The sequence below is a fragment of the Narcine bancroftii genome, chromosome 4 (assembly GCF_036971445.1).
Source record: "Narcine bancroftii isolate sNarBan1 chromosome 4, sNarBan1.hap1, whole genome shotgun sequence".
Lineage (NCBI taxonomy): Eukaryota > Metazoa > Chordata > Chondrichthyes > Torpediniformes > Narcinidae > Narcine > Narcine bancroftii.
In genome coordinates, this window is record NC_091472.1 from 171,250,708 (window position 1) to 171,353,713 (window position 103,006).

The window sequence follows — 103,006 nt, forward strand, 5'->3', positions numbered from 1 at the left end:
TTCACTCGCAAGCATCAACTGATTTCGCAGTGACCATAACTCTTCCCCACCCAGCCCCCCCAGAAAAGATTTTAATTTTCATACACAACAAAGGTCACTCTCTTAATTCCCCCCATACTTCCTTTCTTCCCCTTCTTAGTTCTTACCTATATTCTATTTTTTTTATATATACATACATATAGTTCGTGGTCATTTTTGTTCTCGTTACATATCTTCCTCTCTCTGTCTGTTTTGTAGTTGTTCTGCAAATTTTCTTGCTTCCTCCGGATCCAAGAATAGTCTGTTTTGCTGCCCTGGAATAACTATTTTAAGTACCGCTGGATACTTTAGCATAAATTTATATCCTTTTTTCCATAAGATCATTTTTGCTGCATTAAACTCCTTCCTCTTCTTCAGGAGTTCAAAACTTATATCTGGATAGAAAAAAATTTTTTGACCTTTGTATTCCAGTGGTTTTTTGTCTTCTCTTATTTTCCTCATTGCTTTCTCCAATATATTTTCTCTTGTTGCATATCTTAAGAATTATACTAGAATGGATCTTGGTTTTTGTTGTGGTTGTGGTTTAGGGGCTAATGTTCTATGTGCCCTTGCTATTTCCATTTCTTCTTGTAATTCTGGTCTTCCTAGGACCCTGGGGATCCATTCTTTTATAAATTCTCTCATATTCTTGCCTTCTTCATCTTCCTTAAGGCCAACTATCTTTATATTGTTTCTTCTATTATAATTTTCCATTATATCTATCTTCTGATCTAACAGCTCTTGTGTCTCTTTAACTTTTTTATCAGATTCTTCTGATTTATTTTTTTAAGTCATCTACTTCCATTTCTACGGCTGTTTCTCGTTCTTCCACCTTGTCCACTCTTTTTCCTATATCTGACATGATCATCTCTAATCTATTCATTTTTTCTTCTGTACTTTTTACTCTTCTTTTTATTTCACTGAATTCTTGTGATTGCCATTCTTTTACTGATTCCATATATTCTTTAAAAAATATATATATCCATGTACTTGCCCTTCCCTTCATCTTCCATTTCTCTGTGTTCTTCCTCTTCTTCTGAGTCCACTCCAGGATCTGTGTCCTTTACCTCTGTCTCTTCTGGTTTTCTTGTTGGTTTGTTTGTTTTATTTTGTTGGGTATTTTTGGTCTTCTTATTTTTACCTGAAGTGTCTTGCTGCTGGTCTTCTTCTTCTGGGTTGGTCATCTGTTGTTTCTTTGATTTCTTTTTACTCTCTTCTTTCTTGCTCTTGTTATTTTCTGTGTTTTCCTCTTGCTGCTTTGTTGTGGTTGTCAATTTCAGCTGTGGAGATCGACTCCTCAGCTGGTTCCCCCACCCCACCCCCGTCAGTGTTATTTTTGTCTTGTGCATGCGCGGTTGCGCACTTTTGTTTGGCTCCGTGAGCCATTTTTGTAGTCCCAAGTTCGGGTCTTCAACTGACCTTAGGGAGCGGGCTTCTCTCTCCGCGACGGGCCTCCTCGGACAGGTAAGGCCTTCAGCTTCTTCTTCTGACGTCCTTTCTACTTCTCTTCTTCCCATTGCTTTTGGCTTTTCTTTTTTCGCTGCCATTTTCTCCACACCTTTACTTTCACTTTATTTTGGTTTTTGTGTTTGTGCCTTTGTTTTTTCACTGTCTTTTTTTTTACTTTTCTGGAGAGGGCTGGAGTTCCCCGACCGGCCACTACTCCATCACGTGACTCCTCCCATTAGAGGCTGTTGAGAGGCAATTTCATACCATGAAACTGAAAGACAACTCAAGCCTGCCCAGTAAAGACAAAGTTGGTCAACAAGTAAATAGGCTCTCGCATAGCCATAGCCAGCCAAGAAATATGCCGACACATGACTTGGAGTGTTACAGATGTGGAAACAGTAGTCATTTTGGAAAAGACCCATGCTGCCCAGCGAAAGGCAAAGTTTGTAGAAAGTGTGGAGGTAAGGACCACTGCAAAGAAGTGCAAAAGCAAGTCAAATGCAAACCAGAATGGGAAGAGTACAGCTTCTAAGGGCAAAGCTTGGGGGAAAGGAACGTATCCTGGAAAGAAAGGCACTATTCGCCATATAGAAGGTGACCCAGAAAGTGACGATGATGATGACAACCAGGATGGGCAGAAATACTATCAGTTTACATTGAATGATGTACATCATGAGAAGGTCCCAGTGATAATTGGTGGTGTGACAGTTCCGGTCATTGTAGACTCAGGCAGTGACAGTAATGTAATTGACTGACACTTATGGGAGAAATTGAAAAGAAAAAAGATCATTTGTACATCAAAGAAGTGTTCAAAGAAACTGTATCCATACACAGCAACCAAGCCATTGCAGACCAATGGATGTTTCACTGCGACTGTTGAAGCTGGTGACAAGTACACCGAAGCAGAGTTTGTTGTCATAGACGAGAGGGGAGAACCAGTGCAAGACCTGGCAATACTTCATATTGGAGCTCGTGTCAATTCAGTTCAGTCATATGAGGATATGAAGCAAGAATTCCCTGCAGTTTTCCAGGGAGTAGGAAAGCTGAAAGGTCGACAACTAAAGCTATCAGTGGACAAAACGGTCAAACCCAAGGCACAACCAGTGCGCAGAACTCCATTTGGACTTCGTGGGAAAGTCGAGGCCAAAATCAAAGAGTTGATCGAGCAAGACATCATTGAACCTGTAAAACATTCAACACAATGGGTCAGCCCAGTAGTGATCGTGCCCAAACCAAATGGTGACATAAGACTGTGTGTTGATATGAGGATGGCCAATGAAGCTATAATTCAAGAACAACACCTCATACCGACAGTGGAAAAAGTACTTCAGGAGTTAACAACCAGTCAGGTGTTCTCAAACATTGATTTAAAATGGGGCTATCATCAATTAGAGCTGGACCCAGAATCCAGGGACATGACAACATTTATAACTCACTGTGGATTGTACCGGTACAAGAGACTATCGTTCGGCATCAATGCAGCTCCTGAGATCTACCAGTACGAAATCCATCGAGTGATTCAAGGCATTCCTGGAGTTGCCAACATTTCTGATGACATCATAGTCCATGCGGCTACAAAGGAAGAGCATGAAAGACGGTTGAGGCGTGTGCTATCCAAACTACAGGGGGCAGGCCTTACCATGAATAGAGACAAGTGCCAATTTGGTGTCTCAGAGATGGACTTCATGGGACACAGGCTTACTCGGGAAGGACTGAACCCAGCTGATGCCAAGGTGAAAGCTGTTGCAGATGCACGTGAACCCCAGAATGCAACGGAGATGAGGAGCTTCTTGGGATTGGTTAATTATTGCGCAAAGTTCATCCCTAACTTTGCTACACTGGCAGAACCATTGAGGAAACTAACCAGGAAAGGTATACCATTCCATTTTGGCTCTGAGCAGAAGGAAGCATTCGCAGCTCTGAAACAAAGTCTTGGGTATTATGATCCGGTTGCACCAACCAAAGTCATAGCGGATGTTAGTCCTGTTGGTTTAGGAGCCATGTTGGTCCAGATGCGTGATGTGGGACCAAGAATCATTGCCTATGCCAGCAGATCTTTGACAGATGTGGAAAGGAGATATTCTCAGATAGAGAAAGAAGCACTCGAACTTGTATGGGCCTGCGAGAGATTCCATGCATATTTGTATGGCATTGAATTTGAACTCATCACGGACCATAAACCATTGGAGGTGATCTATGCCGCCAGGTCCAAACCGTGTGCCAGGATAGAACGATGGGTGCTCAGACTCCAACCATACAAGTACAGAGTAGTTCACATTGCCGGGAAAGCAAACATTGCTGATCCGCTGTCCAGATTGTTGAAAGATGGATGCCCACAATCCAAGTCAGAATTGGGGACAGAAGCAGAGAGCTTTGTACGCTTCATAGCTATTCAGTCGACACCGGAAGCTGTGACAACGAGGGAAGTTGAGAGAGAGTCCGAACATGACCCAGAACTCATGGAAGTTAGAGAATGTATCGAAAGTGGACAATGGGACAAGTGCATTCACAAGGCATATATTCCCATTAGAGACGAACTTTGTTGCATCAGGCAGTGTGTATTGAGGGGGTGTAGATTGGTGATACCACAGAGGTTGAGACTGAAGATCGTATCATTAGCTCATGAAGGACACCTAGGTATTGTTGGTACCAAGCAAAACCTCAGGAGTAAAGTATGGTGGCCAGGTTGTGATAAAGACGCAGAGAAATTCGTCAAAACCTGCCATGGGTGTCAACTCACAAGTAGGAGTAATTCTCCAGAGCCGATCCGGAGTACGCAACTCCCGACAGGACCGTGGATCGATGTAGCTGTTTATTTTCTCGGACCTTTACCAACTGGTGAGTCAATCATGGTAGTGGTAGATTACTACAGCAGATACTATGAGTACTGTGATGAGGTCAACGACCACTGAAAAAACAATACAAGCATTGGCAGAGATCTTCGCGAGATATGGATTGCCTGTTACGCTATACTCTGACAATGGTCCACAGTTCATTTCAGAGACATTTGCTGAATACATGAGGACCACAGGTATCCACCATCATAAAGTAACTCCTAAATGGCCGCAAGCCAATGGGGAAGTAGAGAGACAAAATCAGTCCATCGAAAAACGATTACAGATTGCTCATGCAGAAGGACAGAACTGGAGAGAAGCATTGCTATCCTATGTAGCTGTCTATCGGGCAACACCTCATGCAACCACAGGAAAAAGTCCACAAGAAGTACTTTTTGGGAGGAAAATCTGCACAAAAATGCTCAAAATAAAGGAAATCAGGGACGACCAGGAGATGAGGGACCACGATGCTGAAAAGAAGGGAGCAGCAAAGCTCTATGCAGACTCGAGGCGTGGGGCCAGGTACTCAGACATCATGCCTGGAGATAATGTTCTTGTGAGGCAATAGAGTGGTGGTAAGCTAGAGACACCTTATTACCATCAACCCTACACTGTTGTATCCAGAAGCAGCAGTATGGTGACAGTCAAGTCTCCAGCTGGAGTCCTGTACAAAAGAAATGTGTCTGGTGTCAAAAAGTACCAATCCAGAGCGACATCAAGTGAAGTGGTTGGAAGTCCAATACGAGATGCTCAACCTGAGATGATGTTCCAGAGGTAGTTACCAGCATTCCCGATGAAGTGGCCAGAGTACCAGAAACACCAGAGGCTGCAGCGAGCAGTGTTTCCGGTGCTGAGGGTGAACAACCAAGTTGCGACAGTAGCATTGCAGGAAGGCCGAGACGGGACCGGAAACCACCTAAGCGATATGAAGATTTTGTGCCATATTTCTAATCGTGCCCGCATTATCACAAAAGTGAAAGTTTGAGATAGATGGAATGGGTTTCAATGAAGCACAGTAATGTTACACACCAAGGAAGAGAAATGATAATGGGAACATTTGGACAGTGATTTGATCAATACATCATAAAGTACATGTATGAGTGCTGTATGAATTGCATTTTTGTTTAGTCGACTATTTGGTATTAAATGAAAAAAAAAACAAAATTTAAACATGGGAGGTGTATAAATTTAAATGTTTACATTTTTCATATGAGGTGAGCATTGTATTAGTATAATTACAGAAGAACAGTTGAGCTATTATATTACATTGGGTTATAACATGTTTATGTTACATTTTGTGAAGAGGGAATTTGAAGTTGTTTTTGTTTTGAATTTGAAGTTGTTTTGTTGGTTCAGAAGGCAGAAAAATGTTATTGATAGTGTTAAAGTGTTTACATTTAAACATAAAGATATAAAGTTTATTTCTGGTGAAAGGAGGATGTCATGATAATGAATATGCATGATATGCATTAACCTGACCGGAAGTCGGAGGAGTCACGTGATGGAGTAGTGGCCGGACGGTGAACTCCAGCCCTCTCCAGAAAAGTCGGGAAAAACAAAGGAAAACACAAAGGCACAGAAATAAAAGTTAAAGAAAAGTGAGTATAAAGGTGGAAAGAAGATGGCGACAAAAAAAGAAAAATCGAAATCAACGGTAAGAAGAGAGGAAGAGAAGACAACGGAAGAAGAAGGAGAAGGCCTTACCTGTTCGAAGAGGCCCGCGGTGGAGAGAGAAACCCGCTCCCTCAGGTCGGTAGAAAGTGGACTACAAAAATGGCTCGCTGAGCCGAGTAAAAGTGCGCAACCGCGCATGAAAAAAAACACACCGACGGGAGGGGGGACCAGCTGGGGAGTCAATCTCCACAGCCGGCAACGACAGCTGCAGAACACCTGCAGCAAGAAGAGAACACAAAAGACAATGGAAACAAGAAAGAAGAGAAGAAAAGGGCAACAAAGAAATAACAGATGGCCAACCTAGAGGAAGAAGAAGAGGAAGAGGAAGAGTACAGTGAAATAGAAGAAGAAGGGAAAGGCAAGATAAAGGTTGTACTTTCTCTTATTAAAGGATACATGGAGTCATTTAAAGAATGGCAAACACAGGAATTTAATGATTTAAGAAGAAGAATAAACAACACAGAAGAGAAAATGAATAAAATAGATATGACCTTAACAGAAATGGGAAAGAAAATGGACAAGATGGAAGAGCGGGCAGTAGCAGCAGAAATGGAGGTAGAGGACTTAAAAAAGAAATTAGAGGAATCTAATAAAAAAGCTATAGAGACACAAGAACTGTTAGCTCAAAAAATAGATATAATGGAAAATTATAACAGAAGAAATAACATAAAGATAGTGGGCCTTAAGGAAGATGAAGAAGGCAAGAATATGAGGGAGTTTATAAAAGATTGGATCCCTAGGATCCTAGGATGTCCAGAACTACAGCAAGAAATGGAAATAGAAAGGGCACATAGAGCATTGGCCTTTAAACCACAACCACATCAAAAACCAAGATCAATTTAGTAAAATTCCTAAGATATACTACAAGAGAAAAGGTACTGGAGAAGACAATGGAAAAAGTAAGAGAGGGCAACAAGCCACTGGAGTATAAAGGGCAAAAAATCTTCATTTATCCAGATATAAGTTTTGAACTCCTAAAGAAGAGAAAGGAGTTCAATACAGCAAAGGCGATTTTATGGAAGAAAGGGTATAAATTTATACTAAAGCATCCAGCGGTATTGAAAATATTTATTCCAGGACAACAAAACAGACTATTCTCGGATCCAGAAGAAGCACGAAAATTTGCAGAACAATTACAAAATAGACTAAGGGATGAAGACGGGTAATGAGAGTAAAAATGATCATGATTGATATGTATGTGGGTAAAGAGGTATAAGAGTGTATAGGTATAATGTGCATACGTGAATGTATCTATACTTAGAGGAAAATATAGATAGTATAGACAAGAATTAATAAGGGAAGGTAATGGAATAGAGAGAATAAGGAAGGAGACCTTTGTTACATATGAAAAGTGAAATCTTTTCTGGGGGGGGGCTGGGTGGGGGGGAATAGCGGTCACTGCAAAATCAGTTGACGCTTGCGAGTGAATTCGCAAACCCAAATGGAGAGGGGAGATGTGGTTGTCCGACAAGGGATAAAGGACAACTCAGGAGGGGAAGGGGAGATTGGGGCTAAAGAAGATATAAATAGGAGAATAAGGAAAATGTTTGATGTTGTAGGAATGTTGTCTTATAAAGGGTTTAAAATAAGAAAACAGAAATGGAAAAGGAGGAAAGGTAATGATGGAAAAACGGAAAGAGAAGATAAACAAAGTATAAAATGGCTAAGCTGAACTAAATGACTTTAAATATTAATGGAATACATAACCAAATTAAAAGGAAGAAACTACTAAACTTACTGAAAAAAGAAAAAATTGATATAGCATTTGTCCAAGAAACACACTTAACTGAATTGGAGCACAAGAAATTGAAGAGAGATTGGGTAGGACATATAACAGCAGCATCGTATAATTCAAAAGCAAGAGGAGTGGCTATATTAATTAGTAAAAATGTGCCATTTAAAATAGAAGAGGAAATAATAGATCCAGCAGGGAGATATGTTATGATAAAATGTCAGATATATTCGGAGTTTTAGAATCTACTTAATGTATATTCACCTAACGAAGATCAAAAGTTTATGCAAGATATCTTTTTGAAGGTAGCTAATACGCAAGGGAACATACTAATAGGAGGGGATTTCAACCTGAATTTGGATCCAAATATGGATAAAACGGGGAAAAAAATTAACAGGAAGAACAAAGTAACCAAATTTATAATTAAATCAATGCAAGAAATGAAACTTTTGGATATATGGAGGAAACAAAACCCAAAAGAAAAGGAATATTCATACTACTCGGCTAGACATAAAACATACTCAAGAATAGACCTATTTTTGTTATCAGCTAGTATGCAAGATAGAGTAAGAAAAACAGAATATAAAGCTAGAATACTATCGGACCATTCACCCTTAATATTGACAGTAAAGCTAGAGGACATCCCTCCAAGATTGTATAGATGGAGATTAAACCCCATGCTACTTAAAAGGCAGGATTTTAGAGAATTTATTGAAAAACAATTAAAAATGTATTTTGAAGTAAATACGGAATCAGTGGAAGATTAGTTTATACTATGGGATGCAATGAAAGCATTCATTAGAGGGCAAATAATAAGTTATGTAACCAAGATGAAGAAGGACTATAATCAGGAAACAGAGCAGTTGGAAAGGGAAATAGTAAATATAGAAAAAAAAATTAGCAATGAAGGAAGATACAACTAAAAGAAGAGAATTGGCGGATAAAAAAATAAAATATGAAACATTACAAACATATAAGGTAGAGAAGAATATAATGAAGACAAAACAGAAATATTATGAACTGGGTGAAAAAACGCACAAAATCCTAGCATGGCAGCTTAAGACAGAACAAGCTAAGAAAATGGTATTGGCATCAAGGAAAAAAGACAAACAAATTACATATAATCCAAAAGAAATTAAGGAAAACTTTAGAGAATTCTATGAACAATTATACCGAACTGAAAACGAAGGGAAAGAAGGGAAAATAGATGAATTTTTGACTAAAATTGAACTACCAAAACTACAAATAGAGGAACAAAATAAATTAACAGAGCCATTTGGAATAGTAGAAATACAAGAGATAATAAAAAAATTACCAAATAATAAGACACCAGGAGAGGATGGATTCCCAATAGAATTCTATAAAACATTTAAAGACTTATTAATTCCGCCCCTCCTGGAAGTAATCAACCAGACTGATAAAACACAAAGCTTACCAGATTCATGTAAAACAGCAATAATTACAGTAATACTAAAGCAAGGGAAAGATCCACTCACACCAGCATTATATAGACCAATATCTTTACTTAACACAGATTATAAGATAATAGCTAAACTATTAGCAAACAGATTGGCAGAGTATGTACCGAAAATGGTAAATCTAGACCAAACTGGATTTATCAAAAAAAGACGCACAACAGACAATATTTGTAAATTTATTAACTTAATTCATGCAGTAGAAGGGAATAAAGCACCAACAGTAGCAGTTGCTTTAGACGCAGAGAAGGCCTTTGACAGAGTAGAATGGAATTATTCGTTCAGAGTATTGCAAAAATTCAGTTTACCGGAGAAGTATATTAATTGGATTAAAGCATTATATAAGGGACCATTAGCGAAAGTGACAGTAAATGGACATGTATCAAAGCAATTTAACTTAAGCAGGTCAACGCGGCAGGGATGCCCACTATCACCTTTATTGTTTGCGTTAGCTATAGAACCACTAGCAGAATTGATAAGAATAGATAATAATATAAAAGGAATAAAAATAAAAGACAAGGAATATAAAATCAGTCTATTTGCGGATGATGTTATAGTGTACTTAACAGAACCAGAACTATCAATAAAAGAATTATATAAGAAATTGAAGGAATATGGAGAAGTGTCGGGTTACAAGATAAACGTAAATAAAAGTGAAGCAATGCTTATGAATAATGCGGATTTCTCAAAATTTAAGAAGGAATCTCCATTTAGATGTCAAATGCAGGCAATAAGATACCTAGGTGTACAAATAAACAAAAATCTAGGCCAATTATATAAACTCAATTATTATCCACTAATGAAAAAATTACAGGACGATTTAGAGCATTGGAAAGATCTACCACTAACACTAATAGGAAGGATAAACTGTATTAAAATGAACATTTTTCCAAGGATATTATACTTATTTCAGGCATTGCCAATACAACTGACAGAAAAATTCTTCAAAGAGTTAAAGAAAATAATAAGGAAATTTTTATGGAGAGGGGGGAAACCGAGGATAGCACTAGATAAATTAACAGAATGGTATAAACAAGGAGGCTTACAATTGCCAAACTTTAAAAATTATTATAGAGCCGCACAATTAAGATACCTATCAGATTTTTATCAAACAAGGGAAAAACCAGACTGGACGAGATTAGAATTAGATAAAATAGGGGAAAAGATACCTGAACACATATTATATAAATGGGATGAAAAATTGGTACAACATAGAACTTCTCCAGTATTACATCATCTCCTCAATATTTAGAAGAAGATTCATGTAGAAAGAAATAAAACAAATTATCAATTACCAAAACTAATATTGACGCAAAATAAGTTACTCCCTTTTACAATAGATAACCTTTCCTTTAGAGAATGGGAAAAAAAAGGGATTAAAAGAATAGAAAATTGTTTATCAGGAAGTAGATTCTTATCCTTTGAACAAATGAGAGATAAGTACAGTATAACTGGAGATACAGCGCTGGCATATTACCAACTGAGATCCTACTTGAAGGATAAATTAGGAAGCAATTTGAGTTTGCCAGAGGGAAGTAACCTTGAATATGTGATTACAGATACAATGTTAATCAAAAGATTTATAACAAATATGTATATTAAACTGCAAGAAAAGGAGAATGAGGAAACAAATGGTAAAACTAAACAAAAATGGGAACAAGATTTAAATATAAAGATAAAAAAGGAAACATGGGAGAAATTATGTTCTGGAACGATGAGAAATACAATAAATACGAGGCTACGTATGATACAATATAATTGGTTACACAGACTATACATTACACCTCAAAAGTTAAATAAATGGGACCCAACAGTATGTTTTCGATGTAAAAAAGAAATGGGAACAACAATTCATGCAATCTGGACATGTGAGAGAGTAGAAACATTTTGGGAAGATCTCAATCAGATATTAAATAAAATAACAGAAAACAATATACCAAAGAATCCAGAGATCTTTCTCCTAAGTAACATAAAAAACAAAGAATTTGGAATTGATTTGGAGGATGCACAAAAAAGATTTGTTAAGATAGCTCTAGCCGTAGCAAAAAAAAATGTATTATGTCAACCTGGAAATTGGAAGATAATTTGAAAATACAACAATGGTATATAGAAATGAATAAATGTATTCCATTAGAAAAAATAACATATAGTTTAAGAAATAATATTGAAATATTCGAACAAATATGGGAGCCTTACATTAAATACAATAGCGAAAACCTACCGGGGACAAACATTACCTAAGTTGATGGAAGGAGAAGGAAAGAAAAGAATGGACTCAGTAGAATTTCTGGTGTATTTCTGTTGAATGACAACATTGTCTGACTGGTTTAATGTAACCTAGATTGTATACCTAAAATGGATGGGAGGGTGGGGGTGGGGGGGTGGCTTGGGAGGAGGGAGGGGGGGGGTGAAAAAGTCACTGTATATGTGTGAAAAAGAAAAAGTGTGTATCATGGCTAATGTGATTTATGGTGTGGAAAAATAAAAAATTAAAAAAAAAACCTGACCGGAAGTCAGAGGGTATGCACTGGAGGTGGAAGGTGCAGGATGATGAAATAAGGGAAGCAGGAAAATAAAGACTCGGAGATGTTCAACTGGTAAAGCATGTGGTGATGGTGTTATTAATTTCACATTTTGGGCCACAAATGTGACAGACGAGAGTGCAGCTTTGGCAATATCAGCTTTAATTCTCTTGAAAGCCTTCAAGCCCATTGGAGAGGAAAAGATATAGCGTCAAACAGAGGGCGTGCCTTTGTGGCGTAGTCCCAAACCCATTTGCAGTAGTAGGAAAAGAATCCCATACACCTTTTAAGGGCTTTTGCTGAGTCTGGGGTGGTAACTTCTTAAGGGGGGCCATTCTTTCTCTGCCTTCTTCCAAAAACATGGCTTTCCCTCCACCATCATCTCAACCCTCACTCGGATATCTTCCATTTCTCACTAATCTCCCCTGGCCCCCTCTGCCTCCAGATTCAATAAACACAGAATCCTCCTTATCCTCACCTACCACTCCATCAGCCTCCACATCCAACACTTTATCCTCCAAAATTTCCAGCACTTACAATAGGATCCCACTGCCAGACACATCTTCCTCTTTCCTTCCCTCTCTGCCTTCTGTAGAGACCTCTCCCTCCATGACTCCCTCATGCATTCAGCCCACCAATCACACCACCCCCTGCTCTCTTTGCTCTGTTCGCACCAGTAACAGAAACCTTCCAGTAGCCAACCATTTCAGTAGTGTGTCACACTCTCATACTCATGTCTATCAATGGCCTTATGTACCACCAAGGCCACCCATAAATTGGAGGAACAGCACCTGATTGTGCATCTGGGCACTCTCCAGCTAGATGATATTAATATCAACTTTTCCGGTTTCTGCTGACCTGCTCTCCTCCCCCCCCCCTCTCTATTCACTAAGCCATCCTTCCTCCCCTTGCACGCTGCTGTCTCCTCCCTCCTTTCTCTACCTATTACCTCCTGCTTTTGTGACCACGTCTCTCCCCACCCCACTTTTTTGTTTGGACATCTACCGACATTTTACCATACCTTGATGAAGGGCTCAAGCCCAAAATGTCAGTTACGTATTGTTACCTTTGCTGTATAGAGGTCACTGTTTGACCTGCTGAGTTTCTCCAGATTTGTGTTTTTATCATTCAGTTCATCATATCCATGCCAGAAAAGAAGGATAATTCCATGCCATTTCTCAGAAGGGTAACAGCAAGTGTTCTTCCAAGTTCTTAAACTGATGAGGGTTTCTGCCTCTATCCCTCTTGAAGGCAGGCAGTCCAGGCCCCCATATTACTTGAGTGTAACAATATTTCCTCAACTCCCCTTTAATTCTTCTACCAATTACTTTAAGACAGCCATTCTCAACGGGGGCCATTCGACCTCTCCCCTCCCACCCCCCCAGTCTCCGGGGGGCACAGCACATTTAAGGGAGGCCACAGGCTAAAATGCTTAATCAGGTGAACCAAAGATGAAGACATAATTTTACCCCACGAGTTCCTCAGCAAAGAAATATCGGAAGTATTCAGTGGAGTACTTATTGCATTGTTTCATTACATTTCCACAAATCCCTTCTATGCCCATGTGTTCAAGCAAACTGAACAACATTTAGAGACTACATAAAGAGAAACCTCTGGATTACTTTAAACCCTTTGTGATAATTTGGAGAGAAGGCCAATGCTCAAATGAATGATTATTGAAACATCACATAAATTAGTAAAGGGACTTCTTGCATCATACAAGATAAGTGAATTGATTACTAAAAATGAAGTGCTCATAACATTTCTGAGTCACTTTTTTTGCCTTCAGTGTCCATAATAATATCTGCATCATGAATTTAAATGCCAAAGAAACTATTTAGATGACTCCTTTGAGTAATTCCACTGTTTCTAGAAGAATTGATGAGATGGTAAGGGACATTTAAAAACAATTAGTCAATTCATTACAATGCAAGAAATTCTTATTACAATGAGACAAATCCACTTTTCAAGAGAATGATACACTTCTCGCGGTCTATGCCAGATTCTGGAATGGAAACAAGCTGATGGAAGAGATGTTTTTTGCCAGAGGATTAAAACAAATAATAAGGTTGGACTATTTTTGAAGAAGTTAAGAATTTAATAAATGAGAACAGTACTCCATTCGAGAACATAGTTGCCTTTGCAACTGCTGGTGCCACTTCAGTGGTTGAATCATATAGAGTTCATCACACGCCTGAAAAAATGTTATGCCATAAAAGATTTGCTGCAACTCAATTTTTAAAAAAATAACAATTTGTCTGTAAAATTTAAAATAAAATATTCAAAGAAAATATTGTAGCGTGCACGCTACGTGGTGTGGAGTAAGAACACACACACACACACACACACACACACACACACACACACACACACACACACACACAGAGTCACGGTCAAAGACTGATTTATTGCTCTGCCAGCTGTTTATATTCACACCCTGCCTCTGATAACAGGAGTGACATCATCGCAGCGCCAGCCTTTGACTGGCCAGCATTCCCACATTGCCTGCTGTTTCCCGCCATGCAGGATTGGTACATCACGCGGGGTGATGACTGTTGGTCCCTGCGGTGGAGCCCTCACAATTGCGGCATTAACCAGCCATTTTGTGAGCCGGTTTGCAGGCAGTTACATGACCCCCCACCATCCCCAGAATCGGTGATCGGAGTGTCTGTTGCCCTTTGGGTAGCCTACCTCTATGTCGTGGGGGCTGAGTCTCGACTGGCTGGCTAATGTCTACATGGGCTAGTTTCAGGGGATCGAGGGTGAAGGTTTCCTCTTGCCAGCAATGTCCAAGATACACAGCAACCCATTATGCCTGACAACTCTGTATAGCCCCTCGTATGGCTGCTGGAGGAGTGCCTGGTGTGCTCCCCTTCGCACAGAAACATATTCGCACATGTGCAAGTCTTTGGGGACAAAAGAGTTGGGCTGGCCGTGCAGCAGGGGCTGTGGAGAGGCTAGGGTACCCAGTCTTTCTGTCAGCTATTTCTGCGCCGAATCCTTTGGGGTGGCCAAGAACTCCCTCAGGATTACTAAGGGTGTGCCACAGACCATTTCTGCTGCAGAGGCACTAAAGTCCTCTTTCAGCTCAGTCTGTATCCCCAGAAGGGCCCAAGGCAGTTCATCCGCCCAGTTGGGCCCCTTGAGCCGGGCCATCAGGGCTGCTTTTAAGTGTCAGTGGAACCACTCCACCATCCCGTTGGCCTGCAGGTGATATGCCGTAGTTTGGTGGAGTTGGGTTCCCAACAGTTTGGCTACCGCCACCCAGAGGCCTGAGGTCTCCTGTTGGAGGTGAGATGTTCCAGGACTTCAAACCTGGACACTCTGGTGTTGATTAGTGCACTGGCCCAGGTCTCTGTGGTCATTACAATATATTTGACATATTCATTCTTGGTCATAGGCATCTCTTGGTCATAGGCATCTCAGTTTACACATCTCAGGGCTTTCTTCAAAGATCCCCACTGTATGAAGAAGCGGAAAAGAAGTGTAAACAAGATACAAGATGGCCATGTTGAACTATATGATTATAAACATTAATGGAATACATAACCAAATTAAAAGGAAGAGGCTATTAAATTTACTGAAAAAAGAAAAAAAAATATCGCATTTGTGCAGGAAACGCATCTAACTGAAGTGGAAAAAAAACAAATTAAGGAGAGACTGGGTAGGCACGTAGCGGCAGCATCATATAATTCAAAAGCTAGAGCTGCAGCCATATTAGTTAACAAAAATGTACCAATCAAAATAGATGAGGAAATAATAGAGATCCAGCAGGGAGGTATGTAATGATAAAGTGTCAGATATACTCAGAATCTTGGAATTTGCTCAATATATAGGCACCAAATGAGGAAGATCAAAAGTTTATACTGAATATTCTTTTTGAAAATTGCAGAAACACAAGGAAATATATTGATAGGAGGGGATTTTAACCTTAATTTTGATCTAATGTTGGACAAAAGACAAACAAAAAGAATGAAGTAGCCAAATTTATGGTTAAATCAATGCAGGAAATGAAACTTATGGATATATGGAGGAGGCAACACCTAAGAGAGAAGGAAAATTCATATTATTCGAGTAGGCATAAAACATACTCAAGGATTGATAAGTTTTTGTTGTCAGCCCATATTCAAGGGAGAGTTAGGAAAACTGAGTATAAAGCTAGACTACTATCTGATCATTCACCCCTGATTATTAGTAATAACACTGGAAGACATCCCACCAAAAACATATAGATGAAGGTTAAACTCCATGCTACTTAAAAGCCAGGAATTTAGAGAGTTTATTGAATGCCAAATTAAAACATATTTTGAAATAAACATGGAATCAGTGAAAGACAAATTTATATTATGGGACGCAATGAAAGCCTTCATTAGAGGGCAGATAATAAATTGTGTAACTAAGATGAAAAAGGACTACAATCGGGAAATAGAGCAGTTGGAAAGGGAGATAGTAAGTACAGAAAAAGATCTAGTAAAAAGAGATGATATAACGAGAAAGAGAGAATTGGCGGACAAAAAAATAAAATACAAAACATTACAAACATACAAGGTGGAGAAGAACATAATGAAAACAAAGCAAAAGTATTACGAACTGGAAGAAAAAAGCACAAAATATTAGCCTGGCCACTTAAAACAGAACAAGCTAAAAGAACTGTATTGGCATCAAGCAAAAAGGTCAAACAAATTACATATAACCCAATAGAGATTAATGAAAACTTTAAGGAATTTTATGAATAATTATACCAAACTGAGAATGAGGGGAAAGATGATAAAATAGAGGAATTTTTAGCTAAAATTGAACTGCCGAAATTGCAAGAAGAGGAACAAAACAAACGGATAAAACTATTTGAAATAGAGGAAGTAAAGGATATATTTAAAAAGCTGCCAAACAATAAAACACCAGGAGAGGATGGATTTCCAATAGAATTCTATAAAACATTTAAAGAGTTATTAATTCCTCCTCTCCTGGAAGTAATGAACCATATAAAAGAAACACAAATCTTGCCAGATTCAAGACACCAATAATTACAGTAATACCAAAGGCGGGGAAGGATCCATTAACACCAGCATCATATAGACCAATATCTCTACTTAACTCAGATTATAAGATAATAGTGAAATTATTAGCAAACAGATTGGCCGATAGTGTACCAAAAATAGTCAAACAAGATCAAACTGGATTTATTAAGAAAAGACAAACAGCGGATAATGTCTGTAAACTTATTGACCTAATTCATGCAGTTCAAGGAAATAAGAAGCCAACAGTGGCTGTTGCTTTAGACGCAGAAAAAGCCTTTGACAGAGTAGAATGGAATTATTTATTTAAAGTATTACGGAAGTTCAATCTACCAGAAAAATATATTAATTGGATTAAAGCACTGTATAATAGACCGTTGACGAAGGTAACAGTAAATGGATATGTATCGACCCAATTTAAATTAAGTAGGTCAACTAGACAGGGATGTCCATTATCCCCCTCATTGTTCGCCTTAGCAATAGAACCATTGGCAGAACTGATAAAAATAAAAGGTATAAAAATAAAGGAGGAGTATAAAATCATCTTATTTGCAGATGACATCATAGTATACCTAACAGATCCAGAAATATCAATAAAAGAATTACATAAGAAATTGAAGGAATATGGAGAAATATCAGGGTTTAAGATCAATGCAAATAAAAGTGAAGTGATGCCAATGAGTAAAACGGTTTATACAGAATTTTCAAAAGAATCACCATTTAAATGGCAAGCACAAGTAATTCGATACCTAGGTATCAGGTTAGATAATAACTTAAGCCACTTGTACAAACTAAATTATCAGCCACTAATAAAGAAATGTGTTCCCAAGGATACAATACAATACTTATTTCAACCGTTACCAATTCCCTTAACAGAGAAATTCTTTAATGAACTAAAGAGAATAATAAGGAAATTCTTGTGGAAAGGGGGTAAACCGAGAGTAGCATTAGATAAATTAACAGAGAGGTATAACCAAGGTGGTTTGGAGTTACCAAACATTAAAAATTATTATAAAGCCACACAATTAAGGTATTTATCAGACTTTTACCAGACAAAGGAAAAACCAGACTGGACTAAGATAGAACTCGATAAAATAGGGGAGAAGGTACCGGAACATATACTTTTTAAGTGGGATGAAAAACTGGTGCAATATAAAAGCTCACCAGTAGTGCATCATTTACTTAATATATGGAAGAAGGTTCACTTAGAAAGGAAAAAAATGAATTACCAAATACCAAAATTCTTATTGACACAAAACCCATTAATCCCTTTTACAATAGATAACCTTTCCTTTAGAGAATGGGAGAGAAAAGGAATCAAAAGAATAGAAAATTGTTTTTTGGGAAATAATTTATTAACATTTGAACAGTTGAAGTACAAATATGGAATAACTCATGGTACAATGTTTGCATATCACCAACTGAAAGCTTATTTAAAGGATAAATTGGGAAACAGACTGAGATTACCAGAAGGAAGCAGCTTTGAATATGTGATTACAGACACAATGATAATTAAAAGATTTATAATGAACATGTACATTAAGCTGCAAGATAAGGAAAATGATGAAATAAGCTATAAACCTAAACAAAAGTGGGAAAAGGATTTAAACATAAAGATAAAAAATGAAGCATGGGAAAAGTTATTTTCTGGATCTATGAGAATACAATAAACACAAGGTTACGCATGATACAGTATAATTGGTTACACAAGGTATATAATCACTCCTCAAAAATTAAAAGAATGGGATCCAACATTATCAGATAGATGTTTTCGCTGTAAGATGGAAATGGGAACAACAATACATGCAATTTGGGCATGTATGAAAGTGAATACATTTTGGGAAGATCTAAATCAGATATTAAATAAAATCACAAAAAATAACATACCAAAAAAATCCAGTGATCTTTCTTTTAAGCAAATTAAGAAGTAATGAATTAGGCCTCAAATTGGATAAAGTGCAAAATGATTAATTATGATAGCCTTCGCGGTAGCAAAAAAGTGTACAATGTTAACTTGGAAAATGGAAGAGAGTCTGAGAATAAAGCAATGGTACATGGAAATGAATAAATGTATTCCATTGGAAAAAATAACATAATTTTTAAAAAGTCACATTATTTGAACAAATTTGGGAACCATACATGGAACACAACAGAGAGAGCTTGCCTCAGACCTCCACCCCCTAAAATGATAAGAAGACAAAACTATTTGATTCTGTGAGTAAAAGCAGAAGATGCATTTTTCTTGTTTATTTTTCATTTTGTGAAAACATTGTTTTATGGTTTTATTGTATTTTATATGTTGAATATTTATTAGTCTTGGAGGGGGGAGGGTAGGGGGAAAAAAGGGAGAAAATCCCACTGTGTATATTTAATGAGAAACTTTGTATATATTTTGGTTGATATGGTTCACAATGTGAAAAATAAAAAAATAATTTTAAAAAAGATCCCCAGTGTACTGCTCCAGCAGTTAAAACCAGACATTTAAATTTAAAATTAGAAATACAGTATGGCAACAGGCCCTTTCGGCCTTCAAGTCCATGCTGCCCAATTATGCGCAATTGACCTTCAGCATCAGTACATTTTAAACAGTGAGAGGAAACCGGAGTACCCAGAGGAAATCCATGCAGATGCAGATAGAACGTACAAACTTCTTACAGACAGCACCGGGTTCAAACCCAGGTCACTGGTACTGTAACAGTGTTTACCACTATGCTAAACGTGCCACCCCCTTTTACATTTCATATCCATTGCACTGCATAGTTTCTTCAAAATCCAACCACAAGAATTACAAATCTGAAATATTTACAAACAAAGTTAGGCTTTCATGGGTTTATTTCATTTTTTATTAAATTGCAGATGATAGAAATCTGAAATAAAAAATACAGAAAATATTAGAAATGCTAATAGCTCAGTTGATGGTGAAGACCGTGAAGTTTATCTTTGGCGACCCCAATTCAAGCATGGCATAGGAGTGTAGGATTGAGCAGGACGTTGTGTAGGGCTGCTTGGTTGAGTCATGGGGCTGCTCTGAGGAGTCGGAGAGGTGCTCTGTTGAATTGTGGGGCTGCTTGGCTGACGGCAGCTCAGTTAAGGCAGAGTTTCATTTCTCAACAGTAGCATGGGCCCATAGAATTTCATCTAGGAACTCATCAGGATCGTGAGCCGTGAGTGTGCCCATAGGATCATCCATGCTCTAAATTGGTCTATATGTAGTTTCCATATTTTAATACCCATCCGTATGGAATAAGAACAAGGACAATTTTTTTAAAGGATAATTCCCCTCACCCATGGCCCCCTATTATCCCAGTAGTCTCACATCAGTACCAGCTCTCCCACTTCTAGAGATCTGGTAGGTTTACTGGGAGACTTAGATTGTTCAATTCAAAGGCCAATGTTGAGGTGTATTGTGGCAAGTTTTGTTCTTAAGTTACATCCAAACATCAATTCAGTTGATGTTCTCTTGGTAGTAGAGTGAGGTGTGTTTCTACAGCCTAACAGGAAGTCTGCAATTTTGAGGCTCCGTGATGCATTTATTTCTTAGTTTTCATTGCCTTTTTGAAGGTTTGTATAAAATGTTCTGCTTCCCCATTTGTTCTTGGGTGGTAGGTGCTGGCAAGATGCTGTTCTGTAGGAATATCTTAAAAGCCTCCAATACAAATTGTGGATCATTATCAGAGACTAGTTCAATCGGTAATCCATACAATGCAAATATACTTCACAATTTTTCAATTTCCTGGTCTGTTGATTTCCTCATGTGTATGACCACTGGCCATTTGGAGTGTGCATTAACCACAGTGAGGATGTTTACCCCCATGAACAGCCCACGAAATCAATGTAAATCCTGTGCCAGGGTTGTGATGGCCATTTCCATGGATTCGCTTCGGCTGAAGGGGCTCTGTGTTGCACATCTTGACAAATGCCACATCTTCTTACGGTTTGTTCAATGTCCAGGCCTATTGAGGGCCACCAGACATGCATACGTGCCAATGCCTTCATTCAAACCATCCCTGGGTAGTTGTGGAGTTCCGATAATAAAGCTGTTTGTCATTTTGTAGGGATGATTGCTCTGGTTCCCCACAATAAACAACCTTCCTCAGTTGATATTTCATGGCATCTTGTATAATAAGGTTTTAGTTCTTCCGATATCATTTCAGCCTTGGGCCACCCATTTGACGTGAGGTAGAGGGCCCTTGATATTGTAAGAGATCAGTAACACTGATCATTGTGAGAGATCAATATCACTGATCTAAAAGAAAAGTGAGGATTGTGAGAGATGAGTAAAACTGATATAAAAATATGAAGATAAGGAAACTAATATAGATATATGGGTAAATGAATAAAGCCAGTATGAACAGGATAAGAAATGGATATTAGAATGTAGGAAGTAGAGTTAGTCTGACTGAATAAGATAAGGGTCTTCTAGCCCCAGATAGAATTAGCAGGTTTGCATATGTAATTAGTAAGCCTTAGACAGTATTAGCCAGTTCTACATATGAAGGGGACACAGCCCTGAGGGTCGGGAAGGTGTAAATTAAAACAAAGACAGGTTTGTGAATAAGGACAATGAGGATAATGACATGATGAGACACCGACAGGATACCCCCTGGTCCTCCAAGTGCACAGAAACAGCACGTAGGCAGGCAGGATTGCCTAATGCCAAACCTCTCCAGGAGGCAGAAGAATGTAAGGAGGGGGGGTATTCCTATACTGAAATGAACTGTATAAAAGTTGGGTGAGCCCCAGTGTATGTGTGTATTCCCAGGGTAAGGGGAAGCACCCAACTTTGCATTGTTGTATAATAAATGTTCTTTGTTCTCAATTTTTGTCTCGAGCAAATTCTGTGAAGGTACTTCTGTTTCTAACAAATGGAGGCTCGTCCGGGATCCCACTCCCTCCACTGACAGAGTGCCCAACGACGGGGGTAGGCGCACCCCAGCTTATTCAGCTGGACTCATGGACGAAGGGTGACTGGTCAGTGGATGAAGCGAATGATATCCGAGAAGAGGCATTGAGAACAAACAACGAGAGGACGTTAAGGAAGCGCGCTAGAACTAGCTACTGGACCTCGGTAAGAGAATTTTTACTTACCTGTTAGTATGAGAGGTGTGAGTAGTAAGGAAGAGAGTCCTAGTGTAGGATGTGAGGATCAGATAACCAAGCAAAGTCCGTTAGGATTAATGTTATCTGATTGGGGTGCGGGGAGAACCCGTGGAAAGGACAAACTGACCATGGTCAGGTATTGTTGTTTGGAATGGGTTAAAAGCCCGATTAAGGGGAACTCTGTATATTAAGGGGAGCTCTGTATATTAAGGGGAGCTCTGTATATTAAGGGGAGCTCTGTATATTAAGGGGAGCTCTGTATATTGGCCAAAGCTCGGATCCGAGGATGACTGGATGTGTCAAGCATTGAACATCTGGCTCTATCAAAACCAAAGAGATAATCTTGAGAGCAGGGAATATGCAGCCTGCTGGCTCAGGGGATCGTTTGATCAACTGGTTTTGAATGAAAAGGAATGCAGGAACAAGAGAGATGAACCTTTTGTCCCTGAACCACAAGGATGGGATGTGTTACACTCCCTTCCTCCACCTTATGTTCCTCCTATGCCGGCTCCTATCTTCCCCCCCCCCCCCTCCTATGCTCTACCCTTCTGCACCTTCTCCTCCTCCCCCACAGCAAAAGAAAGGAGAAGAAAGTAGGGGTGGTATGATGACCCTTCACAAAGTACTCGATTACCACCTCTATTGACAAGAGAGAGAGGCGACTTTAATTCAGAGCAGTGTGAGACTCTCCGGGAAGAAAGGGCAGAACCCTTTGATTCATTTCCCAGAGAGCAGGAACCTAGACATAATAAGCCAGAAACTAACTGGATGAGACCTTTACGGGAAGTTCCCATGGGAGGGGGTCTCGGTTTTGTAAATGTGCCCCTGACTAGTCCGGAGGTGTGTAATTTTAAGAGAGAATGCCCAATGCAAGCCAGGGAGACGCGACCTTACGCACTGATGTGTTGGAATATAGGGGTTAATTAATCATAGAAAATATGTAGAATATATGCTTATGTACTATTCAGTTTGTATACATGAATCCAGTACTATGTGACAATTTAATATTTACCTCATGGTGAAGGGAAAGAGTAATGTAAGTAAGGGGCAGCCACAGTATGTAGCAAAGTTGGCTGATTACAGTAGGTTTAGAATTGCCTGCTCCCAAAATACAAAAGAGAGGATATGTATGAAACAATTTAGTCGGAAGGTTAAGGCAAAAGGAGGTGTTGATTAGCACAAACAAAAAGAATCCTGACAGAGACTGTCAGAAACAAAGAGAATGGAATCAGTAAGAAGCTAAGACAGAAGGAGGTGTTTAGTAGAACAGAAGAATATGGCCAGATGAGAACAAAGAAATAATTAGAAATATCTGGGGTATGAATTGATTTCTGATCAAAACAACAGGATATTCTGACCTTGAGGATTAAAAAAAAAGATGGGAGCTCTACACCCCAGATAACTGCAGAGCAGGAAATTACTTGTGATAAATCTTATGCAAGAAATCTAACAAAGGAAGCCAACTTTTGTTCTGTATAAGGTTGAGCTATATAAACTGTAGAGACTGGACAGTAGAGGTCAGTCTTGGGGAATAGTTCACTGTGCAGGTGACCTATGAACTAATGACTAAACCAGAGCTCTGTTAAGCTTTATTCTTATGCTGTGTAATAAACTGATTCTCCTATCACTTCATTTAATGAACACGCTGGACTCAGACGACACATAGACTAAATTAAGGGTAGGGTAAAGCCAGGGTCCGACAGATGGAAGCAGATTATGAATGGGGGGGGGGGGTCCACGGTTCTCAGTCAATACACACCGTGAGGCTGCAAGGAGAACCATTGGTAAATTTAAGCATAGGACCCCACAGTGACAAGATGACCTTTTTAGTAGATTCTGGGGCAGCCCGGTCTAGTATTTTACAATCACCCGAGGGGGTTAAGATAGAGGGGACCGTGATAGCTTCGGGAGTAGGAGGAAGAGACTTTACAGTCCCTGTATTAAGAGATGTAAGAATTCAAATGGGAGAAAAGGTAATAACAGAGGATATTTTACTAGTTCCCCAAGCTGGAGTTTGTTTGTTAGGATGAGATTTACAGGACCAATTGGCTATCGGCACAAGACCACAGGAATCAGGTATCGGGGTTCAATTGTATGTATTAAGCGAGGAAGATAGAGAACTAATAAATCTGGGAGTATGGGCAAAAAGAGGCAATAGAGGAGTGTTGGATATGCCTCCCCTGCAAGTTACTTTAAAAGATTCTGAACAAGTAATTAGACGAAAACAGTACCCAATTCCTATGGCTGGCCGAAAGGGGCTGCAGCCAGTAATTGACCAGTTAGTGAAAGATGGTATACTCTAATCTTGTATGTCACCTTTTAATACCCCAATTTTACCTGTCCAAAAACCAGACGATACCTATCGATTAGTGCAGGACTTGAGGGAGCTGAACAAAATTATTCTCACCCGTCACCCAGTTGTACCTAATCCCTATACAATAATGGGCAAAATCGATCCCCATAGTAAATGGTTTAGTGTCATTGATCTCAAAGATGCTTTCTGGACATGTCCATTAGCAACAGAGAGCAGAAACATGTTTGCCTTTGAATGGGAAAATCCTTTTTCTGGACGTAAGAATCAATACCGGTGGACTGTCCTTCCCCAGGGCTTTACAGAATCACCAAATTTATTCGGTCAGGTCTTAGAACAAATACTAGACGAGGTCCCTCGGAGAGAGAATTGTCAGTTGATACAATATGTTGATGATATGTTAATTACTGGAAAAAGTATGAATCAGCTAAACAGTATACTGTTGAACTTTTAAATTTTCTGGAGAATAAGGGTCTTAGAGTGAGCGAATCCAAATTACAATTTGTTCAATCAGAAGTTAAATACTTAGGTCATCTGGTAAGTCAGGGAACTAGGAAAATAAGTCCAGAGAGGATACGTGGTATTCTACAGATCCCCCCTCCCAAGAATGCCCAAGAACTTAGGAAATTCCTTGGTTTAGTGGGATACTGTAGAATCTGGATTGAAAATTATTCTAGCCTGGTCAGATTTCTCTATGATAAACTCACGATTCTAGGGGGCGAAGCTGTTGTCTGGACAGAGGAAGAGATTAAAGATTTTAACTTGGTGAAACAGCACCTATTAGTGCCCCAGTGTTGGCTTTACCCAACCTAAATAAGCCATTTGACCTATATACCAATGCGAAAGGAGGTGTAGCCACCGGAGTACTAACACAAGAGAGGGCAGGCTGTGGACAGCCAGTTGCTTTTCTGTCAAAAGTTTTAGATCCCATTTGTCATGGTTGGCCAGAGTGTGTGCAAGCCATCGCAGCCACTGCTATTTTAGTTGAGGAAGGACGAAAGATTATGTTTGATGCCCCGATGATAGTTCACACCCCTCACAGAGTCCGCAATATTCTCTTACAACGTGCTGGAAGGTGACTCACAGACTCTAGAATTTTAAAATATGAAGCGATCCTAATGGATGGGGATGATTTGACCCTGATTACAAATAAAGAACACAATCCAGCAGCTTTCTTGGTTTCTCCGAATTCTGACAATACCATAAATGAGTTAAAGCATGTATGTTTAGAGGTAATAGATTTACAGACCAAAATTAGAGAGGGTTTAAGTGATGAACCTTTACAGGAGGGTGAAAGGTGGTTTATTGATGGATCTTCTCGTTGCATTGATGGCACTCGCTATAGCGGGTATAGTGTAGTGGATGGGAAAGAAGGAGTGGTGATTAAAGCCAGTCACCTTCCCGGTCATTGGTCAGCACAATCTTGTGAATTGTATGCCCACTGTAGAGCTCTCCAGGGTCTAGAGAACAAGGTGGGCACGATCTACACAGACTCAGAGTATGCTTTTGGTGTAGTGCACACCTTTGGGAAGATCTGGAATGAGCGGGGAATGATAACTGGAAAAGGACCAAAGTTGATCCATGAAAACTTAATTGTCCAATCTCTAGATGCTCTTACATTACCTGAGGAAATAGCTGTAGTTCATGTATGGAGCCATCAAAGTGGTGACAGTCCTGAAGCACAGGGGAACAGACAGGCAGATGCAGCTGCCAAACAGGCTGCACTCACGGAGAAAATAGACATGCAGCTGTTACTTCCCACCCCTGGAGTATCCTATTCACTCTATTAAACCTGGTGATTGGGTATATGTAAAAGCATGGCAAGATTACCAACTAAAACCTGTCTGGGATGGCCCCTATTGTGTACTTTTGATTACAGACACTGCCGTGCGAACGAAAGAAAAGGGATGGAGCCACATCCAACAAATTAAACGAGCTGCTGAACCACAGAGTAAAGACATTGATAATCTACCCTCCACCGGGCGTGCTGTCCTTCATCCTTCTGATCTGAAAGTTACACTACGCCGGGAAAAAGTGCTGTAATGTTGTTTTTACCATTTACTGTATTGTTTACTTGTTGGTTCCCTGTTTTTGGGACATCCCTAAATTACTCACGATGTATTAAGTCCTCCTGGAATAGGGGCAGCAGAGGTGACAATTATTTACCTTTAGAATGTAGACAGGGCATAGATATAAAGTATAGTCATAGTGGGGTATGGGTTAATATAGGATCCCAACATGGACCAGGGGAACAGAACGGCTCTAGAGGAGTAGATTTGATTTGTATTTTGGCCTCTACAGGTATTAAAGAGAGGAGTTTTAAAGGGATAGCACAAAGGAGATGGTGGGACAAAGACAGACAGAATGGTAGTCAGGATTGTACATGTGGCAGAGATAGAGTTAATACATATGCTAATGTTCACAGACAGGCTGCAACTCACAGGTTAAGTGACAAGAAACACCCCTCCCCAACTTGGTCTCCTGTAAAGCATCCTTTGGGTCACACAGACATTCGGAATGTTAAAAAAACCACCACTGTAAGGGGAGTTCCAGCTGTAAACGAAGTAAGCTATTCCAGAATACTAAAGCTGCTTGGCATTTAAATCGTTTAATCAGACTCCAGGCAGCCTTGGAGATCATCACTGAACAGATAGCAATGGCCCTGAATTTAGGGGCTGAAGAAAAACGACAGATACGAGCCACAGTTCAACAAAACCGCCTGGCTCTCGATTACTCGTTGGCTGCTGAAGGCAGCGTTTGTGAAAGACTGGTTAAGGACAATGCTCACAACGGTCAGGCGGTTAAAGACACTTCTTCAGGAGTTCGAACACCTTCCCATGTCCAGGTTCAGACTTGGCAACTTTGGTCCGGTGTGGGATGGACTAGACTTTTTACTGGTAACTGGAGTCTGATACCCACAGCCCTTATAGCAGCTGGACTCGGTTTTCTGACCATTAAGGTGCCCCCCTGCCTAAAGACTTGTGTGCAGTATTTAATTCATCGAACCCCTCGTCAGAACACTATAACCCAAGGATGTATGTTTCCCTACTTCTGTCTAATGATACTGAGACTGCAGTTCGTTTACTGACCAGCTGGGAAAAAGACCAAGTTTGCAAGTAATACATTTCAGTTGAGAGATCAGTATCACTGATCTAAAAGAAAAGTGAGGATTGTGAGAGATGAGTAAAACTGATATAAAAATATGAAGATGAGGAAACTAATATAGATAATATGGGTAAATGAATAAAGCCAGTATGAACAGGATAAGAAATGGATATTAGAATGTAGGAAGTGGAGTTAGTCTGAATAAGATAAGGGTCTTCTAGCCCGATAGAATTCTCTTTCTTTGGCTTGGCTTCGCGGACGAAGATTTATGAAGGGGGTAAATGTCCACGATAGAATTAGCATGTTTGCATATGTAAATAGCCAGTTCTACATATGAAGGGGACACAGCCCTGAGGGTCAGGAAGGTGTAAATTAGAACAAAGACAGGTTTGTGAATAAGGACAATGAGGATAATGACATGATGAGACACCGACAGCGACAGGATACCCCCTGGTCCTCCAAGTGCAGAAACTGCACGTAGGCAGGCAGGATTGCCTAATGCCAAACCTCTCCAGGAGGCAGAAGAATGTAAGGGAGGGGGGAGGGTATTCCTATACTGAAATGAACTGTATAAAAGTTGGGTGAGCCCCAGTGTATATGTGTTTCCCAGGGTAAGGGGAAGCACCCAACTTTGCATTGTTGTATAATAAATGTTCTTTGTTCTCAATTTTTGTCTCGAGCAAATTCTGTGAAGGTACTTCTGTTTCTAACAATAGTATAGCTTCTTTACTGATTGTTTTCGCTGTAATAAGCAAACAGTGAAGTTGTTCTTGATTGATAGCTGTAGCCTCTGCCATCCATTTAATTATCTTGTCTTTCTGTTTAGTTTCCAGTAGGGACAGGTGAGATAGCGCATGTTTGTTTAATGTTGCTGGTTTCTGGTTTATGTTTTAAATCGTAGTCATATGTGGCAAGCAACATGGCCCATCTTTGAATTTTTGTTGCATCTTGCACTGATATCCCCTTTTTAGGGCCTAAAATCAAACTTAGTGGTTTGATGTCAATCACCAAGGTAAACTTCCTACCATATAAGTATTGGTAGAAACGTCTGATACAAAACAATATGGCAAGTCCTTCTTTTTCCAGTTGTGCATAATTCCATTCACAAGTTGTCAGAGACCGGGAGTTACTTGTGACAATATAGCTCCTAATCCTACTGGTGACTCATCGCTTCAATGAACGAGAACATTGTTGCTTGATGTTGGCATTTCTTTCAAGCGGTCCAGAACGTTACTAGTGTTGTCATTCCAATACCATTTCTGATCTTTTTTTTTTAAACAGTTGGTTTAGTGTGCTGACAGCGTTGACATATTTAGGACATGCTTCCGATAATGGTTAACCAAACACAGGAAGACTGCTTGGCTTGGTTTGTTGGACCGCTTTAGTGCTAGCAGTGTCCATTCATACTCCTTTGCTGTTAATTGTAAAGTCCAGATATGTGACAGAAGATACCATAAACATACATTTGTCTTGGTGCAGCTGGACATTTGCTTTTTGCAATCTGGTTAACACCTTTTCTAGATTGGATAGGTGTTCAGAGTTGTCTCGGACCGGTAATTATATTGTTATCAAGGTAGCAACCTTCCATGCAATAATTTGTTCATGGCCACTTGAAATATGGCCGGGGCTGCTAATATTCCATATGGCATTCGAGTATAGGTGATTAACCCCAAATGAGTATTGATTGCCACATGTTCTTTGAGTCAGTTCTATTTGTTGGTATGCTTGTGATAAGTCTAACTTAGAGAATTTCTTTTCCCTCATTCAAGGCTTGGAATCATTCTTCTGCTTTGGGCATCTGCAAAGCCTGATTAATTGTGACTTTGTAATCATCAAAAATTTCAATTTCTCCATTGGCTTTTCACACTGGCACAATGGGGGCTGTCCAATTAATGTATTAGATTTTCTCCAGCATTCCCTCATCTTCTAGTCTGTTAAGTTCCGCTTCAATCTTTCCTTTTATTTCAAAAGGTACCATTCTGGGTTTAAAAAATTTAAGCTCAACACCTGGTTTCAAGTGTAATTTCACCTGGACTCTTTGGATATCCCCCAGGCCTTTTTCAAAAACCCCCAGGTACTTCTTGAGAACTTGTTCCACCTTTGACTTGTCTTTATCTTCCAGGCACAAGTTCATTATGGATCCAGTTTCCACCCATCTAGTTGAATGTGTGATAGCCAGTTTCTTCCAAACAACACTCGCCCTTTGGTGTAAACAATGTAAAGGGGTAGTCATTTTGGCATTTGTTCTTTGTATTTCACGTTTATGTTGCATTTTCCAGACCCCTTGACTTTCTTCCCGTGACAGTTTTTAACACCGTGTTGGTCTGTTTAATGGTGAGGTGAGGCACGAGTCGTTGTTTTAGATTTAATGGCATCAGCAAAACTGCTGTTCCTGTGTCCAGCTCCATTTGAAGAGGTTCGTTGTTGACATAGAATTCTGATTTTCTATAATTAAATCCACAAATGTACATGATTTCCCCCGTCTTATCTTCTTCCAAGACATTTGTTTCAATGCTGAATCTTTTGCTCTTCTCTTCCACTATTCTCACTCTGGTGGGGCATTTTTCATATCTCTGTCCCTTCTTTTTAGCCTTTTACCTTTGTTTCTCAGGCACTTGGCTTTGATGTGCCCCTCTTTGTCACATAGATGGCACCTAGACCATCTGAAATAACAGTTATCAGGCATATAGTTGTTTTCTCTGCAGCAAAAGCAGTTTTGGCAGGAAAATTTGCTTGCCACTAGGGGATCACCTTGGCAGATGTCCACATTATTATCAGCTGTCTCGAAACCCAAAGCTGTCTCATATGCAGAATTAAGAGTCATTTCTTGACTTAGTAATTTCTGACTGGCACTGCGGTTGGCTAAGCCCATTATTAATCGGTCTCTTAATGCATAGTTTAATAACTGACCAAATTCACAATGGCGTTAGAGTTTACTTAATTCCGATAAATATTAGCTTAAGGATTTGCCTGTTCTGTTTTTTTGTAATAAAATCTTTGCCTTTTTGATGGTTTGGGACTTAAACTATAGCACACAACCGTACATAAGTTTTAGATCCAGATGTTTCAGGAGCTATGAGATTTTTTAACAATTGAAAAGTTTTACTGCCCATTTGGCTTAAAAACAGTGATTTATTTTGGTTAATAAGTGCAGCATTAGTAATATTATTGGGTAAACAGCAATGATCAAAGCAGTGGTTCTTCTCACTCCATCAACTGACAAAAGTGTGCCTCCACCATTTTGAATCTTCTTTTCTTTGTGTTTGAGCTTGTGGGGTCCACTGTGAGAATGAACTTACCTACAAGGTCTGGAGCATCGAGGGGGTGTATTTCGATCCTTGTCGCCACTGTTATGTATTTGATGTTTCAAGGACAAACATTGCACACTAAGACATGGTGCTTCATTCATTCTTTAATGCAGAGCTAAAATGGTTCCCCATGATACATAGCATATAAGAGTGACAATGTCATACACACATAGGCATAAATACCTAACACTGAGGGAAGGACCAGTCTACAGTCCTCCCATTACCGAGCACTGAGGGGCTGACACTGAGCAGAAGTCCCTCAAACGAGGGTGGGGGGGAGGAAGGCAGAGGGGAAATAAGTGACAAGGTGCCACAGGGGAGTAATGGTGTAATTAGAATCAAATGTAACAATGCACAGTGATGGAAATGTATGGATACAAAATCAAGAGTGGAAATGGACTCTGATTGGTTTTCCTTTTGTAAACAATTTATTGCCAATAAAATCTATTTTTGGTTAAAAAAATTAACTATTTAATTCTCCATGACGATTCACAAACCAGTGTGCCATACCCACAGAGCTTTGAGCTGATCATTTGATTGTATAATAGCTAAGCTCAGGTGACTGCATGTTGCATTTGCAGCCTGCCTACTTGCAATCTTAGGCCTGGAGCACTTGGCATGGTTGGCACTACATGTTGAGTGTGCCTGGTATTGCTTGTCTCAGAACTTGGTCTGGCCTCTAATTTAGTGGTATTAGTAGACTGTGGTATTTCTGCTTGTGCTCGTAGACAGTTCTATTTCTGTTGTTGTTCACAGTGGTCTTAGATGACAAATATGTTCTGAATCTATCTCAATAATATAATTCATCCAGCAAACATTTTTGCAAGAAAAGTTTGGCAGATATTCGTACTTAAAAGAAAACATATTGGCACACTTTTTGATAGAATTACACTGTTACAGTTCAACAGTCTTAGAATAGATTATTCAGCCTTCAATGGATCAGCAACTCACCTGCCGAGAATAGAGAAACCTAAATGTCCTTGAAAATTCTTCTCATTATTACAACCACAAAGTACAAGGAGTAGGTTAACTGGACCTCCAACTCCTCCGCCATTCAATAACATCATGGTTAATCTTTGCTATTTCAAGTACACTGTTTGACCAGCTGAGTTTCTCCAGCATTGTTTTTAACTTCGACCACTGCTGGTTGATCTTTTACCGCTGGGCATATCCCCTGATTACCTAAATATCCCAAATCTTTTGACCTTTCTTTGAACTCTCAGCAACTGGGCTTCTATGGTTCTTTCAGTTTGAAAATCCACCACCCTCTGGGTGAAAAAATAAATTCTCAGCTGACTGATGCCCCAAACTGACTGCCCAGTTTAAATGCCCCAGCCTGACTGCCCAGGTTTAACTGCCCAGTATAAATGCCCTAACCTGACTGCCCAGTTTAAATGCCCCAGCCTGACTGCCCAGTTTAAATGCCCCAGCCTGACTGCCCAGTTTAAATGCCCCAGCCTGACTGCCCAGTTTAAATGCCCCAGCCTGACTGCCCAGTTTAAATGCCCCAGCCTGACTGCCCAGTTTAAATGCCCCAGCCTGACTGCCCAGTTTAAATGCCCCAGCCTGACTGCCCAGTTTAAATGCCCCAGCCTGACTGCCCAGTTTAAATGCCCCAGCCTGACTGCCCAGTTTAAATGCCCCAGCCTGACTGCCCAGTTTAAATGCCCCAGCCTGACTGCCCAGTTTAAATGCCCCAGCCTGACTGCCCAGTTTAAATGCCCCAGCCTGACTGCCCAGTTTAAATGCCCCAGCCTGACTGCCCAGGTTTAATTGCCTAGTATAAATGCCCCAGCCTGACTGCCCAGTTTAAATGCCCCAGCCTGACTGCCCAGGTTTAAATGCCCAGCCTGACTGCCCAGGTTTAAATGCCCAGCCTGACTTCCCAGGTTTAACTGCCTAGTATAAATGCCCCAGCCTGACTTCCCAGGTTTAGTTGCCTAGTATAAATGCCCCAGCCTGACTGCCCAGGTTTAAATGCCCAGCCTGACTGCCCAGGTTTAAATGCCCAGCCTGACTGCCCAGGTTTAACTGTCTAGTATAAATACCCCAGTCTGACAGTCCAGTTTAAATGCCCCAGCCTGACTTCCCAAGTTTAATTGCCTAGTATAATGCCCCAGCCTGACTGCCCAGGTTTAAGTGCCCAGCCTGACTGCCCAGTTTAAATGCCCAGCCTGACTGCCCAGGTTTAACTGTCTAGTATAAATGCCCCAGTCTGACTGTCCAGTTTAAATGCCCCAGTCTGACTGTCCAGTTTAAATGCCCCAGCCTGACTTCCCAAGTTTAATTGCCGAGTATAAATGCCCCAGCCTGACTGCCCAGGTTTAACTGCCCAGTATAAATGCCCCAGCCAGTGGAATCCCCACACTCTTGCCTGCGGCCAGGCTTTGGTCGGAGAGAACAGCTAGCGGCAAGGACAGGTTTCTGTATCTCACTGAACACTTCCAAGGGACCCTTTACAAACAGCTGCTCAACGCGACGACCAAACACTAACATCAACGATAAAACCGCGGCACTCACCGCCCCAGCAACGACAGCAGCTACTTCCGCCATAGCCGGAAACAAGGCCCGCCGGCCCGCCTGGACGTTGCGCCCATTGAGTGAGTCTGCGGTGAGGAGCCGTGGTTCATCAGTGGGGCTGCTGGGCTTGCCTGATCGAGGTGCCATGGTTCGCTTCAAGTCCAGGTAACCGAGCTGCAGCTTTCTGTGCGCGTAAACGTGCAGACAGTCACTTTGTCGCGTTGGAGAGAGTTATATTAATTCGTTCCTCTCTTCCCAATGGCGAGAGCACACGTGGTTCTCCCCCCCCCCCCCCCCCCCCCACCTCAAGCGGTTGGAACTCTCAGCAGCGACCAAGAAGGCAAATGCAATGTTGGCCTTTATTACTAGAGGGATTGAATGTAGGAGTAGGGAGGTTATGTTGCAACTGTACAAGGTACTGGTAGGGTGGCCATTTCCAAAACGGTGGAGGTGCAGCATCAGCATGAGAAAACTCTCTGGGGGGGGTGGGGGGGGGGTAGAGAATTGGAGAGAGAGGGCACTTGCCATGTTAAATGCGGCATCCCGAGGTCAGTAGGCCGTGTGTGGCCATGTTTCTTCTTGCATGCATGCGCTATTCCCAGGCTGGTGCATGTGCAATGGATTAGAGTAGTGGGGCCACCAGTGGCACTTCCCCCTCTCTCCGACGGAAGTGACATTAATGGCCCCAGTACTCCAATCCATTGCACTTGGCCTACGGACCCAGGATGCTGCAGTTGACCTTAGTAACAGACGTCAAACCACTAAGCTTGATTCTAGGCCCTAAAAAAGGGATACCAGTGCTAGGGGTGACAAGAATTCAAAGATGGGCCATATTGCTTGTCGCATATGATTATGATCTGAAACACAAGCCAGCAACACAAAAAAAGCCATGCTGAATCTCTACCCGGAACTGAACAGAAAGACGAGATAATTAAATGGACAGCGGAGGCTACAGCTATTAATCAAGATTGCTTACCAATTACGACAAAAACGATCAGCAAAGAAGTACAGAAAAAAGCTACATTGTCAAGGGTCCTATATTTCACATTAAATCAGTGGCCCAAGGCCGAAGCCATCTCTCTTGAACTGAAACCTTATTATACACAATAAAATATCAATTGAAGAAGGTTGTCTATTGTGGGGGACCAGGACAATCATTCCTATGAAATGACAGACTGCCATGTTATCAGAACTCCACAACAACCACCCAAGTTCAAATGGGGATGTGGAATGTTTTGTATAAACTTTTAAAAAGGTCATGAATTTACAAAATCATGGATTTCCTGTTAGAATATAGATATACACCGCACTCTATGACCAAAATAACACCAGCAAAATTAATATTTGGATGTAACTTAAGAACAAGACTTTCTATACAATGCACCCAGAACAATCCGTGACTCCAAGTAAATCTACCAGATCTCTGGAAATGAACGGATACTGGTATGGGATTACCAAGACAATAAGAACTGTGGGTGATGGGTGTGATTCTTTAAAAAACTAAGTCCCTGTTCTTATTCTATAGTGGTGGGAACTAAAATATGGAAACGGCATGTCGACCATTTGACAGCGGTGGATGAGCTTATGGCTACACCCACTGTTCACAATCCCGATGAAATTCCAGACAAGATTCCATGGGTTCATTCCCCCCTCCCACAGATGTTCCTGAAATATCTTTGGGAAGTGATGTTGACTGCTCAAGCAAGCAGTCCTACAGCTCAGCAGCGCAGTTCCATGCAACATCTGAATGAGGTGCGTCAAAGACAAAATTCAGGAACTCCCTGAAAAGGAAAAGAGTCTGGAGAAATCTCAAAGTATTCGAGCGGATTCTACCTCACTGGGACAATCCAAAGGGAAAAATGTCCTTCAGAATGGCTGAGGGACTATGTACAGTGATTTGGTGGTTTATCATTTCATACTTGCATTACAGAGTAATTCTCACCATTAGACTATTAGGAACCATGCAGTTATTGTAGTTTAGTATATGTTATTTTCATGAAACATTTATTTTGTGGGGAGGGGGAAGAGTATTATGTATATACACCTGCGTGCGTTTGACATCATGTTGACATGATGTCATCACTTATATATATTGTGTGCTGCAAGGAACCATTTTAGATTCATCATAAACCATGAATAAAGCATCGTGAAATCTGTGTGCTAGTGTATGTCTAAGCCTAGAATACAACAGCTACCTCAGCAAATATATTTAAAAAAGGGTTAGTTGGATAGAGTTTTACAAAGTAGGGAAACTAAGGGATTTGGAGAAAAGGCAAGTAGATGGAGATGAGCCTAGCATCAGATCAGCCATGATCTCATTGAATGGTGGAGCAGACTCAATATGGTCTACTCCTGCTATTTCTTATGAACCATCCACAAACTTAAAATGGGTCATAGTTGCTGTGTTGAAGTCTTCATTGTGGAGGGGAAATCCCTCTGTGTATTCGCCAATTCTCTCATTACCTACCTACCATCGTGGCCTTTTTTTTAAAATCAAGTTTATTCTCACTTCTACTGCAAACAGTGTAGGTAGGCATCTCTCATTACATAGTGCACTAATTAAGATAAAGCAGAATTGGAGAAAGGTCAGAGGAAAGGAAAAGTTATTTTTACTATGAAGGGGTTCATTCAGGGGTTTGATAACATCAGGAAAGAAAATGTCTCTGAATCTAGTTGTCTGTGATCTCACACTTTTGAATCTTTCTGATGAGAGAGGATGGGATCAAAAAGAACTATAGAGATTGGAATCTGAAGTATTAACAAATTACTGGCCCTATCTATGGGAGGGAAATCAACTAGCGTCTCCAGTTGAAGACTCTTCATGAGATGACTGGGCCCTTCTTTGATCTGACACATTGGCAATTCATTTTTCTGCAGATCCTGGCAGTCCTGCTGAATGTTTCTAGTCTTTTCTTCTCATTAATGTTACTAATGGCCATCAGTTTCAATTTTCACCCTTTATACCTTTGTCTTCACCTGGATGACATCATCTTGCACTGGTTTCCAACCAGTTCCTCTCCATCTAACTTGCACATGTTCTTGTGAAACAATTTCCCCTTTGACTCCATTCACTTTCTCCAAATAAAGAGTTGCTTTGTGAGATAACATGAAATAGAATCAAGAGTAAACAATCTGGCCTATTGAGTCTGCTCTTCCATTAAATAAGATCATTGATGAGCTCCATGTGGAACATTCCCATTCCTCTTTGGAACTCACCTGCAGCTATTTTATCAGTACATTGAATTGATGCCTTTTCCAGCTCTTAACCTCAATTAGAAAATTTACTGTGATGAAACACTAATGTCTGCAGATTCTGTGATTGTAGTAAAATGTACGCTCAGTCAAGTCCCTCCCCACCTACATCTGCAATACTTCACATGTCCATCATCACTTCAGCACTTTTCAGTTCCCTGAACTTGACTGCCTCGATCTCTGTCTCCAAGTCTGCACAGACATCTTCTACAAACTCACCAACTCCCTGAACTACCTTGATGACATTTTTTCTCATCCATCTCCTGTAAGGGTTCCATTCTTTTCTCTCAATTCCTCTGACTCATTTTCATCTGCTCCTAGGATGAGGTCTTCCATTCCAGATCATCGGAGATGTTCTCCTTCAAAATAATCTGGCTTCCCCTCTACCACAGTCAACATCCCTCAAATGCATAATCTTCCATTATCTGCACATCTTTTCTGCCCCCACACACAGGATCTTTGTCCTCCCCTCCCACCCCACCAGCCTCTGCCATTTCAGTCACCATTTCTTCCTGATTCCACCACCAAACACATCTTCCTCTCTCCTCCCTTCTCTGCCTTCCGCAGAGACCACTCCCTTGTCCATTCCTCCCTTCCCACCAATTGCCACCTTGGCACTTGCCCCTGTGACCATAGGAAAATGTTACACGTGCCCATACCTCCTCCCTCACTACTATGTGGGACTTTGAACAGTCCTTCCAAGCGCAGCAACACTTCACTTTTGAATCTGCAGGGGTCATCTACTGCATCCGGTGATCCTATTGTGGCCTCTCAACATCAAAGAGACTGGATACAGAGTGGGAGATCGTTTTGTTCAGCACCATCTCATCTGCTGCAATAGCAGGAATCTCCCAGTGGTCACCCATTTCATTTCCCTACCCCATTCCCCTGCCGATGTGTCTGTCCATAGTCTGTACTCTGCCTATTTAAGTGCCTGTCTAAACATCTTAAATGTAGTGATCATATTTGCCTCCTTCACTTCCACTGATGGAGTGTTTCAGAAATCAACCACTGTGTCTGAATGTGGGGAAAAAAATCAAAACCCTCATCATTCAGATTTCCTTTAAAATTTCTTCCTCTCACCCCAAACCCTTTTTTTTAAAATGTAAGCATACAGCAGGGTAACAGGCCATTTTGGCCCACAAGACTGTGCTGCTCAATTTACACCCCATTAACCTACAACCCCAGTACGTTTTTGAACAGGGAGGAAATGTGAGCCCCTGGAGAAAACCTGCACAGACGTGGGAAAACATACAAACTCCTTACAAACAGCGTGGGATTCGAACCCAAGTCCGGTCTCAAATCGCCAGCACTGTAAAGGCGTTGCACTAACTGCTACGCCAACCGTGCCACCCATGTAGTCTTGTTTTTGATAACTATATCATGGGAAAAAGAATCTGACTATCTACTCGTCTTTGCCTCTTTATTTAGAATCAGACATACAGCACAGAAATAAGCACTTTCGACCCATGAGTTCATGCTGGCCAAATACACCTAATTGACCTACAACCAGTGGTTCACTTTTGAATGAAGGGAGGAAACTGGACCACCCAGAGGAAGCACATGCAGACACAGGGAGAGCATATAAACTCTTTGCAGACAATGCCGGATTCGAACCCGTGTTGCTGGGGCTGTAGCAGCATTGCGCTAACCATGACACTTTCTGTGCAGCCCCAGTTTAAGAATTGACCTCCCTACTGCATTTTAGATCATAATGCTTTATGCAGGATAGTAGAGAGCTTTGATCAGCCCCTATAATCTATTGCTTGTCCCTGTACTAATGCAAGTGTGGTGTGGTGGCTATGCTATACTGTGGAATGAAGAGCACTTTGATTGTCTTCATTATCTGCCATCAATGGCAGACATGAATCAAAGTATATTTCTTAAAAACTGGAAGTTACAGATTGATTTCTTCCAGATCACTTACAAGGTACAGTGACCTACACTTTTATGATTTGGTGCAGGAGGTTAAATCTACCTCATGGTATCAGGTCTATATGAGCACCTGGGTTCAATGTTCCTTTATTGTCATGTACATAAATAGAAGAAATTTTATTACTTTTGTTTGCCCCTAAAGCAAACACAGGCACAACTAGTTCAGCACCCATACCAAGAAGAAAAAGAGTCCCTTCAGAGATAGTGACTTTGTGAATCCAGCCATCTCCTCTGATGCCACTACCTCCTGTGCTCTCGGGATCTCTGTAGCCACACGACCTTCTGTCTGTTCCAGTAGTGAACTAGAGCTCCAGGCATCTAAGTCACTCTTGGCCCCTGGTTCCAAAACACTCTATTCAGAAGTTGTTAATGCCTGCTTACCATCAGCACTCTCGAAAGTCCTGGTCCTGATACGTAGTTCCCATGATCAGTTAATTGGTGAAACCCTGCTATGTTTTGCTTGTCAGAGGGATCTTCTCACTTAAAGTCATAACAATCTTTAACAACTTGCTGACAATTCAGTGAATAATAATCATGCTTGATTAATAAATTGTACCAGTAATTACATTTGTATGGGTTCAACATTTTCAAGTACTTGGGCAGGCAATGACTACTAGATGACATAGCCTTTCTATTCCTAGTGATGACATGAATTATTTTGGAGGTGCAGATTGAACTAGTTTACTGTATAACCCCAGCATGAAAGTTGTGTCATTGCGGTAGAGAAAATACTAATCAAATCTGTGGTATTTCTCCATGTTCAGATACCTTCTATGCGAGATGGTGTTTGAGAAATCACACTATCGACAGCATATAGATGTCCGAAGCATCATTCGAAATGTCAGACACGCAATCACTCAAACGCATGGTGACTTTGGGATTGGCTGTTGCACTTTACGTCTCGAAGGTTAGTAACAAAAGGTCCATGTTAATTAAATCATAGGCTGAAAGGATTATATACAATCCACTGTACTAATACATGAAAGTAAATTCACTGACAAGCTGTATGTCTACCTGCTCAGATATCATTGACTTAGCCTTTTTTAAGTGCTGTGTTTGGCTGGTGAAACTGGAAGGAATATGGAGTTGTCTTTTCTCATCAGGAACTGCAGAAGTTGTGCTGCAATTTCCCTCTGCCCATAGGCAAAAGAGAAAAACCTCGTCATTTTTCAGCCCTGGGCACTCACTCACTGCCTGTCAGAAACTGTAAGATATGACATGAAGAACAAAAGGGGATGAGACTTCATTATAACAGTTCTCCTCTTGGGAGAGAAAAAAATAAAGGGGAAGAAACTAATTGTTACACGACTAAACTGCCCAAAAATTCAGCAGCTCTGTTGTCACTGGCTCTAATTCAATAAACTGGCTTTAGCAGATGTGTCTTCATCTGCTTTGACTTTATGCTGTTGATATGTTTTGATTCATTTCCAAAATCAGGTTTTACATATTTTGTTTCTTTTTGCTTTCTGGTTTGATCTAAGCTGGGCTTCTGCCCTCCTATAATTCACGGTAGCCCCAACATGTAGTAGAACAACTTTGCATGGGTTTCACACCTAACCGACTTTATTTTTAATGAGCTGCTTTCACAGACTATCCAGCTGCAACTCACAATCAAAACCACTTCCAGTTTCTGTCTGATCACTGGAAATGTAGTTCTTATGTACACATAGTACATAAGAACACATCTTTCCCCTTTTAGAGAAAAAAAACACAGACACAATACTATATCTACATTCCAGTTTCTACTCTCAAATTTTCTCTGTACTTTCACTCCGCTTTGTCCAGAATTAAACTCAAAATCACAGCTTGGAAGGAGAACAGAATGTGATCTGCCAATATGATCAGTCAATACAAAAATTACAATAGGATTTCTGTGAAAAACATTTTGTACGGCTACCAAAACCTGGCAAGTTATAGACTTTCAATAAATAAAATAAAGGAAATTAAGTCAGGTTGATAGAAAGTTTAACTGCAACAGTCTCAGATGGGTGCCTTGTGCTTTTCCTCCTGTTGTGCCTCCAGGTACCTGGGCATCCTAGTACATTCAGTTCCTGGTTGCCCCGGTATTTCCATTGGTACTGGCCTTTGACTTGGACTTGAAGGAGAAACGTTTGATAAGCTTCCGAGAGAAGCTTCCTGATTTCATCTGTGTAATTGAATGGTTGTCACTCATGTTAGATAGGTTATTGTGGGAGTGACTAAAGCCTGGCTCCTTCTGCTTGTGTTTCTAACTAAACAAAAGCTTTGCTTCACCTAAGAGAGAGCCAACTTTGTTATCTATGAAGGTACTCGTTTCAAGTGCTCCCATTGACTCTGTTTCCGATTCAACATCATCTACTGACAGACATTCTGAAGTAACAGGTTCAACAGCCTCATCCAAGTCTGGGGTGATTAGCTTCTGAATCTCTGGCTCCAAATATTTTACAGTAATTTCTTTAATTTTCTTCATTTCCTCATCTTTCTGCAGATATTTTCTCATTAATTCTTTTAACTTTCTGATTTCAGATCATGCTGATCTTGAATCTGCTGGATTTCCTTAGTGTATTTCTGATCCATCTACTTCAGTTTATTCACCTCACATTTTTCTTTTAACTCCATCCTGTCATTTATCAGCTGATCAATGAATGTCAGATGCTGTTGGATGGTTGTTTCGTACTGCTTCTGTAATCGTTGGCTCATTACCTTTCCAGTTTTCTTCCCATGATGCACAGTTAATTCCCTTTGGTGCATCAAAGCTGTCTGTAACATAGCAATGGTATACTTCTCTTCACATTCCAGTTTTAACCTGATCATTGAGCTGGTCACCTCTGTAGCCATGACTGAAGGCTGCTCCAGGAGCACCTGTTCCTCTTCAGGATGTCAGGCGCACTTGCTCAGAGTTCTTCATCTCATCTAAGAAATTCATAATACTTTTCAGCTTTGCTTCAGACACCTGCTGCATTTGCTGTTTGAGTTTATCACTTTGCTAAGTTGTTGCTCTTGGAAGCTCCTGGAGCTCTGTTTATCTCTATTCATTGCATGCACTGTTGTGTCTATCCTGTGCAGCTCCTCAACTGTTGAATCTATCTTGTGCAGCTCCTTAGCTTGTGCTTGTGTGGTCTTTGCTGCCTTACACACATTCACAGCCTTTTTCAGAGGCAAATCTTTTTCATCAACAGTTCTTCTCTACGTCCATTATCTGGGATTCCAAACTATTCTATCTCTAAATAGTGATTTTTTTTTCAATTCTCCAAATTCACAGGACTTGGTCAGTGTGTGAAGCTCAGCTAAGTACCGGTTAAAGCTCGTATCTTGTTTCTGGTCACAGGAAAAAAAAAACTTGAATCTCTCAAATGTGATGTTTTCACTTGGAACAAAATACTCAAATTTTGTCATTCAAGTGTCCAATGTGAAATCTGCTTCAACTGATGAAGATGTCCATCACGTCCAGAAACATGGATTCTTTCTGTTTTCTGGTGGTCTTTCCCATTCCACCAGCTTCTAAATAAATGTTGAATCGTTGTTTAAAGCATTTTCAATTATCAGCTAGATTGCTGGTAAATTACATCAGTGTGGGAAGACTTAACTTATCCATGCTTACAAGCTATTGTCTTTTACTCATCATCCATCTGACACCATGTCATGCTTGTCCTTTCAATTAGAACCACTTGGCTAAGTGTGAAAAACCATGCAAACTTTATTTTTAACAAGCTGCTTTCACAGACTATCTCTAGCTGCAACTCCAGAGCCTGCAGACCAAAACCACTTCAGGTTTTTGCCTGACTGCTCACATTGCATGCTGGGAAATGTAGTTCTTTTACACATAGTTCATAACCACACCGTCTCCTGGTGGGCCTTCAAGAAAACAAAGTTTATCTTAAATTCTCTTGCTTGTACTCACACCATAATTACTTGCACATCAACTCTGCACATTAACCTGCATTAGCCCCTGAACTGCAGATGACATGATTTAAAATTCTTAAAATCTCCCCACATCCCTCTCTGACTTCTTCCAACTCTGCATCCCTCCGATTCTGACCTCTTGCACAGCTACACTCTCTTCATACTTTTCTCTCTAAACTACCATATCACTACCCTCCATTGAAACGTAGCTCTCATACCAAATCTCTGCTCACCTGTTCTAACAACTCCCCCTTTACCAGTGTCATTTATTGTCTGATTTCACTCCTGATAAACAGAATGGAATATTTTCCATGTTAAATATATAAATATATTTGTGTTGTGTAGGCAGTTGTCTGCTTTTGTATCTATATTTAGATTTGTGGCTTACAACATAATTTTCTCGTGTTCCCATATCTGAAACAAGGTGCTGGTGAATTGGTCATTGACCACTTGGACTACGCACATTCTGCTAGTGTTGGAAATATGAAATTAAAATTAGTAGTATTTATAAACATACAAGATGTCGTGCACCAGGAGATAGGTTTGGTTAATAATCCTAGGAAAGATTCTTTCACTGATGACTAACAGGCTGGAGTAAAAAGGAAAGTCAAAATATCGGAAAAGACAACATCCCAAAATCACAGACAAACTGAATGATCTGAAAAATGTTTAATCAAAATGAGGAAATATAGTGAAGTGATGAAGATTAGTGCAGTCAGCTGAGTATGAAAATAGGACTGAAAAATGGATTTTCATCATCTGGAGTTTACCAGGTTTCAAGGAAGTAAATACTAATCTCCTGGAAGAAAAATTGTTGCGACAATTACGTTTTATTCATTGCCAGAAATAAAATGTTGGAGATGGAATAAATGGCTCTGATAGCCAGTGTATCAACATTTGTAGTGAGCCAGGGGATTTAAATTGAAAACCTTTGCCAGATGGAAGAGATTAAAATAATCCAGTCGTGTGAAAAGCAGTTGAACACAGCATCCTGTCTATCCATGTCATATGCTATGAAGCAAGTAATGATTAAACTTTAGAGAATCTTATTGCAGTAATGTCCATTGGCAGAACAAAATCAAAAGTTATCAGATTAATTTACGAGTTTATAGTTGATTTATTTTGTGAATATCACATTGACGAAGAAACAACAAGACATCTGGATATAAATTCTTCAACCAGTGGACGCAGCATGAATTCAGAAAGGAACGATCATGGTCAACTAATCTACTGGAGTTCTTGGAGGATATTACAAGTGCAGTGGATAGGGGGAAACAGATGGATGTGGTACACAATAAAACCCTGGTATCCAGCACCTATGGGGATTGGTAGATGCCGGATAAATTAATTTTCCAGTTGCTTGAGATTGCGTGGATTGGCGAACTAATGGGAAGATATGCCAGTTTTAAATTTCTGAATTTTTTATCTCTTTTTGCTGGTTGCTTGAATTCCAGATAACAGGGGTTTTACTACACCTAGGTTTCCAGGTGATCAAGTAACAACCTGACTGACTCTCTAACGTGGATAAGATAGATAAAGGAGATGATCGTGGAGTTCAGGAGGATCAGGAACCACCACCCTCCTCTACACTTCAACAACTGTAGTAGAGAGTTAAGAGCACCAAATTCCTTAGAGTTCACTTAACTAGTGACCTATCATGGACACTCAATATCTCCTCACTTGTCAAGAAGGTGCAACAGCGACTGCATTTCCTGAGAAGACTCAAGTGGGCAAGGCTACCGGCATCCATTATGTCAACCTTTTGTCAAGAGCGTCCTGGCCAGCTGCGTCACAGTTTAGGGTTTCTGCAGAAAAATGGATCGGAGGTCAATCCACAGGGCCGTAAGAGTGGCAGAAAAGATTACTAGAATCTCCTCCCCAACTCCGACCATTGACGTAAACTACCTGAATCGCTGTCTGAAGAAAGTGCGCAAAATCATTGAGGACCCTTTCTACCCTACACACAGCATCTTTAAGCTGCTCCCGTGAGAGAAGAGATACAGGAGGATCAGAGCCAGCACCACCAGGTTGAGGAACAGCTTTTTCCCACAGGCAGAGAGAAGGCTGAATGACTATCCAAGACTCTTGTAATCATGGAACAATAGCAAGTGATCTATCTATTTATATGGATGAAATACTGGTCCTGCATATGTATTGTTTGTCTGTATGCGTTTTATGTCTAGTATGTCTGCATATTTTGCACTGAGGATTGGAGAATGCTAGCATTACAATCAGATGACCTTAAACTTGATTTGACAAAAGATGCACAGAAGACTTCTGTGATCGATTAGGATGCATGGAGTTGGGGGTAATATATTAGCATGGATTGATTAAATAATGGAGGGAAGAGTTTGGATAAGTGGGCATTTCTCAGTTGGAAATTATTGATGCTGCAGGAATTGAATCTGAGCCTAAGTGTTCACAATATATAAATGATGTGAAGGAGGGAAGCAGGTGCAACACATCTAAATTAGATTGAGTGAAAAAGCAAATTCTGCAAAGAACATGGAGCCTGCAGAGAGGTATAGATAGTGTCTGGCAGATGGAATGCAAGGTTAGTAAATGTATAGTCATTCACTTTGGAAGGAAAAATTGTAAATCAAACCATTTAAATGGTGAAAATTTATAGTCCAATGGTGTGCAGAGAGGATGAATGGGGAGGGGAAGAAGAATCTTGTAGATAAGATTGAAGTCAGGACATTAATTTCACTGGCAGGTGAGATTAGAACTATGGAATATAGCCTGATGAAATAGGAGTAGATTTTAGACATGAGGAGGAGCTGCTTTTCTCAGAGTAGTCAGTTTAGTCAATAAAAATGGAATTTAAGACAATATAAAGTTGAAAATTGAATTTGGAATTCGGGTTGGATCATATCGGCTCTGTTCAGCGCATTTTGAACTCAAGGAGGCACGATCGTCAACAGCATCACCAAGGCCATTGAAGAAGCGGTAAGCCTCACTCAAGGATGCCTTCTATGTGTTTATTGCAAGTTAGAACACAGTTTGGAGAAACTGTTGCTTGTCCTTTGAGGGCTGTTTTAGAGATATTGTTGTGCAAGATTAATGTCTAAGTGCGATGGTCAGCTGAATGGTTAAGGATAATATGGCCAGCTGCTGCAGAAACTGCTGCCCTGAGGAGCTAAGTGTCAAGGAGATGGTCAAGGAACTTAGAGAAGAATTGCAATGGTGGCACTTAGATATAAGTGGAGTCAAAGCTGTTCTCTTTGTGAGACTGAACTTGGCAATAGAAAAGCAGAAGGTTATGGCTGCTGGGAATATAAACCCCACCGAGGTACTGGAAAAAAACATCAATATAAACTAAAATCAGCCACCTGGAAATGGCTGAAGATGTGTCACAAAATGGTGGTGTAATGGATTGGCAATCCAGAGTGGAGAGAGAGTCAGATATTAAGACAACATTTGAAATAGAGAATGATGTATGACCGGATGTTAGTGTGTTAAATACTGGTAGCAGGAGATACAATCTGAGTTCTATAGCAAGCTCCAGTGTTTCAAGTTCTGCATCAACATGTGTTAAAGTTAGGGCAGAAAAGGTTGCTCTTGAAGCAAAACGAGAATGGCTTAGGAATAAATATGCGTAGAAAAACTAAAGGAGGAGCAGCTACAAAGAGAAAGGAGCTGAAACAGGAGCAGCTAAGAAAGAAAGGCGCAGCCAAGGAGGAACTGTAACGGAGAAAAGTAATACCTGTCAATAAGTCCAAGTCAAGGTTACTAGAAGGCTCAGATGTATCTGGTGTTCAAAGTAAATTATTTAAAGCATCTAACATTTTTGAGTCACGTTTTGAAGAAGGACAACAAAAAAAGAAAATATTTCATTCCGAAGAAGAACCAGTGTTAAGATTACAAGATGGGTAAGGACCCGAACAAACCAAGTTAAGGCACGGTGATGCCAAATCTCAAACCCTAATAATGACCCCAGTGGACAGAAATATGAGCCAAATGCCATCTTGCGAAGCAGAATACTTCCTGCTCCCGACAGGAAAAATAAATCTGGGTGAACAAAGTAACTTGTGCCTAGGCATGAGAAGGCAAGATGAAATGGCTGTATTCAGTTACCGTCTCTTTTCTGCCCAAGAGAAAGATTCCAGTTTTTGATGGTGGCCCACTTCATTTCCAAGTGTTTATTTAAAAACTTTGAATGCAGTATTGAAATTAAGAGCTAAAACTCAGAGGATTGTCTATATTATTTGGAACAGTTCAACAATAAAATCACAAGGTTTTAAACTTTTGTGGATAACAGAATCACTGAAATTGATAAAAGTCTCACATTTAATAGAGTGGAGATATGTTAACAAACCTGCCGATCTGGCTTCAGGGTGCAATTTATATCAGATTTATTCTGGGAAAAGCGGGTGAAAGAATATCTTCACTGTTGCAGGAGTGACAGAAATGGTTTAAGATCAGGTGTGGCTGGAGACGTCATGATCATCGTGGACCATTCGATGCCTCGAAATTCCTGGCTGATGGGGAAGATTGTTGATACCATCCAGGACAAAAGAGGACTTGTATGTCAAATTCAGATCAAGACTAAAACTGGCTTTCTGAATGAACCAATGACCAAAATCTACCTTTTTTTATACAAGAGGCAGAAAGCTTTGATAATTGATTTTCACTTTTTAAATTCAACCGATATGTACAATGTTTGGTTTATTTGCTCTTTGTGATTATAATTATTATTTTTAAACAATAATTAGGGGCTGGTATTGTAATGGTTAAAATGTATTTCGTGCTTGCAAGCATACTCTGTGGCTTTTAAGATGTTTACATATTCTTTGAGTGTCTCAGCAACATCTTCAAGCCAAGTTTTTAGGGCTTGTTAGAGAGATTACATATGTTAGCTTTAGTTCCTTTGTTCTATGAAAATACTAAGGGATTACTGTAGAAAGTTCTGACAATTTTTTAACCGTCTAACAAAGTTTTAGCACAGTCTAATATGTTTAATGGCTTGTATCAACGTATAGCAACTGATAAAAACGTTAACAATATTTAATATAGTTTTAAAAAAAAACCTTGGAAAACTCAACTTTAGTATGGATTTGTTTGAACAAGTCATAGACAACATTCTGACATCCTCCAAGTGACTATAAAGGAAAATTGTTGCTACAGGCATTCTGTGGGAATTCTCTGCCCAATGAAGCAGCAGAGGCAATGCTTTTAAAACACAGATAAAGAATAGGGTAATTATGGGGAACAGGCTAAGGAGCTGAGCCCATGGCCTGATGAATGGCAGAGTAGGCCCGACAGGCCAGGTGGCCGACTTCCACTCTTATTTCTCGTGTTCTTGTTTAATCCAATGTGTTGAAACAGAGCTCATTCTCAATCTCTCATTCTTGGATGTTGTCATTAGTTTTATATTATCATTCAGCCATGTTGCCCACCCTTGTATTTTTTCCAAAACTAATTACAGTAAGCCCATTATCTGGAATTCAAGCAACTGGCAAAAATAATCGAGGAAAATTAATTTAATAAAAAAATATATATCAAAATAAATAATTAAATAAGTTTTAAAATTGTAAAAGTAATTATTCTCTGAACTAACACACACCTTTGAAGATGGGAACAAATATTCAGCCAGCAGTGTGCCTTGGTCATATTTTGCTTGTAGCAGTTATTTGAATAAAGTTGTGCCTGTATTCTTTCTTCTTTTCTTTGGCTTGGCTTCGCGGACGAAGATTTATGGAGGGGTAATGTCCACGTCAGCTGCAGGCTCGTTTGTGGCTGACAGGTCCAATGCGGGACAGGCAGACACGGTTGCAAGGGAAAATTGGTTGGTTGGCACACCAAGACACAAGAGCAACTTATCCGTGAACTACTCTTTCCAGACGATGCCGCTTTAGTTGCCCATTCAGAGCCAGCTCTCCAGCGCATGACGTCCTGTTTTGTGGAAACTGCCAAAATGTTTGGCCTGGAAGTCAGCCTGAAGAAAACTAAGGTCCTCCATCAGCCAGCCCCCACATCTCCATCGGGCACACAAAACTCAAAACGGTCAACCAGTTTACCTATCTCGGCTGCACCATTTCATCGGATACAAGGATCGACAACGAGATAGACAGACTCGCCAAGGCAAATAGCACCTTTGGAAGACTAGAGTCTGGAAAAACAACCAACTGAAAAACCGTTGTCATACCCACACTCCTGTTCGGCTCCGAATCATGTGCCTGTATAAAATGGTGTCAACTAGGATAAAGAGCAGGGTTGATGCCACTCACCATTTAAATTGTCTCTATCCCTGCTTAGTAAGAGTTGACCCACTCAGAGGCTTTATCTGTAAGCTTGGGGAAGGAGCGTTAATCATCTATAATTTTATGTTTGTCTTTTGGGTGGCTCCATGGAAGGGGAGGAACCTGTAGATGCAGCAATGGTAAATGTTTTCAAAGGATGTGTCTGAATATAAAATAAAATGCTTTAAAGTTGATATATTCAAGCAAGTGAAATTTCTTCAGTGCAAGTTTGGTATTTTTGTCTTTTAAAAACTATTCTTGATGCAGGTATATTATTAGTTAGGCATTGTAAAAGTAAGTCTTAAGCAACTGGAAAATGCACTTATCTGGCATCTACCAATTCCCAGAAGTGCTGAATACTAGGGGTTTTCTGCATTCTTCTGAAATTGTCCTGTGAATATATAGTATATATTCGTCCAGAATGAGTGGTGATTGTTTTCACAGAGCCAAGACTGAAGTGAAAATTAGCACTTTAAATTTTGAAGGATTAAGATAAAATTAAATAAAAACAAACTGCTTCCACTAGTGAGTGGGATGGTGACAACATTTTTAAGGTGATGATAACATCTTAACACAGCAAATTCTTATCTCGTAAGTGAATTGGATATTTTGAAGAATAAACAATTTGCTGGTTTTAGAGGAAAGAGCAAACATTTGGGACAGAGTGCCATCTGGACAAAATGGCATCCACCCTGATCTTTAATACTATTTAGGTATTTAAATACAAAATTATAGATTGAGTTTCAACCTTTCTTTAAAAAAAAACTGTTGCAGCTAGATTTTCTCATGCAAATTTTACAGGGATTATTTGCTGGCATCTTACCTTGAATCTTGGAAAGAAAGTATCATAGATAAAATCATGTTGATGTACACTGGTTTAATGTTTTTAAATTTTATTCCTACTCCCAGTCACGTACCTAAATGCCTACACAGGAGTCGTCTTAATAAGGTGTCAAAAAGACTTCTGCAGAATGCTTTCAACGGCGCTGCTATTTATTACCTTTCTGGAGAACAAGAACCAAAAGTTCCCTTGTTTTTTTAACACCTTACATGTAGCAGGTAAGAATGGTGTAACCCCTTCTGCAGAATTCATCATTGGAGTCTATGGAAATCACAACAGTTACTAATTTTCAGATTTACTGTCAGAGTACATACAACCCCGAGATTCTTTTTCCTGTGGGCAAGACAGAATTACAACGTATTGGCTGTAAAGAAATGTGAACAAATTGGCTGTGCAATACAGACATGGGGGGAAAACAAAGTGCAAAGTAAGAGTCCTTAAATAAGTCCCTGATTGAGTTTGATGTTGAGTCTGATAATGGAGAAGTAACAGCTGTTCCTGAACTTGGTGGTGCAAGTCTTGTGGCATCGCTACTTCTTTCCTAATGGTAGCAGCGAGAACAGAGCATGTGTTGGGTGGGATGGATCCTCGAGTATTGCTGCTGCTCTACAACGGCAACATTCCTTTTGGATGTTTTCGATAGAAGGAAAAGTTTGCCTGTGATATCCTGGGGAGTGTCCACTACCTTTTTCAAGGCTTTATGCTCAGGCATATTTGTGTCTCCATACCAGACTGTGATGCAATGGTCAGCACTTTTTCTACCACAGATCTGTAGAAATTTGCCAGGACCCTCTGCAAAGTCCTGAGGAAGTAGAGCCGCTGACCCGCTTTCTTCATGAAGCCAATTGTGTGTTGGGTCCTTGAATGATCCACCGAGATAGCGACTCCCAAGAACTTAAATTTGCTCACCCTCACCACCTTGGATTTCCCAAATGATCACTGGATTACACACTTCTGGTTTTTCCTTCCCTTTCCCTCTTTTGTCCATCTTGGAAATTTCCCAATACAGGTATACCCCACTTTACGAAGAAACCTGGGTTCACTATCCAAAATAAATTTGAATGGGGTTGCTTTTATGGAAATAGCCTTCAATAGTACTGAATGGGTCTTGGCTTTATGCCATTTCAGCTTATGAAAGGTTTCATAGGAACGCTCTACTTTCATAAAGTGGGGTATTCCTGTAATAGTGGCAATCTACTTCCATATAGCCTTTACATGATATAGGAGCAGAAATAAGCCCATTGGTCCATCAAGTCTGCTCTGCCATTCTAATTGTTAGCTGATCCATCCTCCCTCTCTCTCTCTGGCTTTCTCCCTGTAATTCTTGATGCCCTGACTGAACAAATAACTTAAAATACACAATGACCTCGCTTCTACAGCTGCCTATAGCAACAAGACCCCCTGACTGAAGAAATTTTTCCAAGTCTTTTTTAAATTGATGTCCCTTTTATCCAGATATTATGCTCTCTTGACCTAGGGAAACATCCTTGCCACATTTACACTCTTTCAGAATTCAAAATGCCTCAGTGAAGTTTCCCGCCCCCCTTTTGTACTCCGATTACAGTCCAAAAGTTGACATTCGTTCCTCGTATGCTAACTCTTTTATTTCTGCTACCATCCCAGTAAACATTCTCTGAACCCTCTCCAATGCCAACACTTTTCTCAAATAAGGCGCCCAAAACTGTACACTGTGAGAAAGCAGTGAGTTCAAGATCTGAATAGGCCCCATTATTCATTAAACTTTAGTTTTATTCTTTGCTGGAGGGGTGGGAGGAAAGAATAATAAAGTTAAAACAAGGCTCTGTGCCTCCCGTCACAACTTCAGAAAAGAATATAAAAGTTCGGTTACCTGGCTTTTGTTTATTCTTTCACTTGTGCCTACAATAGATTGCCTTTTTATTTAATTGCTGTTGGAAGAAGTATGATGGTCTCAGCTTTGAAGCAGTCACTGTTGTAATTGTACATCATTGATTGTAAAATACTTAGTGCATCAATAGGTGCACTGTAACTCTGTTTCTAGCTGTAAAATAAAATTTAGACCATAATTTTCATGCCAACTAGCACATTCATTTGAATGTGACCCTTGAAATTTTAATTGCTTACCTGCAATATTTATAACCCAGTTTGAATCCTTAAGATTGTAACTATTTATAAATTGAATCCAGAGTCAAACATTAATCTTTTAACTAATCAAAGACAAATATACTGAATATACAAATAAGTCTATTCTGTAGTGTTGAGTTCATGCAAAATATTAAGTACTTTTTTTCCCCCCAAGGTACAATTCGAAGCTGCCAGAAGTTCCTGATCCAGTATAACCGCAGGCAAATGCTGCTGCTTTTGAGAGACTGCAAAACCAAAAGTGAGGAAATTGTACTTATCCACAACCTTCTAATTTCAAAATAGGTGGAAAAAATATTCTAGTTTTAACTGCAATTAAATATCTGCGATATTTTTATGGGTTATTTTCCAGGAATATTTGTACCTAACAAAGAAAAACTTAGTCAAATTACCTCCACAACATGAGCATCAGTGCTAAGAAATTTGATGTGGTTCCTTAAATATTGTGTGGGTAAATTAGGCCAATAATGCCACAGACCAAAATCACTATAAACAGATGTTTGTGAAGTATTTCCCAAGGCATGTCAGCAGAAACGCTGTAATTGAGTGCAGCAATACTTTCAGTCAGAGACCAGTCAGGAACACATCATATCTCTTGAATAAATGAGTATGAAAGTAACCTATTGATTTTGAGCCTTTCAGACAAACACTTTAGTTATTTTCATTCTTCATTTCAGAGGAGAGAGAGGCTGTTCAAAGATCTCTTCTGTATTGTTCACTGAAAGTATTGGATGAAGATCAATCATATTATGGATATGAAGACAAGGAAGGAAGAGATGCTGATTAAATGATATTTGAAATTCTCTCATTGAGTTCTAATGAAGATTTGCACTGTGCAAATGATTCCTTGCAGATCTTTTGTCTGATCAAAGTGTTCAGTTTTGTTGCAAACCAAACCCATGAACATTGCACTTATGAGTTCATATGCTGATACTTCGAACTGGTTGAAAAGCAACTTCCTGACTTTTCCAGCGTTTCATGTCCTGAACTACTATCAGGCTAACTGTTTGATATTGTATTGGCAGATGTTAAGAAAGGGAGACTGAAAATTCATTGGTCATTAACCAATGATGTAAAGTGACATTAATAAACAATATTCCCTTTTTATCCTTGCCTTTGGTTGCCATGGCCAATGCAGTCACAACTTTCCCACTACAAACTCATCCTGGAACATGACAAGCTAGCTCTCGTCTACTATTGCTGGTGGGTTGAGCAGAGGAGAAAGCTTCTTGATCTTTTCTGAAATGATAAAGAAAAAATGGAAAGTGACTGTCGTATGTCAGATGCAATACACAAGTGCTGGAGAAACTCAACGAGTCGTACATCAGAGGTTGAGGCTACAGCATTGTGGGATTTTGTGGACTGGAGAGTCATCATTAGTTCATAAAGTTAATATTGTCACTGGAATGTACTTACAGTATACTCTTCATAAACTTGCTAATGAGTTTTAACTACAGTAAAATCCCATTATCCAGCACCTACAGGGATCGTGGATGCTGGAAATGTGAATTTTCCAGTTGAATGAGGACCACGCTTCCAATGCTTAACTATTACACCTGCATCAAGTATAAACATTTTAAAAGACAAATGCAAAAAGTACAGCAATTCAAAGATTGTAGTCTTTAATTACATAAAGTTCCCATTAATCAAGTAATTCCCAGAAATAACAAATTTAAATTAAACTCGGTCGCTGGCATTATAACAGTGTTGCACTAACTGCTACGCTATCTGTGCCACCGTCATAATGAACCCACCACTAAGTTTACAGATCAACCCTTACTAATAAAAATAGATGTACAAGGTGGGGAAAGGGAGACACTTTGGTAGGGTCACCCCAGAGTTGCATTGACTAGCTCTTCGTCCTGGTCAGGCCCTTGGCACAACCCAACTCACCTCCACGCCAGTGTCTTGGTCAGGCCCTCACTGCACCTTCCTCGCGCTGACAACCCAACTCACCTCCATGCAAGTGGCGACAGCAAAAAGAAAGTGTTCACTTTGAGGGACATTGCTAGTTCAGTGGGGCAAACTTGCGCGTGTCCAACAAAATTATTGCTTCCCCACCACCACGGAGTCCATCACCCAGTCTCATTTGTTGGCACTGTTATTTATTTTCCTTTTTTGGCCAGTTTTTTTTGAGTTTCCAGTTGATTAAATTCTGGATAATGGGGATTTTAAACTGTGAAATTAAACAGCCTTGCTGATAAATATGGCTTAATAGAGAGAATTTATACACTTATTTAGTTTACCTCTGGCTTCTCTTTAATGTCCTATACCACACAGGAATTCAGTTCAAACTTTGTAGGTTTATTCCTCTTAACCTTTGTTTCAGACAGCTGCATGTCCTGAAGATGACATTACATGGGGTAAATTTCAATTACAGTAAAAACTATGGTATCCGGAATTCAAGTAACCAGCAAGAAAATGGAGGAAATTAATTTAAAAATAATTAATAGTAGGTAAAACATAGGCAAGTTTCAAATTGTAACAGTAAATGTTCTCTGAAGTAACACAAACATTTGGTGAAGATGGGGGCAAATACTCAGACAGCAGAGAACCTTGGTCATGCTTTGCTCGTAACAGCTGTTTGAATAAAGTTGTGTGAAACAGCAACTTTATTCCCCCAAGATGAAGAGCTGGTTGATGCTGTTCGTCGTTGGGGTGAATTGACTCCTTATTCCTGCTTAGTAAAAATCTCCATGGTCAGAGACTTTTATCTCTAAACTTGGGGGTTAATTATATTATTGTTTGTCTTTCAGGTGGCTCCCTGGAAGAGGTGGGGGGGGGGGGGGTGGAAAGAGAACCTGCATGTAGTGACAGTTAAATGTTTTAAATGTTTTCAAAGAATGACTCAAAATAAGTAAAAAGCTTTGAGGTTTATATATTAATGCAAGTGAAGTTTGTTCAGTTTTTTTGGCTTTTAAACTGTTTATTCTTAAGGCAGGTGTATTAGTTAGGCATCACAAGAGTGAGTCTCAAGCAACCAGAAAGTAGTTATCAGCATCTACTAATCCCCATAGGTCCTGGATACCAGGGGTTTTCTGTTTTCATTTTAAAACTGATGGCAATGTGCTTTAAAAAAAAGTTTTAGTGACAAAATAGTCAAGTATCAAATTCAGTCACTTGGTAAACAACTTACTTTGTCTTTACTGTTTGTTACCTTAAATATTATTTTTCCTTCATTGATACAACGTCCTCTCTTCCACAGAGATTGCCTTTTGACATTTGTCTAGCTTTCCCCTAGCCTCAAAATTTTTTCAACTGCACAATTCAATTCCTCTTCTTTCAAGATTCTGCAGATTGTATTTTACTCAGCTGAAATATCCTATTTAGACAGCACCTGGTAAATTGCATTAGATTTTGGGCCTGGTTTCTTCAAATGTAGAATTCCCTCTCCATGTTAAATCAACTTTATGACAATTCTTGCCCTTGCTTCCTCAAAGAGCAAATACAAATTGCCTCCAACTCTTTTTCCCGAACCCCTCCATTTAATCATCTTTGAAACTTTTTTGGTTATTCCCATCTTTTCCCTCAGTTTAACATCTTTTGTCTTATTTAATAGCTACACTAACCATGCCCCTCCCTCAAGTTTACAGATGAAGCTTGTACTAATAAAGTTATAGACTCTTACTAGGCAGGGATAGGGAGACACTTTGGGAGAGGCCCCAGCTTGTTAGAACGGAAAGGATGAAAAAAGTGGCACCACCAGAGCTGCTGTGACTGCCCTCAGCTCCATAGAGGCTTTGATGTATTTAAAATTCCACAACTGCAGGTTTTGCAACCAAGATGGAGCAACCACAAGGGGTTGCAGATTCCAGGGAGGCAGAGGACTAGCGTAGGGTGCCAGAAAACAGGGAGACCAACCCTTGTCTCAGGAAAAGCAGAGGAGACAACCCATAGTACAGCGACTTCAGCAGTGGCCAGTGAGGGGTTCTGCAGCTAAAGGATCCAGACAGGCAGCAGGCTTTTGCTGACTCAAGGAACCCAGAAAGGCTGTTGGCTGCTGGAGACTGTAGATAAATATTTGGACTAAATTCTGAGAAGAGTTCCAATCTTGTCTTAGCATCTGGGTAATTCAGATACTGTTCTATGAGGCATTTGGCCTCTTATAAAACCCATCAGTTTCATTCATGTCTGGGGTGAGAAAATCTTGCAGTTGTTAGTTGATATGGCTACAGCTTAATAGAATAAATTAATAGTTGAATTAAGCCTCCTAGGACATCACCTGATTAATGACATGACAATAAATTGAATCTTGAATAAAGTGTCATTTTACACAAAATTGCTCATCTGCTGTAAGGCAGATAGATTCACCATCTGAAGTGCCTCTTACATGCAGAAAAAGCAAAAAAAGTTCCTCTCAGTCACTGAGTGTCTGTGGATTTGCTTTCACTCCTGCAGCCTCTGCAGCCACACAGTCCAAACCATTGGCAACCTCTGACATGATTAGGAACCCTTCAACACCAGCCTGCATTTTCTTTCATCTGGTCCTCGGCCAAATACTGGCATCATCCTCCTGCTTATCACCCCAAAAACTCTCCTTCCGTCCCTGAATGGAAGAAGCTTCTGCCTTTGATAGCACCATATTAGGTTTGCCACCCTCTGAAGACCACTTTCCTTTGATTCTTCAGTCAGCCCTAAATCTGACTCTTCCATTCTGCACTTGCTGGTGCTAAACTTACTCCTGTACTTCCCATTCCATTTAGAGTCTATTATTATTTGTCCAAGAGCATCAGAAAAGCCTTTTTTTTTTTTTAAAAAAAAAGTTATCTTGTATGTGGAATTTATTCATTTATAATAATAGTAGTGAAGATTTTCACCTTTCATTGCAATACAGGAGACCATTTTGTCCTGTTGAGTCTGCCACCTTAACATTTCCCATTCATTCCCCACACCTCTGCAAACCTTGCCTCTAACCCCTGCAAATTCTACCACTCAACTAAACATGAGTAACAACTTGGTGTCTAGTCTTGGATGTGGGAAGAAACCAGAGTACAAAGAAACTCAGATGGTCACACAGAGAAAGTGCAAACTCCATACAGGCAAGAGGTCAGGATCATTGGACCAGGCTGTAGTTCTACACAGCTAAATCATTGCGCCATACCAACTAATTTTTAAATCCCTATTTTTTCTATTTGTATTTTATAAACATTGTACATAATTCAACATTTAGAGAGTGGGACTTATCCAATTTCATATTTCTATGCACAGCAGCAAAATATTTTACTGCTCCAAGCAATAAACACCAGTAATCTAACTTTCAGGAAGTGTTAGAATAACAAATTTCCAGCCTGCGTATCACTTCCACTACAACAAACATTTTGCCTTTTTTAAAGCATCTTGCACAATATTCTAAAAATTTTAAATGAAGCAAAATGTCAAACCATTAGGATTTCCAAGAATTGAAAAGCAGGTTATTGAAGTCTCATTGTATTCAAACACTATAAAAATCCAGTTTATGGGGTAGTGTGGCCAACCTATTGTGAGTTGGTAGTTTATGTGCAAAATGATCAACTGTCTGGAAATATGCCTCGCTGTCAAGCAGGTCTAAGATTTACCTGAAATCTTGCATCCAAGGGAAATCCCCACTGTTACAATTTATTGACACAGTGCTGAAGTTTGTTGAAAAGGCTCATTTTCTAAACTGTCAGAAAACTATTAAATTTCCATTACTGAGGAACTGCATTTGGTTTGGAGAAAAGGCAGAAGAAAAAAGCATTTGGCCTTGCATCTTGTTCAAGTTCCATAAGGTACATTAGATTTAAATTACACAATCATATTGGAAGAAAACCTGGTCACTCGTTGTTATACAAGGAAGTCTGCAGATGTTGTGGTTCCTTGTGGATTTGTTTTTGACAATTGTGGTAGTTTTACTTCAGTCTCTTTGTAGGAGCATCAGACTCATCCATTTGACCAAAGCCTTCCTTTGAAATTGGAATACAAATTAACAATATTGTGCACAATCATTATTTTATTGTATCTGTTACATTGCTATTGCATTTCAGTAAAGTGAAGGGTAGAAGTAACAAAGCTGAACACTACACTTCATTGGATGCTTTGCATTCACTCTCTTAACCTTGCACCATTTTCTAATTAACATCTTCATAAAGGAAACTCCTGCCAAACAGGATGAAGAAATGATCACCACCATTTCAATATCCTGAATATTACTGAGGATGTGTGCTTCTCAAAAGACGAAGAAAACTTCACAAAATTACAATGTGGTTGGTCAAAGGGTAGGGGACAGAACACCATTTTGTGATGTGTTAAAAGATCACATGCCAAATAGAACGGCTGTTCTTTGGAAGGTTGATAATGCTACAGAATTGTTTCATTCCCTCCTGACTTCCCCCCTCCCCCCACACCATGGCTGGTTAAGCTTGGTTTTTACTGGAATTTTCTTCATTTAATTAAAAATTCCAGAACAATCTGAGTGCACGAATTAATTAAGGTGTTCAACTCGCAACTGTAACAAATTTGTATACATAAACAGGAGGCAAACTTTAATTTACAAATGCTCTCACTAATGTATTATGGTTTTGAAGTACAACCAAAAACAACCAATAATGGGTATCAGAAACTACAGCAACAAATTAAAAGCAAAACACTCTCACCCAGACAGTAGCTTATGTAAATTTGGGCAGTTACTGTCTGAGGCACTAGGATGGGCAAAATGGGGCAATGGCTGTCTACATTACTTTGTATGAACTACTGATGTACTGAAGAGAAGTTTCTGTTTTTTCTTCTTCTTCTTCCCATTCTTCTCTTCTGGAAAATTAAAGAAAATTAGATGTTTATACATTCATACCAATTATAATTTCAATTCAAGTGCATTAATAGATTTCTTTAGATGAGTGGTATATTAATAGTTTGAAAATGCAATGGAATACTTTTGCAAATGAAATAATCCAAAAATACTCAAAAATCAACATATACAATGAATATTTTAAAAGCAGGAATTCAAAGTTGTTATGCTGCCTCACCAAGTCAGAAAACGTTAATAATATACACAAACGATAGCATCCTGACAATGCAACATCCAATTGTTGGAAAAGCTCTGCAAGTGAAAGGTAAACAATGTTTCAGGCCCAAGCTTTTTAACAGGAATATGAAAAAACAGGTAAATGTCTGAATAAAAAGATGGGGGAGGGTGAGGAGAACAGGTAAGAGGTGGATACAGGTGGGAGATGTAGAAGATGAAGCTGAGAAGTGATAGGGCTAAGAAAGCAAGGGAAGGGGATAGGGAACATGAGGAAAGGAGACAAGATTAACAGAAATTGGAGAAATCAATACTTTTGCCATCTTGTTCGAGACTGCAGAGATGGAATACAAACTGGTGGTCCTCCAATTTTCAGGTGGCCTCAATTTGGCAATACACGACTTCCTTACTCTTACCTCGATAGGCAAAGCATGCAGGATCCTGCATTTTATACAAATCACTTTCTCAACCTGTCCAACTAGTTTCAGACTGTTGAAAAAAAAAAGTACTGGATATAAAAATCCTACAAACCTCTTTCAGAATTGCACTTGTTTTTATTGTCTCTACTTCTCAGCTTTCCTTCAAAAATGCAACATCCGACACCCATCTATCCTTTCCACCAGTTTTCATTACCTCGAAGCCTATCTCTATCCTATTTGTTATTGACTGTCACCTTTAAGTTTGGAAACTGTCTTATACACCCAATTTCAAATTATTAATATACTCCAAGCACTTGTTCCAACATCACCTTTTGGGCAGTTCATTGTACATTTCCTTCCCAGACTAAAAAGCAATCTTTTCACTATTTCACCATTTACATGGTTTTGATAAATCAACATAATTATAATAAATCAATCCATATCCAGAGAATAAAAACTCAAACTTACCCTATTGACAAGACTCCTACATTTTCAAAGCCAGATATTGTCCCTTCAATCAGTATCACAAAATAATTCAGAAAGCAATTCAGTAAATTAAAAAGCCTGCAAAAGTCAACCCAGTGCTTTACTTACACCAACTTCCATTCACTTCTGAAACATTCTATGTTCCATGTGTTCACTTCCTGTAGATCTATACTGATGAGATACTTAGAATCAAGGCACACTGAAAAATCTGAAAAAAATATGCTGTGGATGGGGAGGGGAATGAATCTGGACAGGCAACATCTCGGGACTCTTCACTGGAAACCCTTTTGTTTGCTTAAATGCAACACCAGAGCTGCATTTATCCTTACTGAGGAATTTCTAATTCAAAGAAGTTACCTTCCTCCAAAAAGTTTTCCAAAACTTCTGCTATTCTGCATGCACGTATGTATAATGCAATGCTCACTACAGCTTGGGGTCCACATACAAATATGGAGTTAAATGCACAGCCCAAGATAAAGATTATTCTACAAAAAGCTTTAGCATAGCCTGAACACCACCATGAAACAGCATTACCAAAAAAAAAATCAAATTAGGATCAACATAATTAACAAGAATAGACATTCACTATTTTCCTTTTGAGTGGCTTTGCAATCTACTCCCCTACCTGCACAAAGGTCTGGGACTGGAACTTTATCAAGCTGGAGGAAGGCTGCCTCCATGGCTTGACTGAAGGAATTTTGAAAGCTGGGGACAGGTACACGGTCCGAGAGATCACTTTCTCCATCACTATCTGCTGGGGGCATCAAACTGGTTTCTGCTGTCAAACAAAAAATTGTTGTTAATTGATACATTAATATGAGGATGAACCATGTCATAAAATTATTGCAAAGTGTTGTTAAATGCTAAAAATAAACCTTTTTTTGGAGTTACTTTGGGCCACACTTCTGCTTTTGCCTTTCCATCCTTCAGCATCTGTAGTAAGAAGTAGTAACAACCAATATTTAAAACTTTTATTGTAGAAGTAAAAAAAAATTAAAAATCACAGAAATAGTAAATAGTAGGGACGGCAACCCAAAACAGACATTTAGGTATGGGCAGATGTTGGAAGAGGCCATGGTAGAAGTGGGGCTTTAGAGAAATTCTTGAGGATGAAAATTACAAGAGGCTTCACACAAGTTGAAAGAAATGGTATTTTGGAAAGGGAATGTAGAAATAAATTCCTAAAAGATTGTGAAACCATGAAGGATAGAAAATAAATTTAAATTCAAGGGATTGGGACACTGGAAGCTAAATGCAGTTGGGCTGAAGTTTACATAGTCAGGTAGGAGGTTAGCCAGGCCAGTTAGACAGTAGCAAGCCCTGAATTGATAAAGGTTTGATAAGAATTTGTGCAACAATAAGGTGACCAAAAAATTATAAAGGATTATAAAATTGTGTTAAAGGCAAGAAAGATTAAGCAAAATGGTTGGCAATTTGGAAAAAAAAATCAATTCTCCTCAAAAGAAAACAAATTAGTGTCAAGAATGCAGTCAATTGTCCATAACATGCCATTTTTCCTGAGAATTTTAAAGGTGTTTTAAAATTCCCAGATAGTTAGATGGAACTTTCATGCAGATTATTTCTTGCATATTCAATATTTCTCCCCGAAGCTAACTTTTCATGAATAATACATTAAAGATTGAATTCATTCATGTTACCTTTGCAAATGAAGGAAAGTGTACTTCCTCCTCTATGCTACCAATACACAGAGAGGGACTCCCTGGACTAAATACAAGGGCGGATGGATTCAATGTTGATTCTAAAGGAAGAATTAGAATATTAATGACAACATTAAGCATATTTTAGAAAGCAAACAAGGCATTTCACCTTAATTCCACATCAGACCAAATCTAAAAAGCTCAAACTTTTATCCTACATCGCACTTTCAGAGCTTATATACCCATTTCAAGCATACTGAGTGTTGTTCCCCTCTGCCATTCTTACAGGCTGCAACTACTTTCATTGGCAGGAAAAAAACTTCAGCTCCTTCCACCTATAATTTTAAACCTACATCTCCTACTTTAATGACATCCGATAGGTGAAGTCCTTCCTATCCAGGGCTCAAATTTTCTATAAAAACCCTCACCATGACTTTTCTTCCCCATCAAGATGACACAAGCCAATTTCATTAACATTTTTCAAACCTAGGAGCAATCTCATAAATGTCTCCATTAGCAGTGTTTATATCCTTTTTGTGTGGCAAAAAGGTAAAACAGATCAAGCAGCATGTGGAAGCAAAAAACTAATTCAACATTTCAGTTCGAGACCCTACATCAGGATGGAAATGCTGCTAGTGTGTAGCAGTGTTAAAGGAGGTTGGATGGAGGCTAACAGGTAATAGGTGGAACCAGATGGGGTGGAGTTGCTGAGCAGAAGGAATCAGGTTTAGGAAGGAGATGGGAAGACAAAGGAAGAATACTAGGTAGACTGACAGATATGCTTGGGAGGATAGCATAGGTATATGGGTTAACTGAAATTGGGAAATTCAATATTTGTATTATAAAGCTACCCAAACTGATATGAGAAGTTCTTCCAATTTGCAGTTTGCCTCTACAGCAAAAGAGGTAGTCGAGGACAGACTGGCCAGCATGGAAAATGGAAAGTTAAAATGACACAATCATCAACTTGAAAAGGCTATTGTGGACAGAGAGTAGGTGTTCTGAAAGACAGTTGTTTAGTTTACACTTGGTTTCACTAATGTGGAGGTGACTATATTATGGGCCCTGAATGCAGTAGAGAATGTTAGAAGAGCTGCAGGTGAATCTATGCCTTACCAGGAGGATCTGCTTTGGTCCCTGTTGGTTGTGAGAGTGAAGGGACAGTGTTACATTTAAGTCTCAGGGAGTGGGAAGGGAGCCCAAACAGCAGTCCTTGCAGAAGGGGAGGAAGACATCAGTGCTGGTGGGATAGTGTAGTTCCATCCATCATTCCCTCTAGTCCCACCTATCATCAGTTTCTGCCTCAACTCCTCCACCCACTGAGTCCATCTGCCCATCACCCATTTGGCACCACCTAACATATTAATCTTAGTAATACCCTTCTCCACCTGGTTTCAGCCATCCTTCAATCCTTCCGCATGTGGTTGCACCTACTATCTTCTATCTGAGTACATGTGCACACACACCCACCATATATGCTGCTTGATCCAGAGTTTTTTTTTCCAACATTAGAAGTTGCCTTCTTTCAACCTTTGCAAATTTTGGCATCATGTTCAAATGTTGCGACATTCAAATCCAAATCATTAAGTAAGGGATGCAGCAATGAGCCTCAAGGACCCCCAATATACTGTCTTAGATAACAGAACTTCTGTACATCACCACCCTTCAGTTTTGAAGTCTATCCCAATTTTGTATCTAGTCTGCCAGTTTTCCTTAGACCCTATGGACTTCTGTATCTCAGTAATGTGATTACTCGTAGCACATGTTAAGTAATCAATACACATCATTGGAAGTACTTCCTTTTTGAGAGAGTAATTTCTCTTTCATGCAAGCAACAGGCAATTACTGTATCAAAACATCTTTTACTAAACTCCTGAGCAATGAAGAAAGTGGACTTCTGTCCTATCTGGCTCCAATAGGAGCCTTAAAAGGCTAATTATGGACAATACTCTTAAGTTTTTGCCAATTTAAAGTGTAATACTTTAATTATTGTTGATAAATTTAGAAAGTGCTACTTTAAGTGATACGATATTAATTGTAACCTTTTTTAATCATGGTAAAATACCATTATTTATTTTTTCTTCATCATTGTAACAAAGCGATATTCAAGGACTTACAGTATTATGTATTTTTCTAACATTAAATCTGTTAGATTAATTTTAGTAAGTCAGATAAACCTTGCCAAGAAACTACAACAGTTTTCCTGGTGGAACTGCATCTCTAAACTGGCTTTTAAAAACTGCTGGCATTGAAGTAGTAATTTCAATTAACAAATTAATCACACAAGACAAATTTCTTTATGATTATTACCAGAACATGAAAGATGCCACCAAGCACAGAAATGTGTACGATTCAAAGAATCAAGACTTGGTGTTGGAATCCATAATTTTAGATTTTGAAGTTTAGAAATATTTTTCAAAAGTTTAAACCATGGTCATATGCAGGAGGAGTCGGAGTGATAAAATTACTCATTATTGCTATCAAATTAAACAGAACATTTCGCAAATCATGGCAGGTGCACAGGGAAAACATGATCAATGTTGGCAATCCAACAGGCAGACCAGTAGGGCACTAATGCAACCCTAAATTCACAAGATTTCCAATGGAAGAGGCACATTATACATGCCAAATTATATTAAATACAGATTACAGTGAAAGCTGCAGTAGGTTTTTGGGAGGGGGGGGGGGGGGAGCAGGGGCAGGGACATCAGTAAAGGTATGACCAGCACACCACTTATCAGCTTTCCCATTCTACATTTTTTTTCCCCCAAAATGAAGCTGATGCGACATGATTAACCACGAAGATCAAATAAAATTCTGGCAAAAGCCCCAGCAGATTTAAAACAGTTTAAAGTGGCATTCCACTGCTGCAGCTTGAGAGGGCCAAGCTATTTTACACAAAAATGCTGGAAGATCTCAGCAGGTCATACTACATCTATAGGAAGCAAGACGCAGTCAACATTTTGAACCTGAGCCTTTCATTAGGAAAATCAATTGTACTAAACCATAGCATCTGCAGATTTTGTTTACCCAAGCTATTTTACATATTGCCACTTCTATTTCCTGATTCTTAACCAACTCAATTTAATGCTCATTTTTCTTGCAAAAAAAAAAAAAATGCAAGGTGACACTTTATCAGGCAACACCAATCAGCAAAACATTCACATAATTCAGTGGAAGAAATCCAATAAAATTTGTTTCATAAATTTACGATTTTTTTTTAATTGTTCTGAGACTATATTGGTGGACTTAAGTATAGAATTTCATACCTGGCAGAGAATTTGGACTGCTGCTGAGGGTTGTACTGGCTGAAAGAATGTTTGAAGGCAGAGGGTCACCATCCGGATTGACAAGGGAAGTGATGCATTGTGCACTCTCTGAAGAGCCAAATGCTGGGAATTGCTGGTAGTTTTCTAGTCCAATATGTACTTCTGAATCTAAGCAAGAGTTATTAAATTGCAGAAATCATTCAATATCAATTACATTGGAATTCAAGATAAGAACATGCACTCACATTTGCCTTGCTTTTCATTCTCTTCCATTTCAATCCTACGTTCTCTTCGACGTTCATCCCGGGCTTTCTTCAAACGAAGAGATCTCCTTTTATCCAAATCAACTGTCATTTGAAGAATAAAGTTAGTTACCTAGGTACCAAATGCAAATTACTCAAGTCACCATTTCAAGTTGCAAAAAAAAAAAACCAAAAAAACCAAACAAACCTGAAAAAGCATCCAATGTTTCTTTAGAAATCACGGGTGGTTTCAGTGCCAGCTCACAAATACCAAACTCACAGGTCAGAGGCAGATGACATAAATAACGGTGTCTGCGTCGTACATCCTATAGAAAATAGTCCATATTGATACAGATGTACAATTTACTTAGGGTAGACATTAAATGAGTTTTACTTTAACCAAACAAATGTCCCACAAAAAAGTTAAAACCACAAAAAATATCAAAGGCAAATAAGAAATTGAAAACTAAAAATGATGAGCGATTATTCAATGTTCACCCAGATAGGACATTCAGCAATAGCAACCTATGCTTGACCTTACCGAGTATTGCTAGATGCTAAAACTAAAGATGCTTAGTTTTCCAACTGGTTGGCCACTGGGAGATCCCTGCTATTGCAGTGGACAGAGTGAACATGCTCAACGAAACTATCCCAGTCTCATCCTGTCTTCCCAAGGATGAGGCCCTCTATTCCAGATTATACGAGATGTCCTCCTTAAAAAACATGACATCCCCCCTTCCACCATCTACTCCACCCTTTCCTGCATTTCCGGTGCATCTCCCCCTCCGCTCCTAGATGCAACAAGGGCAAGATTCCCTTTATCCTTGCCCACCTCCCTTTGCATCCACATCATCTTCTGCAATTTCTACCACCTACAGTGACCCCCACCTGCAGACACAACCTACCCTCTCCTTTTTTACCTTCTGTAGGGACTGCTCCCTCTGATTCCCTCATTCTTTTCCACTAATTTCCCCCCTTGGTACCTACCTCTCTGATCATACACTTGCAGCCACACCTCCTCCCTCACCACCATTCAGGGCCCCAAACACTCCTTCCAAGTGAGGCCTTCAGTTGTTAATCTGCATGGATCATCTACTGCATCTCGTGCTCCCATTGTGGCTTTCAGAGAGACTGGACGCAGTCTGTAAGATTGTTTCATTGAGCACCTTTGCTCAGCTGCTGCAATAACAGGATCCTCCCAGTGGCCAACCATTTAAATTCTACTCTGACATGTTTGTCCATGGCGTCATGCACTGCCATACCGAGGCCAACTGCAAATTGAAGGAACAACACCTAATATTCCAACTGGAAAGTCTCCAACTAGATGGCATTAACCGGATGACTTCTCCAGTTTCAGTTAGGACCCCCCCCCCATTTCCCTCTCTTTTCCATCCTGTTGTCTCCTTTCCTCCAACTCTCCATCCCCTTCCCTCTCTATTCAGAGCCTGTCCACCCATATCCACCTATGATCTCTTTACTGTGCTCATCTCTATCATTTAAGTCAGGCATCAGCCTACTTTTCCCCTCATACTTTGACGAAGGGCTCAGGCCCAAAATGTTGGTTATGCATCTTTATCTTTGCTACATCAAGAATGCTGCATGCCTTGCTGAATTTTTCTAGTAATTTTGTGTAAACATCTATCAGAGTCTGGACTAACTTTACCAAAATTATTAAAATTTAAGTTAATCTACCTCTGTCATTGAATGCCCAACAATCTCTACCACTGAAGCAGTGATCTTCTCAGGACAGTTCTCCAGACTTCCATATTCCCTCACCAAACATCGCACATTAACTGGGCTCAGAAACATATACTGACCATCCTCCACTGAAAAGATACACAAGATTTAGTTAGCATTAAAAACCAGAATATATACAATTTAAACAAGAATTTCTATTTTTCATTGGTTTGCACATGACTACAAAGTCTGGGGACAAAAGTTCACCTTTAATGAAAAGATCTTTCTGCAGAACTAATCTAATTTCCTGAAATAATTTTTCAGTAATCTCTGAAGACAATGTGGCCAACATTCTCCAGGTTTAGTATTCATGGACAAATAAATGAATGTACTTCATCCTTCAACCAAGGAATTACAAGTCCTTTTATTGAAGGAAATGGTCATATTTTACATATGCCTATATAATTTATGAGAACAAAAACAACTTTAAAGTTAAAAAATTAAAATTCACTATATCAACCAAAAGGCTCACCCTGGTAGAAATAATAGTAGTAGCTTGTTGATGAACTTTCTTTAACAGCATCGACTAACAGTTCAGATTCAGCCTCAACTTGTCCACATTCAGTCTCACCACAGGCTCCCTCTGGCATTTCACAATCACTGGTTGATTCAGGAAGAGTGACTGACTCATTCAAGATAGTACAGCACGTAGCAATGACCTCTTCTTGAGGTTCATCAATAATTTCATCAAATGCAGATGCATAAGCCAATGCATGCTGTCAAAAAATATTCAGACCAGGACAGATTAGATATTGAAACATGTTCCTTCAACAGTTTCTGTACCATTTAAAAATTACTTAAACAAACTGATTTTATTTGTTACATCTATTATATTGGCTGCTAAGACATACTACCAATTTTGCTGTACAAAGTAAAATAATTTCTAATTTAATTGGAAGCCACCAAACTTGTCGAGTGAGAGTACAAGTGTGTGTCTAAGTTTAATCTGTTCACATTTCAGAAATACAGATACACAGAAGTAAAACATTATTCTGCACACTGGCAATACAGTAAAACCTCGTTAGAACACGGTAGTTGGGGTCCAAGATTTCAAACTGCGTTACAGCCGAGTTGCAGAACAGATGCATAGATGTCAGAGTGCTCACGGATAATCAAACCCAAATATTACCAGTTTTCAAAGGATCCGCTATCTAGAAATAACAATTTCAATGAAAGAAAGCAAGCGCATTCTTTTAATATTGGAATTCTGAATTTTAATCAACTTATTTGCAAAGTTTAAGGTCCACAGACACCCGCGCTATAAGCGATTCCGCGGATTAACGAATCGCATTCTAATGAGGTTTCACTGTATTTAAAAAGCATTGTCACAAAAAAAACTATCTTGAAACCAAGGATATTTGGTAGATTTATCTTTTCATACCCAAACTAGTCAGTAACCTTTATCTTTTCCAATTTCACTTACTTGCCACAGAAAGCAGCAACAAAAATACATGGCAATAGAAATGTCAGTAATGACAAGTAATAGTTGCAAATTGATTCTAAAACTTGCAAAATTAGTTTTATGTAGAGAGAAAAAGAAATGCTAAACAATCAAGAACAACAAGTATATTCCCACAATAAAGGCATTCCTAGAAAACCATCCACAATACAAACCCTTTTTCGCATAAAGTCTGAGACCCACATTACAGTGGAGATGCATTCAGAAGTTTCTCTCATTGTCCCCGAAGGACTACACATTCTATCAGCAAGGGAATTTTTATTTTAATGGTTTTAATTAAGAAATGAATGTTGCATTGTTTGATCAAATGTAATTCAACAAATATCAATAGAAGGTACGCCCTTAGTTTCCAAATCACTTAAGCAGTCTCCTGCTGTGAACCACCAGCCTGTAATAACTCCCTTTAGTAAATTAGATCAGTTCTCTTAAGAGTGGTAGGTCACCACTGAGGAAGAGTTGACCTGATTGAATAGCCTAATAGCTGTCACAGGCAAGCAAGCCAATAATCTCTATGCTTTTATAATTTAAAGCAGAGCAGAATGCCAGCTGCAAATGGAAATAGGAGGTCAAGAAAGAATTTATGATACTAACTGGTTCTTTAAAATAACAAACTTGTTAATGCATGTACTTTGTATAAACTCTAGGAAAATGCCTTAGAAATTTTAAAGGATAGCATTTTCAGGATTGAGAACAATTTCCAGGGAGCAACATAATGGATTAGCGAGTTAGGAGTCACAGCTATAATGAATTAGCATTCTCATCTACAATTAGATATCAGGATACAAGAACCTGAAATCTGGTCATCCAATCACAATCCAACAAACTATATGTAGGGATACTTGGTAATAGCAGAATACAGTTGGATCCAAAAACAATCTGCCAACCTTCACACAAATGCTGAGCAAAATAGCCATGTGCTTGACAACTGAACTTCTTGTATGAAAACAAGAATATCTCTGGGAAAAGTAGGAAGAAACACCTTTCGTGAAAAACATCCTTCAATCCATGCTGTATTGCATTAGAGTTTAATGTTCGGTAAATGAACAGTTTGGAAAAACTCAATTTTAGGTACAATATGATGAAACATCACAAATCATGTAGAATTGGTTCACAAATAGTAAATATTTATCAATTTAAATTCTAATGGGATAATGAAGATGAATAAACTAAAGTTAGTCTGTAACTTTGATACTAACCTTGTTCTTCTTGCCTGTGGATGCATTATTTTCATTCTGTACAATCATGGGTGAATCAATGATCAATTCCTCGAGTTTAAACACGGTGTCACGAACTTCCTTCTCTGGAGGTCCCAGCAACTCCTGCTCACGATTCTACAATGTTAAAAAAAACTACATTGAAAAGATGATTGAACTACTATTCTAAAATTTAGAATGAAATAAATGCACTTTAAATAGACGATGACAGAATTAATATTTTACCAAACATTTAACAAGGTTCCTGCTACTTTACTGCAGTAGTAGGATGAAAGGTTAATGCTAATCTCCATATAGTTTCACAGCAGTATTTCAACTTTTAACTCTATCATTCCAGATCATTTTAATGTAGGTAGAGAGAAAACATTCTTCATCAGGAAGTAACAACAGCCACAAGCATCAGCTACCATTATCCTCTCCACCTGTTTAATTTGACAGGAGAATCAGTAATGCTTTTAAAAGCTGCATGTTTGACCTCTCCAAATCTGTTATGCATTCTTATTAAATCAGTCATGATATTGACAAAAAATATCAAGCAACCAAAACATTTAATTTAATGGACCCAAACAAAAATTAAATGTCTACTGGTTTTAATTTATCAAACTATCTAACTTTACATCCTCAGGACATCAACTACCGAGATCACTATTGACACATCCACAACTCCAAAATCTTCTTGCACATTTGGTTTGTTTCTCCTGCCTCAAATGTTCCATTTCTGCAAAGGTAAATGTTCTCACTTAACTTGCATCCTTTCTGAATCCCTATGCAGAAAACTTCTTACATTACAATCAATCATGTCTACTCATAGATCATGCCCTCCTATCCATTTCTCCCTTCACAAACTTTGTAATCCATATTTACAAGTACTACTTTCAATCTATCAAGTGGTCTTGCTTTTCATTGGACTTTTATCACCAAGACCATCTGATCTTTGATTCAGCCATTATCCAACTTTCCCCTAATTTACAAGATCACATTTCTTCCCTGTTCCACACCCTCACCATCTCATTTTCCAAACCTCTGAACTTGTAACATCCTTCAATTCCCTTTATCAGCTCAGAAAACAACCTTCGCATTCGACTCCTGGATCCTCAATTCTACTCCCAGTAAACTGGCTCCTGATCATCACCTTTTGACTGAAAAGATACTGATCTCCAAGCAAAATTTGAAAGCATGCCATCTCTCCCCAGGTGTTGATGACAACACTGCCATCTTATCCATTTTTTATTTTTTAAAACAGTTGCTAGAACTCATACCAATATCAAGCACTGGTTGATCAAATATCTAGCCAACAAATGAATCATATTCTTTGCTATCTTGGAATTATACAAGACATTTCAGACTACATTAAATTTCCATCCTTATTTTCCAATCCTTCCTAGGTGTCAAAGCCTTTTCAAGATGGATGGGCCATTACATTTCTGGTTTCTTGATCATCATTCAAGATTGCTCAACCAATATTCTCATCCACCAAGAAATTCTGGAATTACCTTTCTCCAAGATGCTTGTCAGAAACCATCTTTGTTTTCCAATACAAAAATAGGTTTATAAAGCTCAAGTTAACTGTCCCAATCCTACCTTGCTTCTTGACATCAAAACTGTCTCAGGATATTTTGCTATAAAACATTTTTTTTTTTTTTTTTTTATAAATAAAGTTACTATCGACCCACAGCAGCACAATCTGCAAAATTAGTTTTGTACCTTTAATTCTTGCAATGCCAGTTCAATGAAGCAAGATTCAGGTGTATTTTTCTCCTCCTCATATTGTCTCAGTAAAGCTGCTCTTTCTTTTTCTATCACATGCTGCATAACTTGCTGCTTTGTTGCCAGAAGCAGTTTTGAATACTGGTTGTGTTCTTCATCCACTGTGTTCAAATTAAATATAATTTTACAGGGAAGGAAGAATAAATGCAACAAATTCAGTTCAGAATGAATTGGCAACCTGATAATTGCAAAGTTCAAAATTAAAGCCAATGAGCTACTAAATCTTGTCAACAAATGAACATGTTCAGCTAACTTAAGAATAATCCAACTCTTTGGAAAATATGAATGTGATCCTTGCAATATCACGTCATTAAGTTGCAATTTATTAAGAAGATTCATTATAGAAAATAATTTGTCATTTGATGAGATCATCTGCAATATACTATCTGCTCAGGGGCAATGTCAATGCAGATATACAAAGCTATGTCCAATGATAGCATGGCATGACAAGTGGCTCAAAAGTCTCAGTTCCATTCTGGCTTCTAATATAGATAAACTATAAATAAACAATTCAAATGTAGATCACCTGCAAATTTAAACTTCTATTATAAATTAAATACAGGTCAAATCCACAAACAAACCTTTGTACAGCCAATTTAAGAACTTTCATTATGAAGATATGCGAACACAAGTCTTAAAGTAGCAAGTCCCTTGAAATAGAATTCTTTTTTTTCCACTTTTAAAATGCAGATCCTCTTGTTGGCCATCAGTATATAGTATACAGTGTTCAACTGTTCCAATTCAGAATACCAAATTTAAACGAACCTGAAGCTTATTGTTTAACTGATTTAGAATTTCCCTTATTTGGTACAGAACAGTTTGTAGTTAATTTTACCTTTTATATCTGATCTTTATGCAACCAAGACCAATGTGATTATTTTCAGCTGTCATGGAGTCTGAATGTTATTGAAATTACTGTTTGCAGCTCAAAATAAATACCAGTTATTTACAACAAAAGAATACCCTTCAATATATTTTCATCAGCTATAATTGTACACATATTCTCAGCCAGGATGGATCCCAAATTAGTGAGTCTTGAAGAGCAATGTTTCCACTAACCTCCCAAGTGAATTGGTTCAACTTTCATCCACATAGATTTGGGTAAAACCATCAGAGCACCTTTCTCCCTACGCATCAATTGCATGGTCATCGTATCATCCACATTATATTGGCGAGTCTCCATGGCGATCACACTGAAGCAAAGCAACATATTAACTCTACACTATTCACTAAGGGCTTCGTGGATACTATATCGGTTATGTCCACAAGGACTAAATCTTTACATGTTGTCATTGTAACAGCCATAAAGGTAACTAGCTTGGGAATAAAATGAATGTCATGTGGGAAATTGGATCAGCAAGTTTGCTGATGACACTAAGATTGGAGGTGATGCGGTCAATGAGGAAGGCTTTCAAAGCTTGCAGAGGGATCTGGACCAGCTGGAAAAATGGGCGAGACGATAGAAGATAAAAGTGTGAGGTGCTGTATTTTGGAAGGACTAAACAAGGTAGGACACGCATGGTTGGACACGAAGTGAAGAGGAACAACAGGATCTGGCAATACAGATACATAATTCCCTGAAAGTAGATTGTAAAGAAAACTTTTGGCATCTTGGCCTTTATAAACCAAAGTATTGATTACAGGAGTTGTACAAGAGGCCAAATTTGGAGTATTATGTGCAGTTCTGGTTGCCATACTACAGGAAGGATAAAGATCAAAAGAGTGCAGAAGATTTACTAGGATGTTACTGAATCTTCAAGAGTTGAGTTACAGAGAAAGATGAAGCAGGATGACACTTTATTCCTTCGAGCATAGAAGAATGAAGAGAGATTTGATAGAGGTTCACCAAATTATGAGAGGAATAGACAGAATAAAAGTGAGTAGGCTCTTTCCACTTAGGGAGAGATAAATACGAGAGGCATGGGTTTCGGGTGAAAGGTTTAGGGAAACATTAGGGGGAACTTCTTCACTCGGTGGTGGGAGTGTGGAACGAGCTGCCATCTGACGTGGTTAATCCAGGTTCATTCTCAAGTTTTAAGAATAAATTGAATAGATACATGGATGGGAGTGTCCTGCAGGGTGATGGAATGGATGCATGTCAGTGGGACGAGAGGAATGATGTTTTGATACAGACTAGGAGGGCTGAATGGCCTGTTTTCTGTGCTGTAGTGTTCTAGGAGTAGAATTGCCACAGTACCAGTATTTCAACTTACTGAACATATCAAATTCAGCTCTATTGGCATAGAGAATGTAGAACAGAAGGCATACACCTTCCTCATTAGGAAATTTGGCAGGGCATTATTACACACATGGATAATAAATGATATTAGCTGGAATCAAGCAAACCAAAATCAGATACAATTTGTCTGTGGACTAATATGTCAGAGGATAAGGAGGAGCCAACAGCTTTATCCTGAACAAAATAGAAACTTAAAAGGCAGAAAATGCCTTTAATTAATCCAAGACAAGCTAGAATTTTGTTACAAATAGGAAGCACTTTTGAAAATAAACTACTGGAGAGTGTGAAGAGGTGAAAAAAAACACTAAATTTCAAACATAATTCAGAACATCCAGTTACTGAAGTTTCCAAGTGCACACAAAAATCTATATTTCAATCTCTCATCCCAAGGACCACAAGACTATGTAGCCCTATACAACCTGACAAAAAAGTGCAGTAGAATTAAGTCTTCAAATGAGTCATATATGTGAATCGAGTAAAGCTAAGATCAAAACTACATTACTTTCTTGGCAATCTTCAAAATTGCTATCCAACTAATTTATTTTAAATTATTGAAAACAAGATCCAATATAAAAGGAGAAAAAATCCAAGCACAGAGCAGAAAAGGGTTTTATTCCAAGGTATCACTAATTTTTATTTTAATAAGAAGGCACACAATAAATATTTTCTTGTCCAAATTCATTAAGAGCTTGATTTTTCTAGACTGAGTTTGCTTTGTATCAAGCAGACAATGCACAACTGACATGCTCCTCACCAGCTATGGCTCGATTGCCCATTTGCCAAATCTTCTGAGGCGATGGAAAGGACAAAAATAAAATTCAACTTTAGAGCTACATTCAAGGCTTGCATGAATGCACTTTTTTCAATACTGCATTATAACCCTCATGCAGGGTTAACAATCCATTCTATCTCCTTTGATGTGCAGGAGGAATTGTGGAGTGGGGAAGAGGAAAAGGAGCAGAATATTTAGTCACAGAATTGTGTTATTTGAGATAGCACAGATTGAACACATTAAATACATTCAGTGCAATCTCCTCCACTCAAGATTATTCTGTACATGGCCTTTCTGTACTTTCTCCTATTAACTGACCAACAGTAATTTTCAGTAATGGCTTGTTCTCTCTTCCAAGGACTGGTGTATATCAAGCATACAATTAGCCTTTAAACTGTGCCATCTATTTCAAGATTGCTGCAGTTAAAAGTAAAACATTTTATCAGATAGCTGAGCCATAATTTTTAAATCTATGCAGTTCTAATCAAGCATAGTCTCAACTGGCCTTCAATTTTTAAAATAGCATCTTAACATTTGTTTTCTGCTGGAGAGGAGTAAAGTCAGGTCCAAATAGGCTAAAGAGATTAATAACCCAAGATTCCACTACAACTTTGTAAATGTTACTCAAAAATTAAGATACCCATCTCAGCTTCTACCTCTCCCTTATTATCACAAGTATACGTCACAGAAGACATACACCTCCCTCACAAGGAAATTTGGCAGGGCTTTATTACACACATGGATTACCACAGTGCTCGATTCATTTCCTAATGTGGCATGATTAGCATAGCAGTTAGCACAATGCTGTTGCAGCACCGGGAATCGGGACTAGGGTTCAAATCCCATGCTGTAAAGAGCTTGTACATTCTCCCTGTTTCTGCATGGGTTTTCCCCAGGGGCTCCAGTTTCTCCCACTGTTCAAAAACATACAGCAATTGGTGTAATTGGGCAGCATGGGGCCAAAGGGCCTGTTATTGTGTTGCATGTCCAAAAGGTTTTTTTTTAATTTAAAATCATTCTCTTTGCAACTACTTATTGCTCAAAAGAATCAACTCTCACCTCTTGAGGTCTTTTTTATGGACAGCTTCATAACAGATAGGGCATTTCCCCCAGGTTTTTTCACTCAAGGACAGATAGTGAAGAATACATGCCCAGCAGTAGATGTGACCACAGCGAGTTATCTTTGCAGCAGAGGGAGGATACAAACAGATTGGACACGAAGGGACTTCATGACTGCATATACGCTAAAAAAATAAAAGACATGTCCTCGTGTCAAATTCAGGAATATATTACAGATCAAAGAATCAAAATTAACAAAGAACAATAATTGGAAATGCATCAATTAAATAATTTCTAACAGAAACCCTCATTACAAAAAAAACCATCACTAAATATCGAGACAAAGTCAAAGAATATCTCAAAACAGAGGCCAAATGTTAATATAGTAGCAGGGATGGGGAAAGGAGTTAAACCATTGGTTTACCATTGGTAGCTATCCAGGTTGTCTGAAATAGTTGTTTTTTTTTAATTGGGCCACAGTAAGTTTAGACAGCTCTATTGTGATAGTGATCTGGCAATGTACATTGAATTTAAAATGTTTTTTTTTAAGAACAGTAACATAAGGGGGAAGGGAGGTGATGAGTGAGGGGTGTTTAAAGTGGTTATTGGGGACACCCATGGTTATTTGGGGGTTGTAGATGGAGTGCTTGAAGGATTAAAAACTTTCAAATTATCATCACATTAAACCATATTGGCCTTTCGAGTCCTCACCGGTTCACTAGAACCACTCCACTAGCTCAAACCTCCCGCTCTCCGCCAATAACCCTCCAACCCCCTCTCCTCCGCGTGCACATCCAACCTTCTCTTAAATGACAGAATGGACCCTGCCGCAACTATCTCATTCGGAAGATCATTCCATTCTGCCACCACTCGCTGAGTGAAAAAGCCACCTCTAATATTTCTCCTAAAGTGTTGCCCCCAACTCATGGCCTCTTGTTTCAACCTCCCCTGCGCTCAGGGGAAAGAGTCTTTAATATATTGGTTTCACAAAAGATACAAAGCTACTATTTTTATTCTTGACTAAAGTACCAGGGTCATGAAAGCAGATGTCAAAATAAAGATTTTTTTTTCCTCCCAAGATGGGCAAGTATTCAGGAATAAAAATTCAATGAAAGGCTGTTCAATTATTTGGTCTTTCTTGGTGTTTGGCATCTGGGTCAACAAGGCCCTGTGCCTCATTTCTCTCTAAACTAACTGATCCCTGACAGTGTTAGCACAGGTAGAGTAGTGACAAAGGCAGACAGTTCCTTGCTGTCATTAGTTTGGGCAAAGAGCAAGAGCAGCGGGGGAACCTTGGTAAAACTTTACAAAATATTGGTTAGACCACAGATGGAATATTGTTTTCAGTCTGGTTACAAGGACAATAATTACACTGGAGATGAACAGGGTGGTGCCCGAGATATTTCTGTTATGAGATTAGATAAATTGGTTTTGTTTCACTTGGAACAGATGAGGCTGAGGGAAGACCAGAGAGAAATTAACAAAATTTTATGTAGCGTAGCAAGATTTTTTTGGTGGCTAAGGTGTCCAATACAAGATGACCTATATTTAAAGTGTGCGCAAGCATTTAGATGGCGTCAAAGAATCTTTCCAGTCAGGTAGTTGCAATTTTGAAATTACTGCCAATGAAGGTGGCAGAGTTTTGCACTCTCACTGTTTAAGGACCACCTGATAAGCAGTTGAATCACCAAGGCCTAGTATTGTAGATAGGAACTATGCAGTATGGCTCAAGGACTTAATAATTCTGCCATTTTGTATTTGCGCAACCTCATCCAACGTACCCCTACAGCCGACAAGGTTGTCATCCTGGGCGACTTCAACGCTCGTGTCGGCAAAGACTCAGAAACCTGGCCAGGAATCCTGGGCAAGCATGGCGTCGGCAAGTGCAACGACAATGGGCCCCTCCTGTTGGAGCTCTGCGCAGAACAGCGACTTGTCATTACAAACACCCTTTTTCAGCAGAGGGACAGCCTTAAGACCACCTGGATGCATCCCCGATCCAAACACTGGCACCTCCTGGACTACATCCTGGTGCGAGAAAGTGACAAACGAGATGTGCTCCACACCAGGGTCATGCCTAGCGCGGAATGCCACACTGACCACCGGCTGGTTCGCTGCAAGCTCAACCTTCACTTCAAGCCAAAGCCCAGGAACAATAAAGCCCCCAGAAAGAGGTTCAATGTTGGAAACCTGCAGTCAGACGAAGTGAGAGGAAACTTCCAGGCAAACCTCAAAGCAAAGCTCGACGTTGCAACCCGCCTCACGGACCCGTCCCCTGAAACCCTCTGGGATCAGTTGAAGACTACCATACTGCAATCCACTGAAGAGGTACTGGGCTTCTCCTCCAGGAAAAACAAGGACTGGTTTGACGAAAACAGCCAGGAAATCCAGGAGCTGCTGGCAAAGAAGCGAGCTGCCCACCAGGCTCACCTTACAAAGCCGTCCTGTCCAGAGAAGAAACAAGCCTTCCGTCGCGCATGCAGCCATCTTCAGCGCAAACTCCGGGAGATCCAAAATGAGTGGTGGACTAGCCTCGCCAAACGAACCCAGCTCAGCGCGGACATTGGCGACTTCAGGGGTTTCTACGAGGCTCTAAAGGCTGTGTACGGCCCCTCACCCCAAGTCCAAAGCCCGCTGCGCAGCTCAGACGGCAAAGTCCTCCTCAGCGACAAGATCTCCATCCTCAACCGATGGTCAGAACACTTCCAATCTCTTTTCAGTGCCAACCGCTCAGTCCAAGATTCCGCCCTGCTCCAGCTCCCTCAACAGCCCCTAAGGCTAGAGCTGGATGAGGTTCCCACCCTGGATGAGACATATAAGGCAATCGAACAACTGAAAAGTGGCAAAGCAGCAGGTATGGATGGAATCCCCCCAGAAGTCTGGAAGGCTGGCGGCAAAACTCTGCATGCCAAACTGCATGAGTTTTTCAAGCTTTGTTGGGACCAAGGTAAACTGCCTCAGGACCTTCGTGATGCCACCATCATCACCCTGTACAAAAACAAAGGCGAGAAATCAGACTGCTCAAACTACAGGGGAATCACGTTGCTCTCCATTGCAGGCAAAATCTTCACTAGGATTCTACTAAATAGAATAATACCTAGTGTCGCCGAGAATATTCTCCCAGAATCACAGTGCGGCTTTCGCGCAAACAGAGGAACCACTGACATGGTCTTTGCCCTCAGACAGCTCCAAGAAAAGTGCAGAGAACAAAACAAAGGACTCTACATCACCTTTGTTGACCTCACCAAAGCCTTCGACACCGTGAGCAGGAAAGGGCTTTGGCAAATACTAGAGCGCATCGGATGTCCCCCAAAGTTCCTCAACATGATTATCCAACTGCACGAAAACCAACAAGGTCGGGTCAGATACAGCAATGAGCTCTCCGAACCCTTCTCCATTAACAATGGCGTGAAGCAAGGCTGTGTTCTCGCACCAACCCTCTTTTCAATCTTCTTCAGCATGATGCTGAACCAAGTCATGAAAGACCCCAACAATGAAGACGCTGTTTACATCCGGTACCGCACGGATGGCAGTCTCTTCAATCTGAGGCGCCTGCAAGCTCACACCAAGACACAAGAGAAACTTGTCCATGAACTACTCTTTGCAGACGATGCCGCTTTAGTTGCCCATTCAGAGCCAGCTCTTCAGCGCTTGACGTCCTGCTTTGCGGAAACTGCCAAAATGTTTGGCCTGGAAGTCAGCCTGAAGAAAACTGAGGTCCTCCATCAGCCAGCTCCCCACCATGACTACCAGCCCCCCCACATCTCCATCGGGCACACAAAACTCAAAACGGTCAACCAGTTTACCTATCTCGGCTGCACCATTTCATCAGATGCAAGGATTGACAATGAGATAGACAACAGACTCGCCAAGGCAAATAGCGCCTTTGGAAGACTACACAAAAGAGTCTGGAAAAACAACCAACTGAAAAACCTCACAAAGATAAGCGTATACAGAGCCGTTGTCATACCCACACTCCTGTTCGGCTCCGAATCATGGGTCCTCTACCGGCACCACCTACGGCTCCTAGAACGCTTCCACCAGCGTTGTCTCCGCTCCATCCTCAACATCCATTGGAGCGCTTACACCCCTAACGTCGACGTACTCGAGATGGCAGAGGTCGACAGCATCGAGTCCACGCTGCTGAAGATCCAGCTGCGCTGGATGGGTCACGTCTCCAGAATGGAGGACCATCGCCTTCCCAAGATCGTGTTATATGGCGAGCTCTCCACTGGCCACCGTGACAGAGGTGCACCAAAGAAAAGGTACAAGGACTGCCTAAAGAAATCTCTTGGTGCCTGCCACATTGACCACCGCCAGTGGGCTGATAACGCCTCAAACCGTGCATCTTGGCGCCTCACAGTTTGGCGGGCAGCAACCTCCTTTGAAGAAGACCGCAGAGCCCACCTCACTGACAAAAGGCAAAGGAGGAAAAACCCAACACCCAACCCCAACCAACCAATTTTCCCTTGCAACCGCTGCAATCGTGTCTGCCTGTCCCGCATCGGACTTGTCAGCCACAAACGAGCCTGCAGCTGACGTGGACTTTTTACCCCCTCCATAAATCTTCGTCCGCGAAGCCAAGTCAAAGAAGAACAATTCATATTCAGAGTAGGTCTCTGCCAAATAAATTGTATTCCAATTCTACCAAAATATTTTAAACCTCTGGCTGATACAGGAGCACATTTTACAGCTCCCACAAGAGATTTTAAAATAGATGCCATCAATGAGAGAAAAAGCTAGCATGTTTAACTCAATGGTAGACTAATTCTGAGGGTCTAGATTAATCCATTTTTGAAAAGACTGGGATTGATCAGGGATAATTACCACATCTTTTTCAATGGGACAAGCTGTCTCATTTAATTTTGAAGGAACGAAATACATTGATGAGAGCATTGCAGTTGATATAGTCTGCCTGGACTTCAGCTAGGCCTTTGACAAGATCACACATGGAAAGCTGGTCCAAAATACAAAGGAATTTGGCAATTGTAATAAAAGGCAAAGGGTGATGTTGGAGGGTTGCTATTGTGATTAGAAGTGCAGCAACCAGTACTTGACTGTTCATTATATACAGTACATTAATGACTCAGATGTGAAACAAAACTTATTCAAGGATTGATATGTTTTTGTTGTCAGCCTATATTCAAGGGAGAGTTAGGAAAACGGAGTATAAACCTAGACTACTATCTGATTATTCACCCCTGTTATTAGCAATAGAACTGGAGGACATCCCACCAAGGGCATATAGATGGAGGTTAAACTCCATGGTATTTAAAAGGCAGGAATTTAGGGAGTTTATTGAATGCCAAATTAAAATATATTTTGAAATAAACACAGGATCAGTGGAAGACAAATTTATATTATGGGAAGCAATAAAAGGCTTCATTAGAGAGCGGATAATAAGTTAGGTGACTAAGATGAAAAAGGATTACAATCGGGAAATAGAGCAGTTGGAAAGGGAGCTAGTAAGTACAGAAAAGGAATTAGTAAAAAGGGATGATATAACAAAAAGGAGAGAATTGGCAGACAAAAAAATTAAATACAAAACATTACAAACGTACTAGGTGGAGAAGAACATAATGTAAACAAAGCAAAAGTATTAAGAACAGGGAGAAAAAACAAAATATTAACCTGGCAACTTAAAACAGACCAAGCTAAAAGAACGATACTGGCATCAAGGAAAAAGGACAAACAAATTACATATAATCCAATGGAGATTAATGAAAATTAAGGAATTTTATGAACTATTGTATCAAACTGAGAACGAGGGGAAAGATGATAAAATAGAGGAATTTTTGGCTAAAATTGAACTGCCGAAATTGCAAGAAGAGGAACAAAACAAACTAATAAAACCATTTGAAATAGAGGAAGTACAGGATATATTAAAAAAGCTGCCGAACAATAAAACACCAGGCGAGGATGGATTTCCAATAGAATTTTATAAAACATTTAAAGAGTTATTAATTCCTCTTCACCTGGAAGTAATGAATCAGATAGAAGAAACACAAAACTTGCCAGATTCAAGACACCAATAATCACAGTAATACCAAAGATGGGGAAGGACCCATTAACACCAGCATCATATAAACCAATATCTCTACTTAACTCAGATTATAAGATAATAGCGAAATTATTAGCTAACAGATTGGCCGACTGTGTACCTAAAATAGTCAAACAAGATCAAACTGGATTTATTAAGAAAAGACGAACAGCGGACAATGTCTGTAAACTTATTAATCTAATCCACGCAGTTCAACGAAATAAGAAACCAACAGTTGCTGTTGCTCTAGATGCAGAAAAAGCCTTTGACAGAGTAGAGTGAAACTACTTTTTTTTTTTTAAAAAAGTATTACAGAAGTTCAATCTACCAGAAAAATATATAAATTGGATTAAAGCATTGTATAATGGACCATTGACGAAGGTAGCAGTAAATGAATATGCATCGTATCACTTTAAATTAAGGAGGTCAACTAGACAGGTATGTCCACTATCCCCCTCATTGTTTGCCTTCGCAATAGAACCTTTGGCAGAACTGACAAGAAAAGAAAATAAAATAAAAGGGATAAAAATAAAGGAAGAGTATAAAATCAGCTTATTTGCAGGTGACATCATAGTATACTTATCAGTAAAAGAATTACATAATAAATTGAAGGAATATGGAGAAATATTGGGATACAAGATCAAGGAAAATAAAAGTGAAGTGATGCCAATGAGTAATGCGGATTATACAGAATTTAAAAAAGAATCACCATTTAAATGGCAAGCACAAGCAATCAGATACCTAGGGATCAGGTTAGATAATAATTTAAGCAACTTGTACAAACTAAATTGTCAGCCACTAATAAAGAAATTTCAGGAAGACTTAGAACATTGGTAAAAAAATTACCGCTAACGTTGATCGGGAGGGTAAACTGCATTAAAATGAACGTGTTCCCAAGGATACAATACTTATTTCAAGCGTTACCAATTTCTTTAACAGAAAAAATTCTTTAATGAACTAAAGAGAATATTAAGGAAATTCTTGTGGAAAGGGAGGAAACCAAGGGTAGCAGAGAGGTATATCAAGGTGGTTTGCAGCTATCAAATTTTAGAAATTATTATAGAGCTGCACAATTAAGGTACTTATCAGATTTTTACCAGACAAGGGAAAAACTAGACTGGACTAAGATAGAACTTGATAAAATAGGGGAGAAGGTACTGGAACATATACTTTATAAGCGGGATGAAAAGCTGGTGCAATATAAAAACTCACCAGTACTGCATCATTTACTTAATACATAAAAGATCCGCTTAGAAAAGAAAAAGAAATGAATTGTCAAATACCAAAATTATTATTGACGCAAAATCCCTTTTACAATAGACAATCTTTCCTTTAGAGAATGGGAGAGAAAAGGAATCAAAAGAATAGAAAATTGTTTTTTGGGAAATAATTTATTAACATTTGAACAGCTGAAGTACAAATATGGAATAACTCATGGTACAATGTTTGCATATCATCAATTAAATGCTTATTTAAAGGATAAATTGGGAAACAGCCTGAGATTACCTGAAGGAAGCAGCTTTGAATATGTAATTACACACACAATGATAATTAAAAGATTTATAACCAACATGTACATTAAGCTGCAAGATAAGGAAAACGATGAAATAAGCTATAAACCTAAGCAGAAGTGGGAAAAGGATCTAAACAAAGATAAAAAATGAAATTTGGGAAAAGTTATGTTCTGGAACTATGAAGAATACAATAAACACAAGGTTATGCATGATACAGTATAATTGGTTACACAGGCTATATATCACTCCTCAAAAATTAAAAAATGTGATTCAACATTATCAGACAGATGTTTTCGCTGTAAGAATGAAATGGGAACAACATTACGTGCAACTTGGGCATGTTCGAAAGTGAATACATTTTGGGAAGAATGAAATCAGATACTAAATTACAAAATATAACATACCAAACAAAGAGATATTTCTTTTAAGTAACATAAGAAGTAGAGAATTAGGCCTCAAATTGGATAAAGTGCAAAAAAAATTCATGATAGCCTTAGCGACAGCAAAAAAATGTATAATGTCAACTTAGAAAATGGAAGAGAGCATGAATATACAGCAATGGTACATGGAAATGAAAAAATGTATTCCATTGGGAAAAATAACAATTTAAAAAATAAAGTCACAATGTTTGAACAAATTTGGGAACCATACATGGAACTTGCTTACTACCTCCATCCCCTAGAATGAGAATGAAAATGATAAGACAAAACTACTAGATTCAGTGTGTAATAAATAGATGACACATTTTTCTTATTTATTTTCCTTTGAGTGAAGATATTGTTTTATGATTTTACTCAGAAACCTGGCCAGGAAGTCTTGGCAAGCACGGTGTCGGCAAGTGTAATGACAACAGGCGCCTCCTGTTGGAACTCTGCACAGAACAGCAACTTGTCATTACTAACACCCTTTTCCAGCAGAGAGACAGCCTGAAGACTACCTGGATGTATCCCGATCCAAACACTGGCACCTTCTGGACTACGTCCTGGTGCGAGGAAGAGACAAACGAGATGTGCTCCACACCAGGGTAGTGCCCAGCACAGAATGCCACACTGACCACCAGCTTGTTCGCTGCAAGCTCAACCTTCACTTCAAGCCAAAGTTCAAGAACAGTGGAGCCCCCAGAAAGAGGTTCAATGTTGGAAACGTAGTGAGAGGAAACTTCCAGGCAAACCTCCAAGCAACGCTTGAGGATGCAAACAGCCTCAGGGACACATCTCCTGAAACCTTCTGGGATCAGCTGAAAATGGCCATACTTCAATCCACTGAAGAGGTACTGGGCTTCTCCTCCAGGAAAAACAAGGACTGGTTTGACGAAAACAACCAGGAAATTCAGGAGCTGCTGGCAAAGAAGCGATCTGCCCACCAGGCTCACCTTGCAAAGCCTTCCTGGCCAGAGAAAAAATTGGCCATGCAGCCATCTTCAGCACAAACTTCGGGAGATCCAAAATGAGTGGTGGACTAGCCTCGCCAAACGAACCCAGCTTAGCACTGACATTGGCAACTTCAGGGGTTTTTAATGAGACGCTAAAGGCGGTCTATAGCTCCTCACCCCAAGTCCAAATACCTCTGCGTAGCTCAGACGGCGAAGTCCTCCTCAGCGACAAGATCTCCATCCTCAATCGATGGTCAGAACACTTCCAATCCTTTTTCAGTGCAAACCGCTCAGTCCAAGAATCCGCCCTGCTCCAGCTCCCTCAACAACCCTTGAGTCTAGAGCTGGATGAGGTCCTTACCCGGGAAGAGAAATACAAGGCAATTGAACAACTGAAAAGTGGCAAAGCAGCAGGTATGGATTGAATCCCCCCCAGAGTTCTGGAAGGCTGGCAGCAAAGCTCTGCATACCAAACTGCATGAGGTTTTCATGCTCTGCTGGGACCAAGGAAAACTGCCTCAGGACCTTTGTGATGTTATCATCATCACCCTGTACAAAAACAAAGGCAAGAAATCAGACTGCTCAAACTACAGGGGAATCACGCTGCTCTCCATTGCAGGCAAAATCTTCGCTAGGATTCTCCTAAATAGACTAATACCTAGTGTCGCTGAAAATGTCCTCCCAGAATCACAGTGTGGCTTTCGCGCAAACAGAGGAACTACTGACATGGTCTTTGCCCTCAGACAGCTCCAAGAAAAGAGCAGAGAACAAAACAAAGGACTCTACATCACCTTTGTTGACCTCACCAAAGCCTTTGACACCGTGAGCAGGAAAGGGCTTTGGCAAATACTAGAGCGCCTCGGATGCCCCCCCAAGTTCCTCAACATGGTTATCCAACTGCACGAAAACCAACAAGGTCAGGTCAGATACAGCAATGAGCTCTCCGAACCCTTCTCCATTGACAACGGCATGAAGCAAGGCTGTGTCCTCGCACCAACCCTCTTTACTATCTTCTTCAGCATGATGCTGAACCAAGCCATGAAAAACCTCAACAATGAAGATGCTGTTTACGTCCAGTACCGCACGGATGGCAGTCTCTTCAATCTGAGGCGCCTGCAAGCTCACACCAAGACACAAGAGCAACTTGTCCGTGAACTACTCTTTGCAGACGATGCCGCTTTAGTTGCCCATTCAGAGCCAGCTCTCCAGCGCATGACGTCCTGTTTTGCGGAAACTGCCAAAATGTTTGGTCTGGAAGTCAGCCTGAAGAAAACTGAGGTCCTCCATCAGCCAGCTCCCCACCATGACTACCAGCCCAACCACATCTCCATCGGGCACACAGAATGGTCAACCAGTTTACCTATCTCGGCTGCACCATTTCATCTGATGCAAAGATCGACAAAGAGAGATAGACAACAGACTCGCCAAGGCAAATAGTGCCTTTGGAAGACTACACAGAGTCTGGAAAAACAACCACCTGAAGAAACACACAAAGATCAGCATGTACAGAGCCGTTATCATACCCACGCTCCTGTTCAGCTCCGAATCATGGGTCCTCTACCGGCATCACCTACGGCTCCTAGAACGCTTCCATCAGCGCTGTCTCCGCTCCATCCTCAACATTCATTGGAATGACTTCATCACCAACATCGAAGTACTCGAGCTGGCAGAGTCCACAAGCATCGAATCCATGAAGACCCAACTGCGCTGGGTGGGTCACGTCTCCAGAATGGAGGACCATCGCCTTCCCAAGATCGTGTTCTATGGCGAGCTCTCCACTGGCCACCGAGACAGAGGTGCACCAAAGAAGAGGTACAAGGACTGCTTAAAGAAATCTCTTGGTGCCTGCCACATTGACCACCGCCAGTGGACTGATCTCGCCTCCAACCGTGCATCTTGGCGCCTCACACTTCGGCGGGCTGCAACCGCCTTTGAAGAAGACCGCAGAGCCCACCTCACTGACAAAAGATAAAGGGGGAAAAACCCAACCCCCAACCCCAACCAACCAATTTTCCCTTGCAACTGTGCCTGCCTGTCCCGCATTGGACTTGTCAGTCACCAACGAGCCTGCAGCAGACGTGGACATACCCCTCCATAAATCTTCGTCCGCGAAGCCAAGCCAAAGAAGAAAGAAAGCAAGATATTGTATATGTTGAATATTTATGGGTTTGGGGGGGGTGGGTATAGAGGAGGGAGGGAGGGGGAAAAAAGGGAGAAAAGATCACTATAAATTTAATGAGAAACATTTGTACATGTTGATATGGTTCATAGTGTGAAAAATAAAAAATAAAACATTTTTTTAAGAAAGATGTGAATGCATCAGGTATAATCAGTAGGTTTGAAGACATGAAAATTGGTGGTGTGGATAATGAAGAGGGTAGCCTTAAGCTACAGAAGGATATTGATCAGACAGTAAATTAAAATTCCATCCCAATAAATACAACATACCTTGGAATGTCCAACAAGGGCAGGATACACACCATGAATGCTAGGGGCCCAGGGAGTGCCGATGAAACAGAAAGTAGCAGCATTGTTCAACAAGTTGAAAGCATTTAATTTTTTTTTAAATTTAGACATACACTTCAATAATAGGCCATTTCAGCCCTACAAGTCCATGGCACCCAATTTACACCCCATTAACTTATATTCTGGTATATTTTTGAAGGGTGGGAAGAAACTGAGCCCCCAGAGAAAACCCATGCAGATACAGGGAGAACAAACTCCTTACAGACAGTGCAGGATTCAAACCCAGGTCCAGTCCCAATCACTGGTGCCATAAAGGTGTTCGACTAACCACGACTCCAACTGTGCATCATACAAAATTAGCTTTCATTAGCCAGGGCACAGAGTAAAAGATCATGGTACAATGTTTCAAAAGATTGTTTAGGCCTTAGCTGGAGCTGAAGGTATTGTGTGTAAATTTAATCACAACATCAGAAAGATGTGATTGTACAGGAGAAAGTGTAGGACAGATGGAATGTTTCACTTACAAGGTAAGACTTTTTAAACAACTTAAGAGAATTAAAAACTATGAGAGGCATAGATATTGTGGATAGTGAGACATCCAAAATCAAGAATACATAGGTCAATGGTGATGATTCAGAAGGTTAGAGAATCTGAGAATTTTTTTTTTTTATTTGCACCTAGGTGGTTGCAACTCGAGACCCACTATAAAAAAAATCTGATCGCGCAAACACAGAAGACTGTGGTCCAACTATAGGAGATCAATTTAGATGGGTATTTGGTCTGCATAAACATGCTGTGTGAAAGAGCTCATTGCTATGCTATACAACTCCACATAAATTTTTTTTTCTTTTTTTAGGTTATCAGAAACATTTTTTGATTTTGTTTGCTCTTGAAATAAAACCTGGCAATTATATGAATTTGTAATGGTACACTAGAAAACTACCTTGGTAGGGATTAGGCACTTGATAGCAATTTTGAAAAAGATTTAAATCTAATAAAGTACCCTAATATTATCAAATCCTGATGAGTGTAGGTTACACTAAAAACTGCATTATAAATATAAAGAGTCAGAATCCTTAAAATTGAAGGCTCAGTTATTGGCAAAACATGGTTTGCAAAACATGAAAGGTCACCTGGAACTTTACCAAAACCTTTTAAAACTCTTTAGGATATTTTGGAATAAGATCTGTATTCTAGGAAATACTGAGAACAAACCACCAATCCCAGATGCAAAAGTACTTACCACCTGCTGTACAAAGTCCCAGTTCACCAGTGTATCTGGGTCAGCAAAGTAAATGCTGTAGTCCTGCTCTTCAGAAACCACAAACTGACAGCTTGAACAGAAAAAAAAATGAGCAATTAGCCAATAAAACCCATTAGTTCAAGTTAGACTTTAGAACAGATATTTAACTTTTGTAATCCTTTTAATATACTTTAGTTTCTTTTTTTGTGTGCACACCATTTAGGACATATAGTCCTTAATGGAACATCAGCAGTACAGGTTGTAAATCCAATCTGGTGACATTGGGACCTGACCATTGCCAGACCACAGAAAATGCTAGAAAACAGAAATGGACTCCGCAGGGGAACCCCCCCCCCCCCCCCATATAAACAAAGTTGGAACAAACCTTAAAACTGAAAATACTGTGTGGCAGCACAGTTAGTTTAGCGGTTAGCGCAACACCTTTACAGTGCCAGTAATCAGAACATTCGTTCAAAACTCCTTAAAGACAGTGCGTGACTTGAACTCTAGTCCTGATTGTGGTAGATTCAACCTTTACAGTGCAAATTATGAAGATAAAGAAACCAAAGGATCCAAGAATATTTTTACTTGGAGATATTTATGAAAAGGATTGGACAAATACCAAGAATTTTTTTTTTTTATATAAAGTATTGCAATAGCAACTGCAAAGAAATGTATAGTGATATCATGGAAAGACGATAGAGAAGTGTTATTAAGTAGATGGTATAGTGAGATGCAAAATTGTATTCCTTTGGAAAATATTATGTATAGTTTAAGGAATAGAGTTGAAATTTTTTTTTTTATATAGTATTTGGAAACCATATATGGATTTTATGGATAATTTTCTGTCCACCTATCTTATCCACTCCTCTTAATTAATAATTTTTTAATAACAATTAATGATTGTCTATGCTAATATGATTGTATATTAAATGGTAGGTGTTTCTTTTCTTTCCTTACTTTTGGGTGGGGGGGGAATGGGGAGAAATATATAAAAGTACTTTTTTGTATCATTGGCTTTGGATATTTAATTAATGTTTTATTCTTTTTTTCCCCCGTGATGATGCAAACAATTAAATATTTTTTAATTTTTTTATTTTTTTTAATAAACTTTACAGATTCACATGTGTTGGACCATGGAGTTGTCAGACCAGAGCCATAGAAGAGAGGTACAACCTGTACAAAGTAGTTATTATTTGAAGGAACAGTCAAGAGATTCACGAAGCCGGAGCTGATAAATTCTGCATCTGATCTTTACAAATGCCTCTTGGGAACACAGAAATGAGCCCTTTCAGTCTACCTCACCCATGCCAGCCTTGATGCCCATTTTTTGTTAATCTCATTTGCTGGCATTAGGCCTGCATTCCTCTCCATCCTTCCAACCTATGTACCTGTCCAAAATATTCTGCCTTTGAAGTTTGAATCTAGTTTACCGGCACACCTCTACCACAAGGAAGAATTTTGTTGTAGATGTATACTACTTGTGTATACGATATTAAAACTCTAATCCCTTGTGTGATTTAACCTTATAGATGAGATTATCACACATGCTCCAGATCCTAGTCAAATGCATGACCAAAGTCCATGTAAAATCACCTTATTGCTTTGCCTTCATCAATTCTTTGTTAGCCCTCGAAGGTCAGATTTTTAAATACTCCATCTCTTCAGTACAAAACCATGTTGACTCCACCTAATCAGCCCTCTGTCGTTCCAACAAATTCCTGCCATTGATGGAAGGGGTACTAACCTGTAGTTTCCCGGTTTTTCCCTTCTGCCCTTTTTGAATATTAGTTACATTCAAGTCTTCAATCTTGGCTAATGAGGATGCAAAAATCTCAAACACCCCAGAAATTGCCTCCCTTGCTGCCCTTTGCATACTGGAATAGAACCAGTCAAGCTCCAGAAATGTATCCACCCTAATATACTTCAATATTTCTAACACCTTTCCGATACAGGCACAGTCCAGAATATCAGCAGATCACTCCCTAATTATCCAACTTGCTGCTGTCCTTCTCTCTGGTGAATAGATATCCCTTGGCTCCATTCACAGACTAACCTTCAGGAGCCTATTCTTAATTACTCTAATTTCTAGTAATACAAAAGGATTTGGATACTCCTCAATAGTACTTGTCAAATTCTCTTTATGGTCCCTTTTTACTCTCAATTTCTTTCATTTATTTCTACATCCTTTTAGTGACTTATTTGATATCAGTTTTCTATGCCTGACATAGGCTTCTTTTTCCCTCATTAAAGCTTCAGTATCCTTTGTGAACCAAGATGTCATTATTGCCTCCTCCCCTTAGAGGGACATCCTGATTCTTACCATCTCTCTTTGAAATGCCTCATTTATCAGATGCAGTTTCTTCTCAGCAGCTGACCCTAATCTACTTCACCCAGGTACCCATCTATCGAAATGCACATCCCCATAACTTTGATATTTTTTTCCAAAAGTTCATAATGAGTTCGAGTCCTAAAGGGGTTTCCCTGGATTACCTTGAAATTTACTAATCTATGGTCACTATTCCCAAACCATTCATCCAATCTCATTTGCCAATTTCAAGTAAAGTTCCCTCCCCACTGAGGCACTATCATAATCTTTCAGAAAAACCTTAAATCCAATTTTTACAAAATCCTTCCCATCTAAGCCCCTTAAATCAAAGAATAGTGGGAAAGTTAAAATCTCCAACAAGCACAAACCTATTGTTTTCATCTCCTTCCGTGATCTGCCTACACAAGTTTTTCCAATACTCCTTTCAAACGCAAACATTTTACTGTGAACTTTTTACAAAAGCAAGCCATTTTAAATTCTAGTCGCACAAAGAGCTACAAAATAAACTCATCTTCCAAGCCTACCAATCACTACCCCTTAGAACAAGGAAGGTGCCTTCCTGGAATTCAGCAATATTCAACACCTTTTTTTAAAACCTGCTCAACAAAGAAAGTGGGGAAATGAAATGAGCCCTGGCCTCAAAAGACACCATGCTGGGGAAGATGTGTATGGGGTTTTAATATACTAAACTTAAATTCATAAAATCAATCCCAGATACGAGAAGCAGTTTTCCAATTGCTAGCACAACTGAAACCAAACTGTTCAAAGTAAGAGCTCCATTCAAATTCAAAGATTCCTTTTATTGTCATGTATATATTACATTTTAAATATATTATTTGAAGATATACTTCAACATTTGTCAGCCACAAGGCAAACAAGTCACCCTGAGCAGTGCCCTCTGCCTTTGTCTTTTGACAGTGAGGTGGGCTCTGCGGTCTTCTTCAAAGGAGGTTGCTGCCCGCCAAACTGTGAGGCGCCAAGATGCACGGTTTGAGGCGAGATCAGCCCACTGGCGGTGGTCAATGTGGCAGGCACCAAGAGCTTTCTTTAGGCAGTCCTTGTACCTCTTCTTTGGTGCACCTCTGTCTCTGTGACCAGCTCGCCATAACACGATCTTGGGAAGGCGATGGTCCTCCATTCTGGAGACGTGACCTACCCAGCGCAGTTTGCCTCTAACAATAGGAGAAAGCAGCAAAAGCATCTGCTAATTCACCTCCAGCAGCCGCACAGACTCCAGTTCAAATAATCAGCAATCCAAACTCCAGATGCAAACCCCTGATATGATCAGGATGCCTTCAGAAGCCAAAGGCCCTTCGTGCCTTCGGCACACTCTTGAATCCCTGGATCTCACCTCTCCAGCAGCCGCATCCTGTGTGGATCATTCAACCGTATAGCCCTTCGCTGGTCATCTGTTGTGGTCACCATCCTGTACAATTGTCTCCTATGATTCTCCTTCTCAACAGGGCAGGGAGTGGGGGGGGGGGAGGCAGGCAGTTGTTCTTCCTGTTTCTGCTGCCCTGTGCCAGCCCACTGCTCCCCTGCAGTCTGCAACCCCTTGTGATACACTGCCCAACACAGCTGCTGTCATCTTGGGCAGAGACCCCGTGGTTGCAGGATTTTACAAAAACTATCAGGCGATTTAAAGTCTGTATGGAGCCATCAACATTAAGACCAGGCAGGAGGATCCTGAGAAGCAGCACTTTCTCAACTCTCTCAGGTCCGCACCAGAGGCAGCATCATCACAGCAGCTCCAGAATTGTCCTTTTTTTTAATAAAAACCTTGAAAATTAGTGAATGCAATCTATATGCAATTATTCAATTCAAAGTGAACAAATTCAAGTTACCAAATTCATAATGCTCTACTTACTTGGCCTGCAGAAACTGCTCCTTGTTGAATGGCTTGTGTTTATGCCCCCACTTGTTTCTTTTACCCCAGCGTCCTTGATAACTGCCATCATAATGTAACCCTGACTGTCCACGAGGTTCAAAAGTAAAATTTAACAGGTGGTTTAGGCTTATCTTCTTAGGACCAGTAAACTGGGCAGGGCTGAACTCTGCCCTTTGCACCTCTGCTACCTGCAGATAGAAAAAAAGTCTCAACTTGCAATACTGTTTCTGTACTCTAAACTTTTCCTAACTTGATGCCTCATTGTGCGTTGGTTTAGGGTAGTGGTTCTCAACCTTTTTCTTTCCACTCACATACCACTTTAGGCAATCCCTTACTAATCACAGAGCTCTGGTGGCATAGGGATTAAAGTGGTATGTGAGTGGAAAGAAAATAGTTGAGAACCACTGGTTTTGGGCAAACAGTAGTAAATCTTAAATATTGTGTAAAGTTCATTAAAATAGTTGGTACTCTGGGCCAGCACACAGACCAACCAAATTTTCACCCAACAGCTATGCAAATCAATAGTCTAAACTGAAGAAAATATGTACAACGTCAAAGCAAAAATTACACATTCATGATGAGAAAACAGCAGAAAACTTTTAAACCATTCCAGTCTATCCAAATTGATTGATATTCATCTGCTATATGAACTGTATGAAAGGGACAAACCATGCTGAATATGGTAGGTGCTCCAATAAATCTTGCATTATAGATCAGATTCAAGCTTGAAGTATTTTGTCCTATTAGTTAGGATAAAAATCCCATGCAAAAGGCAGATCAAAAATTCATCCTGCCAATTGGTTCAAGAAATACTGTAGCACTGCAACACCAATCTTTTTCAATGAAATACAAGAGAATACATTCGATCTCACCTCCTCCCGTCTACCACCATTACCAGAAGTGCTAAAGGGTTTGTTGGCACCACGTGCTGGAGGTCTCTTGTCAAAAGCTTTGCTTTTCTGTGGAATGGAGCGGCGGGTCTGATTAGATACATTTTCAGTTTTAGGAAAAACTGGGTCTCGTTTTCTGTTGTAGCGTTTTGATCCATTTCCAAATTTCCCATCTGAAAAAGTTTAAAAAGTGTTAATTTTTATCATCATGAATAATACTTGACTGAGAAATCAAGGATTTGTTAACCAAGGATATCACTTAAAGTATTCTGGTGCATTAAAAATGGATACAAAATTATTTAAATGTCTATCTCTTCCATAAAATTTCTCCCTGCTCCTGTATTCCCAAGGAACATTAAGAATGGCTACAAAAGCAAGGAGTTGGATGACCATCTTTCAGCATTGTACTAAGTTCATTCAAATTACAGTACTAATTTCAAGAAATAATAAATTAAGCACGAACATCTGCAGCAAATAACAAGGAATAAGGGGAACAGGTCAGTGTTCAAAATCAGAAGTAATCAAAAGTTAAAGAGTAGATGATGTCATTTTGAAATTTATCTGCCAGAACGATAAGGGTTATTTAAACAATGAATAAAATGGGAATTGGATCTCTATATTCAAACTCTTTCCAAATAGGTTTTGTGAAAAAAATGGAAATATCTACACTATATTTAAAGATTATAAATAGTTAGCTGAATATCGATTTCAGCAGAATGCATCCAGATTCTTCAAACTGAGTTCACATTGCCTACCCAACTTGTTGCATGCACGGCTGTGAGGGGAGTAGGAATGAAATCAGGAGAGATATAATGTGCAAGCTAGCCTTGAGGGTCAAGAGAATGAGGAGCCATTCGTAGGTCAATTAATTGGAAATATTTTAGGAACTAAAATATTTGATGGACAAAACAGAGAGGAGAGCATAACAGCAAGAAATAAGAAATTAGTTTGAAGGGTGTACTTTTAAAATGACAAATTAAAACTGGGAAATGAGGAAATAAATATTTTTATGCCTTCACAATAGAAGTAAAAAAATGTACCAATAACAGATAATCAATGGGCAAATTAGGAACTTGAGTAAAAAAATTGACAAAGCAATAGAAACAAAGACTGAATTCACTCATAACTTTTTTTTAAATGTTGACTACAGAAATACAGGAATATTCTTCATCAGTTTCAAGATTTTATAAATGTCCTAGAAAATTAGAAATCAGCAAATATAACAGTGCTATTTGAGGGAGAGAAAAGCAGCAGGGAACCAACACACAAGGCCTAACATTCGGAAAACGCTGCCAGTCATTCTTGAGGAACCTGCTAGACAATAAGAACACAGTCATATTAAGATTATTTTAGAAAAGGAAGATTACCAAGAGCTCTTACTGGTTGTAACCAGATAATTTTTTTTTTACTTGATCTGCAAGAACTTATGGTTGTGGTGGATTTGGAATTCCAAAAGACATGTGACACAGAGCAAATGAGTCTGTGCCGGCTCTCAGAGCAACCCAATTCTCCCTGCAAGTATTTTCCCAATATTTCCAGCAACTTCCCTTGGTCTTAAAATTTACTGACATACTACAGCTAATTTAAAATGACTGACTAATTTCCCAATGAATGCATTACTGGAACATGGGAGAAAACACTTGCAATGCAGGAAGAATGTGCAAACTACAGCAGAGAGCAATGAAGGCCAGGGTAAAACCCTGGACACTGATGCATCATGGTAGAAGCTTTACAAACTGTGCCACCATGCATCTCAATAAGAGGCCACAGACTTGAGATTGCTAATAATATTAAAATCAGCAGGCAATTTGTTAAATGACAGTTAACAAGAGTAGTCACTTAGGTTGGTGATCTATTAGATTTGGTGGAATAGAGATAATTGCTGGGGCATCAGTTACTGGCAATCTACATTCATTACTTTAAAAAACCTGTTATGTGCCCAATCTAATAGTGAATGGAAAAGCAAGTGGTAAGGAGGGCAAAGTCTCCAAAGGATAGATAAGTATCTATCCACAGTATCTGTACTGTGACAACAGAAATACAAAGTTGCCCACTTTGATAGTAAAATACTTCAATATATGAAACTATTAAATGCTTGAAGATCCAGAGTCCTGCATTTAAATGGAAGGACAGCGAAAGTGGAGTAAGCCCAACTGCAATGACGGAAGACTTTAGGAGCACCACTGTTGAAATGAAGCTTTCAAGTGTTGGTCTCTAATCAAAGCTAAATCTTGAAGAAAAAACACACAGAACTGATTCCCTAGATGAAGAATCCAGACTGGGCAATTCTTCCCTGAAGGTTTGAACACCAAATGATCATCTGAATGACATAAAATTTTCCAATAGTTTGAGAGGTGGGTTGGATGCTGCAAATAGGTCTTCTCCAGTGGAGAAGCAATGAACTAGGAAACAAATCTCATAAAATGACAAGAATTTCTTCTGAAAGAGCTGAGGTTTATCAGAATCGTCCACCTCAAAATTTACCAACATCAATAATTATGGGTTTAATGAAATCTAACAATTCTTGATTCAGGTATCAGTTCCAAATGGAAACAGGAATTACAAAGTTGGTATCACTCAATAATATCAATTGGACACAAATGGCCAGTCTTGGGCCTAGTGATTAAAATTAACCCATTTATGATACAAGGTACCTAAAGTTCAAATTTATTGTCAGAATACAAACTACACGGCATCAATCAACCCTGAGATTCTTTTTCCTGAGGGCCAGGCAGAATTTCTAATTAACTGTAGACTGTTTACATTTCTTTCTTGTGTACAAACTGCAAATACAGAAAATAAATGTTCAACAATAAATAATGAGCAAAGTCCTTAAATGAATCTGAATGAGTTTTTTGTTCAGGAGTCTGATGGTGGAGGGGGTAGCAGCTATTCCTGAACCTGGTGGTGCGAGTCTTGTAGCCTGTACCTCTTTCCTGATGGCAGCAGCAAAAACAGATCATGTCCTGGGCAGTGTAAATCCTTGATGATTGCTGCTACTCTCCTATGGCAGTGTTCGATGTAGAGGCTCTCAATGGTGGAGAGTGTTTTGCTTGTGATGTACTGAGCTGTGTCCACTGCCTTTTGCAGGGTTTTCCGCTCGGAGGTATTGATGCCCCCCCCCCCAAAAAAAAGGCCATGATGCAGCCAGTCAATGCACTTTCCACTACACACCTGTAGAAGCTTCCCAAGGTTTCCAATGTCATACCAAACCTCCACAAACTCCTGAGGAAGTAGAGACACTGATGTGCTTTCTTCACAATGTCATTTGTATGTTGGATCCAGGAAAGGTTGTCCAAAGAGAATGACTTCCAGAAATTTAAGTTTTCAAATCTTCCTCAATGCTGACTCATCACCCCTTTTTAAAACAGACTACTATGGTCAGCAAATGTGTAGAGTTATTGGTGGTGTACCGAGCTACATAGACAGATGTGGAGCAAGTAGAGCAGAGCTAAATACACCACCATGTGGTGTGGCTGGAGATCGTGGAGGTGTTCTTACCAATCCATACTGAATTGGGATCTGGAGATGAGGAAACAGGATACGATTGCACAGTGGGCTATTGAGACCTTGATCTTGGACTTTGCTTATTAGTTTTGAGGGGATGATGGTGTTGAATGTCATCATTCCCAAAAGAATGAAGGACTTATTAGCATCAACAAATAGGTCCAACAGAATATTTTTCCTCCCCAGGCAAAGAAAATACACACACTAGGAATCCACAATACATATCAGCACTGGAAATCAAATTGAATGGAGAATATGCTGGAAATATTTAAAGACAACAGTAGCCCAGATTTTCTGCCATTGCAGGCTTGCTAACAATCTGCAAAAAAAAAAAGTCCAAGTTTACATTGGATCCCAATATTGAACATTTGCATGACAAGACTGCCATTTCCACAAATCTAGTTTTATGACACCTACACAAGGACATTCTAATAAATTAAATCATTCCATACAGTGGCATTTTTCAATAAAATCCTACCTAATGGTTTGGGATAATGACTTTTCAAAGCTGGAAAAGAATCATAATATGTAACCAATTTTAGACAAATAGCGGGGGAAAAGGGAAGAAGCAAGAAGAGGAAATAAAGTAAACCTTTGACAGATTAGAGGGCAGGACATTAACAAAGGCAAATGGTGCAAGGCAAAGGAAGCAAAGATGGAACTAATGATTGTGTAAGTACCAATAAAATTATTTGTCAATTCCAAAAGGCTGCAAAATGACTCAAAAGCTGATATTATTGATTATGTTTGTCTTGTAAGCATAGGAACTCCAGGATAGTCACAGTGGGGTTGAGAATTAAATGGCTAGAATCTTAGGGTCACATCTGTAATCTGACTATAGGTATTCCACAAAGTAGCCAACATACATGCCTCAATTATTTATTTCTGCACATTTTATAAAGTAGTACTCAGGTCAGGCAGTGGAAAGGGCCACTCCTTTTCACACTGTAGAATTTAACAAAATATAAAAGGCTGCAATTTCAGGTAACTTATGTTTCTATAAGAACAGATGATATCTCGTTGGTGATCAATCTACTATATTGGCTAATTTTCCTCTATTAACACAGCCTGCCTTTCTGGGTATATCCTGCAACCCTTAATTTCACAACTCCATGTTCTTTTGTTTGTGATCTTATTGTTTTTCCTTTTTCTCCACCTCCAATAACCACCCACTTTCTTCATAATTTACAATAAACTGCTTTTTTCCCCCCCCAGGTTTGACAAGAGGTCTTAAACCAGAAATACTTTCCACGGATGCAGTTTGATATGTTGAGTGCCTCTAATTATTTGTTTTTGAACTTCTAAATTCCATCATTTGTAATTTTTTTTAAATGATCTTGCTTCAGATTTGGTCATTTCAAAACACTGAAAAGGATAGTGATGAAAAATTGTTACATTAAATGAGTCCTAAGGAACATGCTGTGGCAGCGCACTCTCTCATGGCGAACTGGCCCCGCATGCAACGCCACAGGGCGGGGCACCCATGGGAAGATGGCGCCGTCAGGGTTTTTCCCTGCCTCAAGTCTCCTGCCCAGTACACGCCTGGGGCAGCGATTTTGACGTCACCACGCACGCAGTGTCTGAGCTCACGCTGCCCTTAAAGAGGCGCGCATTGAATTTGAATAAAAGTCGTTCACGACATTCAAAGTGGTGGCTATGTCTTTCTTGGCTGTGGCCAACTCCACATTGGTGACCCCGACGAGCCCAGACACCTCTCTGGTCTCAAGAACATGGATCCAGCCGAGATCAACGGTGTTGCCATCAAACTGCCCCCCTTCTGGACCCATCGCCTGTGTATCTGGTTCGGGCAGGCAGAGGCGTAGTTTCAACTGAGGAACATTTCAGCAGATGCCACAATGTTCTACCACATCATGAGTGTGCTGGACGAAGAAACGGCAGCCAGGGTGGATGATCTAATACACAACCCACCAGCCGAGGGTAAATATCCTGCCCTCAAGAACCTGCTCCTCGACACTTTCAGGCTCTACCCTCAGCAGCATGCTTCCAGACTCCGACTGCACACCATCGGCCCTCATGGACGAGAGGCTGGCGCTGGTGGAGGATCACAGACCTTGTTTCCTATTCTGTCAGATCTTCCTCGAGCAAATGCCAGAGGACATTCACCTACTCCTGGCGGATGAGGACTTCACGGATCCACGCCAAGTCGCAGCCCAAGCAGACATCCTCTGGCGCACCAAGAGGGAGAACGAAGCAGTCCTCAGTCATGTTATGCGACCAGGAGCCAACCGCCGCGACACTCCCCCAAGCACAAGCCGGAGGAGCACCATCCTACCTGGTGCTTTTACCATCAGCGCTGGGGAGCGCAAGCTTGTAAGTGCCGACAACCATGCAGTTAGCAAGGAAATGACCTGGCCAGCCGCCATTGATGACTGCGACGGCTGGCCACGTGAACAGACTCTTTCATGTTACCCACAAGTCCACTGGCCAGCGTTTCCTGGTGGAGCTGAGCGTCCTGCACCCCCCCCCCCCCATCGCCCTCGAGACACGCACTCCAGAAATCTCGTGGTCCTACCCTGCAGGCAGCCAATGATTCCGCCATCGAAACCTTCGGAACCCGCAGGGCGCAGATCCAGATAGGGAAAGAGAAATTCTGCTGGTTCACGTTAGCCTCAGTGGGTACTGCGTTGTTGGGGGCCAATTTCCTGAGGGCCCATGGCCTGTTGGTCAACATGAAGGGGAAAAGGCTGGTCAAAGCTCGCACTTTCCATTCAGTGCGCCTGGACGCCTGCAAGTTCGAGATTGCCACCATCGCCACTTCGAGCAGACTCCACAAGTTCTCCGCCATCCTGCAACCATAACTCAGCACCACGTTACCCCAGCGGGTATACCACCATATCTCCACGCAGGGCCTGCATGTCAAGCCCAGACGACTTCTGTCCAAGAAGCTGCAGCTGGTAAAGGAGTTTTCTCGACTGCAGGAGTTGGGGATCATCCGTCGCTCAGACAGTGCCTGGGCATCCCCCCTCCACATGGTCCCCAAATCCTCCGGGGGCTGGAGACCCTGTGGAGATTACCAGCGCTTGAATGACACGACCACACCGGACAGGTATCCGGTTCCCTCACATTCAAGACTTCTCAGCCAATCTCCACAGTGTGCAAGTCTTCTCCAAGGTCGATCTGGTGCGGGGCTATCATCAGATCCCGGTCCACCCAGAGGACATCAGCAAGACAGCGATCATCACCCCCTTTGAATTCCTGTATATGCCCTTTGGGCTCAAGAAAACGGCCCAGACTTTTCAGCGCCTGATGGACGCAGTGGGTAAGGACTTGGTGTTTATTTATCTGGATTATATCCTTATCGCCAGCCGCAACTGCGAAGAGCACAATGGCCACCTCTGTAACCCGTTTGCCCAACTGGCAGAGTTTGCCCCCCCCGGTTAACATGGCCAAGTGTCAGATCGACAAGTAGACGCTGCAGTTCCAGGGCTGCCCTGGCGCCGGAGAAGGTCGCGGCCGTCCAACGGTTCCCCAAGCAACCACCCTCAAGGGCTTGAAGGAGTTCGTGGGGATGGTGAATTTTTAACCATCGGTTCATCACCGGCACCGTCCACACCATATGCAACTGCTGTTGGCATTGATCGTCACTAAGGAGAAAGTCCTGGCCTGGTCGGAGAAGGCAGAGATCACTTTTGCTGCAACAAAGGAGACCCTTGCCAACACAACTCTACTGGTGCACCCAGCACCCACAGCGCTCTCGATGGATGCCTCAGCCACGGCGGTAGGGGGAGTACTCAAGCAGTGGCTCAATGGACTGTGGCGCCCACTGGCTTTCTTTAGCAAACAGCTGCACCCACCGGAGCTCAAGTACAACGTTTTCGACCAGGAGCTCCTGGCACTATACCTGGTCATCCAGGACTTACGATACTTTCTGGAGGGTAGGCCCTTCACGGTGTTCACGGACCACAAGCCCCTCACGCAGGCACTCACCCAGATCAGTGGTTGGGTCGTCAGGAACACCACCTCTCCTACGTGTCGGAGTTCACCACCGACATCCGGCAGAGGAGAGGTAAATACAATGTCGTGGCGGACGCACTCTCTCGTCTGTCGATCAACGCTCTCGCCTCTGGCCTTGACTACACACAATTGGCATAGGCCCAGAAGCAGGACACAGAGACACAGACTCTCTGGATCGCCATCTCTGGCCTCGATCTCCAGGACATTCAGTTGCCCAACAGCCCAGACATGCTGCTCTGTGACTTCTACCGTGCCCGGTAGTCCCACCGCAGTGGAGGTTGAGGATTTTCAACTTAGTCCACAACCTAGCCCACCTCTCGGTGAAGACATTAGTGCAAATGGTGGCAGAGTGGTTTGTGTGGCACAGGCTCAAAAAGGTGGCGGAAATGACGAGGAACTGCACCAGGTGCCTCTCCAATTACAGGCCAGCAATTCGACCCGGCGGTGCGGAGACTTCAGCACATCCAAGTTGACGTTGTAGGCCCCCACCGGTGTCCAGAGAGGTGCACTTCCTTCTCACAATAGTCGACCGAACCACGAAATGGCCGGAGGCCATTCCCATCAAAGAGGCTTCCGCAGAGACGTGCGCCAGGAAATTAGTCAGCCATTGGATTGCCAGGTTCAGGGTTCCAGCCCACATCACCAGTGACAGAGGTGCCCAGTTCACCTCCGCGCTCTGGGCTCAGCTGGCAAACCTCCCGGGGGGTTCAACTCCACCACACTTCAGCTTACCACCCACAGCAAATAGTTTGGTGGAGAGATTTCATCGTCACCTGAAATCTGCCCTCATGGCTCACCTCACCGGCCCAGGTTGGGTAGACGAACTGTCCTGGGTCGTCCTCGGCATCAGAATGGCACCCAAGGAGGACCTACAGGCATCTTCTGCAGAACTGGTATACAGCACACCGTTCTCGCTGCCCAGTGAGTTCTTTGGCCCGGAGCTCAACGCCACGTCCGAGCACGCAAACCTGTTGGCGGATCTCCGTAAGAAGCTCTCCTCGCTAAACCCCTCCCCACCTCCCTCACATCACGGCGCCCGCCCGACACATCATCCCAAAGAGCTGGACTCGGCGGAATTAGTTTGTTCGGCGCAGCCCACATATGGCACCTTTGCAATGCCTGTACGAGACTCCTGCTCAGCGCGCGCCTGGGGCAGCGATTATGAAGTCACCGCGCACGCGGTGACTGAGCTCACGCTGCTCTTAAAGGGGCATGCGCTGAATTTGAATAAAACAGTCATTAACAACATTCAATGTGGTGGCTGTATCTTTCTTGGCTGTGGCCAGCTCCACAATGCCAAGTTATTAGATGAGACACGATTTCTTGAATTTAATGCCTCAAAGACAGAGAGAGGGTCATCATACGGGGCTGTGGGATAGAGAGTTAGAGCAAACTCAAATTGTCAGTTACCCAATCTGTGCATGTACGCTGCAATCCAGCAAAAACAGCATCAGTTTTTGAAATGATAAGTTTCAAAAACTTGTGTTTTACTTCATAGTACATTTATTTCGTAAAACCATAATTCTTAAAATCAAATTCCCCAACATATGCCAAAAGGTTATTTAATTCACCATCGTTCAGCTCCTCCCGTTGGGAAAGAGATACAGGAGTATCAGAGCCAGCACCACCAGGCTGAGGAACAGCTTCTTCCCACGGGCAGCGAGAATGCTGAACGAGCAAAGGAACTGCTCACACTATCCATCCGAGACTCTCGTATTTACGAAACAACATTTATTTATTTTTATGAATGTATATTTGTTCTGAGTATGTATTGTTTGCCCGTATGACTGATTGTGAGTCTCCGTGTTTTGCACCTGTTTCATCGGGTTGTACTTGTGCAATCAGATAATAAACTTGGAAAAATTAAACCTCCAATAGTTAAGTTCCCTAGGTCGGTCAGACCTCAAAAGTTCAGTCCACACCACCTTATTAAAAAAATAATGAAATGCGGTATTAAAAATATCAGAATTTTTTTAAAAAACTTCCAATATACAACAAATCAGACGAGAAATTATAATGTCCTTGACTATATGAACTGGAAGCAAAAGCAAGGTGGGGAAACTCAGCTGGTCAAACCGTGTCCCTCATATAGCAAAGATAAAAATACATAACTGACGTTTCGGGTTCAGCCCTTCATCAAGGTAGAGATGCCTCAAAGACACGGTTTGATCTGCTGAGTTTTTTCTGCCATTCTTCAACCGCGGTGCCAAGTTTTTCTCTATAAACGAATTTAAAGAACTCCCATCGAGAAAGTTTGGTGCAAACCAATTTATCCTGGACTCGGGTCAGCGCTCCCAGAGACTTGACAAGACCCGAGCACTCAAGATTCGGCCGTAAGACATCAAAGCACAACCTTGTGATGTAGGTGCAATCACAAACACTCGAAGTGGCAATGCAGGGTTAAATGACCATGTAAACATTACGAGCGCCGGAGAGGAGAGGAGGGGAGGGGAGGACATGCGCGTGCCTACCTTGTTTGGGTTTACTGTCCGAGGTGGGCGCCTTGGTAGGCCCTGCCGAAGGGGATCGCGCAGACTTCTTGTCCATGTCTGGGTTTTCCAGCATCAGCTTCCGACAGATCAACAGGAGCGACGTGGCTGGTTGTGCCAACCGGTTTTCCACAGGGCATCGCGTAACTGGGCCTAACGTTAATCTTCATCATGGCGACCTCTGCATCGTGATCCTGAAGAATTGCAAAGATAAATAAGACCGGAGCGGAGAGAGAGACTGAGGGGGTGGGGGACGAATGGCTCCAAACAAGCCCTTTGAGATGGGAAGAAGGGGTCCAGTTGCTTCACTTGACCCCCACCCCGTGGTCCTGAAGCGGCTTTCGTGCGTCAGGCTGCACTGTTTTCCAGCCCCGTCACTTTCCCCCACCCCCCGTCTCAGCACGGCGACGAGTCGCCAAACAAGTACGGAAAACCCGGATGGAGAGCCTTTTATAGAGGTTGGGAAATCTGCGCCTGCGCTTTTGCGCCCCGTGCTGAGGCATGGACGTCTTCAAGCTTGGACGCCCTGGCCTGTAGCCAACAGCTCTGTGATCACGTGATTTTTGTCGCAGCCACCTCCTCCTCATGTGGATTGCAAAATATCACTTGTTAAATCGTTGGTCCTGAGGATTAGACTATCCTAGCAAAAACACAGAATTG

At 40.3% G+C, this 103,006-nt stretch overlaps 2 protein-coding genes across 3 annotated transcripts; one reads left to right on the plus strand and one right to left on the minus strand.

The window, feature by feature from the left end:
• Nucleotides 1-33,081: 33,081 nt before the first annotated feature.
• Nucleotides 33,082-52,443, plus strand: pop5 (POP5 homolog, ribonuclease P/MRP subunit). The gene is made up of 5 exons (XM_069932984.1): nt 33,082-33,228; nt 39,015-39,157; nt 49,284-49,433; nt 51,494-51,577; nt 52,014-52,443. The coding sequence occupies exons 1-5, from the start codon at nt 33,209-33,211 to the stop codon at nt 52,121-52,123; spliced, it is 507 nt and encodes a 168-aa protein (XP_069789085.1). The 5' UTR covers nt 33,082-33,208; the 3' UTR covers nt 52,124-52,443.
• A 4,843-nt stretch (nt 52,444-57,286) lies between these two features.
• On the minus strand, nt 57,287-102,783 carry rnf10 (ring finger protein 10). 2 transcript variants are annotated; one of them, XM_069932973.1, is made up of 17 exons: nt 102,329-102,783; nt 92,358-92,548; nt 91,465-91,673; nt 87,269-87,359; nt 74,634-74,818; nt 71,623-71,756; nt 70,501-70,664; nt 68,779-68,913; nt 66,596-66,839; nt 66,079-66,212; nt 64,595-64,712; nt 64,390-64,491; nt 64,145-64,312; nt 60,876-60,976; nt 60,093-60,150; nt 59,843-59,992; nt 57,287-58,101 (listed from the first exon to the last, which is right to left on the minus strand). In XM_069932973.1, the coding sequence occupies exons 1-17, from the start codon at nt 102,420-102,422 to the stop codon at nt 58,028-58,030; spliced, it is 2,352 nt and encodes a 783-aa protein (XP_069789074.1). In that variant the 5' UTR covers nt 102,423-102,783; the 3' UTR covers nt 57,287-58,027. The 2 variants fall into 2 exon arrangements, with proteins under 2 accessions (XP_069789074.1, XP_069789073.1); XM_069932972.1 differs by having other exon boundaries at nt 59,843-59,995.
• Nucleotides 102,784-103,006: the final 223 nt, after the last annotated feature.

Bases quoted from the DNA above. Each gene is read 5' to 3' on its own strand.
- pop5 (XM_069932984.1), top strand. From the start codon at position 33,209: ATGGTTCGCTTCAAGTCCAG. The intron at 33,229-39,014 runs GTAACCGAGCTG...CTCCATGTTCAG, and splicing joins ATGGTTCGCTTCAAGTCCAG to ATACCTTCTATGCGAGATGG. The intron at 51,578-52,013 runs GTGAGGAAATTG...TCTTCATTTCAG, and splicing joins GAGAGACTGCAAAACCAAAA to AGGAGAGAGAGGCTGTTCAA.
- rnf10 (XM_069932972.1), bottom strand. From the start codon at position 102,422: ATGCTGGAAAACCCAGACATGGACAAGAAGTCTGCGCGATCCCCTTCG. The intron at 64,313-64,389 runs GTGAGTGCATGT...ACTCTTGCTTAG, and splicing joins GAATGAAAAGCAAGGCAAAT to ATTCAGAAGTACATATTGGA. The intron at 58,102-59,842 runs GTAGGGGAGTAG...TTAATTTTCCAG, and splicing joins AGTCCCAGACCTTTGTGCAG to AAGAGAAGAATGGGAAGAAG.